General features: G+C 37.0%; 8 protein-coding genes across 15 annotated transcripts; 4 read left to right on the top strand and 4 right to left on the bottom strand.

The window, feature by feature from the left end:
* Window positions 1-30,712: 30,712 nt before the first annotated feature.
* On the bottom strand, window positions 30,713-36,527 carry gdf6a (growth differentiation factor 6a). Its single transcript, XM_084090046.1, has 2 exons — window positions 36,037-36,527; window positions 30,713-32,611 (listed from the first exon to the last, which is right to left on the bottom strand). The coding sequence occupies exons 1-2, from the start codon at window positions 36,371-36,373 to the stop codon at window positions 31,731-31,733; spliced, it is 1,218 nt and encodes a 405-aa protein (XP_083946172.1). The 5' UTR covers window positions 36,374-36,527; the 3' UTR covers window positions 30,713-31,730.
* A 3,536-nt stretch (window positions 36,528-40,063) lies between these two features.
* Window positions 40,064-51,447, top strand: sybu (syntabulin (syntaxin-interacting)). Of its 5 annotated transcripts, none has more exons than XM_084088504.1 (9): window positions 40,165-40,425; window positions 40,742-40,773; window positions 43,648-43,695; window positions 43,957-44,134; window positions 44,374-44,577; window positions 46,179-46,278; window positions 46,683-46,832; window positions 48,452-48,607; window positions 49,578-51,447. In XM_084088504.1, exons 4-9 carry the CDS (start codon window positions 43,975-43,977, stop codon window positions 50,731-50,733), a joined length of 1,926 nt encoding a protein of 641 aa, XP_083944630.1. In that variant the 5' UTR covers window positions 40,165-40,425; window positions 40,742-40,773; window positions 43,648-43,695; window positions 43,957-43,974; the 3' UTR covers window positions 50,734-51,447. The 5 variants fall into 5 exon arrangements, with proteins under 5 accessions (XP_083944628.1, XP_083944630.1, XP_083944629.1 ...); XM_084088503.1 differs by having other exon boundaries at window positions 40,214-40,425; window positions 43,648-43,702; window positions 48,455-48,607; XM_084088501.1 differs by having other exon boundaries at window positions 40,214-40,425; window positions 43,648-43,702.
* A 3,291-nt stretch (window positions 51,448-54,738) lies between these two features.
* Window positions 54,739-61,827, bottom strand: ebag9 (estrogen receptor binding site associated antigen 9). Its single transcript, XM_084088500.1, has 7 exons — window positions 61,564-61,827; window positions 61,017-61,113; window positions 60,560-60,635; window positions 58,166-58,324; window positions 57,463-57,570; window positions 57,181-57,272; window positions 54,739-55,942 (listed from the first exon to the last, which is right to left on the bottom strand). The coding sequence occupies exons 2-7, from the start codon at window positions 61,097-61,099 to the stop codon at window positions 55,825-55,827; spliced, it is 636 nt and encodes a 211-aa protein (XP_083944626.1). The 5' UTR covers window positions 61,100-61,113; window positions 61,564-61,827; the 3' UTR covers window positions 54,739-55,824.
* A 1,179-nt stretch (window positions 61,828-63,006) lies between these two features.
* Window positions 63,007-77,035, top strand: zdhhc3a (zDHHC palmitoyltransferase 3a). 3 transcript variants are annotated; one of them, XM_084088053.1, is made up of 7 exons: window positions 63,007-63,142; window positions 64,589-64,908; window positions 66,238-66,362; window positions 66,636-66,732; window positions 67,022-67,103; window positions 69,179-69,309; window positions 75,339-77,035. In XM_084088053.1, the coding sequence occupies exons 2-7, from the start codon at window positions 64,609-64,611 to the stop codon at window positions 75,558-75,560; spliced, it is 957 nt and encodes a 318-aa protein (XP_083944179.1). In that variant the 5' UTR covers window positions 63,007-63,142; window positions 64,589-64,608; the 3' UTR covers window positions 75,561-77,035. The 3 variants fall into 3 exon arrangements, with proteins under 3 accessions (XP_083944179.1, XP_083944178.1, XP_083944180.1); XM_084088052.1 differs by having other exon boundaries at window positions 63,042-63,272; XM_084088054.1 differs by lacking the exon at window positions 75,339-77,035 and adding an exon at window positions 71,597-74,485 and having other exon boundaries at window positions 63,042-63,272.
* A 398-nt stretch (window positions 77,036-77,433) lies between these two features.
* On the bottom strand, window positions 77,434-78,807 carry tmem42a (transmembrane protein 42a). Its single transcript, XM_084088055.1, has 3 exons — window positions 78,479-78,807; window positions 78,144-78,290; window positions 77,434-78,066 (listed from the first exon to the last, which is right to left on the bottom strand). Exons 1-3 carry the CDS (start codon window positions 78,650-78,652, stop codon window positions 77,923-77,925), a joined length of 465 nt encoding a protein of 154 aa, XP_083944181.1. The 5' UTR covers window positions 78,653-78,807; the 3' UTR covers window positions 77,434-77,922.
* A 536-nt stretch (window positions 78,808-79,343) lies between these two features.
* On the top strand, window positions 79,344-81,715 carry kiaa1143 (KIAA1143 ortholog). The gene is made up of 3 exons (XM_084089260.1): window positions 79,344-79,557; window positions 79,730-79,883; window positions 80,888-81,715. Exons 1-3 carry the CDS (start codon window positions 79,450-79,452, stop codon window positions 81,097-81,099), a joined length of 474 nt encoding a protein of 157 aa, XP_083945386.1. The 5' UTR covers window positions 79,344-79,449; the 3' UTR covers window positions 81,100-81,715.
* A 900-nt stretch (window positions 81,716-82,615) lies between these two features.
* gpd1l (glycerol-3-phosphate dehydrogenase 1 like) lies at window positions 82,616-91,782 on the bottom strand. The gene is made up of 8 exons (XM_084089900.1): window positions 91,619-91,782; window positions 91,074-91,251; window positions 90,849-90,989; window positions 89,418-89,556; window positions 87,645-87,757; window positions 85,674-85,910; window positions 85,422-85,528; window positions 82,616-84,188 (listed from the first exon to the last, which is right to left on the bottom strand). Exons 1-8 carry the CDS (start codon window positions 91,660-91,662, stop codon window positions 84,092-84,094), a joined length of 1,056 nt encoding a protein of 351 aa, XP_083946026.1. The 5' UTR covers window positions 91,663-91,782; the 3' UTR covers window positions 82,616-84,091.
* Window positions 91,783-92,791: 1,009 nt separating this feature from the next.
* On the top strand, window positions 92,792-142,385 carry osbpl10b (oxysterol binding protein-like 10b). 2 transcript variants are annotated; one of them, XM_084089898.1, is made up of 12 exons: window positions 92,801-93,230; window positions 96,698-96,873; window positions 98,420-98,499; window positions 103,838-104,071; window positions 114,623-114,845; window positions 115,047-115,189; window positions 127,583-127,729; window positions 130,783-131,272; window positions 136,387-136,573; window positions 137,230-137,412; window positions 139,245-139,398; window positions 141,152-142,385. In XM_084089898.1, exons 1-12 carry the CDS (start codon window positions 93,019-93,021, stop codon window positions 141,194-141,196), a joined length of 2,274 nt encoding a protein of 757 aa, XP_083946024.1. In that variant the 5' UTR covers window positions 92,801-93,018; the 3' UTR covers window positions 141,197-142,385. The 2 variants fall into 2 exon arrangements, with proteins under 2 accessions (XP_083946025.1, XP_083946024.1); XM_084089899.1 differs by lacking the exon at window positions 103,838-104,071 and having other exon boundaries at window positions 92,792-93,230.
* Window positions 142,386-144,179: the final 1,794 nt, after the last annotated feature.

The raw sequence follows: 144,179 nt of genomic DNA, 5'->3' as shown, positions 1-144,179 counted from the left end.
TCCGGGTGCCGCTGGCAGGTTCTCCTACATTAATCTGTCACAGTTAACTCAGTGCCAAAGGTCTGCCATAAACTGATCAAACATAGTAAGATGTGTATGTGCGTTTGTCTATGTGGATGTGAAGGAATTTTTACTGAGCTTTGCATCTGGACACACACCCTAATGCAAACACACACACACACATAGACAGACATTTCTTTGACTTATAAAACTGTAATTTCACACCTGGATGCATGAACTGTTGTTCTGGCTGTCGATCGGGACACTTCCTCCTCCCCATAAGTCTTTGCAGCCAAGCAGGAGGTTGTGGATTTATGGCAGACATGATTGAATTTATTTGTAAATTTGCTCATTATTTCATTAGAGTGTATAAATAACAATTTAAGTCCAACAAATAGCACATAGTTCAAATGACGCAAGCTTGAATGCACAATGGTGCTGTGTTTAGTGTAGTGCGTTGATGAAAGCTCTGTGTGTGTGTGTGTGTGTGTGTGTGTGTGTGTGTGTGTGTGTGTGTGTGTGTGTGTGTGTGTGTGTGTGTGTGTGTGTGTACGGGCACTAACATCCTAACTGTGTGCCACACACCTGATCTCCAGTTTCATGGGCTGAATACCAATGGCCATTTACCAACAGTGATACTGATATACATCATATCAATGACAAGGGGGCTGCTTTGAGTTTTAAGAACGCACACACACACACATTATACATACACTATTATTCCCTCTCTCTCTTTCGGTCTCAAACCTGGTAACTTTTTCTTCTTGCAGTCATGCACTTATTAGAAGGGCAGATACTCTGGGAATATGTATCTGTGCTTATGTGTGTATCTGTCATGTTATTGCTTAGTAACCAGAAAACTACAAATTCAGAGTCTTCCACACCAAATAATGCTGAGAAAACTAAATATACAAGACGATCTACCTGACAGACGGTGCTCCTCAAGTCAGAGCTGTGGCCTAGCAGTGGTGATCATGTGGCAATTTGAGTTTGAATCTAGCTCACAGGGTCATTCACAGGTATTGTTTAACATGTAATATTTAATTCTATTTAGGGTCTAATTCAACTTTTTTTTTTTTTTTTTTTTTTACATTTATTTTAAAATAAAACATTATCACTTTTAATTTTAATTTTAATTTTTAAATATAAGCCAATTAGCGTATCCCGATTCATCACATCACAATTAACTAATTTATGATTATGTAGAATTATAAAAGAAAGAAAGAAAAACATTTAAAAAAAAAACAAAACATTTAATCTAAATATGAGGCTGAAAAAAAGCTGCTGCCTTAATTTTTTTAATTTAATTCAACTTGGATATTCAAGTCATTTCAACTTAAATTACTTTAAACTGACTTTAAAAAAATTGTTGAATCTTGTATAACTTATAAAAAACAAGTTAAGCAAGTTAACTCCTTAACTTAGGTTGATAAGTTGTTGCCTTTGGCTTGCTCAGTTGGGGATATTTTGGGGATATTTAATTTTATTTTATCAATCAATAAATTCCACTAGAAACAAACCTTGTTGTATTATTTTATTTTAATTTAATACTGTGAAGCTGCTTTGATACAATCTGTATTGTGAAAAGCGCTATACAAATATACTTGATTTGATTTGATAAGTTAAAGCAATGTAAAAACATCTGTTGTCATAACTTAATGGATGGATGGATGGATGGATGGATGGATGGATGGATGGATGGATGGATGGATGGATGGATGGATGGATGGATGGATGGATGGATGGATGGATGGATGGATGGATGGATGCTGCTCTTCACGTGCTATCGAAAATTTCCTACTTTCCCACTTCTGATGTCGTGATTGCGAGCTTGTCGCATTCAAGTGCTTTGTTGATGAAAAACCAGGAATCATGGAGGACACCAGGTTCACTTTTGTCTATTGCCTTTTGCCTATTTATTGGGAAAATAATATTAAAGCCAAAATGATCATTAGCGTCCCATTCATTGAAAACCATAAAAACATTCACTGTGCTATCTAGATAATCAGCTTGCTGACAATTTTGTATATTCAGTAAAAAAAGGCTATTTTCGCTGTGTCTAAAACATACAATGCTGCTTGCACTGTCCTTATAATCACAAGTGCCAAAAAGAAACCTCAGTGTCATAAAAAACAATAACAAAGAAAAAGTCTACATTCACATTCTACATTTAGAAAGAAAGAAAGAAAGAAAGAAAGAAAGAAAGAAAGAAAGAAAGAAAGAAAGAAAGAAAGAAAGAAAGACAATTAGCAGACAACGGTTCCCCCGCATGAACGCACACCTAGCAAGCTCATTCCTGGCATTCCAGTTTAAGGCAGGCACAAGTCTCACCACTGGGTCATTTGACATGATTGACATTATTTGCTACCATTAGCCACCACTATGTGGTTGCCCTCTGACCTCTGGCGAGTGTGTTGTTTGACACAACTTTAAACAGTATGGTTTAATCTCCATGGGAAAAAAGCCCCTGAATCCAGAAACAGCCTCTCAGATCAATCAACAATTATAAATGAGATAATATGGCTCTAATCTCCAAGGTCAATGATTCATCTTCCTCTCTCTCTCCCTCAGCTTCCACAATATCATAACACACCCAAGAATTAATTGCTACCAACGATGAGTATGTATTTCACTTATGTTTGTGTTGCGTGGTCTGGGATGTTGTCTGTCTTTTGACAGAGTCTGACATTCCAGGGAAAACTTTTACAAAAACAGCTTCAACAGACTGATGCAAGAATAAATCAGAACGTGAAATGAAGAAGAATGTATTGAAGCCCCAAGCACATACAGCTAATTAAATTGGAGACAATTTCAACATTCATTTCAGCTCTGAGTTTAGAAATGTTGATGTGCTGATTTAAAGGACAGGCTGCTTATACTGGAATGAAATGTAAACATGACAAGATGACTTGTTCAATTTATAATCTTTCACTGAAAATATAGACACAGCTGTTCCATAGAAAATAAGACAATACCACTGTTAAAAAGTGAAAGAAAAATCACAAATCCTCTAAAAATAAAAATAAAAATATAAAAATAGGGTATATTTGTGATATTAAAAGCGGGAAATGTCTATCATGTTTTTAGCCCAGAACATAGTGCAAAGAGTCCCTAATTATTTTAAGTTTTATTTAAAATGATGTAATTTAATAAATTACAATGCACATATTTGGTGCACACGTGTTGAAAAGTCAAGACAAGCTTTTATAGTCAAAAATACACCAATCAGTCCTTAATTTGGAACAGAACTTGAAAAGCTTGGAAAGTAAAACAAATCTAGCCAACAACCATTTCAAGTTGATTTCACCCCAGTTTCAACCTTATTTAGCCATAAGGCACTGTCTATAGTCTATACACACATATCTTTGCTGAAAGCTGCGCACCTTAAGTGAAAGTATTGCATGCCAAGTCGTCAATAATTGCTTTTCACAGCTCCTCAGAGGACCACAAGCTAAGATAAAATTGCAAATAACGTTTATGATAACCTGATATTCAATTTAAAACTGCCCATGAAACAACCCCTTTGAAAGGCTTCAGTGCCAAGTGCTCCTGGCTGCGACACAGGGCAGCGGAGGCCTGGTACAGGCACCAAAACACCTGAAGTAAATTAAAATCAGAGGAGCCTGAACTGTGACCCCCCCACACTGAGCAGCAGGTGTGAAACACAGGTTAACAACAGCACGAATACACCCCCCGACCCCCCCCCCCCATATCTTGCCCTGAAGAATTGAGGGGAGGAGAAGTTAGGGGCCGGAGAGGCCAAAATAGTTGGAGTGAACGGGCCTCGGACCCAGCGATAGGGTGACAATGGCCCCTTGGCACGCACCGCAGGACCTGCACTGGGATGTGATTGGAAGTGACTTCTTACAATAAGCAAGTGCTTGGGCTTAGGCATGGCCATACATCTTTAAAATAAATACCTTTAATAGAAAGGCTTCCTCTCCCACATGCAATCAATTTGCTCTTGTCCGTCAGTGCAGCCTCGGCCCCTCTAACCTGCTAACCTCTCCAAACCCCCAAGTACAAACCCTGAGAATGGCCCCACAAAAGAAAGTGACTTACAATAAGTCTCATCTGTAGAAAGTTCACAATTCTCCAGCGATTCCCGCATTTGACACCAACTCAATAGGCTTTTGGCTTCGATTGTTCCTCTTAGATCTGGGAGAATTTAGGAAAGCAACTGAAAGAATGAGGAACAAAAGTAGAACAGTGCTGTCAGAGCAGAACTGATATCAATTATTTATGTCATGCATAACATGTTCTTTCTTAGAGGTTGCACAGCATACATTTGGACAGTTTAAGCACTGTAATTTAGGGCTGTTCTCTGGGCGCTGTTCTCGTACAGTAGCCTGATAATTGTTTAAATCTGTTTTTCCCCCAGAGAGCCCTACGTGGAGTGGGAAGATGTTATTATAAGACCTTTTCCATCCTGCGGGGAACGTTCACCCCCATCTGGGGAAGTGTTAATAAGTTCTCTTAACGTGATGGAACAGACTTTCCCCACCGATGCGCAGACGGTAAAAACCCTTTGCACAAGAAAAACCCCAGCGGAAACTAAACTGTGAATGTTGTCCATGTGCGAGACACAACAACGGCGAACAAGAAGGCAGGTGCAGCACTTTTTTTGGAGATGTTCCATGAAAGCAAAGACGCCAGGGATAGGCGTCCCAACATAGCTGATCTCCTTCTCGCTCAGCCAGATGTCTTGGCGGGACCATGCATATGGAAGCACTCCCAAAAGCAAACACAAGAAGCCCCAGTACTAGCAGGAACCATCCACTGAGCAATAACAAAAAGACCTCACCCCAAAACGGCCCCCGGTCCACATCTCTCCGGCTTGCTTAAACACATGCAAGCTCATACGCACAAAAACACACACACAGATGTGCAGGTTCATAATGAAAAAGTGCCCTCCACCCCACCTCAGCATACACACTTCAACACACCTGCCACAGCAGTACACGTTCTTTCGCTTGCACACATACAGACGCAAATACATCACTGTATCCCAGATGAAGAATTGATCCCGGCCAGATAAAACAATCTTGTAGCCAGCTGTCCTTTGATCAGCATGCATTACTTCTAACCGAGGTCTGAGGGCCCCCTTTTGCAACAGCTTTTTTGATTTGAACTAAGACCTGAGGACCGGGCTGGTTTTCTCCTGAGGGAGGTAACTGAGAAGGCTACTATCTGTGCTAACATGCCCCTATATTACACCACTGATTTATCGGTTCTGAACACAGCCGCTAAAGCACTTTAATGAGCAGACGAGCTTATGAAGATGGGCATGTGATCAAGAGCAGACGCTCACCCGTCCAGGGTCGCTCTGTAACAAAGAAGAGAATCCGCAGATTACTTCAGACTGCGGATGTACGTGGAAGTGAATGAAGAATGTTCAACATCATGGCCTAATTGGTTTTGTAAAGTGTGTGCTATTGGAACGGCTTTTACTAACAGAGAAGGATTTTGTACATAAAAGAAGAGATTAATTAAAAGTCAATCCCTAAAGATAACAGAATTAACATACATTCTGAGACAGAACAGCTCAAGCTTTTGGAGAGAGGTGAACCGGCCAACTGGATTGTCACCCTTTGAGATGCTCAAGCAATACTTACTTTCTTTGACCGAAAGGCCTCCAAGTTTATCATCCAAACAGAACTCACATCATCACAGTGTTCCCTATCTGGAGTTGGAATGAGTAGGAGATTTTCCGAGCAGGCTAGTTTCCCTTTGACAGCCCCTGGGTATGAGAGGACACCTCCAAGTCTTGCTCCTCCTCTACCGCCTCATCAACCATATGCTCAAAGTGGGCCGAAGCTCTTCTCCAAAGTGGGCTGAAGCTCTCTAGGCAAGGAAAATCAGAAATGAGATTTAGTTTTCCATTTCTTAGACAGCAATGAGACGATGGATGGATGGATGGATGGATGGATGGATGGATGGATGGATGGATGGATGGATGGATAGAATCTCTCACTAAAAAAGAATATGCATGCAATAAAATACAAGGAGTCAATCCTAATTATTGTGAGAAGATCAATAAATCACTTGTCACGTTCAACAAGGATACACCAGACTGGATTTATTTGCAATAATCCCCAAGCCAAAAGAAGTGACTGCTTTGACCCGTCCCAAATGAATCACAGGACAGCCGGATAGGCATTGTGTGTGTATGCCTGCGAGAAACGAGACTATGGGTTTGAAGTCTCATTACATAGAGTGTAGCGTGTAAGAGTCTTAGTCTCCAAGCATGTTATTTAGCTTTGCTGCACACCATACCCTCAAATTCACACCAGCCCACAATCAGGTGAGAACGGAGATGAAAGAGAAGAGACAGCGACAGCTCTGAAAGAATAGAGAAAGAGAAGAGGAGAAAAAAATATGGCCCTTGCATAATTGGAAAAGCATAATTAAAGGGAGACTCTTCTCATGCCAAGCCATTACTGTATTACTGTGATATCCAAGAAATGTCATGGCACTCTATAATCTAGGCCTGCTAAAACACGGCAGAGTACAAAAGCAGTATTGGAGGAAGGGCGAATGAACAATTGAAAAACGTCAGAAACTTTTGCATCTAGAGGTGTAAACAATAAAACCTCACAAGTTTGTGTGTCAATCAAGGAGATTGGCAAAATAAAGGTGAAATTCTCATGGTCAGAATCAGAATCAGAAAGAGCTTTACTGCCAGGTTAACGAGGACTGTGGTGGACGGTGGATGATTCTATTAACTTGCGACTCATCAAACACATCAGCCGCTTCTAAAAAGGTGACTCACATTACCTCCGGTGGTATAAAAGCTAATTACAGGCTGTAAGGTTAGAACATCTAAAATTACACCTCTAAATACTAATTACCACATAAGGAACCGCCAATTACCCGTAGCATCATACGCAAACTAGCTGTGCAATGTCATGAGAGCACCTTTACATCAGGCCGAGGAGTTGAGTGAGAAGTGGGAATTTCGAGGAAGAGATCATTAGATTGGGGGCAACAAAGGAACCCCTTAAACAAAAATGCATGAAAACGTCATTTAAAAACAAAAACTTTTTGACAAGAAAAATTACTTCTCTACGGAACCCCCCAATTGTATATTCACTGACCCATGCTTGAAAACCCTGGTTTTAAACCATTATACGATTCATGTGATCTGTGGATCAATTAACGCATTCCCCAGTAGCTACATCCGCTCTCCATGACACAGATTTATGTCAGAGAAAGGGCCACGCTTTAAACTTGCACAGGTCTGCGCCCGCCACCCCCCACACCACTCACTTTTCTTAGTGATCTTTGGAAACGTATACAAACGTGACACTGAGCCCGAGATATACTCCAGGGCTGCATTCAGGCAAAGGAAATCAGCACCGGTCACAGGATGTGACCAAAGCCTTTCGCTCCCTCTTTTCTTCATTCTTTCTTTTTTCACAGATCAATCAAATTTCCGACTATCTGAGCAGGGCGGGCGGAAGGGTCCTGATGAGGGCTGTAGGAATGGCCAAAAAGACAGAGGCCCACCACACACACACATACACACACAAACTAAAAAACACAGACCCGCAGCCGTACTTCTGTGTCTTTGCACAGGGGGAGGATGCCAGCTGTAAACGATGCTGGCGGGCTGGTAAAGAATGAGCCTGCAACAGGATTCCAGGTCCGTGGTGCTCCGTTTACACTTTCAACTCCTCCTAGCTTATCTCGCAGATTCGACGGGATAAGAGAATTATGAAACCGCTTCTGGCATCTAAAGCTTCCTGGGGGGTCAATGGCGTGATGAGAGACAGCTATGAGGGGGCGGCTACTCAAGCCTACAGGCCCCCACGCTTTCTCCCTCTGGGCTCTCTCGCCTGAGTCCCGGACCCTTGTGGGCCTTATCAAACTGTAATCATCACCTTGGATGCTGGGCGGCGGGTTGGCCGGGTGGGAGCAGGCTGTGGAGGGGCTCGCGAGTTGATAGCCTCGCTTCCGTGAGCTCCTTCCGGAACATTCCGGCTTTTTGTGACCCAAGTTAAAGAGCTTCAACTGATTGCAACAAACCCCTTAGAGGAATAGTTCACCCAAAAATGAAAATTCTGTCATCATTTACTCCCCCTCATGGTGTTCCAAAACAGTATGACTTTCCTTCTTCTGCAGAACACAAAAAAACAACAAAGTTTTTGTCCATACAATGATATAGTCAATGGGCTCCTGTGTTGTTCTGGACCCCACTGACTTCAATTTTATGCACATAAATAGTTGAAACGTTCTTGAAAATATTTACTTTTGATTTCTCTTACCATTATAACTTAATGCTTAAAGGGGTTGTTGCAACCTTGCCCTGGACTTTCATTAGAACAGCAACGATTTTGGAAAAGGCCTCTATAGAAACGACGTGGTATTTGAGCCACAAAGCAGTTACGCAAGAATGAGGTATTAATCAAACAGCCATAGTTATATAATTATTGCATCTGTCAGTGTAATGTATGATGATTATTCCCATTCCAATTCCATATCCGGCTATTTCCATTTGTTTGCCTTTGAAAGAACACAAGGGAACACTGCAGCTCTAGCAAGAGAACAGACTTTAGGTTTTGCTGTCATGACTATATATGTCTGTAAAAGAAGAGACAATAGCTTTTCCAAAATCCAGTGAGCTGCCTTTTGATAGCATTTCAAAGCATCATGTTCCAAATAATTACACTGACCCTACAGATACCTCATTTTTGCCAAATTCTACCCCATGTAATACCCTAAATTTCAAAATTTGAATTGAATTTGATTTGAAGTAACATAAAGTACAATTCAAAATTGAACTTAATGAAATCTCATTTTAATGGAATGCAATTCAAAGAAATTCACACAAGATTATTCTCACAAGATGCAGTTCAGCACATTTATGATCTATAATAATAATAATATAGTAATTATCTAGCCTAAATATTTCTAAATTCAGGAGATGTGTCAATATCTGACCATTATGTTAACTCCTTACCTGCTGTTTAACCCTGAGAAGCAAAGGGTCATGGGAAGCAATGGGCCATGCAGTGGGTGATGTCACAGGAAATAGCTGGAATGCAGCTGGCTCGTTGCTGTAACTTTGGGTGAAGATTACTGTCATCATTGGCGACACTGGACATTGGGAGCATGGTGCCCCAAGTTCTAGAGAGACAAACAAATTTTTAAAAAACCCTCAGGTTAGAAAAAAAAAAAAAGCTAACAAGAAAGACTACCAGAAACTCGGCACTTGGCCATCAGTGATTCATCCTTACACTCTGTCGTCTCCACTTGATGACACGCCCTGTGCCTTGGGCATAATTGTGCCGCAAAGAGGAACAGGAGCCGGGCCACACCAATGAGTCACCTCTCGCTCACAGAGACCCTTGTGGTCAGGGCCTCCAAATTCACAAAATCTACATCATAGGCACCCGAGCCAATATTTGCCACAAACTCTGAGATCAATCCCACCCACCCACCTCACCCCAGCCTCCATGATTTCCCAACCTCAGCCTTTCCAGCCGCCTGCCAGAGCTACGTTGGTTTAATCCAACAACACTTCCTATAGCAGCCTGTTAATGTCATGGTGGATTTCCTCAGTGTTCTCACTGACCCAGAAAGGAGCACCACCCCAGCACTTCGCCAGGACCCTTCCTTGGTTTAGTGTTCCCAACAAATAGCAAATATGCTTCAGAACCAATAAACCCAGACCTGATATTTATTGGACTGTTGTACGAGTATTCCCTCCTTGCCTGGCCAGCCCCTTCTCTGTGAGCAACCTTAACTATGCACAAGTCTTTGCAATGCTAATGAGGACATGAGATGAAAGGGACGCAGCGTTACAGTGCAAGGCTAGACTTACAGAATGCAGCTGCTAGGTGAGAGGAAGAAACGGATGGGGAGGAAATGGAGAACATGGCTTGATTAGTGCCCTCTGAAATATCTAACCTTTGACTGCATCAAGACTTGCTTAAAACTCCAGTGACTAGATTTCATGAAACACAGCACACATATGAGGAATAGGAGGGTTTCCCGAGGCCGTCTTGCTCACATCAGCGGTCACACTCTGCCTGTTTGAGCAAAAGCTTAATTAGTGGGTGCTTCCTGTAAACTTAATGTGACTGTTAAATATGGAATCATATAATTACTTTATTTTACGGCTTTGCTGTAGTTAATATGTTAAGGAAATGCTTATTTTAAATTTAAATATTAATATAAATTGTACTGAAGTAATTGCATTATATATATATATATATATATATATATATATATATATATATGATAATAAAATGTATGTCAATAATATGTCAATCAAATATGAAAATATATGATTCATATTATTGACATGCATTTTATTATCATGTTCCAAAAAATTATATGAAACAACAGAAAACTGCATGTCCCCCTTTTTTATCATCTGAAATCTAAAGGTCTATTTAAAGAGTTGACACCATCATTTCAAAATATACAAAACAAATGAATACGCATTAAATTTACACAAGTGTGATTCTGCCTCAGAGTAAAAAATATAAGAGAGGCAATTGTGAGATATAAAGCTGCAAATGTACAAAAAAAGTTACAGCTGAGAGATACAGAGTCTTAAATGTGAGATAATAAATCGCAATTATAGTTACAGCTGTAAGAAATAGTTGAAATTGTGAAATGCAAAGTCACATATATAAGACATGAAGTCATAACTGAGTCACATCGTGATATATTAAGTGACAATTGAGTTGTGAGACAAAGTTCAAATTTTTCACAAAGAATGTTTGTTTCTCTGGAAAGTTTCACTATTTCTATTTACAATCTCTCTTAGCACAGAACAAATACAACACTTATTTTCCACCAAGCAACTTTACGACTGCACATCCCAATTTCCTCCCTTTGACCACAGACATTGTTCTCTCTCTGCGTTTTCGCTGCTGCGGCCAAAACTGTTGCTTATCAATACACTGTCACCTCCATCATCCATCAGTCAGCACAAAGCTCTCGCCATTACCCAACGTCAGTCATTTCCTCAGGCCTGTAGTCTGTTGCTAGGGCCTGGCCAAGGTTCCTTCTTTTCCTGCTTCTTGGTCTGAGGCCAATAAAAACCTTCTAGTTACATGAAACCAACCTCAAGGTGTCGAGCTTGCAGTTTGTATATAACTTATAAGGAGTGAGTTTAAACAAAAAGTTACTTACTGAGCAAATGCTAAAGATTGGGTTCAATTTCTAAACGTACATAAATCAAAAAATGAGTTTGTAGTCTAGACATGATGGATTGAATCTCCTCAGAGGGACAGCACAGATAAGAGGCAGCAGCCCATGCTAGTTCACAACAAGTTAAGCATGCACACACACACAGACACACACACACATTCTCGGGAATGGGATCTGGACTGCGTCACAGGCTGTAGGGCAGAGGAAGGGAAGTGTTTCTTGTTTTAGCAGCACTTAGGCCACCTTCATATCTTGCCATTGCACCTTTATTCCATCACTTATAAAGCATAGGCAAACACTTAAAAACTAAACCAGCTGAAATTCAGTTCTGCCACCTTTCAACATGTTTACCAGAAGCAAGCTGCACTGTACAAGTGAAAATGTACAGCTTCAAAGCAATTATTTCTGTCTAACTGGACCCTTTTAACTACCAAAAGTTACTGACATGTACCTTTTTTGATTACCTGGCAAAACATTTTTTAGGCATTATACAAAACAGTACCATTTGTGAATGCTTTTCCAGTCTTCCTTGTACATTTATATAAACATATGTACTGTACATTTGGATACGTACATACTTGTCATTTATTCTGTGGGTTACATTTTGATGGTCCCCTTTAGACATTCTGTTTACTTGTCATGTCTGTTGGGGGAGCATCAAACTAAAGTGTTAGCAGATATTAAGCAGTCAGTCTACTAATACTCTATTGAGAGTTAGTTTACAGGTAGAACTTTACTTAGTCTATATGTCTAAAGGGCATCAGCAAAATAAAGTGTTAGCAGTCTGGGTTATCTCAACTTTATTAAAAAGACTTGGAAATGTTTCCCCAGATATTGTGGCAACCCCATTTTCTGTTAATATCATATATTTATTTTTCTAAAGTAATGAATTCATCATCAACATCCTTTCAAGAATTGAAGGTCAAATTAAAGTCTTCTCTTTTATATACATTTTTTGTATGACTGTCAAAAGACAGTCATAAAATAATAAATCCTGTTATCACAGTAAGAAACGAATAATTGACAAGCTGACACACAATACCGTTCAAAAGTTTATGGTCAGTAAGATTTTTTTAAAAGAGAAATTAATACTTATAGTCATCAAGGATGCATTTAATCAAAAGTGACAGTAAGAATACTTACATTGTTACAAAAATCTATTTCAAATAAAAGCTGTTCTTTTGAATCCAAAGAATCCTGAAAAAATAAAAATAAATGTATCACTGTTTCCAAAAATATATTGAGCAGCACAGCTGTTTCAACATTGATAATCATAAGAAATGTTTCTTGAGCAGCAAATCAGCATATTAGAATGATTTCTGAAGGATCATGTGACACTGAAGACTAGAGTAATGATGCTGAATAAAATTAACATTTTAAAACATATTAAAACAGAAAACCGATATTTAAATTTGTAATAATATTTCACAATATTACTATATTTTATTAAATAAATGTAGCCTTATTTAGCATAATAGACTTGAGAGACTTAGACTAAAAAAATGTCAAAATCTTACCAACCCCAAACTTTTGACCGTTAATGTATATATTTCATGTTATAAATTTAGCCTAACATGGCACAATGCAAATAAGTAATATCTAAAATAAATTTTCTGATAATAACATTTAAAATCTTACAAAAAATAACTTAACCTTATCAAACTATAAACTGTAAAAAATGATATGATCCATAAGATCATTATTTATTTTTTTACATTGATTTAACTCATCAAAATAAGTTAAGCAATTTCAACTTTTTTAAGTTATACAAGATTCAACTAATTTTTAAATCAGTTTAATTTAATTTAAGTTGAAATGACTTAAACATCCAAGTTGATTGTACTTGGAATTAGGGCAGCAACTTTTTTTTCCAGGGTAGAATGGCCTTCTGATTGAGAATAAAATCTGGTTAATTTTAAAATCGGTGCATTGTGATTACTTGAGCAATACTTGTATTAATTTTTTCATCCATTGGTTTGGGAGTGTATGCTGGGCTTTTGTAATCATGACACACAGCTCTAGCATGTGCAGTGAGGCTCTGCTGTGTTTCACGCAGACGTTTCTTTCACTGGCTTTGTCGTTTTGTCTGGAGGTGGAGCACTTGCAGAAATCAATGTATGTTTCTTTACATGTCAGACCGTGACTGTTTTAGGCCTTGTGTAACTCAATATGCATATATGCTCACTCTCAAACACACACACACACGCATACACACCATACAATCCCTCATTTTCTCAGACACACATACTCTAAAACAGACACACAACCTGGGTTAATCGTATCTAAAACAGCAAGAGCCACATGTTTTTGATGTTTTTAACAAACTTGGATAATACGTATGCTTGATATCTAGAATATTTCACTATCATGCAATATAACACCTTAATCTCACATAGGGAAAACTTTAAATAGATAAATACAAACATACATAAAAGATTAAACACGAGGAGGCATAAATCTTTGTAGAGTCACGGGAAAAGAAACTTATAGTCATGAACAAGAAGCACATGTAGGGCACAACTACCAGGAAATTGGTATAGTCTCGTATGATTTTATAGGGATCTTGGGCATGCCCTTCAGATTAATTAGGACGTGGAGTAGGGAGGTATTTTTTACAGGAAGCTAAGAATGGAACCCCTGCTGTCTGCCTCGGGGCGCAAATCATGAGTCAAAAACACGAAAGACTGTAACCAGGGTTTGGGGAGATGGGGGGGGGGGGGGGGGGGGGGGGGTAATGCAGGTCATATGCACACACACACACACACACACAAACAGATGAACACATGCTTGCACCCTCACAAATATGTAAGGGCATGTTCGGCATCTACTTTTAATGATGTGGTCAGTGCGCACAAAGGTACGGTTTCTAATTCGTAAGCTCTTTAGAGAGCCGAGAGCTTTCCATCCACTAATGCTGGTGGATCTACCTGGAAACGGGATTGTTTGGTTTTCTAAACCATGGCAATGTTGCCAAGGTGATTAAGGGAAACGAACGGCTCACGGATAGTAAATACAGACCAAATGCGGTGAGTGCACTTAACTCTCTCACTCTTTTTCTCAGACTGTTATCATTTTCTCGCCGTCATGTCGAACCTGAATGACTTTCTTTCATCTGTGGAAAACAAAAGGATATTTATTATTTTTCTATATTATAAAAAAAGATAAACTAAAAGGATTTTTCACATCTTCACATGAGGTCCAAAGCTTTCAAGCTTCAGAAAGTAACAGTGGTAGTAAACAAATCAAGTACTTGAATAAAAGTACAGATATCCTAATATAATATTACTCCAGTAAAAATATAAGTACAAATTTTCATTATTACTTGAGTAAAAGTACAGAAGTAACTGATATTTAACATACTTAAAGGTATAGGTCAGGCAATTTGTTTTATAAACACTTTGAAACTCACTTCACATCCTGATAGCAATCACCAATACAAGTGATCTAAATATTGTTGATGCCGATAGCCTCGTGGGCAGCGCGCCAACATATTGTGCAGTTGTGCTTCGGGCGACCCGAGTTTGAGTCCCGGCTCGCGGACCTTTCCCGATCCCGTCCCCTTCTCTCTCTCCCACCTCACTTCCTGTTGACTCTATACTAACATCACTCTGTAATATCATAATAAAGGCAAAAATCGCCCCCCAAAAAAAGAAAAAAAAAGTGATCTAAATATTAAACCAGGGTTCACCAATCTCGGTCCTGGAGGGCCGCTGTCCTGCAGAGTTTAGCTCCAACCCCAATTAAACACATCTGAACCAGCTAATCAAGGTCTCACTAGGCATACTAGAAACTTTCAAACAGGTGTGTTGGAGCTGGTTGGAGCTAAACTCTGCAGGGACAGCGGCCCTCCAGGACCGAGATTGGTGAACCCTGTATTAAACCATGTACATGTATCTTCTGTGGAAGTCCAAATGCTCGTCCAATCATTGCATTCGGTCCTAATGCAATGATATGATGTCCTACCTGCCTGCCAACATGTATTTCCATACCTGCCTCTCAAATGTACCTCCTAAAGTCATACAATAGTTTTTTTTAACGGATCGCGATAACAACAAATAAATTATTCAGTTCTGATATGCAAATTATTGCATAATTGTTTAGACCATGATTAAACGATGCACTGAAAACATTCATTCACCAAAAAGGCTCAGAATATGGTATAGGTTGTATGGATCACTTTTACGATACTTTTATGGTGCCTATTCTTTATATTCACTCTTAAAAATAAAGGTTCTTAATTGGCAATGATGGTTCAATGAAAAACCTTTAACATCCATGGAACCTTTCCTCTGAACTAAAGGTTCTTTATAGTGCCAAAAGGGTTCTTTAGATTATTAAAATGTTCTTCACACTATTGTTCTTTTAAGAACTGTTCACTGAATGGTTCTTTGGGGAACCAAAAATGGATCTTCTATAGCATCAGTGCGAAAACCTCCTTTTGGACCCTTTATTTTTTAAAAGTGTATTCCTTTAAACCTTTCGTCTTGCACAGAGGAAAGAAAGTCAATGGGCGTGAGTAAATGATAACAGAATTTTCATTTTAGTCTTCAGACTTTTTTTACATCAAAAGAGCAAAGAGTGGTTTGTCAAGACTGCAGGAAAAGATCATCACCAAACTCCAGAGCACAGTGTCAGTGCTAACTGTGGATGAATGTATGTTTGCACAATCTAATGCAGCGGTGCAGAGGTGAATGGGCCAAGCTTTTAATGTTCCACTGTTTATTTACTTAGAGTTGTGCTTGGCAGAGAAACACACACCGCACTGCAGAACTCCCCCACAGGCCGACCACTGATCCTAGGGCAGTATGTGAGATCATAGTGTCCCTTGTAAAATCTCCCCGCTGAGCAGGGGTGGGAGACCCCATCCCCAGCAACATGACATCACTTAAAGCAGATTGCCACCATCCTGTTCCATGTATATAGCCAGAGCTGTTTCTGTTAGAAAACGCTGTTTACAGCAATGCTGTGCGTAATGCTTTTATATACTGGCAAGTTCACTGTTTTTCCCTAGTAAGAGAAAAAACATATCACCAGTTTAAGCATCAAGTGCTTCAGAAGTTTCATGTTTGCCTTCCCAGAGGAAAATGTTATTGCTAAAAACACTGCTTTCTCATGGGACTTAATGTGGTTCTTTGCAACATATTGAGATCAACTTTAAAAGTTTTTTTACTGTAATTCCTTAGGGAAAATACAAACAAATTAAATGTTAATATACAGTCAATATATATAAAGAAAGATTTGAATGTGGAAAGCATCCCTCCTAGAGGCAGAGAGAGGAAGAAAAACAACATCTTAAACCAGCCTAAACTATTTGCTGGTCCCAACTGCTCTCTTGGCTGATTTTAGAGGGGTTTTGGCCACTTAAACCAGCTTTAAGCAGCTAAGACCAGCCAACCATCTCAGGCTGGTTTAAAGCATACATTTTCAACAGAAAATGCTGGGTCTTGGAAGTATTTAATTTAGAAATGTTTGAATACTTATAGAATACTTCTGATTGCAAATTTCAATATCTTTCACAGATCTCTTCTGAAAATGCACGTTTAAAAATGACTGGGGGAAAAAACTGAGAAGCAAAAAACTCTCCATCTAAACACATGTGGTCTAGGAGAAGCAATTGAGATTTAAGAAGATCTCATTAGTGATTTTTCCTTCTTGTAGGATGTGAAACTACCAACTTTATCATACACTAAACTTCATCCGGAAACATCTTGTCATGCCGGCACTGTTGTAACCAAGAGCAGAGCTTTGCCACAGGCTACATAAACACTTGAGCCATTTTATGTGGCCAGCGCACAGTAAGAGAAGAGTGTTGGTCCTGCGACTGCCAACTCATAAAATTGACATGTCTGTAAATCCAAGCTTTTATTGACACAGTTCTGTGCGCTGGAAAGCTTTTGTTTGTCTGTTTCAGGATTGTTATTATTCAGTGTTTTAAAAGTGAACTCTCTGCTCTGCCGATGTCTCTTTTGATACGCAATGGACTTAAAAGAGGGATTTAAACCTGGGAGTTGACTGAAAAACACAGACTTACAAAATTTAGGACCAAAATTGTTGTGATCACGAGTGCATTAAAAAAAAAAAATGAAACAAGTGAGAACCACATTAAGTCTCATGAGCAATGAAATGTAGTGTTTTTAGCAATGAAATATATTCTGGGAAGGCAAACACACTTTGTACTATATGTATGATTTTTGCTAGTTTTTAGACATTTTATTTAATGTATAGATTAGGATTTTAGAAATCATCTAAGGACTATAGCTAAAATTCAGCTTTTATGTAGTGAGTGAATTGTGCTTTCCCTGTACATTTTTTTTTTAAATAAAATAAAATAAAATTTTAATAAAATTTTAATAAAATTTTAATAAAATTTTAATAAAATTTTAATAAATAAAATAAAATTTTAATAAATAAAATAAAATAAAAAAAAATAAAAAAAAATAAAAAAATAAAATAAAATAAAATAAAATAAAATAAAATAAACATTTTAATAAAAAAATATCTTCTGGGTAGGTATTTGCACTTAACGATTTGTGTATAATGTATACATTTTTGCTAGTTTTTAGATATTTTATTTAATGTCTAATGTGTATATTACTATTTTAATAAATCACCTTTTTTAAGTGAATATTCTCATGGTCTGCAACCTAAGGACTATATATGCTGAAATTGAGCTTTTATGTAAAATGGTTAAAATGTATAAATTGTCCCTGTAGAAATGAATATTAACATAAAATAAAAAGAACATAAAAGTAACAAAATAAAAGAAAAAGAGACTTCTGGAAAAGCAAACAAACACACACAAAATAAAATAAAATAAAATAAAATAAGATGAAATACAAAATAAGTGAAAAAAGCTCCATAATCATAAAATTAAGTCCCCAAAAAGACATTGAACACCCTGCCATATGTTCATAAGATGCGTCCCAGAGGTCAGTGGTGCTTCACAGCTAAACTGGCTAATGGCTGTTGCACTAAGCAATGCAATTGGCCCAAGGGCACGTCATTCAGATCAGCAGCCTGTTGATGGAGCCAGCGAGCTGCATTTTCCTTTCAGACTGCACATTACTCATTGAGTCAAAGATGCTCATCTCTCTTTACACGTCCTTTCCTGACCTTTAAGTGAGCATTTGAATGTATATTTGCATCTAGTTTGATTACACCTTTGACTATACCTGAAGAAACGTATAGGCAGCCGTAGTCGTAGGAGTGTTCGGCATGGAAAGTGGCTTCCTTTGGGTCGTTCTCTCGTTTTCTCAGCACTCGCTCCAGTTAATGAGACATGCCAGTCAGGGGGGCATCCTGCTGCTCGGGGCCAGTGCATTGCCTCAGAGCGGAGAGGAGGAGTAGCAATCACCGATCAGCCTGGCTGGAACTCTGGAATGCCCCCTCCTCATACCAAACCCACCAGGAGCCCCCCGGTCTTTGCCAAAACCCTGGGATGGGCTGCACCACCAGCTTGTGGGAACTCAATCACCTCTGCCAGCATCCAGACCTACCTCACTGCCCTCTCTCTCTCTCTCTTTCTCAGATTGTCTCTCAGAAGATCCCATGATCCCATGAAGTCATTGACCTTCCACGTGCTTTCCAGAGCATCACGGTGAGCATGTGCTCCATCCACCCTGTTGAAGGAAGGACAAGGTAGATTTATCGAGTGACCCATTGTCGTAACCGGCCATGTAACGGCTCTAACCAATATCTTTTAACAAGATTCATAGACATTTAACCAGTCCCTTGTTATGAAACCTTACCCATTATTGAGGGCTTGTTTATGGCTTTTATTAAGGATAATGAAAAGATGTTTCACTACTGTTCTGGTATTTTTATGAATTTATTTTTATGGGTGCTCAAAAAAAAATTTCCCTCTCTCTCTTCTTTTTTTTTTTTTTTTTTTTTGACTGGGTTAACATTCCCTTTACTGCCTCTTTTCCGGAGTTTGGCTGGAAATGCTCTGTTTCCCCAAAGGCTTTTATTGCCCCCTAACATTGTGTTAGGACACAGAATACTCCACAGACCTCAGAAAGAGGGAGCAAGAGAGGAGGGGGGGTAGGTATGAGATGTCAAAAGGATGTGGTTAAACTCATTTTCTCTGGCTCACATTTACTCTTAAACTCGAGCACAATGCCACGCGGAACATTTCCCGTCACATATGGTTGCCTTAAATTTAGCTCTTCAAAACTCCTCTCCTAAACACCTAATGGTACTTCTGCTGCTTTATTTATTGATTCAAAATGCTTATTAAGAGAGTGAGGAAGAAACACCACTGACCTGCAAGCAGAATCATTTTAATATTTGGGAGGTGCTTTCATTCAAATGTACTTAGTATTAGTTTCATTGGGTTCTTTGGGGATCAAACCCATCTTGGTCATCTTGGTTACTTAGCTTACAAACTACAAGAACCGAATACTCAATCTAAATCAACACACGAACATAAAGGTTTTTCTAATATGCAGGTTCGGTGCTCAAGAAACATTTCTCATTATTATCAGTGTTGAAAACAGTTGTCCTGCTTAATATTATTGCATCAAACCATAATGCATTGTTTCAGGATTCTTTGAAAGTTCAAAAGGAAAAGTTTTTTTTTTTTTTTTTAAGAAATCTTTTGTGACATTATAAAAGTCTTTACTGTCACGCAGTAATAAATGTAATGTTTCCTTTTCTTTCACAAAAATGTTTTATCTAATTTTATATATTTTATATATTGTTTATATACATCGTCTTATTTTATTTTATACATCTTTTTTTATATATATAATGTGTGTGTGTGTGTGTGTGTGTGTGTGTGTGTGTGTGTGTGTGTGTGTGTGTGTGTGTGTGTTTGAAATTCATTCTACATGGTATTTACATGGCACTTCCAAGAATACCATGGTATTACCATCTGATACCATCACTTTCCCATAATACCACTATAGTACTTGTTTGTTTGGGTCACCTTATAAGCATTTGGCTTGCATTGACTTCAAGAACATTTTTGTTATGTACAATAAACAAGTTTAGTAGAGGGTTGGTACGCCACTTGATGTCTCATGTATAACCAGAAACAACAAATTAATCTGTGTGACCAGAATAGATTTCAGTTTCCTGCAGTGTTGAGCATGTGAAGAATAGTTTAACCTAACCACCGTACATTTGAAGTCATGATCTGGTGGCCTGAAAACGTAAATTAATTGGATTCAGTGCACTATCCTTGCAATCCTAGAAGGCTGAAGGCAAATTCCAGGTCTTAATTTGGACTTGCGTTTCCAAACCCTTATGAAACAGACAAAGAGCCAATTTGCAAAGGCATCTGGTTCCCCTGACAGCATAGACTTGCCCTCCTCCCTGTCGCCCTCTGTCTCTCTGTCTCTCTCTCCCTCTCTCTCTCTCTCTTTCTCTCTCTCCTGCCCCCAGTCCGTCCTCGTCTGTTTATCATAGAATCTTGAAAACAGAATCAAACATGAAAGGAAGAGTGCAGGCTCGAGCTCTTTAAGATTGGCTGGAAATGTGACATCTCTGGAAGCGTTTAGCCTGTCATAGCTGCCTGTGCTCTTCAAAGAGGAGCTGGAGGAATGAATTAATGTTGCTCCTGTAACTAACATCCTTCCTCTTCCTCTCATCCCCCTCTTCCCCTCCTCATATTGGCGATTATGATAGTGGGTGTGTATATGTGGGATCCCGAAGGGATTTTTATGAAGGGGTTGGAAGAGGGCACACATTGAGGGTCACATTCACAATGACTAATTTAGGTGTAATTGAAAGCACAAAACAGTTATGATAAGTATGATAATATGATTTCAAATGAAAGCAGTAGTGCCCGAAAACACAGCACCATTCATAAGTTGTTGTTTTTTAATGTTTTGGAAAGAAGTCTATTATGCTCGTGAAGGTTTAATCAAAAATACACCAAAAACAGTAATAGTGTGAAATATTAGTACCATTTAAAATAATTTTAAAATGTATTTCAATTCTGTGACGGCAAAACTCAGCATCATTATAACTCCAGTCTTCAGTGTCAAATATAAATATTTTGCAACATTATAAATGTCTTTACTGTCACTTTTGATAATTGTTGAATAAAAGTATTAATTCCTTTTTATTTTTATAAAAATCTTACTCACCCCAGTCTTTTTAACATATATGAGGTGTTTCTGCACATTAAACCATGTGATTCATGGATCAACAGTCTATGTTTGTTCTGAAAAATCATTTATCATCAGCCAAACATTCAGCCTACAATTATTTTCAATTACATCAAAACTGGCACAATGCATCTTCATGCACCAAGTTCATGATATATATATATATAAATGGCAGAGGGGAATATTAACCATGAATAACAACTTAAATGTGACACTAAATGTGAATAATAAAATGTAATTAAACCATATAATTGTGTATAGTTAGGATAGTAAAAAAAAAAAAACCCTGAGAGTTCCAATCTCTCGGTCACTGTATTTATCTTATTTAATATCTTATTTATCTTATTTGTATGCATTTAACTTTATTTCAATGCTTGATTTTAAAGTCACAATTGTCCTTTTTATGCTCTTAATGCACGTTCATGGTCTTAGTGAATGACTTATTTAAGTATGTTATTACAAAGAAAAAAAAAGTTTATAAATGATCAAAATATAATAACTCACTCTTCCTTTTTGTGCTGTTACTCACATGGACTTTTGGATAACGTTAATGTTAATAGCCAAATAGCTCTTTAGGCTTTGTGTTTAGCAAACTTGCATTCGGCCTGACTCTATCCTGGTATGTACAACGTTATGATGGATAAAATGAAATTCTGTCCTCCATTTATTTTCACTGAATATTCTGTATCATTCAGAAGTACGTCAAAATAAAGTAAAATGGGTTGTAAAAAACAATTGACTAAGAACCTTTTTGCTGAAGTGTTGGTGGTGAATTATAGCTGGTTGAGAGACGATGTATCAGTGGCATTTGACCACTCACAGCTGGCCCTCGTTCTCCATCTCTGTCGTTCTCAGAGCCAATCAAACGGGACGGTCAGCGGCCCTCCTGTCAGCGGCCCAGGGAGGAGCAGGATCGAGAAGAGGGAGAGTTTGCCTCCCAACTTCACTGAACCCAAGGGTCAAGAGGAGTTTATTACACCCCAACCAGGAGATTCAGAGTCCCTCATCTGCAGGCAAATGCAGACCAACCCACTTACATGCACTATTGAACACTCAGACCCATGCAAACACACTCTCACACAAAGTGGTCCACAAAGGAAAGAATTCTGTTTGCTCACGGCACTCATCCATGTAAAAGCACCATCTCAACGGCAAAGCTGACCGTCTGTGTGTTTCTCAGCACGTCCAGTCAAACACTGACACACACACACCGACATACCCTTTACCGCCACAAAGAGAAGTGGCACGACACTTTCCTTTTCACCACAACATGCCGACTCTCTAACCTCCCTCCCTTCCCACCTTTGTATCAGTTGAGCAGCATATGGTTACTGCCATCTGATTCCACAGCTGAAAGTGCCTTTCACTTAACAGTTCAGAAAAAGGTCAGACTTCTGCAAACAGAAATATCAGGCTGGAGAGACGCTCTCTCGCTCGCTCTCTCATTCTTAGGTGATGGGAGGCAGAAAAAAAGACAAAAGCGAGAGGAAGATGAAGTTACATCTGCTTAAACAGGAAGGGGATTGCAGCACACTAGGTTTAATGGGAAAATTGGCCGTTTTGAATCCTGAATCCTATTCAGTCCCATTCTGAATTCTAGCTACATTATGTAGTTCAGATGCAGCATTTTCGGAAAAAATTCAACAAACCATGACAGTCGTTCTAAGTAGTAATGAATTCAATTATCAGTTCTATTAAATATTATTTTCTATTCATCTATGATTTTGAGAATGTGTGATCCGTTCTGATTGATTTGCACTGAGGTGCGTTGATGTCAGCCTGTGTTTTATCTAGGTGTGATGAGCGTGTGTTTGGCTCTCAGAGTCCTGGCTGCACCGGGCTATCTAGTCTCTCAGGTCCCCATTGTGTCACGCTGGTAAATGATTAATGTCAACTGTTCCTCCTCTGACCTTGTTGGTTAAAAGACTTGTACCTGACAACTCTCAATCCTTTGCTGGAAGAGAAATGCCTCATCAGTCACACAGAGAAACTCTCCTTCTCTGAAAGAAAAGAGAAAAACTCACTGTTTGCTTTAGGTTTATAAGCTTACCTGTTTATAAGATTTGCAAAAGTTAGTATTCATTTTATTAAATAATTACACAATGTTGATATTATGTATTACAAGATTGCAATATTAACTTACCTGACAACATAAGCCAAAGGTGATACATATAGTTATATATATATAGCTTCACATGAAACCTGTGAAGAACATGTGCAGGTCTTTTTTTTTTTTTACCTAAAATTAGAATAAGGAAGAATTTATTCATTTAAAAAAGATTTTTTGATTTGTGACAAATTCATTACAGTTAAGCATTTTTTCCCATTATGAAAATAAAACGTTATTTATGTAATGCATACATAACTTATAAATACTTATATTTCAATATTATTTATACAAAATATATAAAATAAACTATATATAAACTAGATCATATTTGTTGTGCTGCCTTTTTCAATATAGAAGAAAAAATGTTAAGTATTTGAAAAAAAAACTTTGGTAGTACTTTTTGTCTTTGTTACACATGGTACATGTACTTACTATAGTAAACTACAGTAAATGATCCATAATTACATGCATCTAACCGAACTCTAATCCTAACCCTATAGTAAGTATATGGTGTTAGTTACCATTACTCAGTGCTTAAATGTATTACACTGTAACAAGGACACCTAAAATAAAGTGCAACCTTAACTTTATTGAAGCAATGAGAAAAGAATCATTGAGAAAATTATGTTAATGGGAAAAAAAATCTTTATCCTAAACACATCCTATTCTTGAAGCAAATTCTATTTACTTTTGAGGTTAAATGACCTGGAATTCACCGTGGTATATTTTTTTTAGAATTTGTTCACAGCATCAAATCAATTTTATGTTGAGCAGAAGTTATAAAGTCTGGTATGCACTATTGCATCGAGCAAATATTAAATTGCATATCATCATTCCAAGCTTTTGAGTCTTTCAGCAACGACGTCATCAAACATTTTTCAAGTAATGAAGACAGCCACAAGGAGCCAGAGAATCATCCATTGCTTTTGAAGACAACAACAGCATACTGTTTGAAAACCTATCAGTCTCCAATGTGGTTTTTGTGTCGTCTGTTAAACTTCAAATAAGTCTAAAGGCAAGGGAAGAAACTTCTTCAGTAGATAACCACCTCCTTGCAGGCCACGGCCATTGAGGAAATCTCTTTTAGTTCTCATGATTCTCCACACACAGAGATTTCTGATAAAGAACTGTGTTCTGGAATCCCGGTTCGCTCTCCAAGTCCAAATGAAGTGCATGTGGTTCACTCGCTGCCGAGAGTGTCAGACCACATCATGAATGCACGCCGGCTGACTGTCTCCCAGACGGGAGCCTACAAAAACGAAACACATCCGGAACAACTCATCTGTTTGTTGTTTGTGTGTGTGTGTGTGTGCTTTCGGAATCTCACTCTTGAATGGCATTGTCGAGTTACACCATAAATCTGTCCCTCATCAGGGAGACAAAATGAAAAGGGCTCCCCGCCATAAAACATCTGTAACAGTTCCATCCGCCACTAACACGTAATGGGGTAATTACCAAATGAGGGGTGGTGGGTTTCGGGACAATGCTGAACCCCTTTTCTTTAGTAAGGCTCACATAATGTGCAGCCTGACGTCCCGAAAGCTAAGGGAAACCAACGAAAAGTCATTGTCACCCAATCTCCATCCTGGAGGTGCATAATTGATGTCTGATCTTTTTTTTTTTCTTTTTTTTTAGGAAGGCTCTGCGCTCCTAGCCGGCGGTTCTCCACACCTCCTAATCAAGCGCAATTGAGGTTAACTGTATTGTGCCGAGCTGAAACGCTAGACAGGTAAGCTGCAAAGCCTCATGACTAATGGATGGTGCGAGCCAGCAGGGGCTGTGACCTTTTGAGACACCCCAGGCTCCATCGACAGAGCCCGAAGGTGTCCATCAGGGCGACTTACCAATCAAGTACCCGAGTTGAATCCCCCGGCCCGCCCCGTTCGTGGAGGGTCTGTTCCTGCTAGCTCGCCGCTCTTGCCCCATGTTTGTTTTTCTCAGTGGATCACTTTACAGTACAACTCCAAACGCTCCATTGTTCCTCACGGCGCAAGCTTGTTTTTATGAAATCAAGCAGGCTCGTAGGTCTCCGGCTCACCCCAACTTTAAGTCAAGTATTAAGAGTAGCAGTCAAGGCACACGGCCAGCAGCGCAACCAGATGGAGGGTGGCAAAAAGGTCGCGTCCCTGCCCTGCCACTAAACACCGCTATTGTCTGATCGGCTGTGCAAATTTACCCTGCTCTTAGCACACACTCTAACCAAACCCCGAGACAAGACGCACACACACTTAACGACAGTAACCAGTACCAGACCATTGTCTCTAAACACTCAATTGAGCCACGAGTGTGACAACGCCTAAAGAGTTTCCAGAAAAATAAAGTATCTTGTCAAACAAGTGTGTGAAACGTTCATCATTGCGGACAGCCCGCAAATATTTGCGTATTCTCCCTTTCTTAAACTTAGAACAACCAATCCTGGACATTCTCCACAAGCTGCCATTAGATTTGAAATGTTTAACGAGATAAAAGCACGACTCGGTTTTCAAAACGGCCCGCAGCCTTACGTATAATGTGATTAGCAGGTAAGCTAAACCCAGGTGTTGCTAAAAAGCATCTCAGGCTGGGATTGTGGAGAGAAGGGAAACTCAGCAGATGCCCCATAAGAGGAACGTCACCTTTTCTTTTCTTTTTTTTTCATCTGTCCTGCTCCGTCATGTGTTTTTCTGCAAATCAACAAGCTGAAAAAAAGATGTGGAAACAATTTTCACTCAGAAATTGCTGGTAAATTTCACAAACTCATTGAATTTTGAAGTAGAAAAACTGACATTTTCTTGTAAAACATACTCCAATAATGTTTTATTTACAACAACAACTTTTTTTTTTTACAGCGCAGCCACTGTTGATATAAAATCCTTTTACAAAGAGAACAGTGCTACGAAATTAGATGAAAGATTATCTGACCTTTGACCCCAAGGCATGGGCAAGTGTATGTACTGTTTGGGTCGGTCTGTTGTCTGTGCCTGTCCAGCGGATGAATGCAGGGCTACATTGGGGGTCAGTCAAGGCATCTGCCACCCTTCAAGCATGCTCTCATCCACCCTCCATCTTCCCATCTGTGTGCGCTGCTGTCCTTCTGTCTCCTCAAACACACACTCCTCCTTACTGTCTTTTGATCTGTCTCTCTTCCCATTCAATTTAATGAACAGGCTCCTGACACATGTGTGTCCTCTAATCTTAATCATTAACAAGATGACATTTAAAGTGGGAGAAAATGTATTGTGTTATAATAAAATTTGACGTTTTCCATACATTTAACTCACAGCATTGGTGGTATAATGTTGATTATAGCAACAACAAAAAAAACCCACATCATTATTAAAGAGCACCTAAAGGGACATGGTGAAGGAAAAAATGTGAGATGGGAGGAAAAATTGTATGTCAATGCTTTTGCCTTCTTTCGCAGATGTTTTGTGTGTGAATGCGTGTTTTTTGATTGCGAGCGAAAGAACGCAAAAACGCTGACTTTTTTTTTTCTTCTCCCATTCCATATTATTTCCACCACCATGTCCCTTTAGCAGATCCGTTCATTTTGGCTCATCTCGTTTTGTTTTTTGTTGTTTTTTAAAGCAAAATTAAGGTTACAGTTTTTGGAGGGAAATGTAAAGCTGATACTTTTATAAAAAGTTGTGAATTTATTTAAAAATATTGAATTATTTGAGCTGTAAAGCATTTTAAATCACTTTTTTTTTAAGTCGATATTGTAAAAACTCAATAAAAAGAGTAAGCCCGTTTTTTCACACTAAAATCATCTTGACACACATGATGTTTACATCTTTTGCCATTGAAACAGTATTTTAATGGTAATGAACTTGCCCCATTTACTTTTATTGTAAGTATACCTCACTTTAACCCAGATTTTTGCTTTAGATAAATAATATTTTGTGGTTACCAATAGATTTATTTTAACTTGCACTGGGCCCATATTCCTTTTAACATTTCATTCAAATGTATTTGTCCCACTTTTGAATTATGCTTTCTTAATGTCTACTTGATGAATCCATTATCAGTAATTGATTTGCAAGATTACGAGAGCTTCCCAGAATCAAGGAAGAATCAAGACTGTATATCTTTGAGATTAAGCATTAGCAGAGCCCTCCGCGGTCGAAATCCTGTCTGATAGCACAGATGTGATGTGTCAAGGCTATTTATGAAGAACATTCCCCAAAACTCCACTGAAAGGTATCTGTCCCTCTGCCAGGCATTTCACTGTACAATTTTATGAAAGACAAAAACACACATACACACACATTAGACATAACATTCAAATAAACAGTGATGTCTCAAGAGGCATTCCGGACAGTAGAAGATAGCTCTCCAATGACCAGGAAGAGCCATTTACTTAATGCAGCACTGAGTCCAGGAATGCACTGAGGAACCGGAATGGTAAACTCTGCATTCCATTTTGCTAAACACCCTCTGTATCTCCTGCATTCCGATCTCCATCTACTCTTTCTATGAACCCGGCCATTATTTCATAAATCAAAATCAAATAAGAGACAGTCTCGGGTCTGCAATCAGTCTCCTTTTTTATCCTTTAAAAGGTCACTGATGTTCTATAAGAAGTTTAAAAAAAACTTTTCTGAGAAAAAAAAATAAAATAAAATCTCATGATCATTTTCATACTCAAAAGTTCTTGAAAACCTCAAATAAAGTCCACAATATGGTCAAGATGACATGAAGCCTATCATATCTAGCAAAGAAATCCCCATTATTTTAATCCACAATAAAGGATATACCATATATGCATCTTTCTACACAATCTTTTGCCATTATAAAACTTTAGTGCAAACCGTAAATGGATATGGTAACATGTTACCATACAACAATTATTAATCTTGATTAATTTCTACATATAATAATACATGTATAATACTCCAATTTGTTAATGTGCGTAAGAAAATGTGTGCATGCATATGCATATGCATATATATATATATATATATATATATACATGCATGCATGCATGTGTGTGTGTGCATACTGTATATTATAGTAGGAATAAAGGCATTCATTTATTTTTAATAAATAAATAAAACAATTCTGACCCCAAATGTTTTAAATGTGTTGTATGTATGTATCTATATATATATACAAAATCATATCTTTTTTATTAAATAAGATTTGTTCAGCAAGGATGCATTCAATTGATCAAAAATGACAATAATTGATTTTACATTGTTTCAAAAACTCTATTTCAAATCAATATATATACAGTATATTTAAACCCTGATTAATAAATGGTGTTAAAAATGTGTGATACCTAATGAATTAACAAACGCTAACAAATTGAACCTAATGTAAAGTGTTACCAGGAAAATGGTAGAACTTGCAGAAAGACTTCCTGTGTTTATCCATTCTAAAATGATGTGTGATGAGATCCCACCTGACACTGCACATGCTGTCCTCATTCTGAAAGACATTATCATTGTAAGTGTCATTCGCACAGACAGCTAAAGGGCACATTAGCATCTCTTCCCCCCTCCTTGAACAAACATGTGTAGAGTGGCATGATACTGTAACAGAGTCTGGACAACATATAGCATTTCAAAGCAATTTCCTAATTGCTTCCAGGCCAAGGCCGATGCCTATATGGAAGCAATCCCTGCCTTCAACCTTTTCATCTGAAGATCGGGAAACATTACAGTGTTAAGAAAACTTGACCTGCGGACGGCTAATTCATTGGAAAAAAGCCTGTTGCTCGTACACTCAGATCCACGCCGGAGATGTATTTCCTTAAATCTCTGTGGTCCACATGTTTCAACACTATTTAAACACTGAGAGGTGGCTGTGCAAGGCATTACTCTGCCATATTAGCACCATTACGCGGAGCTGATTATTGGAGCAGAAACGTATGCGAGGATAAAAACTCTGCTAATAATGCACTGTGAAAATGAGCCACAGAACTCTCATGGGGTTTTAAAACTGTCTGAGAGCTAATAAAAATGTGAAACAGATCAGGTGAAGAGCTGGATTATCTCACAAGAGGAACTGTCAGTAGAAAGGAAACAAAAGATGGACACATGAAAAGAAGCTGCTGGGTGAAAACAAGACTTCACACAGGACTGAAACTAACATTCTAACTTCGTATGACACTGTATACATGAAACACAAAAACCAAAAAATCTTCTCAGACCCCAAACTATGAGAAAGTAATGTGTGAGTTGTTTAATCTAATCTTTGCAATTTGGTATAGATATTGAGTTTTTCTGCAGAATATTGACATCATATTTATGTGGTTAAAACCTATAAGTGACATGTCATTCAAAATGATAGAAGCAAACATGAAGTTTACAGGAATACTACAAATATACAGGTTTTTTGCTGCAGTGGTTTCTATGAGGACACCATTATCTTATCATTTAACCCTATTAAATAATATTAAATAATCATTATTTTACCCTATACCGATTAAATTGCTTTCTCTGTTAAAGAACTGTATGGGGTAGAGAAGAATGTATTACACACACATAAAAGGAAAATTTGATCTACGTGTAATTTTACAGATTACACTGAACAATTTGGTAACACTTTATTTTACAGTGTCCTTGTTAAATATTATAGGAACTACTATAAATTGGGCATAATTCCATGCAACTAACTCCAAACAGCACCCTAATCCTAACACTATAGTAGTACATGTAGTTAATTATTATAACTCAGTACTTAATTACACAGTAACATCGGCACCTTAAAATAAAGTGTAATAAACTATTTTAACTCCGTCAGTAGCATCACATTTCATTCATATACTTAATATCTTTGACTGAGGAGATATCTTTCTCTACATATATAGAGAGAGGAAAACCTTGATCTCTCTGATAGACTTTCTCAACAACTGGAACTAAATGAGAAAAAAACAAAAACTATGATATATCATTCAAAATGTTTTTTTTAAAAAGCTTTAAAGACAAAATATTTAAATGGATCTGGGGAGTCACTGGCACCACACAAAGTGCATTTATTCATTTTATTAGTACAGTAATAGTGTGGATATAGTATTATCCATTGATATACTGTATTTATATATATATATATATATATATATATATATATATATATATATATATATATATATATATATATATATATATATATATATATATATATTTGGGAAAAACCTTAAACTCTAGCTGAATGCACCTCAGGACGTATATTCTATGCAATTATGAGGTAGACATCGATAATGGTATTTCCACCCTCAGCAATAATGAATACATTTTAAATTAATTTTGTTTTATCAGCGTAAGAAATACACGATTATCATGAAAACTCTGTACATCACAAATAATAAAATAATTATAGAATAGAAATTATAGCGATTTGAGTGCATTTATAAATGTACATTAACAAAGAAATGTGGTTTTGCATTTCTTCATACGTTGCACTTTAGGTTTTACTTTACAAATATTTACAGCTCAAATAATGAACAACAGTGCATTCAAAGCTAATGTGCATTTAAATATAATCTCGCTTGCGAGTCTCTTATTTTTCTTGTCAGTCAATAGGTCGTGAAAAAACGCTCCTTCCAGATGACTTAGACAGTTGCGGAAGTGCATTTTGTAAAGATGCAAACGTTGATGGATTTCCACTTTTTTTGACTTCTCTGAAAGTACGAAATGACATTTTGTGGATTTTTACCTAAGTAAAAATGTCCAGGCACTTCAAAAAACAGTTGTCCGATGCTCCTTCAAAAGCATCTGTCAGTCTCTCTGTTTCTCACTGCAGGGATGATGCAGAATCGCTTTATGCCGTATTTAGTGTTTGGTACATTCACCTTTGCCCTGAATTTGACTCGATTACGCATCGTTGGTCGTAAAAAGCGTTTCCAGAGCACTGTGTTTTACTCATTCATTCATATCCATATACCATATATCTTATCGATATAACTAACAGATGAGTTTGAACAGGTGCCCGTCTCCACATTCTTCTGAGTCCACACAGATAATGGTGTAACACAATCCTCAGCCAATCCTGTCCAGACGGTCATGCACTGAATCTGGCGTTTCTTCTGCCTGCCTCGTCCGAGAGACGAATCGTTATAGAAATATTTGGGGGTTTGGGCACGTAATTACAAAAAGAAACCCAGCATGTGTAAGGAAAATGACAAGATTTTGTTCCAAGTCTAGACAAACTATGCACGCGCTCTTGGCACAACCATGAGCAGTGGCCGGTGTAGATCATTTAAAATGTCAAAATGTCTCTGATGAAAATCCCTTTTGCATAGGTGAGAATTCGCAGTTTGGGCGGCTCAATCGCGTCTTTACGCATCGTTCAAGTTTTTTAGTTTTTTAGTTTTTTTTTTTTTTATGCCTTGGTGCCAAACCCTCGTGTGTGATTCGCTACCTACAGCCACACTGTTCGACCACCATGTCCTCGTACTGTTTGTACACGACGTTGTTGCCGGAGTCTATGTATAGTATACTGATGGGACTGAGTTTTGTGGGGACGCAACAGCTCGGTGGCGTGCTGTTGGGGTCCATGGAGTTCATGAGCGTCTGAATGATGGCGTGGTTGGTCGGCTCCAGGTGCGACCTCAATGGGAAGTCGCACACCCCCTCGCAGTGGTAGGCTTCGTAATCCAGGGGAGCGATGATCCAGTCGTCCCATCCCAGCTCTTTGAAATTAACATGCAGTGCCTTTTTGCTGCATCTCGATTTGGACTTTTTGCCATGCCTTTTCCCATGGCGATTATTGAGCGCAGTTCTCCGTCTGCGCCGCGCTTTAAACTGCAGCGCGCTCTCCTCCTCCTCCTCATGGTCTCCGCGAGACTTGATCTTCTCTTTCATCTCATTAAACAAATTTTCTCTCTTCCTAGACCGCGTGTAGACCACCAAAATGGCTTTTTCTTGCTGCGTTCGGCCGTGCCGGTGCAAACCCAGTTGCTTCAGGTCGATTTCAGTGTCAGTTTTGCCATGCGTAACCTTGAGCTGGAGACAAAGCTGATTCCCTTGATGCCTGTTTTTAAAAATCCCCCAAACATCCAGAACCTCCCATTCTGTTTTTCGGGAATCCTGAAGATCAAGGGATCTGGAAGCCAGTGGCCTCTCTGATCGACATGAGAGTAAATGAATGTTGTAGACGCCTGATGGGGACGCTTGGACATCCCCGGGCGCTTTGCGAAATATCCTTAATTCAGCACCGACCAGCTCCTCTTTGTCTGAGAGAGTTGAGACATCAAACAGATAAGTTTGTCTTCGCAAAGGAGAGAGCGTGAGATCGTCTGCAAGATAAAGAGAAATAATTGCAGTCAGATTCACTTAGAGTGACTCACATTCTAATAAAGGGGCCAGGTAAAACCTAAAGCCTTATTTTCGGCTTTCTTTTAGTCTTTGTTGAATAAAGTCGAACAGAGGAAAAAATATATACAAAATTAAGCATAAGAGAGCAGATAGCTAATTTAAGAGAGAGAGAGAGAGAGAGAGAGAGAGAGAGAGAGAGAGAGAGAGAGATGATGATGATGATGAATATGCAATAGCTTAACTCACAGTTTCGTCGTTTTAGATTTTGTTTTTCTAAAAAATCTTTGGTAACCGTAACAAGCATATACAACATTTTAAAATATTTTATTTATATTACAATGCAGCTTGTAGTAAAAATAAAAGGAAGATGGGTGGTTAAATAATTTCTCTGCTGACTCACATTCTAAAACGCCTTATTTTCAGCTTTATTTTAGTAGGAAAATGGGGCAAACTCACACTAAATTGTATGAAGGAAAAAATCAATGAGAAAAAAAAAATGAACACGATGAAACAGCAGTATAGCCCACAAATTTGTAGACCAATATTTTCAGAGAGCTTTTTTGCTTTCCCTCCGTTCTTCAGGTGTAGCAAGCTTGAAGAAACACTTTTGGCTACATTTGGTCGTTTGGGATTCAAAATAAGTTATTGGCTGTACTTTACAGGTTTTTCGGATCAGCATTGGTCTCTGGGGCTATAAAGCACCATGAAGAATTAAAAAAAAATATATATATATATCATGTGAATCTAAAGCGGGGTTTTCGTTATATTTTGAAACTTTATCCCATTTTTATAAAGCATAGCATGTGGGTATATGCTATATATTTTTTTCCTTATGTGGTCATTATTCCTGTCTAATGGGTAAACTGTTTGCAAAATAATTTGTCATAAATATGTACAGGTGATAATAAGAGAGATCTGGTAGCTATAGTGAGGGAAAGAGAAAGAAAGAGAGAGAGAGTGGGGGGAAAGAGAGCGCCAGACACAAAGCGACATACTGTACGTGTTGAACAATGCACAATTAATGCATTCTTTCCCCTTCAGGAATCCAGAGGCCTAGTCGCACTTTATCACCGCCTTTTATCTCTCTGACGGACCAAACGAGAAGCATTTATCTGAATTCACGTGGGCTTGTGTATGTAAGAAATTTAGTTGAACTATTTGTTAGACTATTATCGCTCCAAATACGCCTCGAGCACATATATAATTTAGCCTGCACAAAAATGCCAGATAAATACGTGCATAATTTTCAATAACACCATTAATTTTAATTTGGCTGTTCGAGAGCAGATTGCTTTTTAATGTTCAGAAATAAAAAAATGCACTGCATTAAAATCAATTCAAAGCTCAAGCCTTTTTAAATTGCCATTTAGAACAAATAAATCGAAATTAAATAATAATAGGCTATAGCCTATATTGCGACTTTTGGCCATGCGTTAACTTGTAAAATGATTCAAATAAAATGCACGTATGGTCCACAATTGCGTTTTTATAAGACCACAAACAAATCGAATACAAGGTCACCAAATAATTAACAGTTCCAAATTCCCTCCCACCCCACTGAAATGCACCCCTCTTATATTTCATCCCTTCTGCCAAAAACAAACATACCGCTTCAAAAGTGATTACTGCCCGATATAAAATGCAATTGCATGCAGCGAGAGTTGGACGAGTTTACGCGACGGCCTAAACAGATAAGTGAGGCAAGTTTAGCCACAAACATAAATTCATAAATCATCCCAGCCACACAATCGCACGCTTTTAATCAATGAACATTCTTGTCCAATAATTCGAATCTGTTGGACGAGAGAGAGAGAGAGAGAGAGAGAGAGAGAGAGAGAGAGAGAGAGAGAGAGAGAGTTCTCTTGGTGTGGCTACCGGGGCACCATCTGCGTTTTAATGAGTTACTTACAAGTGCCAAAAGTAATTTTCATACATTCCGTTTGTTCTTGTCTGATCTTGCAACCATAACGATCTAAAATTTGGGGAAATGTCTTATCTGTTTTGGAGGAAATTCCTTCCTGTTACACAAAAAGATTACCGCCTTATCATAATTGAACGGCGCTTGAGTGGAAATGATTCTTGATGACATTCAGCAGCGAATGACGCGCATGGCGCATATAGCTTAGACACTGTAGTGCAGCCAGGCATCTAGAACAGTTTGATTTTGCATTAAGCACTGACGGTAAATTGCTACAGCACTTTCAGATGCTTATTAAAAAGTTTGGATCTGTACCCCCGCGTAATGCACTAAACTATCCACAATTCGAATGCTATAAAGCCAGCAACATGTCCATAAAGTAACAATTCATCAAACTTGAACAGACGTAAGGTCCTCTCCAGTTTTTGCTCTCCTCTTTTGGTGATGTGCCACTAGCTGAACTAGTTCATTACGGGAGAATAGACAGTGTTTGATATGTTATGACATGGACACTCAATTAGATCACCCAGTTCAAATACTCCAATCAGCGGTTTGATGCAAAGCAACCCTCAGAGGGTCCAGTGAAGGGTCATAGCCAATGACACATCAAATCAAAATCAGTGAGGAAAGTGAAGCTTTTTTCATCAAATCAGTGTGCGCTTCTCTTCTTTCTGCGAGCGCGTTTATCTGCAAAAGAAAGTGCAATGTTTGCGCCGCCTTCCTCTTTTTATTGCATGTTTTTCTCCTCAGTGTTCACACACAATTACTTTGTTGCAAGTAAATACAATTTAACTGTAACTAATACGCACAGCATTATTAAATAAAATAATCCACTTGGGAACTCTAAACTTGATTAAAAGTTGTTTTAACTTTTAAAGGCAAAAGATTTGATCTGTTTTGTAGAAATAAAAATATTTCCTTTCAGTACAAAAAAAGCAAATTTAATAATATATTATGTGCGCATGCAAGTCATTTTTCCTCGTGAGGTTTGTGAGAACCGTTTGTGAGACTGCTTGCACGCGAGGATGTTAAGGGAATGATTTATTGCCTTCATTTAGAAAACGGACCAATTAGTGTTTTATTGGCATGTTACCTTAGGGTCAATGTAAAGCCAATATAACTTTATACTAGCCAAAAATATGAGGTCGTGCTGACCATTAAATTGCGGCCCAAGCAGGACGAGTGATTACCAAACCATTAGCACATGAACAAACCTTGAAAATTATTCCTCCAATTTCAACGGAAGATATCATTATTTTCCCTTTTAACAATAATCTAGATCATATTTTTAGCGCAAAAGAGTTTTTTTTTTTTTTTTACTAAAAAGTTACTGCTTTACAAGTATGTTTAAAGCATATCTTACATCATTTTAAAATAATTATATAGAAGTATAAAGATTTCAAGTAAGAAGAATAGTTAATAAAGACTGAAAATGCTAGAGTGCATAGTTCAGATAATGCATGGACAAGAGAATAAAACAAAACAAACCTTTTCCCCTGTCTACAAAACTCGTTATGGTATTTGCAGACTTTGAAGAGCGGAAAAAACTTGCATTGAGCCCCAGTTTTTCAGCAGCGGAGTAAGTCCTGTATATAGAGATCATGTAATCGTGGGGCACAACCGGGTCCTCTAAGTCATCCCGACGACTCACGCCCGGGGAGGATGCGAAAATCTCTTTAAGAAATTTGTGTGACCTTTGTCCATCATACGCGCTCCTGGCACCCTTGCTCCTTTTCTGCGATAGAAGCGCAGCTGACTGGCAACACGGTAAACTCCAAAGGAAAATGAAGAGCGTGTAAAAGGCGACTGCTCTCAAGGCATCCATGGTGTTACTGTCCCCCAAAAAGTGAAGCCGAGCCGTGTCTCCCAGTGAAGCCGGGGTTGTTTTTTTTTTTTTTTTTTTTTTTTTTTTTTTTGGTTTGTGTTTGTCTCACGAACGCGGAAAGCGCGAGATCCGTGTAGCGTGTCTCAAGTGAAGTGCGCTGTACGCTCAAGAGTGCGAGGCTGCAGACACACACTCACTCACTCACGAGTCACGCCCACTACACAGAAGCTCCAGTATTTATTGGAGAACTTCTCCAGACTCTCTGAAAACCTTCTGAGTTGTTGTCGGTTGTTTTTTGTTTTTTTTTAAATGTAAAAAATATTAGTAGTAATAGCAGTAGTAGAATAGTAGAAGCAGCTGTGAAAGTATTAGGCTACTATGATGATGAAGATTATGATTATTATTAGGCCTATTAGGCTAGCGATACAAAACAATAACATTATAAATAATAAATATTATAATGAATGTAGCCTTCTTTCTTAATAATTCTTTAAAGAAAATCTTAATTTAATATGATTAATTAATTGTACATTTAGAAATTATTTATATGTGCTCTTAAGGACAGAGTAGAGCTTAAAAAAATAAGAAGTTTGGTCTCAGAAATTAACAAAAACGATGGACAACAATTGCTCGGTCTCAGGAGTCTGTCCTGAAAGGAAAATAACTTAAGTCATAGGCTAATCTCCGTCTCTGCACCAGGCAACGCAACAGGATGCCAGGTCTTCCAAGTAGACTAACATGTTGACAGAGGTTAACAGGTTGACAAAAATATTCACAGATCTATTGCACTGGCTACAAGTGATCATGGTGCGAAAGCGCATCGTCTCGCGAAGAACTGCACCAGTCCTGTACAAAGAAGTTGCTTAATAGATCAATACCATTAATATGAAAAGTCGAAATAGAGTACTTATTTGCAGGTCAGTTGAGAATATGGGTCTGGTCTGGTAAATAACTTTAATCTTTTGGAAGTTTCAATTTTCAACGTAATACAACTCTATTAAAGTCTATGGTCATATTTATTTCTAGACAGTCTTGTCTCATGCATATGTTAATGTCCTAAAGCTGAAAGAATTTATTGTAACTAGTCGTCTCACTTCTATCATCAGAATAACCGGCTGCAAGGCACTCTGTTAATTCTCCAGTTTCAAATGTCCCGTTACCTTGCGCTGCACTGCCTCCTTGCGGTTATCCATTGCAATAATGTTGCATTTTGAAAAAAAAGAAAGAAAAAAAACAGCAGAAAAGAAATCTGAGAAAAGCCTCCGAAGCCAACAAAATCCATTTTCAGTTAGTCTATGTGCAATAGGTCTATTTAAACTTCATAGCATTTTCAGAGCTAACACAACAAATATGGTCAGACACATTCAGGTGGCTGGCTGTCACATACTTCGTTTGTCAATTTCTCAGGGAAAGTGAATTTTAAGTCATTATCTCCATATTTGCATGCAATATTGTTGAGATAGAATAGGATCTATCATTAAGCAGGCAAAAAATTAAACAAATATGAAAAACGAACCTCAAGAAAATCACGAAACAGCAAGAATGTAACAGGTAGCCTAACGTTGTTTTGGACAAAATAAATCATTTTCATATAAAACACATGTTCAGTTCAGCATGACATATCACATTACATAGGCTAGTTTCATTATTTTCCCACAACGCAATTAGTAAATAATATGAAACCTTGTACATATTTGTATAAAGATACTTTATGACAAATGTATTTTTTTTACACTAGGATGGACAGCGCCTACAACAAATGCATCAGTACTCATCTAATCACAACACTTTAGTACACTTTAATAATTTAAACAGTGAAACGTCACTTGTCGTTCTATTATCTACCAGCAGAGGGCAGTGAAACACCATATTATTATTATTGCGCGACCATCATATGACAAACATCAGATACAGTAGCCTATATTCAATTAGTCACACGTGTTTGCTTGTTGCATTAAAGGTAGGGTAGGCTATAACAATTTGTTTTGCAAATACTTTTTGTTATGCTGGTTGAAACTCTCATATCCTGATAGCAATCAATAATAGAAGTGGTCTAAATGTATGCATAGGCTATATCTTCTGAAGAAATCAACGGACCAAAAATTTTCAATATGATGTCCCTGTCAACATGTATTACCATACCTCCTCGCACCCTGCTCGTGCAGACATCACACAGCGTGTTCAGTAGGCTATGGCTATCCAGAGTTGTAGACAGACAGTCACCGAACGCCACAAAGAAAAAGCAGCTGTTTCTTTTTTTTTTACAGTCTTCCTGAACTAAAACAACGAGCTTATGCTGCGTTTATGTCTTAACCGTAATTACGAGATGGCAACCCGATTTATGCTATGCCAACACTATAACGCTGAAATGAATCTACAGAAGTTAGGTGGTACAACTATAACACTGTACATTGTTTACATTCATTATTATTGTAATGTTATGTGCTTTGAGACATGAGGTAATTTAACGCCATCTCTCTCTTGTAATGCTTTGCAGAAGCTGCTGTGTGCTGTGTGCGCACGTGCATGTTTTGAAGGAGGCCTGCATGGCTTTGGAGACGCTCTGAAGGAAGAGTGGGATCTCATAGTTTTAAAGCTAGCCTGTTCGAAATTGCCTATCCTACCTTTGAGAAATGTACAACGTTTGATCAAACTTCAGACATAATATACTTTGGATGTTACTCAATCGGCCTGAGAATCTTATCTGGAGAATGACTTCGAATCGCCCTGAATTCACGCTCGTTTGGTGAGTAGACTTCAGCACCATGGAGAGCCGACGTCTCCACTCAACTGCACTCAGTCTTTTCTGTCAGCAGTGCTACTCAAGTAAGAACCCTATACCGAAAATAAACATCTTATAAGCTGGTTTTCTCATCTTAGATGGTCTCCCAGCCCGGTCAACTTAAGATGAGTTTTAGGCACTTTTTAGCAGGTCAGTTGGACAGCCTACGATCCTAAACCATTTTAGGCTGGATTTGTAGGAATAATGGAGAATGTACTTGATTCAAACACTTCGCATGTTAATTTGAAGCATACATGAATAAAGTATTATGCTACTTTTAGTTTTGTATTTAAAAAGTATACAGTCATTTACCCGGTGTATCCTATTAAAAGTTTTGTAGAGTTTTCATTCTGATGTTGATAATGTTGATACTGAATGAGACTGCTATATTTATTTAAAAAATGTATTGTAGATCTTTGGATTGAAATACAAAATTATTTTCTTTAGAGCATTTTTGTTTTGTTTTCCAAAGATTAAAAAGGGGTTTCCACCACCATACTGTTCTTTTATTAATTAAACATAAATTAATAAGCACTTTTTTCTTAACATAAAAATAAACAAATAAGCACAAGGTAATATCCACAAGCAAAAATATGAAAGTAAAAATTTATTTGTCACATACATTTTCCTTTAGCATATTTTTGCATGAGCTTATTTGCTTGTGCTTATTGATTTGTAATTATTTTAGGAATAAAAAGGAATTATAGTGAGTCACTTCTTGGTGAGAAAGCTGTTATAAAACTGTCTATGATGATAATGAATAAAAACACCATAGGGTGTGGTGAAAGAACTAGACTGCTAAATAAAAGGTCAGACTCAACTCCAATCCATTAACCATCCATCACTACCCTAAAACAAGGGGACTTCTAGTCACTTTTGATAAAGCATTAAGCCAAATGACTACTGTCATCAGTATAGGCTACTAGCCTGTGAACCGTGCACGTCAATAAACCCGACTTGTTAAATCTCACTCGGGCACGTAAGAGTTAATTCTTGCTGCTCGTTACATAACACACTTGGAACATTTACGTCGTACTGGCGATGTCAATCTCCTCATCCTCTTCTGCTTGAGCACATACACTGATGCACTGAGATGTGCTGTGCGGAATAATCTGGCTTCTCTCGCAGACAGAGGCTGAGAGTCCTTCACATCAGATCAAAACAAGAGCTGAGGACCGAGAGCGCGCATTGTGTTGTTCTGAAGGGTTACGGGGCTGCGCATGCTTCACTCTCACTCACAGGAATCAGGATCCATCCAACACTTCACGAGGCAAGTGTATTTACTTACTGCGTCACACTGTTGTTTTCCATAGCGGGGTTTTTTATGAACATATATTAACGAAAAGAATGTTATAGCCTATATTATATATTATTTGATTTGACTATTTTTAATTCGAAAAAGACATTGGTAGGCTACGAAGCTTCAATTCAACATGTTTGCTCTAAATCTGAATAACACTGCTATTGTTTAACGTATTGTGTACGATTAATGTTTATTTTGAAGAAACAATAGGAATAAAATAAAATTTTGTCATCTATTAGAAAAGCAGTTTATTTTAAATCGTGTTTTTTTATGTGGGGTTTAGGTGGGGCAGAAGCGTCAACGTTTGTCAATCAGGTAACTTAATCAACTCTGATTTAATTGAGATTCATTTTTGCAAGCCAAAATATTATAAAACATCTGTCATTTGTGGGAAAGCGGAAAGAAAAAATACGTCGTGTCACAGAACGCTATAAAACACTATAAAGTTTGTTAAAAAGTTAACCTTTATTTATTAAACCAGGCAAGCTACTTAAGAACAAATTTTTCAACAACAGCCAGGCAAACAAGGTGAAAGTAATTTATATATATATATATATATATGGTAGAAATATATAGATATATAATGTACTTTTTAAATTATTATAAATGATAAGCCTATATGTATTTTAATCTGATTAGAAAAACCTATTGAGAATCCTCTTTGAGAATAACGGGAATTAATTTGAACTGACATTAAAATGACAAAGCAAAATGATATATATATGAATATATATATATATATATATATATATATATATATATATATATACTTTTGCATTCTTAAAAGCTGGTAGAAATATCATCAAAAAGTATCAAAAGTGCACTGAATTCTCACTGGAAATAGAGATTTCACATCTACTGCACAAAAAAAATCCTAGTCAGTTAAAAATGTATGGAATGCTGCACAGTGTAGACTGAAAGAGTAGCAACTAGAGAAAAGGAATTGCTAAAATTCGTACTCACTGACTAATGTACAACCTGTATTTAGGCATCTTCTTTTGTAGTCAAGCTCAAATGGCAACACTCAAACAAGCAAGCAGAGAAAGCACTCAAAGCCAGTAGCAAATGCATTTGTGCACATTACTCTCCGTCTCCAATAACATTGAGTCATCGTTGCTTTAGTGGACTAATGACAGAATGAGGAGTCACTGGTGCTGAGGCAACTGATGTGTCTAGATCTTAATGTGTTGTGTTGACTAGGTATGTAGCCAGAGGACAGTCTGTTTACTTATATTTCTGCATACCGGAACAAAAAGTAGTTCAAATTTACAGTACATTTTAAATATAAAAAGGCTAAAGAATAATAATAAGATGATGTTGATTTTTACTGTCATGTTTTATGCATGGAATCATTCTTAATTAAATCAGAGCAGTACATTACATAAGCTGTTGTGATTCAATGAATATATATAACCTAACTCTGTGACTTCACATCTGTTTATCACCTCAAGCCAGTCATGCCATTTCCATATAAGATGGATAAGGTGATTGAAGAGAGACTGCATCAGTAACTTCTAACTGTGTCAGGCTGAAACTAGTCTCAGCTTTTCTATTAGGCTGACAAGGAGTAAAAACACTAAGCTTCTTGTCCTGACACAAGACATCAGTTAAGTGAATGGCTGCCTAGTGTCACTGACCACTATCTGGCTTCTTTAATGGCTATGTTTCTCTGTGTTGCCTGGTTGTGTTGCTAAGGCTCCAAGAGAGAACAGTCTAGCTCCCATGAGTGGCAATTTGACAGTCAAAAGATTCTGATAGTTAATTGAATAAGGCAAAAAAATATCGACACTAACGTTCAAAAGTTTTGGGGCTGGCAAGATTTAGTAATGTTTTTGAAAGAAGTCTATTATGCTCACCAAGGCTGCATACATTTGTTTGATTAAAAAACAGTAATATTGTAAAGTTTTATTACAATTTAAAATAAGTATTTTCTATTTTAATTTAATTTTGTATCAATAATCAAATTGTGCTGCTTAGTATTTTTAGGAAACTGTGATACATGTATTTCAGGATTCTTTGATAAACAGAAAGTTCAAAAGAATAGCATTTTTTGAAATATAAATATTTTGTATCATTATAAAAAAAGTATTAATTTCTTTCAGAAAAAAAAAAATCTTTCAGACTCCAAACATTTAAATGGTAGTGTACATTTTCAGAACGCTCGATGGCGTTTTAAGCCCCCAATGGCTCCTTAGAGGCAGCTAACCCTACCCTCAACCTTAAACCTACCCATCCCCTCGCTGCCTGGAAGGCGCCTTTCAGAACAGTTCACAAAACCTTTTTTTTTCTTTAAATGAACCATAAACAATTTTTTAAAAGTGGCTTAATACTTCATAATTTAAAATAATGCAGTGACATAAGATACTCAAAATCAAGAAACATGTTTTCCATATCCGAAAGGAATGGGAAACTTACATAAAGGTGGTGCTTTGACTTCTTTTGTAAAGAAACATGGCATCCGGATGCAAAATGGAAAGAGGCGAGAACGCAGCTATGCGTGAAACTTAAGGGGTTACGTCATCCGCATTGAAAGCAACTCTAACCCTTACATAACCAACATCAAAAAGATACTGAAAAACAAGTCACACATACACTGCTAACAACCGGAAATGGACCAATGACGTCATAGTCAATCAAGCGTGATACACTATATTAAATGATTCAGAAGCAGCTTTGGTCTGTTAGTCATGAGCAGATCTGGAACACCCAAAGCAATTAAATAAGTTTAACCAGAAGGGTGGGGTTTTATCATCTCTCAAAACAGACAAGGATTAAATTGACCATATTACTTCCTTCTCAATGTGCAAAGCCTTTTACATAACACTCGCTAAATTCACTGACCGGCAAATGAATCCTGTTGAATAGGAGCACTGGATTAGTTTAATTTTGAATAAGAGTTCCTGCAGTTTAAATTCCAAGTACTAGTGAAATTAATTTAGATTTAGTGGGTGGCTGATGGGGTCCTTTCTCTTTTATGGACAATTTAGAATCATACTTTATCATACCTCAATTTCAGACATATAAGCTCCATTCTATTTATAGAGCCATTCATGAATTGGGTTAAAACAGCCTGGCATCTCGTGGTATGACCTCATTTTGTACACTGTTATCTTTCTTTTTCTGGTTTGCTTGTCATACCATCACTTCATGCTCAAGTAACCTGTTTCCTTTTTTTTTTTTTTTTTACAGTTGTACTTGAAGTATTCCCTATTTAAGAAGAATGGGACCTTTGCAGATGTATGAGGTGCTTTACTATCTTAACTTTAAATCATTTTCCTTACTTTCCTTTTCCTTCCCAAAACCATTTTCCTTACAGCGAGACAAGCGGCATGCATGCAAGACTTACATTGCATACTGAAATAACTTCAAGGACGCACACATTTTAGCTCAATATCAGCTTTAAAAAAGGTTAAATAACTCACCTCGGATGCTGGCTGTAGGTTGCTTGTCTCTATGTAATCGTAGCACCACCAGTTATCAATATTCCATTTCCTGCAGGTGAAGGAAAAGGGAAGCATGCGCAGCCGTATCCCTCGATTTGTCCTCCACCCATTGCGTACTAAAGCAAAGGAGTCATCGGTGTCCAACATGCCATTGTCAGAAGAGGAGAGCAAGGATTTTGACATTAGCTCCCAGCACTCGAAAAGAACCATCAGCCCAAACAGCCTGTCCTCTGGTAGGCCATGTGAGGTTGATAGGATCCTGATAGGATACTTGGGAATTTTATTCCAAGTATAATGTAGTATTAGATAAAAAATGAGCACTGAAATATCATTATTTGCTGTATGATGGATTTTGTGTGTTGATGTCCTAGTGCACTTGGCCTTTCTGACAAGGAAAATCACTATAGCATAACTTTTAAATGGGTGTTACATCATTGTGGAGCAGTATTTAAACATGGATCTGTCTTCTCAGATGACACTGGATGCCCAAGCAGTCAATGTGCATCGCCAACCAAGACCCTCTCAGGCTCTGACAACAGTCCAATGGGTTCACCCTCTCTGGGAGAGCGCACGGTCAAAGTGAAGAGAGTTCGGATGAACGTAGTGGCCGAGTGGAGCAAACCCACGCAGAAGCACAAGAGAGAGAAGCAACAGCCTGCCTCCATCATGCATAAAGGTCATTTTATTTAAATAAAACTTTTTATATTCTAAAAGTTAACTATTAAAATAATAGTACTAATTATTATTAGGCTATATTTTATATAATGCCTTTCTGATGCTCATGGCCACTTTACAGTCAATCAGAATTAAAAAAAAAAGATATTTTGATAGATATATGATTTACATGATTATAACATCAGGCCAAATAGTTATGCTTTGAGTGAATGTTTATAAAACTCCATGTTTTTCTGTATTCAGAAAAGTATGTCAAATTAGAATGATTGGGTTTAGAAAGCTAATGTTTGGTTAGTCACTAAAATGACCACGACTAGTACAAGGACAGTTTGTGCATGAAATCCTTTTTCATGCAGGTCCACTGGGATGCGAGTACAAACATGTAAACACATGCAGTTCTATTTCCTATCTCCCTGTTTCTTATTTTGAAAGTATGATGCGTAATTAATTGTTTTAATGTGATGGTCACACCTGCCTGTTTAATCCATTTAGATGTTTTTGAGACTGGGTTTCTCTGATGTCTTTACTTGAAGACATAAATAATTGGAGGCAACACAATCCAGGAAGCAGCAGGTGCCATTAGCTTGATTACCCTGTCTCATTGAGGACACTGATTGGTTGGCTTGTAGATGGCCAATCAGTGCAATTAAAAGTAGATGGCTCCTCCCACTGCTTGTGAGAATTCACAGCATTTGAGCTTGATTCGTATTGAGCAACTGCACAGTTTTGTGATTGTTAGTGAGTGAGTCACATTTGTTCGGTTATTTAGTTGGTTAGTTAGGTTGATAGTTAGTAGAAATATTTAAAAGAGTACACTTTATCATGGTTTTGTCAAAAGGAAAGAGATGCTTCTCAGGTGTGTATATTTTTGGGAAAAACTTTTGAAAAAATTAAGATCTTGAATTATCTTACCCCCAGTCTGTCAGTCACCTCTTTTAGAATTAAATGCTTAATACATTTATTTATTATATTTATTCTTCCCCAAAAAATACTGCATTATCTGAAACATGTCTTGATCTGATATAAGGATGTCTAATATAAAGTTAAGAGAGTTATCTCTTCGCACTCCTACTTCATCTCAATGGAAGTTCCAGGAAGTACGTACTCAATGTTAGATCTTTTTGCATGAAACAGGAAATGTATAAGAATATTCCATGCTTTTAGGAACCCTTGCACTGGTAAAATATGAAATGTTTGCCATTAATATGTTGCTTGCAAGATGGAATACATTACTTTTGAATGGCTGTCAAAGCAGAGACCATGGTCTAAGTGCTAAAGCTAACTAGAAAAGTTAATGGTTGCAGCTGAGGTGATATTCAAGAGAAATCAAATGTGAAGGATTCCTCTGAAAGATTAACTGAAAGATTTAGTCTTTAACTTTCCCAGCTATAGTTCTTCCATAATGGAAGCAGGCAATGTTTGTCACTGAAGTGTGTAACCCTATATCCTCTGACAAGCCTCTTTGATCTGGCTACTGGAAATATGCTAATTTGAAACGTGCTTGGGTTGTGCATTTGCCAGGTTTGAAGTCTCTACTTCTACAACTTTTTTTTTTTTTAGAGGAAACTTTAAACTTTTGATCTCCATTTTTATGCACTGTAGCCAGTGAGACAGATTTCAGCTCATCAAGCAGCACTGGAAGCTACAAGACACGTGAAACTCTGCCCAGCAACTCCACAGGGAAGATCTCATCTTCTCGCAGGTATGGTTTATGCTTTATTTTATGCACTGTATCTGTAGCCTAATACAAGATGGCTGATATTTGGGATTTCTGTAAGATTTGATATTTCATCCAAGTCATCTTACAATTTTGCATGTTGCCTCAAACAAAAAAAGACATTTTATTGCTTTTTTTTTTTTAAATATAATGTTTAAAACAGTGTGCATTAAACAACGAGGCATCATTGTTGTCACATGATCTCATTACATGCATGTTAAATTCAGTAAATGGTGTACATATGGTGGATTTTGGCAAATGTGCAGTAGTAAGTTCCATGCATTCTGATAGAATGTTTTGCATGGTTGTTTTTTATTCCAAACATAGCTTACATATCTTGCCCATTATGACACAGTCCTGTCCTATTTGTTTGCTCTTATCTCCCTCAGTCGTGGGCCTCACATCAGGAGCCTGCCTGTGTTTAAGCCCGCGGGAAGCCCCACCGCCTCTCGCGATGCAGAGCTTTATGCCCCATACAGGATGCCCCCCAAAGCCCCTTCTGTCACCAACAGCAGTACCAACTCCAGCTCTACCAGAAGGTATGAACCAGGGGCAGAAACCAACAAACAGACAGACAGGAGGCCGAGGGCGCGTCAGGAAGTTGAGAGCATGTTCTACGCAGGGCTCAGGAACCATACAGATAGAGTGTGTTATCGCGTCCTCAAACTCTTCACAGAATAAAGGATTAGATTGGTCACGGTTTGGCTCTGCGAGGCTTTGTGGGGATTTTGACAAAATTGTCTGCTCTCATTTTGCCCACGCAGACAGCAAATCTGTTGACTGGCTGATGGGAGTAAAGTGTTTTTCTGTGCCAGGTTTTTGTAGAGAGGGTGAGGGGGGGCATTAATATTTCATGTGTGCGCAGTCAGTATGCACAGTCAGGGAGTGTCGTTTTGCTTGTTAATAGCATGATGTGGTGTTTCTGACTTTTTTACTTTCCCTTTTATGGGATTGAGGGTAAAAAAAACAGTGGGTATTCTCGCTGACATGGTGGAAAGGAGTGAATCTGGGTCATTCTGGTATATGTAGCTTCCATTTATTTTTATTTAATTATTTTTATAACCCACATTCTCCATTATGATTCTCTTTTTTTTTTATCTAAGCACAGAATGTTTGTGCTCTGTAATGCCTGCCTGGGCTTTTTCAGTGTCCTTGTTTGTTCTTCTATTGTTCCATCTCTGGCACAGATGCAAATTTGACTTCAAAGCAACTTAGCAGGTTGCTAGGAGATTGTGCCTCTAGTCAGATAAAAGGACCATCTCTTTCTCTTTCTCTTTCTCTTTCTCTTTCTCTTTCTCTTTCTCTTTCTCTTTCTCTTTCTCTTTCTCAAGATCAAATGGCGACAGTACTAAAATTGTTTATCATAATACATGTCCTTAATTACTTCATAATTTTATTTAATATTTTGCTATCTAATGCATGATTGTTTAGGGTTTTTTCCCCTCTCTCTATTGACCATGGGGTGCGTTTCCCAAAAGCATCGTTAGCCAACTATGGTCGCAAGTTCCTTCGTTATCAGCATAGATCAACGAGTCTGTGTTTCCCGAAACCATAGTTCCAACGAACATTCGCAAACAGCATCACAAAGCTGTGTGGTTGGAACGACAGCTCTCGACCTGTGAAGCACGGTTTCTTGTTTGCATTACATGTGGACTCAATAAATCCTTATCTTGAGTAAAATAAGCAAGCTGACATTCAGTACAATCTATATCTTTTATTTTGAATATACAGATGTCATTTACATCTTTTAGTTTGTCAAGAGATTTAAAGCTCTGTTTTGTGCATGTGCATACTTTGAGCCTATGATTGAACCTGAAAATAAAGCAAAATAAGTCCTCAGATGCCATGTAATTCATGGCGAGAATCTGGCATTAATTCGATCTCAAACTGATTCATTAAAAGAAGTTATTACTCCACCACCTGTGTGACATAATTAATCAACGTGGTTTCGGGAAACAGTCGTAACTAGCTTGTGTAATGTATGCTCTATGAAGTTTTTAATATTAGAAAAGCTCGAACATTTTAGATTTTGCATTGGAAACAGTAACCGATTACACACACAACAGGCCATGTAGTTCATTACTTGAGGTCTTGTTGTAGCTTTCATATTTCCATGCTGCATCACATTTTAAAAAGGTAAACCTGTTTTTACTTACAGAAGAACTACTCCTGTGCGCTACCATTCCTGCGGAGACAATCATGGCATCAAGCCTCCCAATCCAGAGCAGTACCTTACCCCTCTACAGCAGAAAGAGGTATCCATACGACACCTCAAGACCAAGCTCAGAGACTCACAGAACACAGTTTGTGACCGGTAAGACTCTGCTTTGACATACATGGGCTAATATGTCACTGTTCAAATTGATGGGATTAGTTAGGGGACTGCCTTAAAGGCCCACTGAAGTGCCTTGGAACGCGCAGCTTTGTATGATGCGTTGACGTAACTTCCACTGAAACAGGAAGCTAAGGTGGGACATATTGAATGGCTCCTCCCCCTTTTCAAATGGCCAATAGCGTTTAGTTTACCTCACAGACTGCTAGTCGTACTTGACAGCACCATGGAAGCGATGATACGTTGGATTCAATTGTAGAGGTGTGAATAAATTCTTGCCATTTCCTTCTCGTATGATTTCTTTTTTATTCACGGAATAAAATTTTAGCTTTTGGGCAACCGAACACACATCTCCAACCCATATTGCTTTGTGATGTGTCAATGGTCGCTTTGGCCAGGTAGTATATTTATAGCATAGGGAGCGGGACGCTTCAGATTCTAGAGAGCTTTTGATTGGACAGAATATGTGATGAAAAGCTGAAGTACGCAGTGATGTCATAAAAATCCGTGATCCATTTTAGCGGAAGTGAGAGACCGTCTCTCTTTGTCTTTGTTTTGGAACACACCAGCTTATTCATAACCTTAAGGCTAACATATTCATACTTAAGCTAAAAAACTTACATTTTGATTTCAGAGGGCCTTTAAGAACAAATTTTCCATTGGAAATCTGCTAACATGCCCGGTTTTCAATCATTTATGATTGTTCATACACGTACATTACTATACTAATCACTGTTTTTACCTCTGAACAGTTGTATAAAACACAGTAGAAGATATTCAGCTAATGTTAGTTAGTAGTCACTGCATGATTATGTTCTAGTAAAACTACAAGAAAAGGCAGCATTGAGGTCAAGTTATGTAACTAAAACTGAAACAAATGAGATTTTTAATTGCAATTCCCTCAAGAGCTCTGACACAATTCAAACACTGATATCACATTGATGGGTTACAGGGAGACTGAGATTGAGGAGCTGAAGTCCCAACTGGGGCGTATGCGGGAGGACTGGATAGAGGAGGAATGTCACCGTGTGGAAGCTCAGCTTGCTCTTAAAGAAGCTCGTAGAGAGATCAAGCAGCTGCGCCAAGTGGTGGAAACTATGAAGAACAGCCTCGTGGAGAAGGACAAGGGCATCCAGCAGTACTTCATCGACATAAATATCCAAAACAGGAAGCTGGAGTCCTTACTCCACAGCATGGAGTTAGCACAGAATGGCTGCTACTTGCAGGATGAGCCGACGTTAGACTTTATCTGTGAGTCTCCCGAAATATCTACCGCTGGAAAGTTGGAGATGGATCTACATGGTGAGGAACAAGCGGTGGAGGAGATGGCTGATAGTGAGCTGCTGGCCAATGACGAGATGGCCAACAGAGCAGAGATTCTGGAGCAGGTTCTCATGTCCACTGCTGTCGATTCAAGCCAGGACGGTGGCACCAAGATCATTCCCCAACCAGGACTGTCCACCCTGGAGACGAGTGTCTCGGAAAAGAGCACAGAGGAGAATATCTCAAGCGACCCCTTTAGTGCAGAAGATAAAGGTGTCCAGACGGATGAGATGATCTACACCGCTGATCTCCAAGCTCTCCTTTTCCAACTGCTAAAGCTCCAGGGTGGTGGCTTCTCTGGCCTCCTTATTCCTTCTCCCCACCAATCCCAGGAATTACCTTCAGCGCAGGTTCCCAAAAAGTTTGAGGACTTGCTTGAACCGCAAAAACCCATAAAGAAGAAATTACCTGAAGCACAAGACAAAGAAGTCAAAGATGTCGGCCTCATTTGCACCAACACTGCACAAAATGCTCCCAGTGATTCCGGTCTGTGCGTTTCTGAGCCCGGAATGAGTCCGGAGTTCATGGAGGAGCTGAATTTCGACCTGAAGAATTCAAAGAACACCTCTAGCATGGCAGTGGTGGGGAAAAGCCACTGGAGCAACAACTTCTTGGTGGATCTGGTTGCTGTGGCGGCGCCCGTGCTGCCCACCGTGGCGTGGCTCTACTCGCAGCACGGTTTGGTCGGAGGGGCTCCAGTGTACAACATTGTAGCTTTGATTCGAGGCTGTTGCGTTATGGGATTGCACTCACTCCGCCATGTCTCTCACGGGCCAGACACTTAGTAGCCCTCACCCACATCTACAACAAGAGCACTTAAACTTTATCTTCAAGTAGAAATTGTGTTTTTGCACACGTGATTATACGCATACACTTATTTTCCGTTTAGTTGTGACATTCCTACTTTGCACTGTGTATTTTTGCCAGCTGAGGCACAAAGGATGAATTTATGGGGCTATAAAGGGACTTGATTTGTCTTTTTTTTTGTTATTTATTACCCTTATGTTTGCGTGTATAAATATATAAATATTTTTGCAGAATCTGATCATGTAGGTGGTTATGTTGCTCAAGTCTTGTTCTTTGCTGACTGCTATTCCCTGCTTTTTATAAGAGTCATTTGGAGTGACAGTAGGGGTTGACTGTCAGTTGACCGTTATTTTTGTTGTAGTTAAAATGTCGCTTGTGTTCCAAAGAACTAAAACCTTCTGCCAAACCTTAAATGTGTTCAACCTTTTGTGTTAAGTGAAACCGTATTTCTCTCCTAGAGTTCGAGCTTTTCACATGTTGCTCTGTAAACTGACATTTCCTGAAAGGCAGCGCTTGCCACAGTACAGCGAACACTTGTTATGTGCCTGAGCTATGTGCAATATTTTTGTTTATATCAGATGTATATCATTCTATTTATTAACGCATGGAAAAACCCCTTCAAGTTTGGCCTTTTATTGTGTGGTAAAATTGTCTAATGTCCCACAATAAATCGGTTCTTACAGAAAGCTCTACAGAGTTTAATGACTGTCATTTACAAAGTACTACACATCCCCAACCATTTGCATGTTTGCTTGTCAGAGGTGGACAGTAACGAAGTACACTTTTTGAGTATATGTACTTTACTTTTCACTTAACTTCACAACATTTTAAAGACAAATATCATACTTTTTACTCCACTACATTTCTGTCCAGGTCCTTGAGTAGATGGTAATGTCAGTCAGGGGATGATTTTGGTTCCAGGGGTATTTTGGTTGGAAATGAAAGTCGGGTTGACATCAGAACCCGACGTCAGATTGACGTCAACATCCAAAGTCGGACAGACGTTGGATTTTGATTGGAAATAAAAATCGGGTTGACGTCAGAATCCGACCTCAGATTGACATCAACATCCAACGTCGGTCAACCCGATTTTCATTTTCATCCAACGTTGGAGATTGACGTCAATCTGACGTTGGGTTCTGACATCAACCTGATTTTCATTTTCAACGTTGGATTTGGTCTTCTAAATGCGAATTTTGTCATCGTTTTGGAGCACACTAGATAACTGTAAGGCTAACATATCCATACCAAAAGCCAAAAACCTTTGCATAGATACTTTAAATGGGGGCACTATTTGAGGGAACAGCCATTTGGGTGTCCGAAACCATTGTGGACGTTAGTGCACTTATTCAATCTCACATTCAATCCCACTACTGGAACTGTGTTCTATAAATAAATTTGATATTGATATGAGGGTATGGGGTGATTTCGGACACAACCAATATCTGATCAGCGTAAATATTATTACTAGTCTTCTCGACTAGATGTCATCCTTTTTTCTTTCTTTTTTTACCTTGTAGGATGTTACAACGGGGTCCCTTTTTGTTATAAATGTTTGCATAATTTGATCACGCTTTCAGCTACCAATAAGAGTGTAGTATTGTTGTACAATTGTTGTTCTAAAATTGGTGCATAAAATGCAAAAAAGAGTTGGTTGATTATCTGGGCCTGTTTTTCAGGTGCGTCTCATATTTATACATTTTTAAATAAATATAATAAAAATCTCCATAACCCAAAAATGAAAGTGATGTTTTATTCTGGAGAAAAAGGTTTAATGCCCAGCAAAGTGAGTTAAAGTGAGTCTTAATCTCCAGGATTAGCTTTAATCCTAGATTAACACAGTTTAATTCTTTGCTGTTCACAAGATTAAGTTTCTTTAGAAAGCTAGTTGTTGTTTATAAAGCGATATTTTAAGAAACCAAAATATAGATTTTGTAATGTCTATGCCATACCTACATTAGCATTTCCAACATTGTGTTTCATAACATTATATATTTTTATATTAATCAAATAAAATTGCCAACTAATGTCATAGCTATAGCATTTTGTGTATATACACACACACATAAATAATATTTTTATACTTTTTTTTTCTTAATTGGAAATGACAGACGAACAGTTTACGTTTCATGCATCATGTCTCCTATTTCATTTTATGATGGATTTTAATATTTAGATTGAGAGTGTGTTAAGATAAATCAATATACATAAAATTAGTTTGAAAAGCAAAATTATTTATAAATATAAAAATGAATCAAAATAAAACATAAGGTTCAGAAGTTTCTAAGACAGTTGTACTATGACCTTTATATAACAAAAAGTAATAATTATGAAATAATAAAAAGAAAATTTACATAAAGTGCCCTCACTTGACGAAACAACGTAAAGAGTTTATAACCTGTAATTTGTTTTAAGATAAATCCTGTAGGCAGCGACAGCCCGGCCCAGGACTCAAACACACACACACACACACACACGTCTGGTTCACTATCTTTGTGGGGACTCTCCATAGATTTAATGTTTTTTATACTGTACAAACTGTATATTCTATCTCCTTACACTAACCCAACCCCTAAACCTACCCATCACAGAAAACTTTATGCATTTTTACATTTCCAAAAAAAACCTCATTCTGTATGATTTATAAGCTTGTGTACCTATGGGGATGTCAATTTAGGTCCCCACTGTGACACGAGTCCCCATGAGTCTGTGTGCATTCAGGTTGAAGTCCCCACCGGGATAGAAAAACATGTACACACACACACACACACACACCCACACACACACACGTATGTTAGGTTTCCATGCTGTTGGGGACATTCTGTAGATGTAATGATTTTTACACTAACCCTACCCCTAAACCTACTCATCACAGAAAACTCTCTGCATTTTTACATTTTCAATGATTTACAGGAAAACAATGTCCCCGGGTCACAAGAATGTCAAAATTTACTGGTATTACTATACTTGTGGTGACATTTGGTCCCCATAATATAGAGAATACAAGGACACACTCAAAAATGTATAATATTAAATGTATAGAGTATATGAACCTAAGCACTGCTACATTCAGAAGCTGAGACCAATCATTACAGCAAGTGTGGAACCCTGGGCTGCCTGAAGAACACACAGTAAATCTGTTACCAGATGGGACTTGACTGTTGCATAACATGCAGCCCCACATGCATGAAGTGTCAAGACTGAGCAAATGCTTGCTGTGATGTACTCTTAGCCCAGTCAGACACTACAAATAGCTTTTAGATATGTTCCAGACTAAGCAATGAGGATGTTATGCATCGTAAAAGATAACAGTGTTAACATGCTTTTGTTGCGGTGTTTTACACTCATTTGTGATGCATTTTTAGTGCATAAGACCTTCGAACAGTGTTTATATACATTTTATTTAATGAGCATGATCCAGAAGTCTTGATTACAAAGACAAAGTCGTGGGAAACCCAAGACAGGTGTGATGAAGATGCACATAGCTGCAGAAGACAGCATGTAATGTATAATTCAGTCATAGTTTCTTTTCCTCTCTCCGTGTAAGTGGGTCAGGCTGTGGGAGGATTGGTCGACCGTGGGGGGCGTTGCTGAGGCAGATGGGATTATGACATCACATTCTCAGAGCTGGAATATTCCACCCGTCCGGACAATGCGTCTGACCTTGAATATCATAAACGATGACAGCTTCATGATGCTGTTTACAGTTTAACAGTCTGGGTACAAACAGACCAAATAAAGTCTTCTATTGCTGATTATGTTAAAGAAAAAAGAAAAAAAAAAGACATCTTTACCACAGCACAATAAGCACAAGTTGTTGTTGTTTTTTATGAAGAAATGAGAGAAGATTCGGAAACTCTTCGAACAGAAATAAACCATTGAACAGACATCCAAATGTTTATTGCAGCTAAGGCTGGACAGTGCAAAAGTGTAAAAACAACTTAAAAAGGCATGAGCAAGCATGAGGGGGAAGCATAAATGATAAAAAAAAATTGATTTTATTCAGTTTTTCATTATTTATCTGTACCTGTGGCTCTCATGGCTTCACGTTCCTTAAAAATCATAGCATGCAGAGGTTAATTTCGGCACCATCATCATCATCCTCATTGTGTCAAAAAACAAGATCAAGTTATATATTTTTAAGAGATGGGAAATTCTTTAATAATGACTGAAATTCCCTTAAAATGTTTATCTGTGAATGTTTATCTCAGCTAATGCTCTTCTCAGTAACAGTGTCTTACTAAAGATAAAAGATGGTTTGGTTGCCAATTCGGATATTTAAAAATTTCAGCGTTTCCATGACGACCAACCCACATCCTCTTAAAACCGCTCTCATCAAGTCTCAGTACATACTGTATATCTCTGCTCTCCATTCCCTCTGATAATTTTTAACTATACACAGATGACCCAAATCATTTTTGTCTTTATAAAAATCAAGATCAAAATATAAGGTCTCGAAGGATTATTCACAATTATCAAGTAAACGGAATGGTAAAGATTAGATAGCCAGCTAAATAGAATGTGGAGAGCAGAAACTCAAGGTTGCATAAATTTGTTGATATTTTTGAAATACTGAGATCACCCATTTCTGGTGAGGTCCAGTGTTTAAAGCACAGTTACAAGACTTTGATGAAGAAAAACAGGTGGGGAAAAAAGCAACAAAAAAAACAGAAAAGAAAAACCCCAGCAAAATGTAAAAACCAAAAGGAACGGAATTCCTCATCTAAAATTATTCTGGACAAAATCGTTCAAGTGTTATAAATACTTACAGGAAAAAAAAAAGTATATTTTTCTTTCATCGAGCGCACAGTAAGAACAGTCATAACTGAAAGGAAAGATTGTTTTGTGCTGATTTCTGTCCAATGCAACAACAACAACAAAAAAACACAAAGAGACACGCGCACACACACACACACACACAAATTCTCCCAGGACGGCTGATGGACTAAAAAAAAAAATATCCGAAAGTGTTGAAGACAGCAATGTAGAGGGCGGGACAAAACAAGGTAAAATGTAGTATGAACAGTTGTTTGGCTGTTGTTTTGAGTGTCCAGTGCGCTGTATTAATGTTATGAAAGTTTGACAGCGATCTTCTGCTCTTTTTTCATCATTCTCTGTGCCTCTTTTTCAATTTTCTTCCTCTGTTGCTCCATGGCCCGTCTCTCTCTCTCAGCCAACTTCTGCTGCCTGAGTTCAGGATAGACAGAGACAGATCATTGTTAATTGACATGTTAATTTCAGTGTAATTGAGGGGGAAAACACTCAACAATCATGACCGTTCAAATATGATGTGATGCATGATTTATCAGAGTAAAGCTTAATCAAGGACTGGCACAATGCAGTGCAGATTGAATTCATCTGTGCTTGTACAATGACACCTAGTGGACAAAAACAAACAGAAAACCACCAAATTCTCCCTCAGAGTGAATTATGTGTTATTGCCAGGCACACACAGAACCTGCTCAGCTGATTTCTAAAGAACTGAATCTTCTGACTAGACATATGCGATATACAGTAATACAACCCTAACACGCATGAGCAAAACGGCAGAACAGCTGAATGAAAACGCACGTTCACTCTCTGACAGCAGATGGCGCTTAAGGAACAGCAGAAAGCAGTCGTGAGCAAAGCCGCTGCGCTACTTTCTGTTTCTGAACGATATTTAAACGTTTTAAACAGCCATTCAGATTTTTGTATTCACTATGGTGTTATCACAGCTTAAACATTCTTTTACAATTTAACCTGGACTAAAACATGCCCTAGATACTGATTGAAAATGTTCTACTTCTCATTATTGTTAATTCACTAGTTAACATGAACTAACGATGAAAAATACTTATAAAGCATTATCTAATCTTAGTTCATGCTTATTTCAACTTTTGCTAATACTTCAAAATTAAAAGTTATATCAGTTAATATTATTTAATGGATTTCAGAGTTCTTTTTGTTATAAGAAAAGTTAGTTAATCTGTTACTTAGGAGGTTAAACATTGGTTCAAACATTGTACCCTGAAGGAGGTGCCGTGTATCAGCATGATAATGCAGCAATACACACAGCAAGACTTGTGACAGAATGGATTGATGAACATGAAAGTGAAGTTGAACATCTCCCATGGCCTGCACAGTCACCAGAACTAAATATTTTTGAGCCACCACTGTTTTGGAGGAGTCAGAAAACGTTTTCCTCCACCAGCATCAAGTATTGACCTGGCCTCTGTTCTGGAAGAGGAATGGCTTAGAATCCCTCTGGCCACTGTGCAGGACTTACATGTCATTCCAAATTGATGCTATATTGGCTGCAAAAGAAGGCCCTACACCATACTAATAAATGATTGGGGTATAAAACCAGGTGTTGCAGTTTCATTGTCCAACCCCTGTATATAAAATTGGGGAACACCTCATAGTCTGCTGGTAATGCACCTCACCTTAGCACTTCTTCTGCCTCCCAGGATGCCTCTGCCTCATCCTCCCAGGCATTGGTGTTCTCCTGCCAGGTGTCCAGGTCCCCCAGCTCCGCCTGCAGCCCACAGACAGTGTTTTGTGAATGTTGTACAATTTGGTCCAACAAATAAAATGCGATGTGCGTTGATGGGGTGTGTTGCAGTCAGATAAAGAATTATTCTCCATAAATTCTCTCTCTCTGATCTAGAGTGTTAACTGGTGTCATAATAACCGTGTGAATAACATTGTTACTTTGTATTACTCACAGAGGGCTGGATGAAGGACATGTCCTGAGTGGCGGCTAGTCGGCTGGAGAAACCCGAGGAGCTGTCCGGCATAGAGAAATTCAGAGGTTCCCTTTTCTTCAAGACAATCTGGAAAAAGAGCACAAAAATGTATATACACTACATTATCAATAATAATACAGTTTAGACAATTTTTGGGGTCTGTAACCAGTCTGACTCTCTAATGTTGAAAACAGTTGTGCTGTTTTTGTGAAAACCATGACACATTCCTCTGGATACTATGATGAATAGAAAGTTCAAAAGAACAACATTTATTTGAAATTGAAATCTTTTGTAACATTATAAAAGATTTTTTATTTTTTTTTAATCTTTTGAACAGTAGTGTATATATTACACAAAAATGGGATTGAGAAGGTCAGCACTACCACTGGACCAGGGCTACAACATTTGCCCTGCTTTTCATCACTGTTAGTCACAAAACCACAAGATTTTCTTGAATTTCTTCCATTAAACTATAAAAGTCTCTTTATTTCAACTGGTTTTAATTTCCGCTTGCCCTAACTAATAAAAAAAAACAAATGTTAAAAAATTGTATCTGTTGATCATTATTGTTTTAGAGAGAAAGCAAAAGAAAGACATTTCCTAGGACAGAAAAGAAAACGTATGACAATGAAATGGCAGCAGATGTAGCAGGAAATGAAGCAGGCCCAAATATTGAACCTACTTTTTGTGTTTTCCTGATAGTGGGAGTCATGTCTTTGAAATAGTCCGGCTCTTCCTCTTCAGCTTCATTCTGTGGAGGTGGAACTATCCCGTTGCCACCTTCAATTTTGATACTCGTGGGAGCTTCCTCATCCCATGAGCTCCACTCCTCAATCTCCGGCTATTTTAATTAAACAACAAGCAAATTAGGTTAAGTGACATGTGAAGGCCAAGTATGGTAACCCATACTTGGAATTTGTCCTCTGCATTTAACCCATCCAGGTGCGCACACATTAGGAGTAGTGAGTAGTGAACAGACACACTGCAAACAGTGGACACACAACAAAAGCAGTGGGCAGACATTTTGCTGTGGCGTCCGGGGAGTGATTGGGGGTTAGGTGTCTTGCTCAAGGACACATCAGTAATTTCCTGCCGGTATTGAGAATCGAACCCACAACTGGTTACCAGTCTGACTCTCTAACCATTCGGCCACAACTGCTCCCAAATATTCACTTTTTTAATCAAGCAGAAGTCAAAACTAGTAAACAGTCATCTTTCCAGTTGTATTTAATTAATTTATTTAAATTTATGCTTACAAATAATCAGTAGAAATAAAAATAAAAGGCAAGTAAGTCAAGTAAGTGACTTTACATCACCACTGACCATATGATACAAAAGTTGTGTTCCAAATGATGCACTATCATTATACACTTATACACTATGTACTTATGCACTGACTTAACCATGTAGTGTATGAATTTTATAAGGTTATTTTGTCATTAAACATCAGAGTCTAATAGCCCCTCCCCCTTCACTTCGTAATTAAAGCTGTGACAGTTCATGTTGCCATCATTACACACTTAATTTTTTGGTTAATTAAGTGCATCATGTGGGTATTTAAAGGGATACTCCACTTTTTTTTGGAAATAGGCTCATTTTACAACTCCCCCAGAGTTAAACAGTTGAGTTTTACCGTTTTCGAATCCATTCAGCCGATCTCCGGGTCTGGTGGTACTACTTTTAGCATAGCTTAGCATAGATCATTGAATCGGACAGGACCATTAGCATCTCTCTCAAAAAAATGACCAAAGAGTTTCGATATTTTTCCTATTTAAAACTTGACTCTTCTGTAGTTACATCGTGTACTAAGACCGACGGAAAATGTAAAGTTGCGATTTTCTAGGCTGATATGGCTAGGAACTATAGTCTCATTCCTGCGTAATAATCAAGAAACTTTGCTGCCGTACCATGAGTCCAGCAGGCGTAATGATATGACGCAGCGCCTGAAAATAGGTCTAATAGGTTAGACAAACTTAGTCCAGGTCACGTTGGAAGTTACAGAGCTGGGGACTATTTTCAGGCGCTGCGTCATATCATTACGCCTGCTGGACTCATGGGGGGAGTTGTTAAATGAGCCTATTTCCAAAAAAAGTGGAGTATCCCTTTAAAGCACGCTTTTTTATTTGGAATTTCAGTGTGAACACACTACTCACACTATTTATACTACAAAACGGCATAAAATAGTGCACAAGTACGCGTAATATAAAAATATTAGAGCTGCACGATTCTGGATAAATTAAGAACCACAATTTTTTTGTTTAAAATAGAGATCACAACTCTCACTCCCACGGTTCTGAATAGACAACTAAACAAAATAACCTGTAATATACGAGAGGTTCTTCTGACAAAAAGTTAATTGCTAGTCTTTTTTAATTGGGTTGAATGAATGATTCAATGACTCACTCATAAATACTTCACTAGTTGCACTTCTGTATGAATCAGCGTTTTTGAATGAATCTCTTGAATGAATGATTCAATGACAAATACATTTTTTAACAGTCACTTGTCGCCATCTACTGGTGTAACAATGTAATGATACAATCTTTCTTTGAAGTGTCAAGTCACTTTCAAAAGGTGATTAACTCTATTTTGATCGCCACCATAGACATCATTGTTTATATCCGAACTATAAACTTTTATCTCGTCTACTTGTGTGATAATATGAATTGTTGTAACACAGAAATAATGATACTGTGTGGTTGAAAAGACTGTTTCATAATTTTACATTGACAACTACTCTCTCTGGTTCAGAATGCAGATTCGAATGTTCCACTGCGATCATACAAGTCAAATGTTTAATAGACATTGCCGGATCGTTGTCATTTAGAAATTTTGCAGCTCTAACAATATACAAGGTTTTTTTTAATGTTTTTGGGAAAAGAATGCTCACCATGGCATCTATTTAAGTAAAAACAGTAAAAGTAATATTGAAATTGAAATATAACAAATAATTTTTTGATGGATAGAAAGTTTTTTTGTAACAATGTAAAAATCTTCACTGTCACTTTTGATCAATTAAATGTTGCTTTGCCATACTGTAAATAAAGTTTTTGCTCACAACCTATTTTTCTCTGACCTGCTTTGGTGAAGAATAATCAACTGTGGTCGGGAGGGTGATCTGATCCCCACTCAGTTTGCGTGACCTTCCAGTCCTACATTGACAAAAGACAAAACACAGTTTAGCAAAGGAAACTCATTACCACAGCATCACTTCTGTAAGAGACACACTCTAGATCCTCGTTCATATAACAGTTGCCCTAAGGCTTCAGACTGACAATCTACAAGATAAATCTGCAAACAATTCAACAAAATAAATTAAGGTTACACTTTTTTTTAAGGTGTCCGTGTTACAGTGTAATTATATATTAAACTACCGAGTAATAATAAACTACATGTACTTGCTATAAGATTAGGGTTAAGATTAGGGTGCAGTTTAGGGTGCATGTAATTTTGCACAATCTATAGTAATTACCATAGTAACTAAATGTAACAAGGACACCTTAAAATAAAGTGTTACCAAAATGTATACCCACCTGCAAATCAGTCTTTTCACGAATGAAAGGATATATGCCAAGCAGGTGCATATTTTAAAAAGGCGAAACTGTGTGATGGCCATGTTATGAGTGGTATCTGAAGAGAAAAAGAGAACACAGAGGGAAAGGGGGATGTATTAAGTCATAATTTCAAAGTAGAAACATATCAAGTTAAAAATAAATTAGACAAACAACATTGGCAATCCAGACATATGGATTATATGATGGCACTGAAAGAATCCATGTCCAAGTCCTTGGACACATATGTTATTTGCAGGATTTGGAAACATTCTGTTCCTAGATTTAAAAACTAATATGATCCATGCATTATATCATGCAATTTTGTTTCACCCATTTTGGCATATTGACCTTTACCAGAAACAATCAAGGAAGCAAGTGAACTGCAATAGCAATTGCTAATGTTAGCTATAGCCAGCTAACTGAACAACTATGTTGCCTAACGAGGTTACTTCGCTTTAGTTTACATTCACAGGTCTTATGTGGGTAAATGAATTATAAAATGGTGCAGATCCATCTAGTTACTCACCCGTCAGGTCAATTAAAGAGAGTTGATATAGGTAGAATCATAGCCCGGGGCTAGCAGTCTGATGCAAATACAGCACTTGATCTGTGCAGATGGGACGAACAGGGAGATTAGTGTGTTTTGGCAAAGAAAGAGTTCAGGAGAGCAGAACCATCATGAATAGCAGCTGTCAAGACGGTCAATCTCATCCATATTACTCTGATGCAGGCAGCCATCGTCTCTTCATTGTACCACCTCACGTCACACCAACAGGGAACTGGTCTGGAGTCCGTGCCGTGGGTTGCCAGGGTGGTCGCATAAAATAATTTCCCTGGGTTAAAACTTGTAATAATTTTTTTGTTTCAGCAAAAGACGAAAATACACAATTTGTACTGGAAAAAGTTGTTTTTGCACAAGAAAGAAATACACACCTGTTCATACTGGTTCTGTATTTGTGCACCATAGACCAGTGATATAAACGCAAAAAGAATTAACCAGGGTTCTTTTGTACGAATACTTACTCACGATGTTCTTGCAGAGAACTGAAATATTAAATAAAATTACAATTTCAAATAAAATAATCTGTACGGTTTTGTAAAACACTATAATTTTGTTTAACAACGTGGTTTAGAATGCAACCTGGCAACCCGCATGTTAGGCTCTTTTGCGCAAATTTTAAGGGACGCTTTAAATTTTCAGCTATAAGAGTCCATGCTTGAAAATGTACTTTTTTTTTCTTTAAAAAAAAATAAATTAAAATAACTAAAAAATAAATTCATCATCAATCAAATCCATCTATCTATCGCACAATTATTAGCATCAGTTCTAAATTAGCGATTAAATTGAACTAAATTGATTTATTTATTTATGTTATAAACATATTATGTTATATTTAGGATACACACAATCAAACGATGTTTTTCATGACACTTCTAGCTGGCTCTGTTTGGGTTTCACAGAAATAATGCAATGCATTATCAACGGCCCACATAATATTTGACTCAATATACTGAGTCGATTTAATATACACAAATGAACTAAGAGGCTAGAATGGCTACCAGCAGTCTTAACATATGAGCGGAAATATGAAGTTAACTCTATTTGGCGTGTGGTATATCTAGCGATACCACGAGGAATCTGTTACTTTTCTCTCCGCTGGACAGGACGAACCAATCACAGTCGTTTGTGATGACTTAAAGGGCTACATTAAAAAGTCATTTTACAATACGTTATGGAGATTATATGCATTTGTGTATCTGATTACATTTTTTATGAAGTAACAGTTTTAAAGGATTACAATTGTATTAGTACAACATATATCCAATAGTATAAAAACAACCAGAGATTTGAATGCGGGTCAATGGGACATTCTGCGTTCAGAGCCTCGAAGCGCCCCCTAATAAAATAACTCAAGTTTCAGTCTCTTTGGCAACGCCTAGCAGTCCAATGATTCATTTTCTGGAAGTGGTTTCCATTTCGGATCGTGATCCAGTTGCGCCTCCAGTGAAAGCAAGGGAGGTGTGGCTATCAGTTTCTCCAGTGAAGGGAGGAGCTGGCACCGCACAAAAATGCAGCATTTCACCAGCCTCTGTGCATTAATCGGGTAAACCACTTTTTATTGTGTTAAAACTAACCTGGAACATGTTCCCCTGTTAGTGTGATCCATGCATCATTGGATCTTCTCGGCCTTGGTTGGGCGAGCAAACGCGAGGAGCGCCAGTGTCGCCAAATATGTGAGTATCGCCATGGCCAGGTAACGCAGGTTTCTACACACAGCTGGCTGATTGATTTCAGTGTTGTTCAATCAATATCGTGTTATTATTAACTGTCATTAATATTCCAATGAGATGTAAGTAAATGATAAACAGTGCGCTTGGATGCTGTGTATGTTATTGCTGATGTCTTGGCAGTTGGCACAGTCAGTGCGTAATTTACGCCATTGTGTTACTATGTCCTGTTTCAGCTGCTTTGGCTTGTTAAACCAGATTTTGGGCTCATTATTGAGGTTGATTTTGAAACGCATAATGATAATGCTAAAAAAATGACTGGCACTCTGAACCGACTGTCTCATTATGGACCCAAGTAGATAGGAATGTAATCAGTAGGCAGAAAAGTTGGATGTAGTATTGATTTCTGGGCCATAACAGAAAAAAAGAGAGACTGGGACTACAGTGTGTCCTCTACTGACATTGTTGGTTCTGCTCAAGTGACTTTATCAGTCAGACTGCAGTTCCCATACTGCTGTGTCCACTAAATATGACCTTCTGTGTCTCCTAAACCACTCTCAAGCTTCTTGACTCCAAGTCCACCAATTATCAAAGACAATAGTTCAAGTTATCTCTGGCACTTCTGCTGAAACGACAAAACCGCTTGTTTTCAAACTTTATTTACAGAAACTTAGAGTGGAAATATTTTAAAACGATTAAATTAAATATTAATAAATAATTCAAATGATTAAATACCAGAATTAGGGCCTAAATGTTAATTACTAAATGACTCCAGGCTTTTGTTTTACTTTTACACTAATTTTGACTTTTCTAGTAATTTGTGATGACATGGTTTTAAAATATTTTTTCTCACAAATAGCAATTTCCACTCCAATAAATGTTTTAGCGCTTGACATAACTAGAACAATTTTATTCATTAAAATCATCCATCCTTCCATCCATCCATCATTTTATTAATTTAACTCTTCCATGTCCAGAAATCACACTTTTTATATGCAAGGTTTTCCAAGACTGGGAATGCTGGTTCTTCCAAAAAAATGACAGTTGTTGAGTGAATGATTTAAATAAGAAATATCATTTCTTTTTGACTTTCGTTTTAGCTTATTTTAATGCTTGTTTTGTCTTATTTTAAATAATTTTAATTAATATTGCGGTCACTTTGGACGTTTTCTGTGATCCACTGTCCTCACACGTCTATACTTCTGCTAACCATTTGGTTTTGTGTGTTTTGTGAACTAAAAAATAGACACTGCACAAACTTTTGCTATGAAATTAGACTGTTTAATCCAACTTTGACTCCTTTTTCCCCAACATCCCGACAGGATGGCATCTCTGTGGTAGGATGAGAAGTCCAGTGCCGCGCTTCAGGGACGTCGAGAGGCAGGCCGGTGGCCAGCAGCCCGCACAGTGTCTTCCTCCCTGTCATGAGCGACAGAACAACATGTGGTTCATCAGAGATGCCTGCGGCATCGTTTGTGCGATCATCACTTGGTTTCTTGTCTTCTTTGCTGAGTTCGTCGTGTTGTTCCTCATGCTGATTCCATCGAAGAACCTCACCTACAGCCTGGTGAACGGCACCCTGTTCAATAGCCTGGCCTTCCTCGCCTTGGCTTCTCATTTCAGAGCCATGTGCACAGACCCGGTGGGTTGTACTTCCAGCAATAAATGCATGCTTTCATAGTGCCTTTCGGTAGGGGAGACAACATCCCCATTATGAGGGAATTTTATACAGTATATAGGGGGAATTATAGCACTATATATCACGTATTACTAATAATAATATAATTTAATTTATACTTATAATTTACACTTATATGTATATATTATTTTTTATAAAAATGTTATGTTTATTTTATTATTATTAATGGTTTAATAATAATTAATGTTAATTATAATATTAACATATTTAAAATACAACATAACATTAATGTTTATGGTAAGGGGTGTTACATTTCCGACACACGCTCTAAGCGGTAGACCAATCACAACAGACTGGAAAAAATGCTGCAACAATGTAAATTATAAGAAAATATGTTTTTTGAACATAGACCCTGTAAACAGAATTATTACCATGTAAATGAGCATAAAAGGGGCCCACAACAACCCCTTTTACAACCTAGATATAAAATAGACATTAATTTGAATTCAGACGATGTCAAAACTTTACACAGCAGAATAAAAGTATTAGGCATAAATGTCATCACTGTTGCATTGTTGCAATTTAAAGGGATAGTTCACCCAAAACCTCACCCTCATGTTGTTCCAGACCCTTAAGGCTTTTGTTCATCTTCGGAACACAAATCAAGATCTTTTTGATGAAATCTGAGAGCTTTCTGTCCCTCTTTAGACAGCTACACAACTGACACTTCAAGAAGTTCATAAAGAGATCGTAAAACTAATCCATATGAATTGAGTGGTTTAGTCCAAAATTTTCCTAAGAGACTCCATCACTTTATATGATGAACAGATTAAATTTAGGCTTTTATGCACACATAAACATTCATCAATGCACACATCAGTTGTGGTAAACGGAAGCTCAGGCATGTTCAGTTGACGTGCGAGAACCAATAAAGTTCATTCTCATGTGTTACACAGCACATTTGAGCTTCTACAAGAACCAGTGAGGTTCATTCTTGTGTATCTTCAGAAAATTTGGACTATACCGCTCAATTCATATGGATTAGTTTTACGATCTCTTTATTAACTTTATGTAGCATCAAAGTGTCAGTTGCGTGGGTTGTCTATGGAGGAACAGAAAGCTCTCAGATTTCATCAAAAAGATCTACATATGTGTTCCAAAGAACTTAAGAACGAAAGACTTATGGGTTTGGAACGACATGAGGGTGAGTAAATAATGACAGAATTTTAATTTTTGAATGAACTAACCCTATAAGAGATTAAATCTCCTAAATCTTCAGCAGGGTGTCATAAACTATTAAAATGTTACTGAAGTTGCCTGATGCTTTCTTAGGGAGCCGTGCCAAAGGGCAACGCCACTAAGGAGTACATTGAGAGCTTGCAGTTGAAGCCAGGCCAGGTGGTTTACAAATGTCCCAAGTGCAGCAGTATCAAGCCGGATAGAGCTCACCACTGCAGGTGAGAGAGGAACATATAGATGCCCATCCATCCATCCATCCATCCATCCATCCATCCATCCATCCATCCATCCATCCATCCATCCATCCATCCATCCATCCATCCATCCATCCATCCATCCATCCATCCATCCATCCATCCATCCATCCATCCATCCATCCATCCATCCATCCATCCATCCATCCATCCATCCATCCATCCATCCATCTCTTCAGCATTAAAGTGACTTTCATCTCTTTTCTTTCTCCACTCTTCCTTTCAAACTCATTTTAGTGTTTGCAAGCGCTGTATACGGAAGATGGATCATCATTGCCCTTGGGTAAACAATTGTGTCGGGGAAAATAACCAGAAGTACTTTGTGCTTTTCACAGTAAGTACTAAAAAAAGTCTCATCCTGCACACTTCTAAAAATACCACAAAAGTGTTGTGTTAGCCACAGGTTGTAAGCCTTTTACAAGTGTTGCAAAGATTCAGAAGTAGTCTTGGACTTTCTGATATAAGATTTTAATTACTCCCCTCTGAATTTGGTAGTATGAATAATATTCATTTGATTGTAATAATTTCACTAAGAATTTAATTGTATATTTTTTCATATTTCATTCAGATTCTTTGAAACCAGCACTAAAAACAAATAATGTTGATGCTGATGTGTTTTCCAGATGTACATTTGCCTGATTTCTCTACATACCTTGGTCATGGTGGTCTTTCATTTTCTCTACTGCTTTGAAGATGACTGGACAAGTAAGTGAGAAAAGCAGGACTTATTGTTAGCAAGACCGATAACTTGACCTCCAGATGACAGGGTCAGATGACAAGCATGCAATTTAGAATGTTGTCTACTGGGAAAAAGAAGTCAAACCATTGCAAACCATAAGCACTTCTTAAAGCGACAGTACACCCAAATATCAAAATTCTGTCATTTAATCACCCTCATTCCAAATGTGTTTTTATTTCCAGTACATTGTGATTAATATACTGGTCATTTTTTTATTCACTTAAAATGTAAACGGTTTTAATATCCAAAAAGGATGCAAAAGCACCATAAATGTATTATAAAAGTAGACCATAGTCTGTGTGCTTGGAGAAGTTGATCCTTTGGTGTGAGAACAAAAAAGTGTGCTCCAATGCCAGGCAAGCAATATAATGCAAATGTAATGTAATGCCACTTTTATTGGTACTAAAGAGTGGTCAAAGGGCAGGTAATGAAGAAGGGGAAGTTATATATACATGTAAGCAAATGCTGAAAGCTAGATTCAAACTCCGATTGCACAGATGAGCGCCACGGCTCGATGTGTTTGAGGATGTGTGCTAGCCTCCCTATCACAGCTCCAGTGACACTTTTATTTGACATTTTAATTCAACATTGGAATTTTTATTTTTTTATTTTTTTAACCTGTGTTTAATGAGAGTGTGTGCTGGTGAATATACTCTCAGCACTATTGGAAGGTTTTTTTGGAAATCACTCTGTTCAAATGATTTTCATCATCACAACCATTTAAAAAATTGGGACCAGTAAGATTTTAAATTGTAATTTTTATTAATCAAGGATTCATTAAAATTAACAAATTGATCAATAGTGACAGTAAAGACTTTTACACTGTTGCTAAATAAATAAATCAATTTAAAGTAAATGCTGTTTCCATTAATCAAAGAATCCTAAAAAAAATTATCACTGTTTCCACAAAAACATTAATTAGCACAACTATTTTCAACATTGATAATAATAGGAAATGTCTTTTGGGAAAAAAATCAGCATATTAGAATATTAGGATCATGTGACACTGAAGAGTGGCCTTGCCGTCACATGAATCACATTTTAAAATATATTAAAATTGAAAACGGTTATTTAAAATTGTAATAATATTTTTTGCAATATTACTGTTTTTGCTTTTGTTCAAATAAGTGTCTTAGAATCTTGATCATAAGAAACTTCTTTGAAAAATATTTAAAAAATCTTACTGACCCCAAACTGTATATTTTTTTGTTGTTGTCTCGCCATGCAATCACAAAACAATTAAGAATACACAACATCAACCCAATACATCTAACAATACACAACATCCACAATATCAAAGCTTAAAATATTCACATTTCCTACCCCTTATTCAAAAGACTTATTGCATTTGGTACAAAAGTTTGTTTATTCTGTATATTGCTTAAATTGCTTTTGGTGTTCTATAACGACGACGAGATGGTAATAATTCAAAAACATGATTCAAGGGGTGTGTTGTGTCTCGTTATGGTCAAAGCTTGTCTCTGAACAGCAATTTCATATAATTGATGGACTGACTTTTGCTTGGATCCTATGATTTTACCTTCTACTCTTGTAATTCTGTTTAATTTTACTTTATTCACAGATGTAACTCGTCCGAACCACACAGTTATGTTATACCCTAAAACACTCTCGATCAAACTAATATAAACTCTTTGCAGAACAACCTGACTTCTCTGAATATTCTCTCAATTTCCTTAGCAAGAATAGCCTTTGATTTGCTTTCCTACAGATAAGATCCACATTATCAGAGAAATTCATATATGCCAAACAGTGTAATCAGTGTTTTCAGACTGGTCACCTGAATGTTGCTAACCTAGCTTAGCTAAAAGATAAATCCTCTTATCCCATGTTCTAATGTTTAGATTCTTCCAACCGTGTTTTGTCCCAGTTTGCACATGCAAATCTAGATGCGTTGCCAGATATCCATGCCCGCTAACCCTCTTCTTTCCTTCTAGTTACAAATAATTTATAGATGTGTTAGTAAATTGTATAGCTTGTGTTAATGCCGTGTGTGTGTGTTCCCTCTCCCTTTTGACCCAAGAGTGCAGTTCCTTCTCCCCTCCAGCCACTGTCATCCTCCTCATCCTCCTGTGCTTTGAGGCCCTCCTCTTCCTCATCTTCACCTCTGTGATGTTTGGCACCCAAATCCATTCCATCTGCACAGATGAGACGGTAAGAGATGGCTTCTTTAGGCAGTGGGCGAATGTGGTGGAGGTAGTGCTTGTGGCCTGACATGCGCTGTTATTTTTAGGTTAATGTGTGGACAGTTTTACCTAAAATGCTATTGTACTTGAAGTGAAATGTAACATAAACAAGAAGTATAAGTAGGTCATTGTGTATTGAATAGTAGTATGCTAACATACATTCATGCTGGTTATTTGTAATGTACCATACCTTGCTAGTAGAGCTGCATGATTCTGGATAAATTAAGAATCATGATTTATTCTTATTTTTTTAAATAGAGATTACGATTCTGAATAGACAACTAAACAAAATAGCATTTCATTTACTAGAGGTTCTGAAAAAAAGATAGGATCATTTAGGAATAAAATCGCGTGGGTGCTTCAATCATTTAATGATTAATCGTGCAGCTCTATTTGCTAGTTATTATTAAAATATACTGTATATTGGTGATATGATATAAGATCTGACATATGAGTCCAAATGGTCCAGTGCTGTGGACAACATACTTGCACGACACATGATCTTGTGAATTTCTTGCAAATGACCTGGAAAACACCACCCACATATATTCTTGTGCTAAAGATGCAACTAGATCCTTTAAAACGTATTTTAAGGAGGATGCTATTTGACACTGCCATCAGATTCTCTTTGATGGACTACAATGGTGTATGTATATACTGTTCACTAGATGCCTTTGATAATTGCAGGTGTTTAGCATCTGCTCAGAATATCATACAATCATACTACTTGTGTACTATTTCTGCAGTATATACTCTACCGTTCAATTTTTGTAATGCTTTTATTCAGCAAGGGTGCATTAAATTAGTCAAAATGACAGTAAAGACATTGGCATTTATTAGAAGTTTTTTTTTTTTTTGAATTAGAAAATTAAAAAGAATCTTGAAAAAATTTATCATGGTTTCCACAAAAAATATTAAGCAGCACAACTGTTTTCAACATTGATAATAATAAGAAATGTTTCTTGAGCACCAAATCAGTGTATTAGAATGATTCTGATGGATCATATGACACTTAAAAGGGATAATTCACTCTAAAATGAAAATTAAGTCATAAATGAATTACCCTGGTGGTGTTCTAATGCCGTATTCCCTTCTTTCTTTTATGGACCACAAAAGGAGAATTTGTAAAAAAAGAAAAAAATTGTGCTATGTTAGCACTGCATGTCACTCCATCTCGCCCAGAAAAAGCACACAAGTTAAAATCAAGAACTAACAAAAGCGCGACACGCATACAATACATGTACCTTCTTCTTTGAGGTGAATATATCCGTTGTGTTGGTCGTAACAAGAAGTTATCGCGTTCACATTATCAGACAAACGGAGTTCCAGTCTCGAGATATATAACTCATTGAAGAAAGTACACGGATACTTTTTTGGGGATTTCTAGGCATTGTTTTGTGTTGCGCTTCAGTACCAAGGTAAATTCCTTGTGTGTATGTGTAAGCTTTCTGATACTGATTCTGATTTCTGATTCTGAAAATTCAGCTTTGCCAGCACAGGAATAATTTAAATCTTAATATATCAAAATAGAAAACAGTTATTTTAAATTATAATAATATTTCACAATATTACTGTTTTTACTGCGTTTTGATTAAACGACATACAAAACATTACAAAATCATACCGACCCCAAACTTTTGAATGGTAGTGTATATTGTGTGCAGTAAGCAAATTTCCCACAATGCAATGCGTTACACTTGACCTTCCTTTCTCAGATTGATGAATGAACTAAAATGATTGCATTTTAAAAAAAAATGTAAAAAAAAATATTTCCAAGAATAATACTAGATTTTAGTATTATTAGAACCATCATCCCAAAATGCAATGCACTTAATTTGACCTATTTTCCAAGTGTTACAAATAAACCTGAAGTAATGTCAGATGTACTTTTTAACCTTAGCCTTCTTTGTTTTTGAATATTGAGAGTTACGGCATTTTACATGAAATTGGATTAAAAATGTTTAAAATATAATTGTAGCATACTACTTTTTGAAATGCATACCATTACGTAATGTATTGTTTCACAATCTTTTTTTATAAAATAAGTGGGCAGTATGCAGCGTACAGTATACTGCACTGAACTAAGCAGTATGCTAGTATTTTATTCTGAACATAAACTTATTGGCATGATTTTTAATTCGTTTAAATGAAAATATGGTTACAGTTCTGTTTTATGGAATGGGTCAGTTGTTCTTTTCCTCTTTTGTTTTGTAATATTCACACACTCTGAAGTCTCGGTTATCTCTTGTTTTTAGGGCATAGAGCAGTTGAAAAAGGAAGAGAGAAGATGGGCTAAAAAAACAAAATGGATGAACATGAAGGCGGTATTCGGACACCCCTTCTCGATAGCATGGTTTAGCCCGTTTTCCACACCCGAACACGGGAAAGCCGACCCCTACCAGTATGTGGTCTGAGCTCAGGAAGCTTTAAGCTAGAGACTCGAGTGCACTTGGACTGCCCTTAAAGAGCGTCTTTTAATTAATCCGGACTTGAGCGGAGCATTTACCAGTGAGACTAAATCACCTTCATCTTCCTTTGTTTTTCAGGGAACAAATCATTGCATATCCATTTATTCTTGCCTCTATTTATTTGAATTAACAGAAAGTGGAAGCTTCATGTCATACTCTCAAGCATCTCTGCCTAGCTACACTGAAATAAAGATGAATCGTGCAGATTATAGAAGCCAATTTATGCTAATATAATCACTGTTGTAATCTCTTCAGAATGTTGCTAAAATGATAAACTACTTTCTGAAATACCTTCTTTTAATTCCTTATACCTATCTACGATATAAAACCCATGTTCTTTCCTGGTTAACGGCATAAGAGCACTGACAACCATTCACTAAAAATTCTTACAGATACAAGACATTTTTAAAGGGCCATTTACACCAAGGATGAAATGGTACCATAGATACCATAACGATATCTATAACTAATAAAGTTTTAATAATCATTGTAATCAGGGCTTGACATTAACTTGACATTGATTCCATGGGTAAAACTGACATATAGATATTTTTGATATTATTTCATAATTTGACAGCAGGTATATTAGGCCGCTGTCACTTTAAGACCTGACGCACGGATCCATTATACTGTTACACATGCCTTCTCTTTATCAACGGTTTACGTTAATTTAAAACATAACTGACTGTGTTTACGTGAATACTCACCAAGACTGGCATTTTGACCTTATTTTGTGTATATTTGACTGTTTAAGCGCAATAAGCAGCGGAAAAGAACTCAATTTAGTACTGAGAAACGGCTTTATATGCGCGCACTTTGAGTGTGAGCACAAAATCTGCGGGAATGAGTAAAATTATGCGCAATACGCGCAATCCCACACCAAAATTCAAGCCCTGTAACAGCAACAATATTCAATATTCAAAAGCGCAGCTAGTATTGTGTATCTATTCTGCGAAAATTAGTATTGGAAGCTTTTCAGATATTTAAGTATCGATATGCATCGAAAAAAATATATTTTTGACAACACTACATTTCACTTGGTTTATTATTTCAGATGCCTTTTTAAAAGACTACAATTGAAAGATGTATTTATTATATGTAGAATTCAACCCACCAAAGTGGCTAGTAGGAGTGACTGCATTACACGCCAACGCCATTGATGAAATGGTGTTAATTTCAAGCCCTGATTGTAATACTAGGAGAATAGGGAAGTCTGACTCCACACCACAGCTGCTGTATAATTATAATGACATAGAGGAACAATATTGTTGGTATCACTTTCAGAATAATTTTTTTTTCCCAGCTGATGAATTACAACACCAGCCAATCAGAAACCACATGACTTTAAGGAGCTCAAAAATTTTAAGCGGCAGATGACATACCTGCCATGCGCACTTATAATAAACAGAGAATTATCATTTGTTGGTGTGGGTGCCAATATAATTATTGTTATGGTTCTTGGTGTGATCAGGCCTTAAAGCGGTAGTTCGCTTAAAAATTTCAATTCTGTCATTTTCTCACCCTCATGTCGTTCCAAACCCATAAGAATTTCGTTCATCTTCGGAACACAAATGAAGATCTTTCAAATGAAATCTGAGAGATTCATGTCCCTCCATTGAAAGTCCATTGACCCAAAACTCTGATGCTTCAAAACGTTCATAAAGAGATTGTAAAATAAATCCAACTGAATCGATTGCTTTTTATTTTACAATCTCTTTATGGATATTTTGAACTGTCAGGGTTTTGGGTCAATGGACTTTCGAAGATGAACTCTTTTGGGTTTGTATGAAAAAACATGAGATAACAGCATTTACATTTTTAGGTGAACTATCCATTGAATATGGGTTATAGACTTTGGCTTTATAAAAAAATATATATAGGAAATTTAATAGGGGTGTAAATATTTGTTCTGACAAAGCTTGGATTCTAAATGATTCTTCACTAAATGATGCAGTCATGACATCTGATCACAATTTGGTTCGATTACTTTTGATTTTTTTGATTGGAATAACTTTGAAAATGGTAATAAACAGAAATGTAACTAAAGGGACGGTTCATACTGTAGTTGAATATTGACAAAGTGATCCACCAGTTTTTGCATTCACATGTATTGTACAACAGAATTTAACATGATTGGATATTATTACATAATAAATTCCATAACCAGTGCATTTTCAGATCATTTTTACACCCCTAAACCATAACAGTGAAAATAATTTCATTGGAATAATTATTTTATAAATGTACAGACTCTGCATTGAGATATTATACATAACATTTTGAGTGATAACAGCACGTATGGTACTCCATTACAGAACAGAATTGCTGATTTACTTGGTATGTTTCCATAAACCTGGTTTGCAGAAATGTATAAGAAAGGAACAGGCTTAAGAAATTGTGGGAATTTGACCATAAGATCAACTACATTTATATACAGTATACGAAAAATTTTAATATGTTCTATGGGTTATTACATGAAAGATAAATTGTGTTTTCGACAACTTTATTGATTCACCATTGTTGCCATTGTTTTGGTTAATTGCATATATTTTACATTTTATTAATATACATTTTTGTTATGATGAACGGATGATATGTGCTTGAACTTTTAAGTATGTATGAAAAAGACAATCATTCTGTTCTTTGTCAAATGGTGAATTAAAAACCTGAAACACTTGGTCATTAGTGCTTAATGTAACAACGTATCACTTTTAAAGTGTCTGACTTTGGATTTCTTAAATGCACAACCTCAAGCGAAACCATCTCTGCTTCTGAAAAGTCTAAAACTGTATTACAGTAAATTCAGCAGCTGAAACTCTATTCGCATTGCAAAATCACTGTGTTGTAATCTCTCAAAGGGTCTAAATGTTTTCAAATTTGCTTGGTCTGTATCTTTCTGTCCACTTCCTCTCTGTCTTTAACACTAACCTAGTTTCCCCAAACAGTCTTTGTAAATTTCTTTTCATTCTTTCGTGTCGTCTTATGAATGGTTCCCTTGCTCAGAAATATCCAGCCTTTGTGGTTTTGGGAATTAAAATGAATCTAAAAACAACTAATTATATTTAGTATTAAATCAGGCTGATGTCCCTGTTTGATTGGTGTGATGAGGTAAGCTTTGATTGCTATCGCTATAAAGGCCGTTCAAACATTCAATGTGCCTTTTGCCTGATCGCATGCTTAAAATAGTCTGTTTTTCTTTTTCTTTAGATACACGCTTTGGATTGTGAAGGCATGCTGCATGCTTCATGTGTTTTTTTGTTTTGTTTTTTTTCATAAAGTGACAGTTGAACCATTTCTTCCAGTTAGGTTATCTCTCATTAAAGATTACACACGCAGGCGCATGAGTAAAATAAATCACTTCCCATTCCTTTTTTTTAACCATGGTGGTAACCATTTGCTTTCCTTTTCTGTTCACTTAATGGAATGTAAGTTTTTTGGCACTATGGATGTTGTTTTCCATGCATATATGGATTATATTTATCTTTCAACAGACACAGAATCACAGATGTGTTGTTTTTTCTTTTTGCAGGGTATTGAAAAGTTGAAGCGTGAAGACCCTACATGGGAGAAGACTCCATCCTGGGAAGCTATAAAGTCAGCTTTCGGAGGTCCTCTTTCTGTGGCCTGGTTGAGCCCTTTCACAGATCTCTCGTGCCAGAAAGATGCTTCTGCTCCTGTTCCCATGTTCCCACAGGGTGAGATCATTGAGGAAGATGTGATTGAAATTCCTTTGGAGCCTTCTTCGATGTAAAGGTGTTTGCTGCTTAATTCCTGATGACTGAAATGGCACAATTGGACTTACAAAGAGACTACTGTGAATATTTGAAATTTACTTCTTCTTTTTTTTTTACCTCTGGAAACAGCATTTATGTACTGTACCAAAGTGCCTAAAAACAGTATTTAAAACCAAAAATGCATCTCACTCTTTTTAAGAGAAACTTATGTCATGCATATAGAGATGTGACTCTGTCATTAGCTCATTAACATGTACTTCATCATACAAGCTGTTCCTGGAGCAGTAATGTCTACACTCCTGGGCAAAAAAAAAAAAAAAAAAGGCTAAACTAAGCTTTTAATTGTTTTGACCACAAATTATTGGTCAGGATATTAGCAAGATTTAAGCAAATGCACTACTTAAAACACTGGAAAAACATCAAAGAGAGAGTGAAGTTTTTGATAGGAATATGGGAAGTTGTGTGTGGAGTGATGGATCACAATGAAACACGAGTCACATTGTGATGCTCCAGAGCGGTGTCTTTGAAAATCTGCTGAGAAATCTAATAATAAATGCATCTCTACCACAGTGAAGAAAGAAGTGTCATGGTGTGGGGAGCCTTTTTAGCTGCTGGTATTGGTGAGCAGCTTCACTGTGAAAAGTCATTTAATGCTTTGGAATACAGGTGAATATTGCAGAATGGCTTGCTTCCCACAATTGAAAAGTTGATATCTAAAGAGGTATGATCAGATGTTATTTTCGACAATGCTCTTGCCCAAATTGCAAAGACAACCAAGAAGTGTCCTGAGAACAAGTCCATCAGACTCATGTTTTGGCCTGGTCAGACTCCAGATTTAAACCCTATAGTGAATATTTGGTCTCACATTAAACTCAAATGAACTGGGAAACATTTTTCAACTACTCATGAACTGCTTGAGCCATTAACATTGAGCGGAACAACACACAGACTCTTCTTCCTGTAAAAAGCTGTCTAAGTTTACCCACATGGCTTAAACATTTAAAGAAAACCGAGGGGAAGGCTATTCCTTGCCAAGTTATTTTATCTACAGTGTTTGTGCAATTCTTGCTAATTCTTTGTGATTAAAATGGTTAAGACCATTAAAAGACCACTAAATATTTTGCCATTTTTGGTTGGACCTTTTTTTTTGCCCGGGAGTTTATAATTTTAGTTTTGGTAAAAAAATATATATTTTAATATAAAAAATTCTATAATATCTCTAATGTTGCCTTAATGTACTACAAGACTCTTAAAATTGCCTGACGTTGAAACAGGCATAAACCCATGAATATGCAAATATAAACTTATGGTGCTTATTTGTAGACCTGTTAAGACTTTTCCATAATTGTCAAAAACACATATCAGATTTACCATCCCAGGATCTGATTGATATATTTCTTATTTTTATTGTTCTATGTCATATCTTTCTTTTTCATTGTATTTACGACCTTTAAAAAAAATAAAATTAAAAAAATACTTGTGCATCTTTCCATTACAGGCTCGTTGTTTGTTATGTTTTGGATTTTTTTTTCCATTACCTGATGTTTCTCATGGCTGACTTGGTAGTACCAAGTCAATTTTCAGATGTGATTTCTTAGCAGAACACATTGTAATGGCCAGCTGTGCTCAACAGATGCTGCTTTTGTGGTTGGGTTTAAAATAGAGTCTGGTTTGCTCAAAATTACACACAATAGAAGAGCTTTTCATTTTAAAATACATGTGTATTTTTTTAAAGTATAGGTGATATTTAATCCAAATATAATTTATATGAATTAAAACAGTGTAATGTATGATTATTAAAAAATATAAAAAAATGAGTGTGCATCCTGTTCACTACTTGGAGTGCAAGTTTAAAGAGGTTTTACTTTGAAAGACTTGAAAACAAATGTATCAGAGAAACAAAATGAGAGCCACAGCTGTATTTGGTCAAATATACAGCAAAAACAAACACATTTAAAAAATAAAGAGTGTTTGTCTATCAGCATTATATATTTACACAGTATGACATACATATTTAAGGTAGTAGTAACCAAGAGTATAAATTAATTTATTATAAACTTGCATAATGTGCCCTTGACAGCTGAAGTATGCATTAACCTACATGATTGAGGCAGGACTGTAGGCACAAAGTGAGACACATTTCAAGGCTTTGCATCGTGTCATTATTAACATTACCATGATGCACATAGCACAATAATAAATTAGCTACAAAGATTTTATAAAACAATCCCATGACAGAAATACAAACATTCAGCACATATCATACAGTTGTGCATAATTCCTATTAGCTCAATAGCTTTACATGGTTTAAGTTACACAGCATCTGACTTGATTGATTTGACTTCAAGCGTTAGATAAGGCAATGTTTGTGTTGTTCTGTCACTCATATTTCTTATCCACATTTTCCTGTGGAGCCTGAGGAGTCGATCCATGCAAGACAAGAAGCCCTGTCAGGGTCAAAACGATGCCAACCCACCACAACGTGGCATGAGTTTCGCCAAAGATCACATGTCCAAGGAAAGCCTGGGAAAAAGACAATGCATATTAAATGAGTAAGTAACTAGTTTCTAATATGAACTTGAGGGTTTGAGCAATCTTACAGAGAAGATAAAATTTGAGGCAGTGGTGGTCACAGTGGCCCGGGCAGAGGAAGACGAGTGTCGGAGGGCTTTGGCGAAGAAGGTCCACATCACAGCATTGCAGGTGAACAGAAGACCTCCACAAAGCAGCCGCAGAGGTATATGTAACTGTGATTAATGACAACATTAAAATGACATTATGTTCATTGTTCATTTAAGGTGAGACACTACAGGCAAAAACAGTGTTTTTTTAATGCATCTGTCAATTTTGAGATTTTGGCTTTTCATAAAGTGTCAAATCAATCAACTGGGGAAGTATGGTGATATCTATTATCTATTAGAAGAACACTTCTTACCCATTCACAAGCTGTGGTATCAACTCCTGCAGTGTTTCCCTGTCCATCTATCCAGATCAGCACTGTTTCACACACACCTTTCAGATAATCAGCACCCAAGGATAACTTAGCAGAAGATGATGCTAAAGCTGCCAAAAACCCCGCGATCAACGCATAAAACACCCCAGGCAACATAATTCCAGCTCGGTCCTAATGCCTCACCCAGACTTGACTATGGTAACACCACTACTTTACCACCATCTTTAACATTTTAAGACATCGAATGATAATGAAACTTCCTACTGTGCATCACAGAAATAGGTAGAACAGGTAGAGTGACAGTCAGCATGAATCACGTGTCAATAATGGGCGGGACTTTGCACAAAACATGCACTGTTGACCTAAATAAAAACGTCGTATTTTACATCTTCACCCCGTGTAATTGCTTTTTAATCTTGAAGTGTCATTACTTATGTGAAAATTATCACCTAGACCACTGTTGAAAAATATGTAGGCGTCTTGTGATGCGTGGTACTTTTCTCAATGCTGTTCATAATGGACCAATCACATTCGTTTGTGATCACTGCATAATCACAGATTTGTAAAAATCAGTTTGTGGGAATTGCTTTTTTGGATTTCCATTTGTATAACAAATAATAGATATTAAAATCTATACCTAATCGATTATACAATTTAGTATACAAATGTCTCAAATCTGGAAAAAAAAACACTGTAATATAAACGGGGCTCAATGGAGAATTCGGCTTTCTGAGCCGCCAAGCGCCTCTTGAGGAAAATAAATGTCGTGGAAAGTTATTATAGCCAGCAACGTTTGCTGCTCAATGTAAGAAATCATGAAGGCGCGCGCTGATTGGTAATTCACAGGCACTTATTGATGACGCAAAATTTACGCGCCTGGCTTTTGTGTGTTTAGTGTATGTGAAACATTAACCACATTTACAGTTTATCGGTCTGATTTGAACTAAAACACAATGAGTAAAAAGGGTAACGTATCATGGGTGAAGCCAGCCGAACCATCTTTTCTGAAGAAATTTAAGAATGATGTTGGTTATAAAGAAGGGCCGACAGTGGACACTAAGGTAAGTGTTAGTCACATTGGTCATGCCTCAAAACAGTGAGATGCTAGCGTAAAAATGCTATCTGAACGCATGTCTCCTAAATGTTGTCTATGTAGGCAGCTCATAGGTTTTCAGACGGCCTCTATTGTATTGCTGTTTAGTGTAGGAAATGAAGTAAATGTTGTTGTTGCAGAAGCAGCAGATGCCGCAGTGTGATGATGGTGACAGTGCTGACAGTGATCGGGAGGACGAGATGCCGCAGGTCGTGGTCTTGAAGAAGGGAGATCTGAGTGCTGAAGAGGTTCTGAAAGTCAAAAAAGACACAAAGGACACAGACTCAGACACAGGTAATGCGTTGTGCGTGCGTGCGTTGCTTTCATGGATAAGAATGTGATCAAACCAAACCTTTCTCGCAATACTAAGTAAATTCTTGATGATGACCCACATAAGTTACTCTAAATGCAATAATTATCTCAAATACAATTAAATAAAGGTGCATGTTTATATATATATATATATATATATATATATATATATATATATATATATATATATATATATATATACACTTTTTAATTATTTTCAACGTTTCATAATATAGCTCTAGTTCTTTCATAAAACGAGTACAATAAATATTGGTACAGTATTCACTTTAAAAGATGTTATTCATAAGAAAAGGTTTCATTTTTTAATGACACTGACATATTTAGGTATTCCATCTAAATATTTCTTTTGTTAATTAAATATTAAATATTAAGTATTAAATATTTTAGTCCTCCACATTCCTTTCCGAGTTGTTGTGTGTTGCTCAGACTGAATGTGGTTGATGGCAGACTTTTTTTACTTGCATAAAAATGAAAAGAAAGAAAGAAGATAATTACGCAAGCTCTTTGACCGTCACATTCTGAATATTTAAACTGCTTAGCGGCTGTTCTCAAAGCTTGTGCAATGGGAATTTGTTCTCATTGTATAGACTACTGTGACGGATTGAATTGATATTTTTTATATCCCCATTTTATTTGTCTTTTCACTGAAGAAAATTATTCAGCAACATAAATAATTACTATTAGACAAGTTTTATGTGCTTTTATTTGAGACAGTGAGCAAATATGCAATTTAATTTTTCAGTTGGCTTCTTTAAATTTTATATTATTTCTGTCTAGTTACTGGTCTGTTAATGATAGTTACTTGCGACGCATATAAATGTTTCTTATAACAAAGTTTGCTGGTAGATTTGTAGAGGTCTGAGTTATGATGGGAAAAGTAAAAAATCGATCCAGTCTCCCTTAATGTTCTGGTGTTCAGTGAGTATAAAGTCATTCATTAAAGTAAATGCTTTCATTTTCTCCAGATGAACAGCCTCCATCTGATGGAAAGATCGTCTTCAAGAAGCCTGTCAAACGCTCCTCTGATAAATTCAAAGGCATTACGGCCAGCTCTAGCAAGAAGAAGAAGAAAAGCGAGGATGGCGACAAGAAAGAGTCAAAAGCTGGTGTGAAGGTGAAGAACAACAGTCTGCTGTCTTTCGGTGATGATGATGATGATGATGATGAGGAAGACTAGTTTGACATGGATTCAAGCATTTCTTTTGGTCAGATTGTGTCTCAGACTGGTCCTTGAAATGACCAATCTGCTCTTTTAAAAATATATTTCTGTGTGTGTAGATGGTGATAGATGTATATAGATGTTTGTGAGAGTGATCAAGTCCATGCAGCTTATTTGTTAAATAATTTTGTTAAACGGGTCATTATGAGCCTCTGAAGGATCATCAATAGCAGGAAGTAACTATATATAACAACATCAGAATCATTAATAATGACAGTTTTTTAAAAACTGTGATGATAAACGTATGGGCAAAAAGAGAGACAAAAACATCTGGAACAATCAGAAATGAAAATATGATAGAAAATGGAACATAGAGGTTGATTTCAAAGAGGCTATTCAGTGTTTCATAGAAATGAAACGGTCCTGTTAGAGATGTCCAACAGGATGTACATATATGGCTTCTATGAAGGAGCTGTGCAGTTACCCTTTTTATCTTTGTTTTAGGTTTTTGTTTTGCAAAACGTTGACACTCAAAATCCCTGATTCGGGGACTTTTGCAGTTGTATTTTATTATACGTTGTGTCCCATTTAGAGGAAAGAAAATGCATTCTGGAATAAAATGTTTTTACCACCATTTGTCTTGTGCTGCAACTTGAAATTCTGAAGATAAATCATGTGTCTGTGTTCAGGAAGAAATCTCATAAAAAAAATCTAAATAGGATATTTTATCAGCATTATCAGGTTGAGTGAAATTAGACTTTAAGAAAAAAAAAAGAGAGGAATAAATACAGCCAATAGTGTTTGGCACAGACACATTGATATTAATATATAACTTCTGTATTATTTTGTGGTTCTCAAACTTTTTGTCTCAAAGGCCTGTCCAAAATCATATCCAAAGGACCCCTATATAATAACATAATATAATAACTATAATATACTTACACATACATTATATATGAAGAGTTCAGATGCAAAAGCCTCTTAAGTGCCATCTGAAATTTTCTTCTAGAATGATCATTTTTATCGAGCTTGTATATTTAAGTTCAGTAATTTCACTTAAATGACAATTAATAATAATAATAATCATTTTCATTGCCACTTAAGTGAAATTACTGAACTTAAATATACAAGCTCGATAAAAATGATCATTCTAGAAGAAAATTTCAGATGGCACTTAAGAGGCTTTTGCATCTGAACTCTTCATATATATATATAATATATTATGTGTGTGTAAATTAACCACAATTTATATTGTTATAGGCCTACCATAAGTTTTAATTGCATGTTCTTCAATAAAAAGTAAGTTATTGAGAGTTTTTTTTTTTTTTTTTTCAGTTTACATATTGATTGTAGTTTAATTAAGATAGATAGTTTTAATTAATATAATAAAAATAATGTAATATGAGTTTTCAGTTCTTCTTCCACATAACTTGTGATCTACAATCTAAATTGTGACACATCTTATGCTACTTTAGCATCTTAAAATGTTGCTTCATATTTAAACCAAGATCAATGCATTAATGACACAAACATTTAGCACAGAGATTTTTTTATTGGTTTCTTTCAAAAGCAGCATTTGTTTAAAGTTCAGCCTTGATGACGTTAGTTAGAACAACTTGCAAAGATGATCACATTCTCAGAGGAGAGAATACAGGACGGGTTCATAAAACAACATGGAGCAGTTTTATATAGTTCATCCACTGGAGTGTTACACTGAGCTCACTGCAACATTTGCACGGTTTAATACTTTTACATGATTCAAACTCTTACATGAACACTGAAAAAAATAAAAACAACACAGGAATAATAGACACACTGTAACATCTACATGCTAAGAGCTAATCTTTTTGTGTTAGGTATGACCTAACCGATCTGTAAGCACAGTACAGTGCTAAAAAAGGCCATTATTGATTCAAACACTAGCTGCTCACCTAACAAGCTCCCTTGTTTGAAAACTACAGATCTCATTCCTTCATTCTTTTCATAGTACAAATACAGATGAAGTATTTTTAATGCTAATCTCCATAAAGATGCGAGTACTAAAACGGTAACGTGAACTGTTGTTTAGCTTTTCAGGATTACTACATCAACGATTAGGGGTTTCAAACAAGATGTTAATGCATTCCTGAAGCTTAGATATAAGTTTAACACTAACACAATAAAAGTTGTAGTCGACAATGTTGTTCTGTAACAAGTCTTAAAAGCACTCAGTCCTAAAAGGGGTTTGCTGGGACGTTGAGATGACAGATTTGAGCCCCTTTTATAGAATATATTGTCATTTAAAACAAAACAAACTCAATATTATTTGAACTGTCTGAGAAATGTTCCTGACCAGTAAGGCATCTTCACATTTAAAGAAATCTAAATCTAATGTCTCCCACAATGTTAGGTGTAAATGGCAGTTTCAACATTTATCAACATGAAACAATCAGAACTGAAATAATGAATGTGTATACTTAGAATTAAACCTAGCTTGTGCCCTTGTGTCGAACGATGTGTAAAAGTACCCCCCGTTTTCCGTTTTATTAAGGATAGTGGTATTGTGCTGGTTGAACAGGATATTAACACTCATGCAATTCATTGATTATAACGGAGGCGTTCTAGTCGTGTCGTGTTGCTCTCAATGTGGACGTGGAGTGAGAGTTTATGATTAGATCTCTCTATGGTCATTTAATAAAAATAAAAATAGGCATTTCATCTCATCTGTCAGTGAGGTGATATTGTGGACCATCCACAAGAGGGCAGTCAGACAGAGAGAAAATAGTTAAAAACGCCATATTGGCTCAACACATGGCTTTTCCAAAAGAAAAACGGAGTACATTCTGTCACGTACAAAACCTGCGAGGTCGGAGGCAAACCCCTGAGTTCAAGCCTAATCATTAGTCAAAAACTGGAAAAGAGAAGCTTAAAATATAACATTGTATGTGTATATAATAGAAAATGATTAGTGTTAGAGGTAGGACCACCTAACAGACCGTAGGGGGTGGGGGTGGAGGAGGGGGGCAGCCACTCACAGGTGCTCTGGATGGCTCTGCATGCAAGTGATCATGTCCTGAACCGGTTTGTCCTCGAAACAGATCTGATAAACAGCCGTGAACAGGGGGAACCTGGAGAATAATGCAGATTTGAGATGTCACCAATTTTGCAAATGCATCTTGACAAAGAACATTGTGACCTAGAGCGAGTCATTTAAATGCCAGGTTGCTCCAGGGGGATTGTCACTGCAGTAGACATGTTCTGTAAGTCACTCTGAATAATACACAGTCTGTTAAATGAAGAACAGTCCAATGTATCCAGATGTTTTTTAGACGATAAAAGCACAAATCCCACCTTCTAATATTAGGCACACTACCAAAAGTTCAAAAGTTGCTAAGATTTGTTTTGGAAAGAAGTCTCTTATTGACACCAAGGCTGAATTTATTGAATTAAAATTACAGTAAAATCAGGTATATTGCGAAATATTAATACAATTTAAAATACCTGTTTTCTATTTTAATACATTTTAAAACTTAGTTTATTCCTGTGATGCAAAGCTGAATTTCAGCATCAGTCTTCAGTGTCACATGATCCTTCAGAAATTATTCTAATATACCGATTTGATGCTCAAGAAACATTTCTAATTGTTATTATCAATGTTGAAAACAGTTGTGTGCCTTAATATTTTGTGGAAACTGTGATGCATTTTCTTTCAGGATTCTTTTATGAATAGAAAGAAATATAAATTTTTGAACAAATTACACATCTTTGCTGAATTAAAATGTATTAAAACGTAGCCTTTTAAACGGTAGTGTATGTAAGATACATTTTTTAATCTAAATAAAAAATTTCAATAAAATGAACATTCTAAAATTAGCAAGTAGCAACAAATGTCCATACTTTCTCTAAAATGGAAATTATCATCCAATAATTAAAATCATGTTATAATTTTGACATTCTGGCACATTTTTAAAAAGTATTTAATTGGTATTTTTATTTTGTTTGCAAGAATTACTAGAAAATCACCACACTTTTCAGATCCTTCGACAAATTAATAATTCCATAAATAAAAAAAGAGATTTTCACTCTGCAAATGTCTTTTATAAAAATACTTATTTTTAATGCATAAAGACAGAACACAGGGGGATAAAATGATGCATCAAAAAGAAGCACATTTATAAAATTTATATGGACTGTATTGCTAGGATACAATTTTTTTACTTTAGATTTTTATTCAGTATTGTGTCACGTGCATGAACGCCATGTCAGGAGAATGTCAACCGACATAAAGGCTAATGCAAATATATAATACTATAAATAATACAGTTATAATAATATGACAGCCAAAAAATGGTTACACATACTTATCAACTAGGCCCTTCTGTTTGAGGATGTGATAAACCTCAGCAGAAGTCAATGGTCCCTGAAGCTTTTGTCCATTTAACATCTCCTTCTCCAGTTCCTCGATGCTCTGAAAGAAAAATAAATCTGTATTGATCTTTTCTGCATCAGCAAATGTGCCTAATGCTCAGCATCTTCCTTCGATCCATAAAACGTACATTACATGCCATCAGGCAAGTGGAGAAAGACAAGAAACGGATGGGTTTTCTGTTTACCTTCCCTGTCCTGGCAAAAGCCTCTGCTACGCGACGGTTTCGTCCTCCGTAGCAGGTGGTGATGAGGTCAGCCACGCCGCAGCTCTCGAGGAATGTGGCGGAGGACACGGAATCGTCTTTGCTGAAGAGTTTGGCGAAAGCGATCATCTCCATCAAGCCCAGCCGGATGACGGCTGCTTTGGTGTTGTCTCCGCACTGCAGACCGTCACAGAAGCCTGCGCCCACCGCAACAATGTTCTAAAACAGGGACAAATAAGGATGGAAAGGTTATTAGAATGCCAGAATGGTGCAACGCATCCAGCACTTTCCAGAAATATGGTACAAATTAGTGTCCAGCCTATTAACTTTGTAATGTTACATTATGCTTTTGTAACTTTGTAATGTTACAAAAGCATAAATCCTGCTTTCCTAGGCTATATTATATACACTACTGTTCAAAAGTTTGGTATTTGTAAGATTTTTTTTATGCTCACAAGGCTGCATTTATTTGATTAAAAACACTAAAATTGTGAAATATTATTACAATTTAAAATAACTTGTTTATTTTAATCTACTTTAAAATGTCATGTATTCCTGTGATTGCAAAGCTGAATTCTTATTAGCCATTACTTTAGTTTTCAGTGTCACATTATCCTTCAGAAATTGTTTTAATATGCTAAAAATAATGGTAAAATAAGCAAGCAAGGGTTATTAGAATACTAAATTGGGGGTTCTGCGCAACAAACTTCTGTATTCATTTAAACAGGTTGCATCACTTCCGGTTCTTTCTTCTTTCTTTATTTCAGGTCTTTTGTATAGAGCAGTTTTACTCAAGATACCTTTAAAAGGAGCAAGCAAAGATAAGCATAACTGATGTCCATCGCATATGCAGATTGATATCTAAACATTTTTTTCTTTTTCTTCTTCTCACTAACATTTAGATAATAAATTAAAACTAACTAGGTTTGCTGATTACCTTAAAAGTCCATAGATATCACCGTCAGTTCGTACTGCCGTTACACTTTCTCCGACAAGCAGATGCAATGTTTTCCTGTTTGTTTATGCCTATTGGTAACTTTGGCAAATCAAATACTGATGGACTTTACATAAATATTCTGGGCTGGACATGTCTATGTGCTTAATTTATGGCAGATATACAATTATGTAGAAAAAGAATGTAACAAATAACCAACAGATGATTCACTTAGAAAAGTAGTCCCACCTCAAAATGATGACGCGAACAACTTTACAGCTGATGCAAAATTTTCAGTGGAGAGGAAGAGAATAATTTAGATTTGGGTCTATTTATCAAAGCTTAACAAAGTTATAATTTGGCTTTAGAAGACACATTTGGACCATTTTTACGATACCTTCATGGTACTTTTCTGTCTCTTTGGAGGCTGACAACTTAAATTCCCATTCACTTTTATTATATGGGGGAAAAAAGTACATTATTTAACGTTACAAAAAAAAAATCATAATATATTATGGGGTTGCAACAACATCATTTTTGAATAAAAATTCGGTTATATTTATTTACCGTCATGTCGTTCCAAATCTGTATGACTTACTTTCTTCTGCAGAACACAAAAGAGGTTTTGAAGAATGTTGGTAAAAAAAACAGTTTTGGTGGCCACTGACTTCCATTGTATGGATAAAAAATGAGACATTGAGACATTTCTAAAAACTTATTTTATGCTCCACAGAAGAAAGAGAGTCAAAGTTTTGGAATGAAATGAGGGCGAATGAATGATCTCTTTAGGTTGTAAAAACCCCAGAATATTTGTCAAAGCTTGCCAATGTTACAACGATTTTTACAATGTATTTACGAGGAGGGAGACAGCGGCCTTACAGCATCTAATTGTAAATTCAGCAGCGCAAGCTCTCTTCTTTACACAGAGGTCTGAGTCGTGCCCCCGAAGCCCTGCATCTCAGGTGCCTGCATCCAGATATTTCCCTTGGGATGAGCAGCAAGACAAGACTGATATTTACCTTGAGGGCTCCACAGAGCTCTACTGTGTCAGCATCATCCACCACGGTGATTCTGAAATTAGGCGTCTGCAGGAGCTCTTTGAACAAGTGGCCGTTCTCCAACACCTTGCTGCCTGTGGATCGAAGAAAATGTTTGTTGAGATTTCCCATGGTTCTTTTTAGCAAGTTACTGTGTGTACTACAGTACACCCATTTAAACATGAGAGTGAATCCCATATATTTTCATTGTGTGCGTGTACGGAACACAGTTTGCTCCAGAAATTGCGATGACTGACATTGTGGTAATCACCATAGCAATATTCTGCTGCCTTGTGTGTTTGGGATCCGCTATTTTTGATCAAAGTAATATTACAGTATCCAAAGACTCGTTTTTTTATATATATATATATATATATATATATATATATATATATATAGTTATACTATTTTAACTAAATCATTGCCAACAGAGCCATCGTGTTTTGTCAATTCTTGCAAGAATGTTCGCAGAATGTTCTCTTGAAGTGTTGCCATATCCACTTATTATAAGTGTTTTTGGGCTTGTTGTAAAGTGATCAAGTTTATGGAGTTATTAAAGTGGGAAGGTGCAAGTCGCACTAGTTTGGTCTTATTTCTCTAACATCTCTAACGTGCATTTAAATATGTCATTAAAGGGATCCTAAATTGCCTTTTCACTTTTCCAACTTTAGCTAGTCTGTAATGTTGCTGTTTAAGCATAAAAAAGACCTGCAAGGTTACAAAGCTCAAAGTCCACTCCAAAAAGAGATATTTTATTTAACAGAATTTCCAAGAACTACAACGTGTTTTTTCCTGTTCTTATGAAGTCATAATGTTACTCATTAAAATAATCCCCGCCCAAGGAATATGCAAAAAATGGGATGAGGCCTGGCTGAGCTGTGTTAGAGAAGACGATGTTGTCGCTATATCAAAGAGACACTGTTTTTTTTCACTTCGTTCCCAAAATGGAGCAGTTCTCACTATGTCGGTACAATCTGTTGTTTATGGATCAAAACTTGTAAGTATGTCTTATTATTTGTAGTTGTGTTTTCTATTAACAGTTCCAATTATACGTTTTATGTTGTTGTTACGATGTAAACAAAGGGCAGAGCTCTGTCTGCGCTCACCTGCTAGCCAACATTAGTGTTGATGTAGTGTTTACTGTAGCTTTTGTAAGCTCTCGCTTTTGTAAGACTGTTCACCGGCCCTTAAGAAAATTAACCATTAACCATTCTTAAGTCTGAATCAGGCTTGAAATTGACACCATACTTAATATTTACACCTGAGCCGATGAAACTCACGGTAAGGTAAAGGGCGTGACATTTCCCAAACACGTGGTGTCAATCACAACATACTGGGACAGCTAACCAATCACAGCACATTTCGTATTTCGGAAGTAGGGGCTTCATCGAACTAACGACACGTTCGAGCCAGACTGGGGAGAGAGGTGCTGTAATAATGTAAAATATGTGAAATATAATGTGTTTTTGAACAATCAAGCATGAAAGCATATTCTAGTACACCCCAAAAACAAAATCTAGACTAAAAAGGGCATAATAGGACCCCTTTAAAAACTGGTTGTCCAGTTCAGTTTCGTACACAATGCAAATTTTTGTAAATGCGGTTGTCACTCCTGCAAATTACTGAACTTTGTGTACACAGAACAGGATTAAGCGTTAACAGGTGAACTGAATTTACCCGCAGTGTGTTCGTGGTCTATTTGGTTCCTTACAAGCACCACTATCTACAGTATTTGCACAGTTTCCATTCACTCACCAATGGTGCTCTCGCAGAACTTCTCGGCCGCCACTTCATTGGCAATGTTGGCCCCCATTAGGACACTGACATCGATGCCCATTTTTTCCCGGATGATGTCAGAGATGAGCTTCAATCCTTCTGGTCCTTCATCTATGCCCTACAAAGAAGGAAAAAAGATTAAGAAAAAAGATAGAAAAATTCTATCAACACCAATGCTCTTTTAATGTAGCATCGCACCATTTCCCCCTCAGTAGATATAACTCTGAAACACAGATGTTAGGAGGACTATCTTTGCCTAATGACTCAAAAAATGAGGAGGAACACCAAAGCAGAACAAAAATAATAAGGGAGGTGGAATGAGTACACAAGAAATGGGCAGAAATCTGAAAAAGAAAACAGACAAACCATATCTTTTCAAATTAAACATGGAACACTGTGAGAAATTTAATGAGGCTACTTTTCAAATAGCGAAGTTAAGAAGATACATTTAATTTGGTGAGGTACAACTACAGAGATGAAGCCCTGAGTGGCATAGTCAGTAACAGAGGAGACAAACTAGCACCAGGAGGTAATTTGCACGCATAGAGTTTGCCAGCAGGACAGAGGGCACTTTTTTTACCCATGAATCACTCCACATATGGTGCACTGTGCTGAGCTTTTAAAAAGACATAAAGTCTGAGACTTCTCAGCATTCTTCAGTCCTGAACATCCTGTCTGCATGGAAGAGGATTCTCAAGGTTTGACCAAAACTTGGGATGTGTCCGAAATAGCCCCCTATACTCTCATTCACTATTTCCTACATTAGTCCACTAATATAGTTCACTGGAGGGAGTGAATGATGAGTTTGCGAATTCGGGCACTGAGTGTGCCGGAAGGGATGCTGCTTTTGCATAGTTTGTGCTTGCTGTTTAATAATCATTTGAAATTTAGCAAACCTGCAGCTTGAACTCTGTCATGGAAACTACGTATAAACCTTAATTAAACAATTTAACAATCAATTAAAAAGGAAGTTACACCTGTATGGTATTACGCTGTACCCACATTAGACCAGCGGTTTGGAAAATTGATGGATGGATGATTCAGCTGCGGGCACCATCTTCTGGTCAGGCGCGGGAATTCATTCAGTGTGCGACCCTCACAGTGCATTATGGGTATTCTCTAGCCGTTGAGCATACATCGGTTGTACACTCGGTATTGCGGTGCATTGTGGGATTGCATTAGTGCACAGTCACACACATTAGGAGTAGTGAGTAGTGAACACACACAGGGAGTGGTTGGGTGAGTCTTTTCCTGCCTGTATTGAGAATCAAACCTGCGACCTTACAAGTCCAACTCTCTAACCATTAGGCCACAACTAGCCCATAATAAAACCTTCCCTCTTCAGTATAGCTTAGGAAGCCTTTCAAAAAGCACTACAAGTCAATTCTGTACAATGCAGAGTATTCTCACTTTGATTAGTGTAATTCCACGAGCCTTCTCCGAAACGCAGCCCATCATCTCATCGCACAGTTTCCGGATGAATTGGTGAGGGACCACGAAAACCAGGAGGTCGGCACCATCTGCGGCATCCCGAAGCTGCGGCACAGCAACCTACCGGAAAAACACCATTAATCTGACACTTATTAGATCAAGCTAACATAAAACAATATTTATGCACCCCACCCACTGTCTTACCACATTCTCTGGGAGTTTGTAGCCTGGAAGATACTTGACATTCTCGTGCTCTGTGTTGATGATCTCAGAAAGCTTTTTGCCATTGACCATTTCTTCATACACCCACATCTTGACTGTTGTGGCAAAGCACTGGAGTTTCTGTGCATTGGAGCCAATAATTCTTGCAATAGCAGAGCCCCTTGGCACAGTACAACACAACAGTATCTTTAATCAAAATGCCAGTCTGTTGTTAAACAGCAGTTCACTGAGACGTTTCAAGCAGGGTTTACAACCCTGAGAAGCTGTTTTGCCAGCTGCAATCAAATGAGTGTTATGCAGCATGCAGCTCATCAGATCAAGTCATTAATCACTTGGTTTTGCCCAGAATAACAATGTTTAACATAAGGACCTGAATATCGATATGAATACGCAGGCAATTAAACTTGCGCTCCAGTTAATGTAAGTACTCTCTGAGCTATAGCAGTTGGTCCACGCCATATGTTCTATATTAATCTCATTATCAATCACATATTGATCATATCTAATCATTACACGTTCATACTCACCAGTTTCCTGAACCAACAATACATACTTTCAGCGGAGCAGCCATCGCCACCTTTGCGATCAACTAGCGGATAAATGTTTCAAGTAATATAGGCAATGAATAATATAAAGTCAAGCAGTTTCTCGGTGGGAGGGAACGTGCTGGTCCACTTTTGACTACGTCATCAATGATATCTAGGAATTCTGGGAGTTGTAGTTTTTTTTCTCATTTCTACAGGTTTCTTTTAGATGTTTAAAATAGTTGCTGTAAAAACCTTGACACAAATTGGAGGATCATTTAATGCCGTTTATGTATATAGCGCTTTTATGGAAATAATTAGGCTATCCATTCTACTTGAGCAGATTAAACCTTATAGATAAACACATTGTGAATTTGTTTTTAACAATAGCCTATTCATTAAACCTAATAGGCTAGCTCATTATATTAATATCCATTACATTAATGCATCCTCATAGTTTTCTTTCTTTCTTTCTTTCTTTCTTTCTTTCTTTCTTTCTTTCTTTCTTTCTTTCTTTCTTTCTTTCTTTCTTTCTTTCTTTCTTTCTTTCTTTTTTCTTTCGCAGGTTGCTCATAGAACTTTTTCTTTTTGCAATGTCGTGGTCAAAACTTGGAAACTTTTTTACTCCTCACATCTTTTGTTTTAGCCTTTTCTGTAGACTTTGATCTACTTTTGTCTCAGACCCACAATTTCAAATGCTAAAATATGAAAATATAAAAACTATAAAAATATAATATCAAAATATTTTCATTTTTTTGCGTGGAAATTCTTCTTATTATTATTATTATTATTATTAATTTCGACATCACAGTATAATTTTCACCCCAACGAACACATAACATAATACAGAAAAAAGTTGAAAATCTAAATCATAAGTTAATCTTAAGTAAATTTCAGCAGAAATGAGCGTCAGAAAGTCAAATGCGTCGGGTACTTGCAAAATAATTGTAAGTCTACTAACATTTTTCAAAAGTTTATTTTAAATAAATAAATAAATGATAAGGTACGTTTTTTTTGTATATTTTTATACTTATTCATTATTTAATTTGTATTGTTTTATTTCGTTCATTTATTATTATTTCACTCATTTCATTCATTTTATAATTTCTTCGTGCCTATGATAATGAGGGGGCGTGGCTTTGCGTTCACTCGTCTCGCCTTTCTGATGCAGCATTCCTGTTTGAGGAGAGCGGGAGGGGAGTGACCACACACTGATTCCAATGGAAACACAGAGAAGCCCATTAAAGAGTCCAAGGCAAGGCAGCAAGATAAAAAAATCAAAGTAATCTCCAATCACGTCCTCTCCATACGATGATCATTTTAACAGTGTCTTTGGTTTGGTTTTGAAACTGTGCTTTGGATTTTGAATCGTGATATTGTATGATCCAGAGTTTGGAATAATCATGGAAAAAACACTGAACGTGTCGCATTCAGGGAGCAGTAAAGGAAAGTGGTCCGCGGATCTGGGGAATCCCGCACAGAGACAGGCAAGAAGCGGCTCGTATAGTCCGGAATCAGGGGCTGTTTCGGACACTCATCCATCTCAGACCCAGAAGAGACACTTGGAGGGGGTTTTGAACAAATACACCAATTTATTACAAGGTTGGCAGAGCAGGTAAAGAGTTTTTTGGCGTTTGCTCACTCTTTCCAACTTTTAAACCCTTACTAAATGTTTGTCGTGGCTGACTTATAGTCCAATATGATGAAGATTGTTCACATTTCTGATCATATAATTCCTTCATTTTCATGACATCCAGTATCTGGATCAAAGAATGAAGACACGTCATCTTCCAGCAATGCAAAGAAAGCGGTCTATTCCAATGCAATATGACGCTATGCATGAATTAAATTATATATTTCACTGTTTACATTTTTGGGATTCTCCCCCTGTTGATGCTGAGCATAAGAGCAGCTTTATCTTCGTACTTGCATCGAATCTTATGTTGAGTTTTGGTCAAATATGGCACAAGTATACAAATTAATAATGAAATTAATGTCGATCCGTTATGACATCATGCATGAAAGTAAACACTTTGGTTTTATATATATATATATATATATATATATATATATATATATATATATATATATATATATATATATGCATGAATGTAAAATCTTTGTTTGATGATTCTCCCAAAGGTTTTTGATTTGGACATCACTCTATATTATCTAAAATAAAATTAAAATTATCAAATAAGACTCGAGTAATGTTGCATTTTGTAAAATCTGATGCAATCTATTGAGATAGAAAATCCTACCTCTTAGTTTGCCTACCTGTTATCTAAGTTCTGGTGTTATGTAATAGGCGATTCTCTTGTGATTTGATTTATCCTACAGTCTTATTGCAGATATTGTATTGTATATTATAATTGCATTAGTATGCTGGTTGTATCTCTACAAAATAACACAAACTCTAATCTTTAAGGTTTTCTGCTTTTTAAAAACACATCAAAATATCATGATTTCATGATAGTCGTATGTTTTAGAGGACCTTCCCAAAATGAAAGAGTCTTATTTGTAGTCAGGAATCTCAATGTGAAATGAGCCCTTTAACAGCTGAGCTGTGCAGAAACACTCCAAAGCAAGAGCCTCTCATTGAAAGCTGAAGGTTTTTTGTTTTTGTGGGATTTCATGGTTGTGTGTTCTGCAGGGTTGAGTGCAGCACAGCCCACAGTTAAGGCTCTTTCATCTGGGAGAGAGACTATGACTCATCCGTGATGGGAAATCCCTCACATCTATAATGTTGTGCTCATTCTCTTGCTTAGTCCAACGATCAATAAGGAAACAGGCCAAGCAAATAACGAGCATCAGGACCGGAGGGTTACTCGCCCTCCGCAATGGCTCAGAAATAGCCCTCACGTTAACCCCAGCACTAGTCACTGTTTAGTGCTTAATGATTTGTGGGTGTGTGTGTGTAACAGAGAGAGGTTTCCACACCACTCAATATTTTGACCTGATGAGAATTGGGCCTTGGAGAGAATAACTTACTGAAAAGAACCGCTAAGAGAATGTCTATCACAAATGTAATTAATTCACCCACTGACAGACACACGAGAGCATGTTAGCACAGTTTGAGTTTGAGTATGTCATATAATATGTCATGCTATTCTTTGTAAAACCATGCATTTTTGAATAGCATGTAAATAATATAGAAATGGTATTATAACGTATTATACAATACAGTGTGCCATGGTACCAGCAAATATATATATATGAAATGTGACAAAAAAAAATAATATATATATATATACAGTGCAATGCATAAGTTAATACACCCATGCTAAAGTTGACTAAAAAGAGGAATAAAAAATCATATTTTGGAAATTGAACTTAATGCCTTAATTTAAAAAATTAGGAAAAATCCAACCTTTTAGGACACCAATTTTCTTTGTGAATGAATAATGTATCGTAAATAAATAAATGTTCTTCCTTAAAATACATGGTGCATAAGTGTGTACACCCCTATGTTAAATTCCCATAGAGGCAGGCAGATTTTTATTTTTAAGTATTTTTTTATTTATTAATTTTTAGGATACTATGCATCCTGATAAAGTTCCCTTGGCCTTTGGAATTAAAATAGCCCCACATCATCACATAGCATTCACCATACCTAGAGATTGGCATGGTTTTATTTCAGTTAGCCTAAAAGCTAGTTTGATTTGCATTGAGAGATGATCTTATGGAAAGTACCCCATGCCAATCTCTAGGTATGGTGAATGCTATGTGATGATGTGGGGCTATTTTAATTCCAAAGGCCAAGGGAACTTTATCAGGATGCATAGTATCCTAAAAATTAATTTAAAAAAAATACTTAAAAATAAAAATCTGCCTGCCTCTATGGGAATTTAACATAGGGGTGTACTCACTTATGCACCATGTATTTTAAGGAAGAACATTTATTTATTTACGATACATTATTCATTCACAAAGAAAATTGGTGTCCTAAAAGGTTGGATTTTTCCTAATTTTTTAAATTAAGGCATTAAGTTCAATTTCCAAAATATGATTTTTTATTCCTCTTTTTAGTCAACTTTAGCATGGGTGTATTAACTTATGCATTGCACTGTATATATATATATAGATAAACAATTTATTCTATGGCCTGGTTTCACAGACAGGGTTTAGATTAAGCTAGGATTAGGTCTTAGTTTAATTAGGACAGTTAAGTAGCTTTTATAAACTTGCCTTTGAATTAAACATTACTGGTGTGCATCTTTAGACAAAATAAGGCAATGACATATTGTAAGATTTTCAGTTTAAAAAAGCTCAAACATGCATTTTAGTCTGGAACTAGGCTTAAGCCTTGTCTGTGAAACGGGGGGTATATTTTTTAAAGGGTGAGGGGGTATAACACAATGTCTTTTTTTCACACTGGGGAATGAGGTTATGTAAGCAAATGTCACCAAAGGTCCACAGTGATTGTCTGTCCTCCGCCATCAAAAGCAATGCATTTGTTGCCGCTTTGATCTTCATACTTTTAGCTGCTCTTTAAAATAATGATGTGTATGCCTAGCTTTCAGAGACCCCATCAGAGAGACCGTGGAAGAGAAACTGGCAGCACATCCATTTTTTACTAAGAGGGTGGCTGTTGTGTTATAGCACCCAAACCGTGTGATTACAGTCCATTCCCTGCAGAGTTACGATCCCGTATAAAGCTCCTCTCTGGTTGGCTCTGACAGTGGGGAACCAGACATGGCATGTAATGCATCACGAATAATGAGATAGAGAGAGAGAGAGACAGTAATAATGGCCACCGTAAAGCTTTCATAGGCTTTTTGTTGTAGGCCAGTTATACTGCATGTATGTAGTTGTCTTTTCTAAGGCAAGCATCACTGTTAATACTGCTCATTCTTTTGAAGTATTAAACTTTGGTGCATACTGTAACTCACCCGACAGGTTTCTGTTATTTTCAACCACTCAGAAAATTTGAGCTACCTCATAGCAATGCTCTGGCAACCAACGAGAAGAACACCCTAGAAAATGCATATAATGCAATACACTCACACATCAGGTATAACTCACTGAATCCAGGTTAGTTGTAATGTCATCATCTACTCCTCTCTGTCTTTCATCATGCAGGTACTTTGTGTTGGACCCTGAGCTTGGCCAACTTCAGTATTTCATCAATGAGCACAATAAAGACCAAAAGCCACGAGGGTCTCTGCCCCTCATTGGCTCCTCGGTGGCCCTAAGCGACGAGTTTCCCTTCATGTTCACAGTCTATGCTGCGAATGGAGATCTCTTCAAACTGCGGGGTGAGTGTCCTCTCGCCTTCGTCGGTTTTAATCCTTTGCTTTTGCTTTTAACATGGTCATTTGTGTCCGATTTGATCCCTCCCGTCTCTATTATCCTTTAACTTGAGTCACCTTGTGCTATGTCTCTTAAGGAAGAATCTCTTTGAAATCTGTTTTCCCCTCAGGCATCCCCCTTTATCTGTGATTTACTTGTCCACGCTCACCCTTTCTTTCCCGCAAGCTACTTATACATCAGATTAGATCTCTATACTTCTCCCTCTCTGTCATCTCAAGTACGCCAAGAGTCTTTTCATGGTTGGCATTCACTGTATGCCACAATTTTTTATGATGGTTTTACATCAAAATTCTCTGTCGGTTCGGGGCGACTCTGAGAACTCATTTAGACTGTATCAGGAGTTTACAAGCAAAATGCCCCCAGCCAAATCGGCCATTTGAAACAAAGGCAATTTCGGAGAGGTTGTGAGAGGATGAATTTCGCAGGAAATAAGCTGTCACCTCCAGCGTTATTCCCAGCAGTTTGACAGAGCCTCGTCTGCTCCCAGTGTTCCAGTCTTCTGAAATGATAATCTTCAGGTGCTGTTTTTCTCATTTCACACCTTCCCTCAATCTTACCCCAGGTAATAGACAAGCCACAAATTGAGTTTTTTGGTGTTTTGTGTCGGTGAAAATACTTAAAATACTCTACCTGGGTAACCATACAATACCTAATGGTTTATCATAGGCGATTTAAAAACCCTGTCTGATATGCAACTTCAGCGCGTGCCGAAATGTTAGTAATTATTCACTGAAAATCATAAAATATGGAGCTTATGACATTTGGTTTTATAGGATAAAAAAGACACATTTTTTTCATGGTTTTTTTTTTGCCACAAAATTACATTTTATTATGTACGGAAAGCTTCTCGGACACACGCGCGCACAGAAACCTGTTGTCATCGCTGCTCTGATGAGTTTTTGGAGTAAAATAGTTTAGCAACTTAAAAGCTACATGACATTTCTCTCTAGCGAGGTAATAATGGCGCTGTTCTTGAAGCAGGTAAACGTATAGTTTCGCTATTAGCAGAGTTGCTGCTTCTGAACTCTGTTAAGAGATGCACAGACTCAGGTAATTCACACACGCTTAATCTCTCTCTCTCTCTCTCTCTCTCTCTCTCTCTCTCTCTCTCTCTCATTAGTCTGCTGTCAATGGCTCAAGCCTCCATTACTAGCTCTAAAATTACATTTTGGAATTAGCAATGGAAGCGTGGAATGAGATGCGTAAGAAATTAGTCCTACACACACAAGCGTTTTAAGGACAAAAATGTGATGTCTTGAATGTCTTAAAATACAACATCTGAACAATGTCTTGAGGTGTGGTAACGAATACGTGGAATTATTGACTCCATTACTCCGCTTCACATTGTGGCCACATTACCACCTCGGGTGTGCGTTATTTTCAAACAATTCAAAGGCCAGTCGTCAATTATTCCTTACTTATTGGATTAAATTAGCTATTGAGACAACATGAATGAATGTGGCTATTTATAGTATGTGTATCTTCTTCTAGCTTGTGATGCACGTGAGCAGCAGATGTGGATGACCCAGCTTCAGCTGTGTGCCCGTCGCCACTCAGACGGCAGCGCCAAGGTAACCCAGTTACATTTAACTCGGCACACTGTGCTCTCATTTCCTTCCTTTACATCTCCTTTCGCTCCCTTTTGCTTTTAAAACCACAGTGTTTGTCTTGAGGCTCTCCTCCTTTGATTTAGTTCACCCTGTCATCGACGATGTACTTACTGTCCTATCTGTAAGTGCCTCTTGTCATCCTTCCTGCCTTTGTCTCTTTCTCTCTCACACACACACACACTTTCTCTGTACTGACTGACTCGCTCTCCATTTCCTCTGACCTCTCCAGGCGCAACTTCGATGACAAACTGCCCCTGTAGTCGTGTGATTTGTGATGCTGCTTACTTTCTCTGTCTCTTTTCAGCAGAGAATAAAGTTAATCACATTGGATATAAGGTTCGTTGTAATGGGTGGCATTTCCAATGAGGTCTTGAGTTTGTTTATTTGGTTGAGATGTGCTATTACTTTTTTAACCTTTCTAAGCAGTTTAACTCGAGGTTTTAGCTTGGCTAATGATACAACAGGCGAATTTTTATTTTTTATTTTAGTTCACAAATAACAGCATTCTGAAGAAGCTTTACTTTCTTCAGAAAATGTAAAGAAGTATTCAGATATTATAATCATGCTCATATATACAGAATTGCTATTGTTATTCACAGGTTTTAGTTATGATTATTATAATTCAGTGAGCAATAAAATAAGTAGCTGTATGGATATGATCTATACAGGTAACAGCTCACCTGACATGATCATTTACTATAAATGTAGACTCATTTCTCTTTTATCCACATGGCACGGTTTATCTTTGCCCAAAAATATATGCAACAGATTGATACTGAGAGGAGAAACAGACTTATCTTTATTGTGTCAGTTCACATACCATGTGACAAAAACACATTGCTTGTCACGCATTGTTTCCCACTATTGTCTGACTTTGAACAGATAGTGATTTGTATGTTTAACCTTTACTGAGTTAATCTTTAAGCGTTCGCCTCCTTAAAAACATGTCATTTAATCATGCCTCAAGATGCATAACGTTTGTTTCTTAGCCTAAAAAAGATTCAAAAGGATGTTAAATGCAGATATATACATTCAACACTGTTTACGGCAGATCAGCGCTCTTGAGTGGCAGAAAATGATGGTAACTCCAGCCAGATCTGAAAATGAGTGTTTACATATGGGTGAGAGCAGCATTATCCACTAATTTAGAGTGTGGGTTAAATGGAATGGAATTTAGCCTTGAGGCTGAAACATTGTTTGACTTCTATTAGCATTCATTTTCAATATATGACCAACAAATGGTAGTCTAATAACACAACCCAGTGTTAGCTGCTAATGTATTCTAAAAGAAGAAAAATCCTTGCAGTCTCTTTGATTAATCACATTATAAGCAAAGTAATTTAAAACCACACAAATCTGGGCCTTGTCTTCATCATCGGCCTAAGGCCAAATACATAACCAGTGTGTTATATTTATTCATTTGATGACTAAATCCATAATGCATGCAACAGATGCTCCATGGATTCTCTATACTCAGTGTACTTATTTAAATTTTTTAACATAACTGTAAAAATTGGTGTATATATTTTATTATTTACTGGCACTGCACTGAATATTACTTGCTGCAGTGTTAGCATGTTACGATTATGTTTTTTGCATGGTGTAATTTTATCAACTTACAAAATGTTTATAATTACAGATAGATGTTGCTTTAAACAGCATGCCACTCATACAACGGTTTGTTTAATTTTACAGAGACTTGAGTTTATGAAGGCAGAACCACAGCTATTGGCTCTATTTACACAACATTACACACAATTTTTTTAAGTTGCCCCACACGGGACTTGAACTCACAATCTCTGGGTCAGGTTCCTGTCGCTCATCTCGTTGTTCCACTGGGAAGACGTGTTTTCATAGTGATGCCAAAGTTACAAAGTTCAAGAGAGAATCAACTCAAAATGGAGATTTCGTATATAAATGCACTGCATGTTTGTGTTTGGAACAGAAGCAACTTCTGCACCACTTCTGGCCACAGTACCTCTTGTGGTCTAGGTATGTGCCAAACAGGATTCGATCCCATGACCTGAATGGTCACTGATTCACCAGGCTGCCGAGGAGAGCCTTCAGTGTTAGAATGAGTACACAAAAGCATGACTTAATATTTTAACCAGATTAGCATGCTAAGATAACTTAATGCTAATGTAGTTTATGGTTAATCTGATAGCTGAAGAGCCACATTAGAAAGAATGGCGACTGGTTCGCATGTTAACCAATTAGCATGCTAAGCTAACTAGCATAAGACAACAAACACAGACAGGGTCAACTTTGGAGAGATATTTCTCAGGAACGGTAGCGAATATCAAAAATTCGTTCAGTCATTTCTGTGCGGCTCGGTCCAATCTTTGGAAAAAACTGCTTTTCATTTGCTTCAATATGGCAGACAGACAGATTGATGGAAAATGAGATGAGATGAAATGAGATGAGATATCGTCGGAATCGGCATAAACCAAGGAACATAATGACACAAAGAAATCAAATTTTGAACTATGTTTCCAAAAGTTATAAGCGTTTTTGCAAAAAAAACGTATATATCTCTAGAACATTAGGTGGCGCTGTGTTCAAACTTCTCAGGTATCTTCAGGACATGCCGATGATGATACCTACTAAATTGTGTGTCAATATGTCAAATCGTTTAAAAGACGGTATCATCTGATTCGGCTTGACACAAGAAATCCATTGACACCAAGATCATGATTTTCAACATGTTGAACTGTTTCAACATTTCAAATGTTCAACAGTTATTAGCAAAAATAGCCATTTTCCAGATCTCATGACCTGTAGGTGGCACTGTTCCCAAATTTGGCATGGACCCTCAGACCATGGTTCCAATGAAGTTTACCAATTTCCATTTCGACTGATCAAAGTTTGGCCGAGATTTAGCCTCTGAACCAATTTTGGGTCGACTTTGTTAAGTCCAGACATTATAACTTTTGAACAAAGATCAATAAAAAAATCTGTTCAGTCATTTCTGTGCAGATCAGTCCAAAAATAATCTGAGCCAATTTTCGTATGAATTGGATAAAAATTTGAAGGAGTAGCGCAAAAACTTAATACTGTCCTTTCAAAATGGCCCCTACTGTAATGAGCATAGTCTTAATGTACGTTTTTGAATGTGATCAGCATGATGAGAGGAATCAGGTGTACCAAGTTTCATTTTTCCAGATCAAAAGGTTCAATTTGGGCTTCCAGCTCATAAAACCCATGAAAATAGGATTTCAAAAAATTAGAATATTACATGAAATCACACAGTAATTACACAGTGATACCATGATCATTGAACCAGGTTTTGGTTATTTTGGCAGTGTGGGCAGGTGCAAATCCTGCTGGAAAATGAAGTCAGCATCTCCATAAAGCTTGTCTGCTGAAGGAAGCATGAAGTGCTCTGAAAATGTCCTGGTAGACGGCTGCGTTGAGTGGACAGCACAGTGGACCAACACCAGCCGATGACATGGCTCCCCAAACCAACACAGACTGTGGAAACTTCACACTGGACTTCAAGCATCTTGGATTGTGTGCCTCTCCATTCTTCCTCCAGACTCTGGGACCTTGGTTTCCAAATGAGATGCAAAATTTGCTCTCATCAGAAAATAGGACTTTGGTCCACTGTGCTTTATTAAATCCAGAGTCAACGCAGCCGTCTACCAGGACATTTTCAGAGCACTTCATGCTTCCTTCATTTTCCAGCAGGATTTGCACCTGCCCACATGCACTGCCAAAAGAACCAAAACCTGGTTCAATGACCATGGTATCACTGTGTAATTACTGTGTGATTTCATGTAATATTCAAATTTTTTGAAATCCTGTTTTCGTGGGTTTTATGAGCTGGAAGCCCAAATTATGTACAAATAAACAACTAAATACTTGAAATCGTTTAAGTTGTGGGCCCTGAATCTATAATCTGTGGAAGTTTAACGTTTTGAGTGGAATTATGTAAATAAATAAACTTTTCCATGATATTCAAATTTTTTGGAAATGGTCTGTATATACATATCACAGCTGAAATCTTAGACGTCTGTACAATGGGCTGCCATTTGACTGCAATCATAAAGGGTGGGGAGCTCTATCAGACCTGAATAAAATACTCATTCCGGCTTGCACAGAAAACCTTGTAGTGTGATCTCATTTTGGGCCGTATCAAAGAGTGCGATCTTCATCCAGCCTAAGAGTCCATTTTGAAACTCCCAGGAGTGCAATGTTCCCTGTAGTTTCGTATGAATGCATATGTGCCATTACATTTTCTTTTATTTTTACCTGACCACATCCTCTGTTTATATTTAATATTTTTGTGGGAAACATGATACTCGTTTTAAGGAGTTTTTGATGAAAAGAAAGTTCAAAGGAACAGCATTTATTTGATAAAAAAAATACAGTAAAAACTGTAAAATTGTGTAATATTATTACAATTTTAAATAAATGGTTTCTATTTGAATGAATTTTTGAAATGTAATTTATTCCTATGATGGCAAAGCTGAATTTTCAGCATCATTACTCCGGTCTTCAGTCACATGATCCTTCAGAAATCATTTTGATTTGCTGCTCAAGAAACATTATTATTATGAATGTTGAAAACAGTTGTTCTGCTTCATATTTTTGAAAAGCATTTGTTAAATATAACAATATATAATATAATAATAAAATTAAGTACATTAAATAATTGACCCAAACTATGGATGCGAATAAAGATCTTTTGTAGAAGCCATGAAGCAGAGCGGTAAAAAAAACACTCCCAAGTAACACTTTACTTCAGTAAACCCAGAAGCATTGTAGAAGAAAGTTTTGCTCATTGTTTTAAACAAAGTATAAATCTAGTTAGACTTGCATTTTAGTGACATTTGTGAAAGCATGCATTAGACACTTGCCTTAGTGCATTTTTCATCAGCAGCGCACTAAATGCTTTTGTGAATCATGGAAAAAATGATGTCTGTGATTAGCTTTGATGGAATGAGATTGCAGTTCTCAGGTTGTACCGGAGAGCTTTTAGAGATGAAAGCATTTGAAACGAGTGACAACCTTTATCTCTCTGCTGCGGAGAACAGGACTCCACAGGAAGCTCTCTCTCCTCCTCTCTCTGCCGTCTCATATTCTCATCTTCCACCATGCGATGCGCTTGCATCCTTTCCCCTCCCTGTCTGTACGTGGCTGCTGTCTTGGTCGTGTCAGGCCGATGATGCTCTTTTGCGTGATGGCAGACCGTGCCGGTGGCACAGGGCCTGTTCCTGTGCCCGTGGGGAAGCGAGGCCCGGGCGGCTGCTCTTCCTCTCATTCCTGCTGCTGCTGCCATTGCTGCTGTCTCTTTCAGGGCTGCACCTCCTCCTCCTCCTGCAACACCTCCTCTTCCTCCTCATCCGGCCGGACCCGCAGCTTCTCCCTGCACCCACACCCTGTCCCACAGTGCTCCTCCATCTCCGCCCAAAGACAGACCCCCCAGCACGGGACGCCCGCCTCTGTCATCACCATCACCCACCACAAGTCCCCCACCGCCAGCCACCGGGCCTGCAGTCAGCACCCTGCAGGACTGCACCAGGTCAAAGAGGTATGAACAGCGTCAGACAGAGCCAGCTTAGACATCGTTATTAAACAAACTGATGTTTTACAGAGTCTGTCGGGGTTTTTTAATTTGATTTAACCCTTGGATGCAAATTTTGTAGGATTTTTTTTGTAGTTCCGATTTTTTTCCGGCTGTCAATATTTTCACTAAAGCCCCACCACAATAATTACTCATTTTGTTTTTAGCAATGTATTTTTATTAAAACATGTTATAAAAAAATAAATGTTGGATATAAATAATGAAAATACTTGTTTATTAAATATTAAATATTCGTCTATTACATTTGAATATAATATAAGTATAAAAGTACATTTTATATGAAATATATTTTAATTTAACAACCAAATATTTAAATGCAAATTTTATATATAATTATAAAAATGCATATGTATTTTTTTTCTGTATATGTATTCTATATTTTTGTGTTAAATGTTACATTTCAGTTGCATAAACTTTCATTTCTTTGTTAGTTTGTTAGTTAAATGTTTATTTTTAGCACCATATTTCTATATAAAATATGAAAGAAGTGTATTATGTATATACATTTAGTGCTGTCAAATCAATTAATTGTGATTATAAGTGACAAAAGTTTATATTTATATATATATATATATATATATATATATATATATATACACATCTATATTTACAAACTTTCATTTCTTAATCGCGATTAATCGATATGACAGCACTAATACACACACACACACACATATATTCCTTTAAAATAAAACATTTGTTTAATATGATGCAATACATTACTTACTGGTTTGTAATTTTCATATTTACTGATGCTTTCAAGTCGGTCAGAAATAAATTTAGCTGTTTCTACAAAAAGCTCATCTCTGTTAGCCATGCAGGCTTAAAATAGGCTTTTAAAGATCTGTCTGTAGTAGATGTTATGCATCAAAGGGTTAAATATAAAATGTTGTCTCTGTTCTGCTGAGGAGTTTTGGGTTGTCACGTGTTAGTAGTTAATAAACATAGCACAATGTCTCTTGCTTTAAGCTCTGAAGGCTTGACAGAGGTCCAGTATGCAGTCAGCAGCACTGGCAGTTTTGAGCTGACTCCCTTATGGAGCGTCTCAAGCTCAGCTGGCCTGCGAGTGCTGCGTCAGCATCAGAAACTGGCTGTTCAGCAGGAAGCTTCTGTCATCACATTGTTTTGACATTGTTGCAGTGATATCTCACGATGGAGTGTGAATGTTAGAAATGGTCAGTTTTTGACACAGAACTATGCAAATTACACTCCTTCTCATTCATGTTTATTACAATTGTCAAATACAATTTCTTGATTACAGTAATTAGCGCTAATTGCTAAGACTAGCATCACTATTACTAGGCTTTTGCTCATGCTTAGGATTTGGATAAATTCCTAACCCTAAGTATTAAACTTTGGCACGTAACTCGCCTAGTACTGCTTGTGCTATGAAAACACCTCAAACTGCTTAATCAGACTGAACAATATTTTGTAATCTAAATAGTCTCAGACTTAAATTGAAGAAGGGAGGCAAGCCATACGAGTCCAGAATATTGCTATTGACAGATATTAAACCATTCAGAACACAACGTACAGTTTGTATTTGCGTTAAACTATTTGCGCATAACTTTTATATTAAATGTATAAACTCATACATTTAAATGTAATTGTTTATAAACATACTAATATATTTTTTGCACAGGTAATATTTACTTTTGATGTAGTAAATAAATTACTTTATGTAGTACTATATTACTATATATATATGTATGTATAATATATATATATATATAGATAGATAGATAGATAGATAGATAGATAGATAGATAGATAGATAGATATGGGGATTGCAGTCCATATAAGCTGCGAATGCTCTGCATACCCAAGCCATTTGAGGACTTGCTAATTAATATTAACACTATAAATTCTCTTGTTTGAGGTGTACCATAAAGCTTAAATGATAAAATGTTGGTAATACGTATGCAACTGTCCATCATTCATTTATTTAACTACCGTAATTTTCTTCAAATCTGTCAGTTACTGAGGGTTTTGGGGAAGCGGATGCACAGCAGCTTTGGCGCCTATGCTCTGTAGTTATGTACGTCATCATTGTCCCGCGTTCTCATTGGTTTGCTGCCAAATGGGGGATTTCCTGCTCAGAGAAAGCTGTCCGCGAATCGCTCGCCCCAAACAGCTGTCGCTGCCAGATCCCAAACACCGAAAATCACAATGTATTTGATTCAAAACTAAAAACACAAAATCAAATAAATAAAAAATCATAACTGAAACTGTTTTCATAGCATTTCATTTCATATTTTGCAAACGGCCCTTGCACCTCCCTCAACTCAAAAAACACTATCACAGCTCTTACCGGTGCGTGTGCTTGTGTCTCAATGGGAAAAATGTAGGCTTATTTCAATAAAAGGTCCAACATATTAGAAATACTTTTAGCTGTGTTGCTGTGTGTCATATGAGAGTAAGCAACTGAGTAGGTAACACCCTGTCTAGAGCGAACGTGTCTCGCTTATTATAAACCCATCCATGAGCAAGACACCTAACCCCAGCTGCTCCCGACGAGCTGGATGGCGCCTTGCATGGCTGACACCGCTGTCGGTGTGTGAATGGGTGAATGTGAGGCTATGTAAAGCGCTTTGGTGGCCATAGGTCTGTGAAAGCGCTATATAAATGCAGTCCATTTAGAAGTCTCCATTCACCATTGGTATACAGTATATCATTTACATTCAATTATAATTTCATTTTGCAAACCTATGCAAAAAAAATATTGTCTTCATAATATCACTCTTATAGAGTATAAATGGATCTTTAGATAAAAGCATAGCTACCTTATATATTTTTGCGAGGTCCATCATTTATCAATGAATTGTATCTAAGAACCTTTCTTTTTGCTGTGTTTCAAACAGTCAGTTTGCATGACCCTGCCTTGGTGTGACATTTTCGTGATAACCAGCTGCTTTTTCTCTCTCAGGCCATATTTTTGTCCTCGAATTAGACAACACTGTCACTTTCCCTGACAGTCCAAAGGAAATATGCAGCAAGTCATTGGAAACCAGCTGAGACTCATAAAATGTGCTTTCAAAATGTGTGTGCATCTAAGCAATGAGGTGGAAATTATTATTAGCACTCTCTCTGAATATCTTGCCAGCGTATATTTTACTGGCTGTAAAGTTGGCAAGCATTTTTAAAGGGATAGTTCACATAAAATGTAAATACTGTCATTATTTACTCCCCTCATGTCCTTCCTAAGGTAGTCAAACAGGTTTACAATGACATGAGGGGGAGTAAATAATGACAGTATGTACATTTTTTAGTAACTATACCAAGTGAGTGCAATAGTTTACTGACATCTTTCCCGGTCCTGGAGCCAGTCCACTCCAGTACATGTATTTAAACTCACCCTGGCACATTTACACCTGGAGATATAGAGCTCAAAGAGTGTAATCTTCGGGCTGTCAATCAAAGATAGCTAGCACCTGTGCTTTAGAAAAGATGCCCAGACATAAAGTGACCTCTTCTCCTCTGCCGACTGGAGATTGCATTGCTTTTTTGTCATATTCACACCAGTTGCTTTCATCTCTAATACCTTTTTTTTTAAGCAGGTGGAATTCTTTTGCCGTAGATTTTGAGGTTTGGCTTAAAGTTCATCCGTTCTACATATTCTGTAGACATATTAATTTAATGTCTTTGATGTTCAAAGGCTTCTTTTCTGCACCACTAACGTCCCTAAATTAAGAAATACTTATGCAAAAATAATGATTGTTTCAAACCATTTTTTGGAACATTCCCCCATTTGCCATTGGTCGGCTACATAGATAATCCCGACCCCATCTCATGCCATTGGTTGAAACAAAATTGCTGTGTTGGGAGTGGGACTTGGGATGCTCAATGTTGTGATAGCGCAACAGAGCGCAACCTGCAAATGGCTTACCAATGTTCAAAAGGTTGGGGTCGGTAAGGAATTTTAACTTTCAATGGTTTTCATTCCCAAAGCTGCATTTTTACAGCAAAAACAGATACTGTTATATATTACTACTACCTATTTCTTCTTATTATCAAGGTTGACACATTGGGTCTCAACAATTGCGAGGATTATTTGGTATTTGTACGGACAGGAGAACTTCTCACAAAAAATCTCTTTCCTAATTCACAACACGTTTGTACGCACGCACATAAATTTGCTCTTTACATAGTTCTGATGTTGGTGAATCTGGAGTTAGTCATTTACATAAAACACGCCCAAACCATTTCCATATTAGGCCTTTCTGCACACGCTTTCCTTACAAACTTTTGCGTAGCCTACCTGTGGTTTCAGCTGTTCCTAATTTTTTTTCCGTAAACTTAGAATAAAATTGATTACGAAATTTTTGGTGAATCGTGATTTGTTCTAAAAGTCGTTCGTACGCCCATTTCACTCACAAATTTGTGCTACGCATGCTTAGTGAACGAGACCCATTGTTCTGCCGCATAATATTTTTCAGTATTCTTTGAAATTTCAAAAGAACACCATTTTATTTGAAATGGAAACTTTTAAAACAATGTAAAAGTCTTTGCTGTAACTTTTGATCAATTTAATAGGCTACATTCTTACTGAATAATTTTTTCAAAAATAAAAATATAATCTTACTGACCCCAAACATTTGAACAGTATATAGCCTGGATTTTAAGCTGTAATAGAAATTAGGCTATTGCAATATTGAAAGAAATGACACATCACCTCCAGATACGATTTTGAAAGGCTCCTTGAATTGAAGTGACTGCCGTTAGAGTTGCATGAAACTGTTGGCATTTTAATTATCCTGCTGCATTTATTTTTATCCATGGCTTGATGTGCAATTAGTTACACTGTACAAGTGTGAGTGGAAATTGCTTACATACAGAAATCATTTGCTTAGAGGTGATCGTCTTCGTAGGGATGTGCTGATGTGTCTGTTTCAAGGTGATCAGGAATATTTTTTGTAATTTTTTTTTTTTTTTTTACAGAAATATTTAACTGCAGAATGATGTAATTGACTATTCAGAATCAGAAATTATACATGCTATGTTTTATGCATAACATAATTTGTATACTGTATATAACTAAAGTTGGTATTATTTGACCCTAATTTTTATTTTTTTTATCAAACACCTTCATTTTTGTATATGCTGTACAGTAAATTTGCTGATGTGTGATGTGTGATTCAGTTGAGTTACCAGAGTGAGTTAAAGATGCAAATATTTGCATCTAACATCATATCTGCAAAACACACTACAAATTTAGATGAGAAAACTACAAATTTAGATAGAAAATTGTGGTTTAACAAGGGTCCTGTTTACTCCTGGTATAAAGATGCTTTTGGTCGATCGGATCACAAGTAGACGAGGGAGGACAATTTACATATGAACGTGGTCAGTAGGCGGAGAGTAGGCAGTGTTTTGTGGCTGTTTGAAGACATTCGACCACACGAGCGTTTACACTACGAAAGCAATTTGGTCGAGTGCGTTTTCGACTGGAAGTGGTTGAAAGTGGACAAGCTCAAACCGCTTTAGACCCTGTTTACACATGTATTTAGTGTGGTCCACTTGTGTTCCGACCGACAACAACACATCTTAATACCAGGTGTATGGTGAGCCAAGTATGTACACTAGGCTGTTCAAAAGTTGTTGTTTTTTTTAAAGAAATTAATACTATTATTTAGCAAGGATGTACTGAATTGGTGTAACGGTGACAGTAAAAACATTTATTATGTTACAAACAATTTAAATTTCATATAAATTCTGTTCTTTTGAACTCTATATTCATCAAAGGATCCTGTAAAAAGTATCAGGGTTTCCTCAAGAATATTAAGCAGCACAACTGTTTTCAACATTGATAATAATAATTTTACTTGAGCACCAAATCATTATTAGAATTATTTTTGAAGGATCATGTGACTGAAGACTGGAGTAATGATGCTGAAAATTCAAAGTCGCCATTACAGGAATACATTTTAAAATATACTCAAATAGGAAACAGTTAAATTATATATATATATATATTATTTACAAATTATTGTATTTACTGTATTTTGATCAAATAAACGCCTTGGCGAGCATAAAAGACCTACAGACCCTAAACCTTAAAATATATATTTTTTATCCAAAGTTTCGGATAAGATCCAGTGGCATTGCACGTCCTGTAAGAGAGCAAGTGAGAGGGAAATAATGATGTGTGTGTAAGTGACACTGATTGAGAGTGACTGAGAGAATTGTAACCTTTCTTTCGTTACATTTTGACGGTGAAAAATGAAAAAGACATGACAAGAAAGACTGATTTTGTGAAGGAGGAACCAGAGAGGGGGAGGTTAAAAAAAAAGTAGCTGGAGTACAAGAAATAGATTTTCTGTTCATTTCATGAGTAACATACCCTGAGAGACATGCTAGAATATAGAAGACAGATGATTATACTCTTACTTTGAAAATAAATAAAGGAATGAGGAATTGGCTGTTCCCAAGCCTGGTCAGCTGCACTTGTATTTCATTAACTAATGTGCTAAACATTGGTTACATTCTTCAAAGTTTCTTCTTTTGTGTTCCATGTTAGAAAGAAAGCCATACAGGTTTGGAATGAAATGAGAGAGTGTAAATGTTAAATTCAGATTCAAATTTTCAAGTGAACTGTGCCTTTAAATGCTATTTTGGTCTTTTTCACTCAGCATCGTGCGTCAGTTTTGAGGGTGTGTGATCTCTCAGCTCCTGAATCTTGATCAGTACTAAACCTGTGCGCAGGGAACCTTGGGGATTCGGTGCCGAGAGCAAGTGACAGCTGTGGTGCTCGTCTTTTTCCTTTAATACTCGCTCAAAAAGAGAAACGGATCAAAGAGAGAGAATAAAGAGACAGATCAATTTTTCATGAGAGTTGGGTTATGAACAACTGCAAAATCTCTTCTCTGCTCAAAGTTTGCCATGCTGTAGCTGACAGCCAGGACAGTTAATATAAAAATCCCTAAAGTCTTTCACTTGTTGTAGAGAGAGCCGGCAGTTATATCCTGTTTCAGTGAATTATTTAAAGATGACGTCAGTGTCTGTGGGTCTACAAACACAGTCTAACCCGTGAAACCAAATTTAAAGGCATAATTCACCAGAAAACAACAATTCTGTCATCATTTACTCAATATCATGTTGTTCTAACCCTGCATGTGGAACACATAAGGAGAAATTTTGGATCATTTTCACACAGCCCTTTTCCATATAAAGGCCCGGTCCATCTTGCTTTAAAGAGCTCAAGCATTTAATGTGGGAGACGACAAAACTGCAGCTCGTGCTTAGAATAAACAGAACGTAACTAATATAGTGATTGTTATACTTATCTTTATAGTTATCATTCTTGGTGTGAACGAGCCTTCAAGGGATAGTTCACCCTAAAAATGGAAACTCTGTCATTATGTACTCACCCTCCAGTTGTTCCAAACCTATATACATTTTTTTGTTCTGCTGAACACAAATGAAGCTATTTTGAAGAATATGGGCAACCAAACAGTTGAGGAGGACCATTGAGGTATGGACAAAACATACTGTGGATGTCAATGGTGCCCAATAGCTGTTTGGTTACCGACATTCTTCAAAATATTCTCTTTTGTGTTCAACAGAACAAAGAAATTTATACAGGTTTGGAACAACTTGAGGGTGAGTAAATGATGACAGAATTTTCCTTTTTGGGTGATCTATCACTTAAAGGCCAATTCACATCACACATACAGAGGCCGACAGATGACAACAAACACTTTGTCGGATCAGTGTGTTTCTCCTGTCAGAGTCTGTTAGTGTCTGTCGGAGTTTGTTGATAATGCAGAATCAGAGAATGTCTGAGAAGTGGCGTACTGTAATCTGGTGACTGTCGCCGTTGGTCTGTGTCTGTTGGACTCGGTGGAGTGTGAAATTTTCCTTTAAAGAAAAACAGTATATGGGTTTTACAATCAGTAATAATGACATTCATTTTTATTTTTCAATGAACTGTTGCTTTAAAAGGTTAATTGTCTGCTGATATACAGTAGGCCTACTGTTTAATTTATTTTTTACTTTTTTTAAGACACTGAAACTTTTATTCAGCAAGGAATCGATCAAATGGCAGTAAACCTTTTATAATGTTACAAAAGATTTCTATTCATCACAGAATTAAAAAAAAAAGATATAGAGTTTGTATCTTCTACAAAGATATTGTTTTCATCATTGATGAGAATTGTTTCTTGAGCAACAAAACATCATATTAGAATGATTTCTGAAGGATCATGTGACACTGAAGACTGGAGTAATGATGCTGAAAATTCAGCTTTGCCATCACAGGAATAAATTACAATTTAAAAATAAAATAACTTAAATTGGAAAAAATATTACACAATATTATTGTTTTTACTGTATTTTTATCAAATTAAGTCAGCCTTGATAAACACAATAATCTTTATTCATTAAAAAAAAGTCTTACCGTCCCCAAACTTTTGAACGGTGAATGTGCATATTTTGTATAATCTTATTTGTTTCTGAGGGTTTACATCACTTCTTGTTGACGTTCGAAGTATTGTCAAACAAAACGGAGGCTAGCTCAACCCTCCCTCCTCCTCATCCCGTCCCCCCACCCCCCCTCCCTTCCGTGCTTCCTGAAACAGTCATGAACGAGTCGGAGGCTTTTCCGATGTAAATTCGGGACTTTGCGCGTTCCTTCTCCTTTTCCCTCTTCTTTGCTATTTGTTCATCAGAACGTCGTCTCTTTGGTCGTGTGTCGGCCATATCAAAATTCAAGAGAATATAATTCTAACGTTAGTCATTGTCTAGGACATCTCTCCTCTAGCTAACATCCCTCTTCATGCTTCTCTCTCCTCCACTCCCCACACCCCCCTTCATGTGCACGTGCACGTGCACTAACACCCCAATCCCCACCCCCAAATCATTCTTGTTGGTTATTGGCTGGAACACTGTTTGTTATGTTTCGTGGTCCAGGCTGGGCCAGTTTGTTTTTCTTGCCATTTGTGGAGCCTGGGCTGTCTACAGAGGCCGCATTTTTTTACAGTGTGTTCAGGGGACAGGCAGCTAGCGGATAGTGAGATGTTTGCTGTATGTGACAAAAAAATGTTTTGGCCTAAAAAACGCGTGATATTGCTTAGAGCACCTTTAATATATCTAGAAAAAACCTGATTGGTTTAAGAGAGGCAGATATCTTGAGGAGACTGATGTTCCTTTTAAGTGTGAGTATAAGTTTCATCTATTAAAACTACAGCTGTGCTGTAATAGTGTTGCAATCACTGAAGTGTTGGAATAGAGAGAGAGAAAGAGAGAGAGAGAAATATGCACGTACAGAGCAGCCTACAGGGATGAGTCACGTCCTCCAAGTTTCTGCTCCTCTTTAGCTATCTGTCTGTTTTTCATTAGAGCTGCCCAATATCTAAAGCCCATGGTCATTACCTTCATGACGGACTCAAACGGGGGTGGCAAACACTACGAGCTTTCCCTCATGACTCGCTTAACAGTCATGTACTCTAAAAAGTGAGGGTAAAGTGAGCAACATATACACAAAAATATGCCATGTATTCTCAGTCAGAGGGATTTGCAGTTGACATGTGGTTTGTTTTGAACACTGGGAAGATGCGATTGAGCTAATCCAGGAGATTACTTTCACTCCGGGGGGATTACAGCTGTCTCAATCTACTATAAATCAGACACCGGTAATAAAAGCCACAATATTAGGTTGTTGTACTGCACTTTTCATTTCTGCTTTACCTCAATATTTTCTTTGTGTATGTGTGTATATCTGCTCACCAAGGCTGCATTTATTTAACTATACGAAACAGTAATAGCATGAATATTATTACAATTTCAACATTTTATTTAAAATATATATACTATTTTAATATGTTTTAAAATGCAATTTATTCCTGTGGTGGTAAAGCTCTCTTCATTGTCACATGATTCTTTAGAAATCATTCTAAAATGCTGATTTGCTACACAAGAAACATTTCGGTTACACTTTATTTTAAGGTGTCATTGTTACAGTGTTATTATATATTTAAGTACTGAGTAATATTAAGCAACTACATGTACTTACTAAAGGTTAGGGTATAATTAGGATTTGGTTAAGGGGTTACTTGCATGTAATTATGCATAATTGACTGTTATTACTATGGTAAGTACATGTAACATGTAACAAGTAAATAAAGTGTTACCAAGATTTCTTATTATTGTTGAAAAACAGTTGTGCTTCTTAATATTCTTGTGGAAGCTGTAATACATAAATGTACTATATATATACTGTATATATATATAATAACATACAGTCACGGAAATAAAATAAGCTACAAATGCTGTATAGTATAAAAGCTGGCAGCATGTGCCTGTCTAAATATTAGAGAACTAATTCTAGACACTGATTCTAATCAAGGATCCATTTACTCGAGGGCTGTTCTGTAGGTAATGGAAAGCCAGACTGAAGTAGGTCTAAATACAAATGTGTGCTGTTCAGATTGATTTAATTAAGATGTTTTTGAAGTCCAAATGAAATCGATGAGAAGACTGTCTATTGACCTGGCTTTTTAGGTCATGTCCCAGGCAGAGGGCCAACAGAAGAACCTGGTGAATTCCATCGAGTCGTTGCCGAGCCGCGGGCCGCTGTCTTCCCTGGATCAGGACCTGCTCCTGCTCAAAGCCACATCTGCAGCCACACTCAGCTGTCTGGGAGAATGCCTGAGTATCCTTCAGCACAACGTGTGCCAGGCTGCCCAACACATCACCCACAGCCACACGCAGGGATCCAATACAGGCGAGAATATGGCACTGTCTGTCTCTTCTGAAATGTGTGATGTGTGTTAGTTCAGCGTGCTAAAATGTGTTCTCTTGTTATACCATATATAATATTATAGCCTGATTTATAAAATTGGAAGTTTCGTTTGACATTCACTGTCCACAAATTTTGATAATAGTGCATAGTGAATGTATGATAACTGATATCGTCCTTGTGCAGATAACATCTCTACTTGGTCGAGGCCCAAAACTGCCCCAGAAGACCATGTGAATAACGGAGAATTGGCACGTAACAACACCTCAGCTATACACCAGCCCCACTCCCCTGTTCATAGGAGCAAAGAACGCCTCAAAGACACAGAGGTACTCACAAATATATTATTAATTTGTATTGTTTTTTTTTATTATTATTATTATTTTTTTTAGAAATGCTGCCTGAAACCTTATCCATTACGGTCAAGGACCCATATATATATATACTGTGTAAATATACTGTGTAAATATACTATATTCTAGAATGATCATTTTTATCAAGCTCGTATATTTAAGTTCAATAATTTCACTTAAATGACAATGCAAATTACCTATTAATTGTCATTTAAGTAAAATTACTGAACTTAAATATACAACCTTTATAAAATTGATCATTCTAGAAGAAAATTTCAGATGGCACTTAGAGGCTTTTGCATCTGAAGTCTTCATATATATATATTATGTTTTTCCTAGCATCCTTTACATTTTGTATAGCATACCAGTTTTGTTTTATTTTATTTAACTTTGTCCATTGCTGTCACTTTTAGACAGTGTTACTTTAGAAAAGGATAGATATATTTTGTTTTTCCTAGCATCCTTTATTTTATACTGAAATGTGTGTGTATACTGTATGTATATATTCATTTTATATATAAAAATGTATCACAGTTTCCTTAAGAATATTAAGCAGCACAACTGTTTTCCAAGATTAATAATAATAATAAGAAATGTTTCTTGAGCAACATTTTTATTTTATTTTATTTTATTTAAAATATATATATATATATATTTTTTTTTTTTTTTTTTTTTTTTTTTATTAAATTGTATTTAATTTAATTTAATTTAATTTAATTTAATTTAATTTAATTTTTATTTTATTTTTTATTTTTTTAAATTTTTTTTACATGCTGCCTGAAACTTTATCACTGTTAGACATCGTTACTGAGTAAATTAGTAGTTTAGACACTATTTGGTCACGTAATTCATTTCGTTTTGCTTTTGGACTGCTAATAGTTTTTTCATCTAAATTTCTAAGGCAGCACTTTCTCCCTCGCCGCCTCAAAGAAAACACCCCTGCTATATAGTCATCATTACACCCATCATTATCGTTCTAAAGCTGGCAGCTCTGACACGCTGCTTATCACTTTTAAAGGGAAATGATCTTTCAGGGGTAAAATCTGTCACTGGGATCTGTTCAGCTTATCTGATAATAGCCCATAAAAATCAGAATGGTCTCTGACTCATTTTAAGTCTCCCGTAGAGTAGGCATGTCTTTGAAAAGTTTCAGAAGCGTGGCTGCGCTATCGTACGCACGCCTGCCAGACTTCTGCAGCGAAGGAGTGAAAGAGGAGCACTAATTGGACGTGTTCTAGTTTTAGCATCTGTAGCGGGTGACTGAGGATACCCACAATCCCTCTGGAGCCCTGAATGAGTCAGCCCGTCCCTCTTGGAAACCTTTTATCCGCCCGCGTTCCTCTGGAGAGAGGCCAGGGCTGCTGTTTCTTCGGCGTAACAGTGTGCAACTGTTTGTTTGCGTGGCGTATGCATAAACACGGGTTAATTTGTGTGTGAGCGTGTGCCTTAAGGGAGCTAATTCATTTTTGCGGTTGCTTTGTGTGTGCTTGTCATTAAATCGGCACCCTATGAGGATGAACACACTCCCAGAATGCAACAGACAGAATCTGTGCAATGTTTTCTTTTTTCTCTGATATACCCGGTATAATGCATCTAATTAATTTACCATTGTGACTCATATCATTAAACCTTTAAGTCACCCAGTTCGCACTGTTCACGATGATATCACGATGCTGAATTGTAAAACAAATGCACAGTATGTGTATAGTTTAGTTATTTTAAGGCGCTTCCAACACCAGTGCAGTTTTATATATGTAACATAAGCATCGACTGCATGGCTCATGGATTGTCTAGGCACGAAACCAGCAAAGACAGTGAAATATGCTGATATCTGAGGTCTGAAATGAGTTCATATGAGCCCCATCAATCAATCCCATCACACTGCATATAAGAGCCTCCATTTTTGGAAGTGCAGTGCGTTTACAGTTTCTGCTGCTGTATGGATGCTGTGTGTCCGCGTCACACAGGAGTGCTCTGGTAATCTTTATCACACTTTGGATATTGTAGCCCTGGAGATACGTAATTATCCGAAGTCTTCGCGCTGCGTAATATGATTGCCATCTCCAAAAAGCCACTTCAGCTGCTGTGGGAATTAAAGGAATAGTTCATCCACAAATGAAAACCATGTCCTCATTTACTTACCCTCTAGTCATTCCAAAGTCAAACCATATGACTGACTGACTTCCGCTGAACACAAAAGGAGACCTTTTGCAGGAATGAGTCTTCTTCAATGTGATTGATCTAATCAGTAATCATATGACTGTTAGTTCTACTGTATTAGGCACCTTTTGGGTAATATGTAATGTATATAGATATACATGTTCTTTGACCTGAGCATCCTTAGTCTGCACTTCTCTGCACATCTCCACTTCTGAGACCATTACATAAAACATTTCCATCACAAAAGTGAATAAGAACTTAAAGGGATAGTTCACTTTAAAATGAAAATTCTGTCATCATATACTCACCCTCATGTTGTTTCAAACCTGTATGAATTTCTTTCTTCTGCTGAACACAAAGGAAGATATTTAGAAGAATGTCAGTAACCAGACAGTTTCTGGGTCCCATTGACTTCCATAGTATATTTTTTTCCTACTATGGAAGTCAATGGGACCCAGAAACTCTCTGGTTACTGACATTCTCCTAAATATCTTCCTTTCTTCCATTCATACAGATTTGAAACAACATGAGGGTGAGTATATGATGACAGAATTTTCATTTTAAAGTGAACTATCCCTTTAAAGGACATAATGCACTATAGAAGTCGTAAACAATATTTCTTAAGTCATTATTCAGTGAAAAACTTGACATCCACCCTATCTCTCAATAGCTCATAGTTCATATAAGAAGTGGTGAAGTATGATCCACAAATTAATTTTTAATTTGAGTCGACTCATTTGTGATTTGATGACAAGCTTATAATCAATTAAATCATAAAAACGTCAAATAAATCATTTTAAGATAAAAAAAAGATCAAATTTAAAAATCTGAAAAAAGATCCGCACACGAAAATTGGCCAAAAAGCTCACAAGATTTTATTGTCCAGAGGCCACAAATAAATTGCAAAAGGTGCGCAAACCTTTTTCGTGTTAAGCCCTTCATCAGTGTCATGTGTTTCCAAGCATACACCTGCAGTCATTTACAAACTTATTACCGTAATCAATGTACTATACCGGAAGATAAAAAAAATTGAAATATTTTATTCTGTTGTGTACATGTCATGTGACTGTCTGTGGTGGCAAACAATTTTCTAATACTGAATAAGAGACAAACAGGTATCAATTGTCTTTAACAATTATTTATTCCCTTGCAAGGAAAGGTCAGCAGTCATACAGTCATACAAAGTGCCTGCAGAGTGTGACAACGAGTGGGGGGTATCCTTCATTCTTTATAGTTGTTCCTCCCCCAAGGTTGTTTTCCCGAGGCTAAATCAAGATACATCTTAGCCATAACTAACACATTGTTTAGATTTGTCTATCATATTTAATCATATTACACCCTTGAATGGAGACTCTCTGTCCCGTTCATACATTCAGTCACATTAAAGGGATACTCCACTTTTTTTGGAAATAGGCTCATTTTACAACTCCCCCAGAGTTAAACAGTTGAGTTTTACCGTTTTCGAATCCATTCAGCCGATCTCCGGGTCTGGCGGTACCACTTTTAGCATAGCTTAGCATAGATCATTGAATCGGACAGGACCGTTAGCATCTCTCTCAAAAAAATGACCAAAGAGTTTCGATTATTTTTCCTATTTAAAACTTGACTCTTCTGTAGTTACATCGTGTACTAAGACCGACGGAAAATGAAAAGTTGCGATTTTCTAGGCTGATATGGCTAGGAACTATACTCTCATTCCTGCGTAATAATCAAGAAACTTTGCGGCCATACCATGAGTGCAGCAGGCGTAATGATATGACGCAGCGCCTGAAAATAGTCCCCAGCTCGGTAACTTCCAATGTGACCGGACTAAGTTTGTCTAACCTATTAGACCTATTTTCAGGCGCAACTTTTCGCAACTTTTCATTTTCCGTCGGTCTTAGTACACGATGTAACTATAGAAGAGTCAAGTTTTAAATAGGAAAAATATCAAAACTCCGAAGTTTGGCTGAATGGATTCGAAAACGGTAAAACTAAACTGTTTAACTCTGGGGGAGTTGTAAAATGAGCCTATTTCCAAAAAAAGTGGAGTATCCCTTTAACTTTTGTCAGGTCATATACAAGGACATACACATACGTATATTCATAAGGGCGTGTATCGACACTACATTCATCTGATTATCATCATATTTCTAAGATTCTATGAATATAAGAAAATGCAAACATATAGAACATATTAAATTTCTTCCACATGACCATTATCATAAATAAAAGAAACCGTGAACATGCGTGAACATAAAAGAACCGTGAACATGCGAATATGTTGGTAAGTTATTGAAAAAACGTATCTTTAAATCTTAGGGGGTATTTCAAGTAAAAATTTGAGGTCAAAAGTGTTTTGCCTGACAAAAAATATTGGGAATCCTTGATTTATATGATGCTTTTGCCTCCTTTTTGGCACTTAAAATTTCCTTATTAATTGTAATCAAAAAGAGTGAATAATACAATATTCAGAAGGTCTTTTGTGTTTCACAGATAAATAAATAAAAATCATACAGGTTTGAAACAACATGAGAGTGAGGATCTTCACTTTTGGGTGAACTATCCCTTTAATATTTAACTGTCCTTTCAGATACATTATGTCCAGATATTTTATTTGTATTTAAAACAGTCCCGTTTTGTTGATCAAATTAGTTGACCAGAACTAACTGCTGTATAACATTTATAATGCATTGACCTTGACCTTTAAAATTTGATTTTGTGGTTATCCTATTTTCTTATTAAAGTAGACTCATCAGAATGTACGATTACTTATTCTACATGAGTTTGAGATAATTTAATTATTTTTGATAGACAGGGCCATGAGTCGATGGAGTAGCTACCACCCTCCCAATGAGAATCATCTGGCCGGTAGTTCAGCCATACCAGTTTAAAATTCACAGGGATTGCTCAAGGATATAGAGGGAACACAACAAATGATTAGCCAAGCGATTTATTCAGCAGCCGCCCCAGTGATTCTTCTTGTCTGAATGCAGAAACAGCAAGACATGCTGTAAAACAACAGTGCCGCCCGAGAGGTTATAAATCTTGGCTGCGTTCGGGATTGGAGCGACGGGAATTCTGCTGGCCAAATGCCAACGCGTTCGTCTGAGTCTTTTAACTGACAAATATGTACCTTTGCGTGTTTAAATACCTGCAGATTGTGTTTGCTCTGATGTAAATGAAACATAAATCAATCTCTCGTGGCAGATTGCCTATTGTTTTCTTTATTAGGATGGTTGTACTTCTTCATAATATCCAGTAGAGGAAGGCAGAGTGCAGAAAAGATTGCTGTGATTGAAGATTGCAAGTGAACCGCAGAGGAAAGCAGTCACGACTAGCGGTCACGGCTGAATAAAGCTGTCTGAGAAGGAAGTGTATAGGTTTGTGTAATGTACACAGAGCGTTTAACTGGTTCTTTTTTTAAGACAACATTTTTATTGGATTTTTGGGACTTCTGGGATTGAAATGAGGCTGTCAGCAGTCTCAACTCAGAAAGGAGAGAGGGAGGGAGAGATTTCAGTGTTGTCTGTCTGTTCATGCTCTGACAGCTCTCTCTTCTGTGCTGTCAGAGGAAAATAACGCCAGCAAAACTGCAGGGAACAGAAAAACAAAAACCGAGCTTTGAGACATGGCCCATCAAGCATGCAGGTCCCAGATGTTTGACAGGAGAGGCAGCGGTGCAGATCTTTGTCAAGATTCAAATTGGTGTGTGTATGGGTGTTTGGTGTCTCTCGGGTGAGCTCTGTGTGTGTGTGTGGAAGGCAAACATCTGTCCTCGTCATTGTTGGGGCAGAAAGGTAACGCTCTCAGGAACACAACAGGGAGGGTTTGAATTTGTGTTCTTGAAAATGGTCAGACTCAGTTCACCAGACATTGGGCCACAGCTAAGACGGGTGTCAGTGGGGATGGAATCATAACTAAGTTATCGATTTGGTTCATATTTTGATTCTGATTTACAAGAATGCAGACATTCAAGATCCATTAATGACGTTTTTGTAGTTAAAGGGGTGATGAACTGAGAAATCAATTTTTCCTTGAGCTTTTGACATAGGTCATCATACAATAAGAGTTTCAGAACTGAAAACTTCCTTGTTAGTCCAATAAAAGCTTTAATTGACACCAGGCACAGCAAACGACAGGTTTTTCAAAGTGGGGATCTATGACGTCAAAGGGTCTCAAACACCACCTCCGCAGAAGATCAACGCCTACTTCAACACTGCCTGTTTAGCCCCACCCACCGATTCGCGCATTACATGAAACTCATTATAATATGCAAAACTGTTATCCAATCATAGCAGTGGGCGTTTACTTCCAAGTCTTCAATGCGGCACGCCCATAAAAATCGAGCGTTTCAGGATCTAGGCTCAAAACCAGGGTAGAAAATAGCCTATTACTTATTAATTTTGATGTTTTTGAATGTAAAAACCAAGCGAACGTCATAAGTTGACCTCAGACAACAAAATAAAAAAAATTAAAAAGCCGGTTCATGACCCCTTTAAACTCCCGCAAGCACTAGCTATTATTACAGTTTGTTCTTTTTTTATTTTATTTTTTGGTAACCCTTTACAATAAGGTCTCATTTGTTAACATTAGTTAATACTTCAGCTAACATGAATTATCAGTGAGCAATCATTTTTTTACAGCATGTATTAATCTTTGTTTATGTTCATGTTAGTTACAATTTTGATTTAAAAAAAATATTAGTACATTTTAGATTAACATTAAGGTTAAAAATGCTGTAGAAATATTGTTCATTTTTTGTTCATGTTAACTGTAGACAACTATTGTTATAAACAAAACCTTATTGTAAAGTGTTGCCATTTTTAATATCTAAATGATCTTTTAATAATTCACTTGATTGAGTACATTTTCTTGTAATATTTTACTAAATTTGGCAATAATTAATCACTAAAAAATGAGGCACTAAATTAAATTATCATTATTATTTTATATAATACCATAAAAAAAGTAAAATAATGTAATATGTAATGTAAAATAATTTTTTTAAATTTGAAAAGTAAAATGTACCTTGTAGTTTACTTTGTTTTTAAAGGAGCTGTATGTAAGAAATGTATTTCAATTAATCATAAAATGGCCCTGATATGTCACTAGACATTAAGAAATCATGTTCATTTCAAATACTTATCACTGACAACAGTAGTCCAGCCAGGATATTGTCATTTAAAAGTGATAGTTGCAGCCCTCAACTGATGTTGATGTTGTCATGTTGTGTTTTGGCCTGATGCACCACCCTCCACCTATCTACCAATCACAAAGTCAGTTGTGTTTCAGCATCTGGGTTGCCAGCTCTGCTCTAGTTCCCACAGCTGCAGCTACAAACGTTCGTGCTGGATCATGCAGCCTATCTGGCAACCTCGAGTCAGGGGGGAGGGGGAGGGGATACACCGCTCTACAGTAATTTGAAAGTGATTGCAGTACCAGTTTTGGCCACAATCTTACATACAGCTCCTTTAAAATGATTACTATTATTTTATCAATGTAATGTAAAATAATATTGTAATACTATTTTACATTTTTAAATATTTATACATTATTATTGTTATTGTTGTTATTATTATTTTATCCGTGTAAAATAATATTGGAATAATATTTTAAAATGTAAAAGGTAACATTTAGTTTGTAGTTGGTTTTAAGATTTATAGCCCTGGTTTCACAGAGAAAGCTTAAGCCTAGTCATGCATGTCTGTCTGTGAAACCAGGCCATAAATTATTACTATTATCCTTATTTGTACACTTCAATTTAATGCTACTAGTATATATAGATTTTTGGATAAGGTTGGAATGGTGAATTCAAATGGTTTGACTTCTGTGTTAGCATTTGTGTTGTTCATGATCATCGTGTTGTACCGCTGCGATCTGTTTGTTTCTACAGTCATACCGCTATTTTAATTCAACATGGTAGAGTTGATTAAAGGCTCTTTGTCTGAGCAGCGTGGTTTCATCCTGTTCTCAGTGCGTAGGCACTCACGTTAACCGTGTCCCTGAAGACAACGTGCTGCCGCTGATTATTAATTCATGAAGGTGGTGCTGTTTTAAAACACTGCGTTCCCACAACCCTGTGCAGTTTTCTCAAGAGCTCTAACATGATGTCAGGTCACCTGACCAAAGTCAGCTGATTTTTATCATTGGGCCCTGAAAACCTACAAACAGTGTCTCCTATAAGTGGTTATTTTATCATTTAAAGTCTTAGCATTTTCACAGGTGTCTCCCAACGCTTTTGAACCCCACTGTATTTCATTGAATGTATAAGAGAGCTAGCCTAATTGGATTCTGTATAAAAAGCATCTCTGTATGCTAAGCCAAAGCCTGGAGCCAGAGCTGTACTTGGGTTATGTTTGTGAACTCTTTATTTCTGCTGTATATTAAATGCATAGCATAGTATAATCTGAGATCATACCAATGTGAAGTCTATAGTCCACACTTAATCCTCTAGGGATTTTCTCATTTTCTCTTCCCTGTTTTCTCATCACACACTGAGGTTGTGCTGATTCTAGGATTTCAGGCATAAGATCATAAATATAACCTTTTTCGGCTGACTTTTATTATTATTTAAACCGATGAAAATTGATAATGTCAATCATGATTTGATTGCACTCTCAAGAGTTAAGACATTTTTAGAGAAAATTTAATTGTATGTAAATAGACCTTTTTTCTTTTTCTGAGATTATATCTGGGCATCATATAAAAAGGTATTTTTACTATATAGCATACTACTGTTGAATCGCTTACCGTTAAACGGTTTCAAAGATTTCACATAATATTTTTCAAATAAATAGTAGGCAGAATGCAGTGTATACTGTGCAGTATTTGCAGTATTCTAGTATTCCATTGTGAACATAGTCCCGCACACACACACTAGGTTCAGGAGGTCCCTGTGGAGTCATGTGCGGATCAGACCATGTCATGGGACCACATGGGGATTAAACACGTCATCTGAAATTACACTGAACACATCACACTCTGAAACATACTGTGCTAACATCATGGCGAACACTTGGTTTCATTTACTGGGACACTTGAATTTATACGTTACCATTCAAAAGTTTGAGGTCGGTGAATCTTTTTTTTTTTTTTTTTGAAAGAAATTAATTATTTCATTCAGCAAGGATGCATTAAAGTAGTCAAAAATGACAGTAAAGACCATTCTGGTCTTCTGTAGCTGCACATGTAACATACATGAATTAACCCCCGTAGCAGATCTATACAGGTGGAGCTGGGGAAGGTGGAGGGTTTCTAGAAGTGTGCTGCAGACAGCTAACAGCAACACTACAGGTATTTGAATATTGTGCCGCAGCTCATTGGCCAATGATGCAACTGCAACCAATCAGCTGCGCTGTGACGATGTGATCGCTACCAAATGAGTTAAGGACCTATCACCCTGCGCCATGAGTTTCATGCCAGAGCTTGGTATTTATAATGTTACAAGATTTCTATTTCAAATAATTGCTGTTCTTTTTAACCATCTATTCATCAAATAGTCCTGAAAAAAAATGTATCCTGGTTTCCATAATCATATTAATCAGCAGAACCGTTTTCAACTTGGATATTAAGAAATGTTTCTTGAGCACCAAATCAGCATATTAGATTGATTTCTGAAGGAACATTCAACAACTTTGCCATCACATGAATCTATCGAAATGCTAATAATCTAATAAAACTAGTAAATATTACAGTACATCCCCAATGTGTTACTTTATTTTATTTTATTGGGGACTTGTAAATGTTCAGGTTAGTGTTGACTAGTATTGACACAGTAACTAAAGGGGATGTTTGATGACTGCAGGTAGAACTGGAATGACTGGACACACTAAGTATACCTGCACTTTGAAAAGTTCGATTTTAATAATTTGTCTTTAGTCAGACTGAAATTGTAGTGAATTTTTCCAGCATGTTAAGCTAACTACACTCGTCCTCAGCATTGGGTGATGCATCATAATGGGGGGCGGGGCAGAGGTGAAATTGGTGTAAATGCACTATGGAAGTGAATGTATTGGGATTGGCTCTGACAATATGGTGGTCTCAATTTTAGTCTTCTTACCAGTCATGATTTCCCTCTATTTGCTGCAATGTCTCTATTCTCCATCCTGAGCAAACAAACTCATGAAGTTCAGCTGTAGTTCAAGAGACCTGTGGTGTGGAAGCAGCGTGAGAGAGCGCGAGAGAGAGAGAGAGAGAGAGAGAGAGAGAGAGAGAGAGAGAGATGTGTGTGTGTGTAGGTTGGCAAAGTGGGAGGGAGCAGCGCTTCCTTAGCTCAGGGACAGCTGGGCAGCGAGATAAGAGTGTCAGAGTTAGTGAGAGATCGTGAAAGAGAGAGTTTTGTCGAGACCACCACAGTGAAACTGTGAGATGAACACCCAAGAACCTATACCTGAACCAGCTCTGAAATGAATGTAAGTTTGAGTTCATTTGAATCATTAGGGCAGCATGTTTATCCTGTTGGCGAGAGAGAGCAATCCTTTTGGATTGCTGGGAGTGAGGAAAGTTGGAAACTTCATTCATTGTTGTAATGTTTTCATATTAGTCCTGTAGTTGTGCCAGTTTTTAGCCAATGCAAAAGACTGATGAAGGAAAATATCCTTGCTCAGAGTCAGAGGTTTCTCTTAGCTCAGGAGACAAAATGGTGTTCTTTAGATATGATTTATGTATGTATAAAGATAAATTTAGGAAACAATTGTCTTAAGGACAGTTTGATGAGAAATACTTGAGTTTATATTGAAATCTCTGGCTTTTGATCACTGACTTTGGTATATGGTACATTAAGATCTCTTCTGAAACTTTAAAGGAGACGCGTGAGATTCCTCCATTTTCTTTCCAATCTCGTTGTTTTCTAGAAGAAACATCAAAGTACTTTTCCTTGCTTTTTCCTTTCATTTCGCTGCATCTTTAAATTCTCTGTGTATCTAATTAGCTTTCATTTGATTTGCATAAACAGCTTCTGCATCCAACTTTTGGCTAGTTACTGTAGCTACCAAACAGTCCATCAAAACAAAACCACCCAACTGAACCTCCACCGAGAAAGGAGGACACAAATTAATAGTTTCGAGTGTCCTTGACATGATCCTTTGCCTATTTAAACAGAGCTGATTGAACTACATGACAGCATGGAACATTGTATTTAGTATTGATGATGCATTGTGTGTATAGATTTGTGGTCACGCTGGATGTGTGGCCTTGCATGTGACCTCATTCGCATGTGTTTATTTAATCATATATGTGATGTCGTAGAGGGAAGGAGAAAGTGCTCTGCTCTTGTTCTATGAAATATTCAGCTGCAGCTCGAAATGAGGGCGTTCCATCCTGCACAATGAGCTCCCGTACTTTTTCCGGGAACACAATATTCCCTTTTTACCATTATTAGAGAATGCAGAAGGAAAGAAAAAAAAAGATGATAAATGGTTTGCAAGAGAATCTAATAAAATCTAGCCATAACGCCACAGGCAATGGTATGTGCCCAGTCGTAAGTGTTACCTCGGGGATTAAGGCTAGCCCACAAAACCCTACTGTTTTACTTTACAGTCTAACCATATCGTAACCCATTTAGATCCCATCTGCTGCCCCTAAAGTTACTTACATTTGTGTGCCTTGGAAAGGAAAAAAGAGTGATCCACTGAGAGAGCATCATGTGATCTGCTTCGCTCATCTTTCAACACTATCTACTTGGAGCCCTTAGAGGAAGGGGCTTTTATGCACTTCCCATGATGCTTTGGGGCAGGCGCTTCTGGAACACTACTTTACATTATGCATTAGGAACAATGTAAGCTTTTTGCATGAGCGATTGCAGGGGGTACCAACTTCATTTGCCAACCAAGACTGCATACAAATGCAGAGTTGCCTTGCAACCAAAAAGCATCTGTCATTTGGAGAGAGAGAAAATACATTTTTGATATAACATTTGATATAATCATGGGGGTTTTTTTCAACAATTTTACATGTACATTTACAATTTACCTGTGAGTAAATGTGGTTGTCAATTCCAAAAAACTTACAGTGTGAACTTACAGTATCCTTAGTATCTCATACTTTTGACTTCTATGTCGTAATTTACCATTATTTGATTTTTATTTTTATTTTGTGGTGGATATGGGCTTTCATGGCATGCCACAGATGTGGTGCCCTGAAATAAGGCTTAATCATTTTATTTAATCGTAAATCTCTAGTGATCTTTGTACAGTAACATTTGTAAATTGTCCTGTGTGTGATTTGCAGAACTCCAGCCCAGAATCGGTGGACTCCAGCGAGGAGATCACAGACACAGAAGATAATGAGGAGGAAGACCTCGGAGTCTTGGATGACCAGAGGAGCATCATCCTTCATCTGCTGTCTCAACTCAAACTGGGCATGGACCTCACACGGGTATATACACACACACACGTTGGGTTTTCATGTTTTCTTGGAACTTTCCATTGACATAATGATTGTTATACTGTACAAACTGTATATTCCAACCCCTAAACCTACCTTTCACAGAAAACTTTCTGCATTTTTACATTTTCAAAAAACATAATTTAGTATGATTTATAAGCTGTTTTTCTCATGGGGAAAAATGTCCACACAAGGACAAGGATTTCAGATATTATCTTCTTTGTGGGGACATTTTGTCTCCATAATGTAGGGTTTACCAGGCCACACACACACACACACACACACACACACACTTGCTGTCCCACCCAAACTAATCATCAAGTTAATGGTACTGAAAGAATTCGGGCATTCCGTACTTGTACGGTATACATCATTCTTCCTTTTCTCATACAAACAGGAACCACTCAAGACTATTTATCTGTTTTCAATCTCAGGGAACAAATTATGGGTTTTCCAGCTTTTTATGATTTGAAAATTTTGACAAAAACCCACACTTGTGTGCCATAAACACAGATATTTGGAATGTTTTGAAATACACAATGAATTTATTTACCAGTAAAATTTATACCAATATAATTTGATTACATCAAAATATTTTATTATATATTATTTTTTTATTTCTGTACAGATGAAAACATGTGAACGGGAATCAAAAACAAACGACTAAAAATGCTGTATTATGCGTGCCAGACAAGTAATTGGCGATATCACTTTGTAAAGAAAGAATACGCGCCTGCGCACATACTCATTAAAACATGCATGCCTATAGACTAAATGTGTAATACGCATGTGCCATAGTATGCATGGCATCACCGTTTTCACAGATTCACATTTTTGTGAAGTTTACATGGGGATGATAACGGTATCGCTTTCAAAACCCATTTTCAAAAACTTGCACTTTGAAACCCCATTGTCGTTTTAATGAACGGCCAGAATGCATTAAAAGTTTTCTGTTTTCAGTTGAAAACGTTGTGTAAGCGGCCCCTAAGTTAATAACTAATGATTTTTACAACGGAAATTAATCAATTAAAAACTTACTTGAGCTAAACAATGACTTTCACCTAGAGCTGCTGTACAGCCAAAATAATCTTTGCTGCATTCATTTCCTATTATGAATCTAAAGCTGCTTTGAAACAATCTGTATTATAAAAAGTGCTATATAAATGAAGGTGACTTGACGACTTTTATTTATTAATATATTTTTTATGTTTGTATTATATAGTGTTTGCATTTTTAGTTCTTCCGATGCAGTTTTAAGAAATAATAAACGAAAAAGTATGCAGCTAATCACAACTTAACATTTTAATTAATTGACAGATCTAAAATAGAGTTTTTTTTATTTTAAAAATATTAAATGTTCAGTATAAGGTGTACAGTATGTCTTAATTTAGAAACAAATGTTTGTTACTATTAGACAGTGCTCAGGTGATGTAGTTGTGGATAACTGGAATGAAGACTTTGTGCTTAATTTCCACGATATCATACTTCTTTCTATGTATTGTAGTCTTGCGTGGACATTGTCCAGTCTCGGACACAGATTGAGAATGTCACGATTATGTTCTGTTTTGTGCTCCCAGTTCCTGTGGTCATTTCATGTCTTCCTTAGTTGACCTAGTTTCCTAGTGTGGGTCTTATCTTTTACCTTAGTAAATTATTGTGTCCACCTGCCCATTGTTCACTTAGTCGTTTAGTCCTGTGTATATATATATATATATATATATATATATATACACACCCCTGTTTAGCTCAGTCTCTTGTTGGTTCTTGTTGACACTATGTGTAGTTTTCTCTTTTGTATATTTCTATGATCCCCTGAGTATTTTGGTTTATTATTAAAAGACTAATTCTTGGAATTTGAATTTGTCCTACGTTGGATTGAACCACGCTGTTACAGTGCCATGCTACGTACAAGGAATATTAACATAATCGTAGCTCAGGGGAAATTCAGTTTCATAATTATACTTTATGTAATCAGTTAACAGGATACTTTATCTGATTTGATGATCCTATTCGTCCTCGTGATTAGGAATCAAATGGACCGATTCAAGCGTGTCGAGAGGTGTCATGATATTATTATTCTAATTACTGTTCATCAGCCTCAGGAATGTCTCAGTTTTGGTTTTGATATATGTTTCTCTCTCCACTACCTAGTACCTACAGAGGCGTCTTTGTTTAGTCTCTCTGATATAAACATTTCCTTCCGGGCTTGTGTTTATAGTTCAGCAGGATTTGAGCAGTCATTTGGATAGCTCAGATGATGAAGTTCAGTGATGTGTGTATGTGTATTGTAGGCCTCAGGGGAAAGGGACAGAGCATTAATCCATGGAGTCAAAATCTGTATTACAAAGACAAGCATACAGTTATTATATTATCTTTGAGCGCCAGTAATAGGTACACGCATACTAAAAAAGTATGTTCTATACAGTATGAGTGTGTGTAGTATGAATGTAGTCTGGACGTACTACATTCGCCTTTTCATTATCATGTGACCTACCACCGTCATTTACATCGCTTCACTGCCATTTATAAATCCTCTCCCGTGGCCTCATGAATATTAAAGTGCCCATAGTATGCAGTAGGTCATCCAGGTACTTTTTGCCTACTCTTTTATGAGTAATGTGAATTCAGACTTCTTTTGTTACATACTGTGTTTCACCTACTATATAGTAGGGGAGTATGCGATTTCGGATGCAGCCAGACACTTGTTTCATTCCTGAAAGAATCCATGTTTTTGAGCAAATCGGTTGAATGAGGGATCATTAAAAAAACCATTCACTCATAAAAACAGTCACTTATCACCACCTACTCATGAAATTATGTAAACTACAGAAAGAGTTGCAAAAAATCCCCACCAGTGCACAGTGGAACGTACAGAGTGATACAAATAATATAAACGTATTCATTTTGTGATTCATTTGATACAAAATGCATTCATGGGTTGCATTCAGCAAAATCCGTGAAATCTTTTTTCACTCACATTCAAATACCATCAAAACTGTCTACAGATTGGTCAGATAATGTAGGCCTGTATCTTTTGTTCTTAGGTGGTGCTGCCCACGTTTATCCTAGAGAAGCGCTCCCTTTTGGAGATGTATGCCAACTTCATGGCCCACCCGGATGTGTTTTTGGCCATCACGTCTGGAGCGACGCCAGAGGAACGCATGATCCGGTTTGTGGAATACTACCTGACCGCTTTCCACGAGGGTCGTAAAGGTGCTGTGGCCAAGAAGCCTTACAACCCCATTCTGGGGGAGAGCTTCCACTGCACATGGGACGTACCGCGAGATAAGGTTCGGCCCCTCAGGACTACCAGCTCAAGCCCAGCACCTGCGGCTGCTCATTCCGCCCAGACCACCTCCAATGATGGGTTAGGATCTTACCGGCTACGCTTTGTGGCTGAACAGGTGTCCCACCACCCCCCGGTCTCTGGATTTTACTGCGAGTGCAAAGAGCGCCGGACATGCGTCAACACCCATGTTTGGACAAAAAGCAAGTTCATGGGCATGTCCATAGGAGTGTCAATGTTAGGAGAAGGTGAGTTTGAGTCTCTTTTAACTCTTTCCCCGCTATGAACTACTTCCGCGTTCTACTTGGTACATATTGGGAGTTTCCGGTTAGAGCGTTCAGAGCACCTACATGCATGAGAATGCAGATTATCACTACGTTTTATGGCTGCCAACTGACATAAATTTCCGGCTTTCCTTGTTTTCACTGTTATACGGTGGGGGGCGCTATTACACATCTGAGAGTACTGAATCTCCTGATCAAAACACATGCGAAGAAGATACAGAATGAAGCGATATCATATGTAATCATATGCATATGTAAAATAACGCGATCATCCACACTAAACAGCATAACGGCCTAATGTTAATGAATGAAATGTCGACCCAGCACGAGGTATAGGACTGTGAAGCTTTGCGGGTGTTGATGGACTCAATCTACTCCATCTATGTTTTGATCATCGTTCTGAATCCTATCCAGACGTAGCCTTTGACAAATATATGATTTTTTTTTCCAGCTTTTTGCTCAAAATGTTGCTTGTGTAACACCCTTTTAAATTTGAATGTGCTTTTTTGGTATGATAAATATTTCACATAAGTATGCACAATATTTTAGTACCATATTGACAGATACCAATACATTTTTTAATTTATTGGTGTCAGTAGATATTTAATTGTTTGTAGTCATTTCCCCTAATATTACATTTAGTTAGGGTTAGAATTTTTGTTGTCATCTAATGCTGACTAAAAACAACAATAATCTAGTTATCTTTATAGCAAATCTCAGAATTAATATAATTTTTTCATGCTTCACATTATGTTGCGATCAGTGTTAATTTATCATTTATATAATATTATTGTTTTTGTTAATATTTTGAATCAGATTTTATTTTTATATTTTCTGTTTTCATTTATTTATTTATTTATATAATATGTCTTGTTTTTATTAAGTTTCATTATAGTACTTCAACTTAAACTAAACTTTAAAATGAGAAATGTTGTTGCATTTTTCTTTTGTTTGTAGTTTAAAAAAAAAAAACAATTTAGACAAAATTGGATATTTTTAGTATTGGTAATTTACTGTTGATCAACCATAACATGAAAATAATTATATAGTGTTATAGCTATCGACCAGTATTAACGTCTTAATAAATACGCATAAAATCAAAATTGTGCAAAACAAAATACATTAATTTATTAAAAAAATTATACAGTGTAATTCACAACAAAAGATAAAAGAGACAATGTACTGTGCAAAGTGACATATCACAGCCAATCAGAATGTGTTTGTTTAATATACAGCTAAGTAGAGCAGGATTTTGGACCAATGAGATTTTACAGTGGGCAGGGCTACATAATGCAATGAGAATTCAGTGAATTCAGTTCATCCAGTTCTCAAGATCCATCCACAAGATCTTACTACGAGTCTTTGTTTTCATACTTACCAAAACATTTCCAGAAAAAAAAAAGCTAAATAGTTTCTTAGAAGCATTTATTAATTCATAAAGTTGTGTTTTGTTTATGGCGATCATTTGTCTGCTGGGATCATTGAGTTTTGTTCATCACTGTTTGATTAAAGCCTGAGGGTTTGCTCATTCAGGCAGAACTGTTTTTCCTCCGTCGCCTCAGATGTGTGTCTAAAGAGCATACTGTTTCCAGATCAGCTGATCTGCCTCAGGGCCTGTGATATTTACTGGTGCTTATATCACAACTCCATCTGTCTGCAGGAACAACAACAGAAATGCACTGCTGTTTGAAAAACTCTCCCCTTGATGTGTCACTTCACTCACTCACTTGATGCTTCGTTCAAGTCCCAAAACTGTAGAGCTGCCAGCAAAGGGAACATTTTCAGGCATTTTCCTAAAGATTCTGCCTTCATTTAGTTAGTATATACCTTGTTTTGGCCAGGTTCTTCATTGAGAATGAAATCCCATTCATGTTGTGACAAAATGGTAGAACAGCATTTATTTGAACCTAAGCATGTTCTCAATACTCTCGAACTGAGAGTTCAATGAAGTGGAGGATCATGCAGGATGAAGGTAGCATTTGGTGAGCTCAACCAGTTAGGACTCTTCTGTAATCAGGACAACGTTAATTACTTATAAGACGGCTTGCACTAATCCCCTAGAGTAATGTACACAGTGTTAATTGGAGCAGCAGGAATTTTAGAGGAATTAAAAAATTCAAATTATTTCATTTACTCACCTTTTTATTGTTCATCATCTATCGAACACAAAAACAGATGTTTTTAAGAATCTTCACGCTCCTTTCCATTTAACGACATTTCGTATTTGTATTTATATACGTTTTCTGAAGTCATGTGATGAAGAACAGATCAAGCTGTTATTCACTGATAATCTGTTCCTCTGTTAACCCTAAAACTGACATTAGATTAGATCATTAAGTCACAGAGCTGTTTGTAAGTGATTCAGTCTGATTCCTCAGTGAATCATTGTCTATTTAGAAATTTTCATTGAAAAGAACTGGCTCAAAAACAATAATTAACTGATCACTGAGATAGTGTTATAGTTTTTATTCATATTTTCCATTTTCATTTTTATTATTATTATTTACAGTACAATCTGTACAGTTTTTATGCATTTTTATTTCAATTTTAATTTTAATTATTTTAGTACATCAAGTTAAACTAATTGAAAATGAGAAATGTTTCCTTGGCAACAAGCTAAATGAAATAAGTTTAATTGTTTTATTTTATTTCCGTTAACTTTTAAATAGTTTTTAGGGTTTTAGTTTTAGTTAACTACAATAACGCTGGCATGAAGATTTTCTGATAACACTTTACTTTAAAGTCTCATTTGTACACATTACTTAATGCTTAGCTAACATAAACTAACAATGAACAATATATTTCTTTAAATCATTTATTATCTTTGTTAATGTTAATTAGTTAGTTAGTAAAAATGTAATTGTTTATTTTTTCATACTAGTTCACAGTGCATTAACGAATGTTAACAAAATAATACAACTTTTGATTTAAACCCTCTGGTGCTCTTCATCTGGCAATCAAAAATGAATTGAATTTAAAAAAAAAAAAATGTTTCAATTAAATGAATGTACTCTTAGTTTGATAATGTTTTTTTGTTTAATATTTTGTATTTTTAGGAGATTTTATGGTACTGAATTATATTTATGCTGTAATGCATTTATCCACTTTTTGAGCATAGACCTAAAAATGTAATTTCCAACTTAAACTGTCATAAATCTTGAATGTTTTGGTGCACATACTTGTTTTGGTCTCTTTTTAAGGATGACAGATTATTGCTGAAGTGAAAAAAGTTTTATAAAAGTGAAATTAAAAAAGTTATAGAATTTCTGTTATTATTATGAAAAATGCCTTTTGACCTTGATTAATCAGGACCTTTTCGAATCATATCCATGTTTTTTGTTTTTTTTGTGAGTTCACATAGCAGGTGCCAAAACCTTTACCAAGTTTCGTATCATTCCTATGAAGCAAAAAATTTGAACAAAAAAACAAAACATAATTTTTTTCATTCAAATATGACCGAAGAGCACCAGAGAGTTCAAATGTATTAGTACACGTTGAAATTAACTTTGTCTTAGATCAGGGGTTTCCAAAGTCAAAGACACTGGGCTTCCCTTCTAACATATACATGATACAATTAAATCCCCCCCCCACCCCAATTAAACTGCATAGTATGAACTGCATATACACAGATTCTTAATAAAGCTATGAAAGATATTCACTTTCCTTATGCATGGATCCAATATAATTATAATTTCCCCAACTGTTTACTTTCACTTTAGACATAACTGACTGTGTTTACATGAATACTCATCAAAACGGGCATTTTGAAACAAGTGGAACCCATTGTCAAATAGCCTTCCAGGTTCGCCTACAAATTGACGTCATGACTGAATTAAGGATGCTTGAACACCCTTAACACGGTGAATGTCCCTTCTGCAAATCAGCCATGTCGGCTCAATCAAATGTAGTTTCCTCATGCGTCAGCACAGATGAATTCATCTGTCCTCTACTGGGATCATCAGAGAAGCTCTGGTCTCAGCATTATCACAAGGAACTGGGCCGAAACACGCTTGACCCTTCTGGAGCAGGGAGCCGAACTGCACCCGCGACCCTCCCTTCAGCTCTCTTGTCTCTGGGAAACAGATGTGCTGTTGTCAGACCTGGCTGAAAGCCCACAGAGATTTTGCCACTAGACAGCTGTCCATTATGTAACCAGAATAAAAAAATAGGCCAGGCCCGCTGAGAGAGCTGCTGCGAACATGCTCGCACTGTTCAGATTTTACCTGAGTTATACAGATAGACACAAGTCATCATTTTAATGAATAACTTCCAACTGTAGTTCGAGGTTTGCATTATAATATAGTGTATTTAAATCTAAGTACACTATAAAAAAAAGTAATATAGAAAAAACCTGTCATCCTGATGACTGGTAAATCAGAACAGGTCAAAACACATGACACTGGACTATACAGAAGGATTATAGTGGATATGAATTCCAGAAGGAATGCTAATACTTTGCTAATATAATTTGTAACAACTTCTAATACGCTCAGTGGTTTCAACTAGTTTTGCTTCAGGACTTGCTATAAACACCTGTGGAGCACTGGGATCAACGTTAAAGGAACCGTATGTAAGATTACTGGTACCAAAACTGGTACTGCAATCACTTTCAAATTACTGTAGAGCGGTGTATCCCCTCCCCCTCCCCCCTGACTCGAGGTTGCCAGATAGGCTGCAGGATCCAGCACGAAGGTTTGTAGCTGCAGCTGTGGTAACTAGAGCAGAGCTGGCAACCCGGATGCTGAAACACAACTGACTTAGTGATTGGTAGATAGGTGGAGGGTGGAGCATCAGGCCAAAACACAAGATGACAACATCAACATCAGTTGAGGGCTGCAATTTCACTTTTTAAATGACAATATCCTGGCCGTACTACTGTTGTCAGTGATATAAGTATTTGAAATGAACATGATTTCTTAATGTCTAGTGACGTATCAGGGCCATTTTATGATTAATTGAAATACATTTCTTACATACAGCTCCTTTAATCAGAATTCTGTTCGCTTTGTATGGAGTTGAGCTGGAACCATATGAGTCTGTGAACCGAGTGTGACCTGTCTCTTGTGTTTTTACGTTAGGAGTCCTACATCTCTTGGAGCATGACGAGGAGTACGTGTTCACGCTGCCCTCTGCTTACGCTCGCTCCATCCTCACAGTGCCCTGGGTGGAGCTGGGTGGGAAAGTTTCCATCGGCTGCGCCAAAAGCGGATACTCTGCCACCGTCACATTCCACACCAAACCCTTCTATGGAGGGAAAGTTCACAGGTGAGAGTGAAGAAGCTCATTTTATTTGAGATCAGGTAAAACATGCATCATATTTTAATATGTATGTTGCTGATGGTAAGATTTGGATTATTTATAAAAAATAATAAGTTATTCTTTGTCATCTTTAAAGTGACTATATGAATTTTCCTGTATTAATCACTTTTTTATTCCTAGTGTGTGAACAGCTTGTTGCGAAACTTAAAAAAACGAGACCTTCCCCAACTTCCTGGGTTGTCTACAAAAGCCTGAAGGCTGATTTTTATGTGAAGGACTCAGGACGTTTTTGTCGTGATAATAAAAAGGATGACATTTACACGCTACAATCCCCTCTTCCTTCAGTGGCTCATGAAATGAATGCATGTACAATGTTCAGGACACTTAAAGAGCTATTCTGTAATGTCAGTGTGTCATACAAAGAAAAGGGATTCATTCAAACTATAGTCTCAAATAGCCAGATCTATAGTCTCAAATATACTTTATAATCAAACTATCATTTTATCATCCTCATCTGTCGACATGATATGTTGTGCAAACATATCCACCGGCAAGAAGTTGCTGGCTGCAGTTCACTTATTGGCCACTGGTGTCGCTAAAAACAATGGTTTCTGAATTCTACATATAGCCCCTTTAACTTATTTTCTCTTTTTCTTCAACAGAGTCACAGGTGAGGTAAAACACAATCCCACCGGTACCATCGTATGCAAGGCTCAGGGGGAGTGGAACGGGACCCTGGAGTTCACTTACAGCAGTGGAGAGACCAAAGTGATTGACACATCCAAACTGCCAGTCATTAAGAAAAAGATCCGCCCACTGGAGAAACAGGCCCAGTATGAATCGAGGTGAGATTTTATCACGAACTTCGCTTCATTAGTGATAATGAGGGTATTTACGGGAGAATTCATGTTTTTCCAGAATTGTATTTTATTTAAATAATTCTTATTTTTTATTTTTTTTGCAATTACATTTTGAGCAACTAATAATGCAGAAATCACAAACAACAATTTTAAAAGTGGTCTTTTTCTTTCTTTGTTGCAGCCGTAGTCTAGCTGATTTCACACATGCACTGAGTCATGGAGCTCATGTATACAACACATGTTTGAGTCTGGGTCGTCCCCCTACTAACCCTACAAATAGATTTTTTCTTCAAAATGGACAAAATGATCTGATTATCACACTTGCCAGAGTACAAAATGGACTAAATATATTTATATAAAGTTGTGTGTTTTTATTTAGAGTTGGCTTGTTCTATTAATTTTGTCTATTAACTTCAAATGGAAGCATAGTGAAACCTTTCTTCTAGGGAAGAGAGTTATTCAGGCAGTGCAAATAAATAGCGAGTGTGAAAGATCAGAACTCGGTGATCCAGATAATGCCACAATGGATGAGCATCTCTCGTTTTAGGGCATTTTAGCTAAATCCTGCCCCCTCTAGAGCTCTTATACGATACTCGTGACCCTCATGCACTGCTCTGGCCCTGAGGGAGCTGGAGGATTCACTTAATAAACTCTAATGCTGCTTATTGGCTTATTGTAGAGGAGAGATCCAGCCGGACAGGACAGAGCCCCATCAGAGTAGTCTAATGCTCTCAGCCTGGCGGTACCACAGCTGCGTAATGCAATCAAAAGAAGATATAGTGGCAGAGAGGTTCTTCTGAATTAGCGCTACGCTTTCAAAAAGTGTGGATCCATTGATCCTTGAAAGGTTTGGTGATCAAATTTAATAAAAGAGTTTCGGCTGATTCATCATCTGAGGTTGATTTTCTTATCCTGATCAATATGGCTAGGCACATCACCCTTGACTAAACAGCAAAGTTTTGCAGCTTATTATATATATATATATATATATATATATATATATGCTCATATTTTTGTTCATATTTCAAAATGAACAAAAATGGCCGAGTTGCTAATATAGATTTTAAAATATATGTAAAAAATTTGGCTTTTTTTTTTTTTATAATTTAAATCTAAATATATTTACAATATATTGTCCAAAATATATTTTAGACAATAAATTGCTTTGAATTTTGGCAAAATTTATTTTTGTTCAAGATTGAAAACTGTATTTATTTTTTCTTTTAAACTCTTTCCCCGCCATTGACAATTTTCCGTAGTTTATGACGCAACTCTTCCCCGCCATTGACCAAAATTCGGTAGGGGGCGCTATTATGCATCTTCTGAAAGAGGACAGAATCTCCGCATTAAAACACAGGCATGATAAAAGCATTCCTTATGTTAAATAGCGTGATCATCAAATTAAACTGCATATAAATCAAAACTTTGATGGACTCGATCTACTCCATCTATGTTGAGCATCATTTTGAATCTGATCTGGACGTAGTCTTTGACATTTTTGTTCAAAATGTTCCTTTTTTATTTATTTATTTTTACTTAACCCACATTCAAGTGTTGATTAAAAAAAGAATGCATGAAGCTTGAATAAAATGTTTCAATTAGATTTTTTTTCCTTAAGCCATGCTGTTAACAACATTTAGCATATAATTGAAATACATATTGACCAGAAAAAATGTCATATGGGGCAACCGCAAAAAAAGTTTGCAGGTGTAATTTAGGAGCAAATTTAACTGAAGTATATTATTCCACAACAATATACAAGCATGAAAAAAGTATCAGCCTGTGGTATTATCCTGACTTGTGGCAATTATTGACAGACGGCTGTGGCAGCATGTGACCGCGGCGCTGAAGGCCGGGGACATCGACGCGGCCACTGAACGCAAACACCAGCTGGAGGAGAAACAGAGAAGAGAAGGGAAGCAGAGAACAGCCAGCAGCACCACCTGGAAACCCAAGTACTTTATCAAAGAGGTGAGGCTTCCTAATTCTGCATCAGGACTTGCAGCCTCAAAGCCTTCATTTGTGCATACAAGTCCCATTTGTCATTTTTAATTGACTAGTCAGTACTTTTACTAGTCAGCTAATTGGTCTTAAAGGGTTAGTTCACCCAAAAATGAAAATTATCATTCACCCTCAAGCCATCCTAGGTGTATATAACACAATCAGAGTTATATTACAAAATATCCTGGCTCTTCCAAGCTTTATAATGGCAGTGAATAGAGTTTTTGAAGCTCCAAAAAGCACATCCATCCATCATAAAAGTAATCCATACGGGTCCAGTGGGTTAATAAAGGCCTTCTAAAACGAAGTCACGAAGGCCATACTCGCGCGAGTCTAGTTCCGGCGGAAGAGTGACCTCTGACCTGACACATGACATATTGACGAACGCAGAAGCGCAGAGGATAGAGCAAAACAAAACACCGGTCACGAATTAGAAGTCTAAAATGGGAATTTTTAAAGAGAATTGTGGGAGGAGCTTGCGTTTGTTGCCCAGCCCAATTTGTTTGAACTGTGAGAGGCGTCTACTCTCACATAAACTTACGCTACTCCTACATCCTACGTCATGCATCGGGTCAGAGGTCACTCTTCCACCGGCACTAGGCCGTTACCACAACCCAGTGATAATATTTAAGTTATAAATATGGATACATTTCTAACAAAAACGTATCGCTTCGCTTCAGAAGGCCTTTATTAACCCCCTGGAGCCACATTGATTACTTTTATGATGGATGGATGCATTTTTTGGGGCTTCAAAATCCTAGTTACCATTCACTCCCATTATAAAGCTTGGAAGAGCCAGGTTATTTTTTAATATAACTCTGATTGTGTTTGGCTGAAAGAAGAAAGTCATACACACCTAGGATGGCTTAAGGGGGGGTTAATTATAGGATAATTTTTCATTTTTGGGTGAACTAATCCTTTAAGGAAACCCTTTATAATTAGGCTGGTTTCAGTTCACCAGACCCTGAACGGATTAGTTTCTTAGGAGGTGGTTACATAAGACATGTTCATATGTTCAAAAACAGCAGAATGCAAGATCTCCTCAGGTTTTTTAAAATTGAAGGAAACTCTATAAAACTACAGTACTGTTCATAAGTTTGGGGTTGGTAAGATTCTTTTCACTTCATACTTGATGATGATAATTAAATTCAGTGAACCAACTGATTTTTCTTTTTTATTCTTATTAAAAATGATTCATTATACACTTTTTTTTAAAGTTTTGAAAAAATTTTCAAAGATGTCTTTTATGCTCACCAAGGCTGCATTTATTTACTCCAGTCTTCAGTGTCACATGATTCTTCAGAAATCATTCTCATATGCTGATTTGGTGCTCAAGAAACAGTTGCGCCTTTTTAAAAGTACAGGATTTATTTGAAATATGTAAAAGTCTTTGTCCCTTTTGATCAATTCAATGTATCCTTGCTGAATAAAGAGTGTTTAAAAAACTCTTACTGAAGCCACATTTTACATGGTAGTGTGTAATTGTGAGCCATACTTAAATGTCATGGTTTAAAAGGGGGCTCAGAAGCACCCATCTGTGTGGTCACAATTCACCCTCAATACAGCATTTTACATTGTCACCATGTTTGGGACGGGGCCGAATATTATTAATTTCCCTTCACGTCCCGCCTCTTTTGATTAGCTCCAGAGTCATGCAGGATATTGGTTCTCATATCAGATCTAGCATGTCTAACATTTGATTCTGTCCTTGAATTGCCCGCAGGGGGAAGGATGGGTGTACCACAATCCTCTATGGAAGACGAAGTGATGAAGAAAAGCTGGAGCCACATGATTCCGGTCCGTCACAGCCCCCCCCCCCCCACCCCGCCCCACAGATGGGAGTGGCCATGTAAACGAGGGGCTGGTCAACCAATGGGACTCAAGCCACAGGGAAAGACATTGATCCTTTTCTCCAACTTGTCATACGGAGAATGAGGTGCCAAAAACAAAAAGACTCAAGGGTGGTTAAAATACCTCAAAAGCCCCTCCGGACGATGAAGATTTGGATGCGGAGGCCTGAACTGTGTGACCTTGTGCAATATCTTTATATTTGAATATTACTTCTGGTAATCAATACTACAGTAAAGTGAATTTTCACACAGAAGAGATGTAGCATCTGTATCAGAGAGTATAACACAAATAACCGATAGCTATTATTTTAGAACAACCATATATAGAGTATTCTGGTTATTTGAGACCAGTGAGCACAGAGCGGCTATAGTACGTGAGGAGTATGTATTCATGTTCAAGAGACCTCACCCCTCATGTTCTTATGTATTATTTGAATGACTGAATCAATCTTACCATTCGATGACAGTATTGTGCTTCAGTCGAGTCTCTCACACCTGAAGAAAGAATAAAATGGATATTTGAAGGAATGGATTTTAAAATCACGTGCAAATGTATTTTTTCCTTCATGATTTAGCAAGGTCAGTGATATGCATGCGTTTCAGTCACTTATCTGAACTATTCATTAAATGCTGATTAAAAGTTAAAAGTTGATTTCTAAAAAGCTGCTCTTCAGAAATTTGACTTTTTGACATAATTTAATTTCCTTCTCAAAATACATTATTTTGTGAACATACAAGTGTTTATTAACTTAAATGTGCAAATTAACTAATATCAGGAGTTTCCAAGTAAAGGTAATTGGATATGGTGAAGACGTAGTGTTTCACAGCTATATATCAGCAGTGTTTAGTAACTTGCATAATTATTCGTCTCATACATGCTTTTCTCCACAAATTTAGAAGCATCACAAATTTATTTACATGGCCATTCTATATTGTGAATAAAGCTATACGGTATGACACACAGTTGGATTTTTTTTTAGAAAAGAACATTTAAAAGAATCAATTAATAATGAATACTGCTATTGTGTGAATAAAATGTAATTCATAATAAAGTAGCCTAACTGTAATCTGATTGAGCATTTTAGAAAGTAATATGATGTAATATTACAAGTACTAATTTTTTGGAATCTGATTACGTAATCCAGATTACATGTATTCAGTTTCTACCCAGCACCGATTCTGTGACAGAAAAGAGGAAACTATTTTACACTAGTTGTTTTAATAGGGTGCGAAATAAGACCTATTTTTCTCAACAAATGGTCATTGAAAGGAGGTGCTTAACCTTTAAAAAATGATCAACCTCAGATTATTAAAACCTTTTCTATTTTCTATGAGGTTTGTCATTTTTGGGGGGTGTCAAATCAAATTGTTCAAATAAAAGGTACATGAAGCATTTTGAATAGGTACAAGCTATTTTGGGACCAAATGTCGGTTATTGAAGCTTACTTTTCCCATAATGACAAATATTTGCTTGATGCTCGAGCAATGGTTGTGGGGTTGATCATTCAAAATCATGGCAAGGTGGGATACAGACATTTGTTGTTTAAAATTAACTACTGTTCATGCTCTGTTACATAATATATTATTATTCATAAAATGAACCAAGTTCTTAGATGCCTCGAATGCTTAAAAAAAGTAATTGGACCCCAACGTTTACAGTTTTCATGGAAAGTAGGCTACAATTTGCAATGTAATGTAATAAACGGCAGTTCAACTGATTTGATTTTGCACATCTTAATCATGCACATCATCTAAATAAGGTAAAGTCAACCTCATCCAGTTATGTAACTTGCTTCTTTTTGTGACTTCTATAATAGGCCTATAGTGCCTTAACTGAATGAAGATGCGTGTCTTTGAGGGTCTGACTGAGACAGGCATGCAGAGCTTATCTCTGTCTGTGCAAGTGAACATAAGAGGGCATTGAGTTTTGATTAAAACACTCCATTAGCACAGGTTCAATACAGCACAGTGATTCTACTGTAAACCTCAGAGATGAGATGACATTCCCCAAACACTGTTTAAAATAAAGAAACTTCGACAAAGTTAAGTGTACACACTTCAGATGTGTAAATAGTAAGCAAAGGTCAATAGCCAGCTAGAAATTTAAAAAGCTATGTAACCGACATATTTCACACATCAGGAATATAAAAACTGGTAAAAATATTATTAAAGTAGAGTTCATATATTAAGATTTCATGCATATGAAAACCAATTCAACGTTATCTCAGCTACATCTGAATGAGAAATCAGCGGGGACGGGGTAAACAAAGACGATGCAAAGGTTTAGGGTTTGCCTAGATAGAGTGTCGTCATCTTAAAATCATGAAACAGACATTTTTTTCCCCTGCCTGGATGAACATATTCGCTTGAGACTGCTATAATGACGCAATTTTCCACAGCTCATCTGATTCGCATAAGTTGTTCTGAAGGCGGCGGATACTTGACCACCTCCTTGGTGTGATGTGCTAGAGCTGCCACCTAGTGGATATTTGTAGAGCAGCACCAATGCAGTATAGAAGGACTTGAGCAGATTTTTAGAGTGGTCCTATAATGCTTTTCGGATATTACCTTTCAAGTGGTGTGTGATCTAGTTGTTTGTAAATGTAACCGGTCTGCAAAGTTTCAAACATTAAAGTGCAAGACAAATGGAGTTATTGTCTCCCAAAAGAAAAAAATTAGTCGTCAGTAATTCAATTCCAGTCTTACTTCCTGCACAAACCCACTTTTGAACAAATTTGCATAATGGCAGCCTATATGGTCTTCATTTGACACTCAAACAAACACTGTAGTTGTAGCTGAGGCCTGAGAGTTTTGGTTCACATTGCCAACGTGTTGAGAAGACGCTCTTTTCTGAGCTGTGAAAGTAAATCTACTCTGCATGCACTTCAAAAGGATGAGGAG

Source organism: Abramis brama (assembly GCF_963993115.1).
Source record: "Abramis brama genome assembly, chromosome: 17".
NCBI lineage: Eukaryota > Metazoa > Chordata > Actinopteri > Cypriniformes > Leuciscidae > Abramis > Abramis brama.
This window is presented reverse-complemented; position numbering and strand designations above follow the sequence as displayed.

Excerpts from the sequence above, each read along its gene's own strand:
- gpd1l (XM_084089900.1), bottom strand. The coding sequence starts at position 91,662 with ATGGCTGCTCCGCTGAAAGTATGTATTGTTGGTTCAGGAAACTG. Across the intron at positions 85,529-85,673 it reads CTTTTGCCAGGACAGGGAAG|AGCATCGAGGAACTGGAGAA; the intron begins GTAAACAGAAAA and ends TTTTTCTTTCAG. Across the intron at positions 84,189-85,421 it reads CAGAAGGGCCTAGTTGATAA|GTTCCCCCTGTTCACGGCTG; the intron begins GTATGTGTAACC and ends ATTATTCTCCAG.
- zdhhc3a (XM_084088053.1), top strand. The coding sequence starts at position 64,609 with ATGAGAAGTCCAGTGCCGCGCTTCAGGGACGTCGAGAGGCAGGCCGGT. Across the intron at positions 66,363-66,635 it reads GATAGAGCTCACCACTGCAG|TGTTTGCAAGCGCTGTATAC; the intron begins GTGAGAGAGGAA and ends AACTCATTTTAG. Across the intron at positions 67,104-69,178 it reads CTTTGAAGATGACTGGACAA|AGTGCAGTTCCTTCTCCCCT; the intron begins GTAAGTGAGAAA and ends TTTTGACCCAAG.
- kiaa1143 (XM_084089260.1), top strand. The coding sequence starts at position 79,450 with ATGAGTAAAAAGGGTAACGTATCATGGGTGAAGCCAGCCGAACCATCT. Across the intron at positions 79,558-79,729 it reads GGCCGACAGTGGACACTAAG|AAGCAGCAGATGCCGCAGTG; the intron begins GTAAGTGTTAGT and ends TTGTTGTTGCAG. Across the intron at positions 79,884-80,887 it reads GGACACAGACTCAGACACAG|ATGAACAGCCTCCATCTGAT; the intron begins GTAATGCGTTGT and ends CATTTTCTCCAG.
- osbpl10b (XM_084089898.1), top strand. The coding sequence starts at position 93,019 with ATGGAAAAAACACTGAACGTGTCGCATTCAGGGAGCAGTAAAGGAAAG. Across the intron at positions 96,874-98,419 it reads AGATCTCTTCAAACTGCGGG|CTTGTGATGCACGTGAGCAG; the intron begins GTGAGTGTCCTC and ends ATCTTCTTCTAG. Across the intron at positions 139,399-141,151 it reads CCAAGTACTTTATCAAAGAG|GGGGAAGGATGGGTGTACCA; the intron begins GTGAGGCTTCCT and ends AATTGCCCGCAG.
- sybu (XM_084088502.1), top strand. The coding sequence starts at position 43,679 with ATGGGACCTTTGCAGATGTATGAG. Across the intron at positions 46,279-46,682 it reads AAGATCTCATCTTCTCGCAG|TCGTGGGCCTCACATCAGGA; the intron begins GTATGGTTTATG and ends TATCTCCCTCAG. Across the intron at positions 48,608-49,577 it reads CAGAACACAGTTTGTGACCG|GGAGACTGAGATTGAGGAGC; the intron begins GTAAGACTCTGC and ends GATGGGTTACAG.
- ebag9 (XM_084088500.1), bottom strand. The coding sequence starts at position 61,099 with ATGGCCATCACACAGTTTCGCCTTTTTAAAATATGCACCTGCTTGGCA. Across the intron at positions 60,636-61,016 it reads GTGAAAAGACTGATTTGCAG|GACTGGAAGGTCACGCAAAC; the intron begins GTGGGTATACAT and ends TTGTCAATGTAG. Across the intron at positions 58,325-60,559 it reads ATTATTCTTCACCAAAGCAG|CCGGAGATTGAGGAGTGGAG; the intron begins GTCAGAGAAAAA and ends TAATTAAAATAG.
- gdf6a (XM_084090046.1), bottom strand. The coding sequence starts at position 36,373 with ATGGATGCCTTGAGAGCAGTCGCCTTTTACACGCTCTTCATTTTCCTT. Across the intron at positions 32,612-36,036 it reads TTTTGTAGACAGGGGAAAAG|ACGATCTCACGCTCTCTCCT; the intron begins GTTTGTTTTGTT and ends TTTATCTTGCAG.
- tmem42a (XM_084088055.1), bottom strand. The coding sequence starts at position 78,652 with ATGTTGCCTGGGGTGTTTTATGCGTTGATCGCGGGGTTTTTGGCAGCT. Across the intron at positions 78,291-78,478 it reads ATACCACAGCTTGTGAATGG|TTACATATACCTCTGCGGCT; the intron begins GTAAGAAGTGTT and ends CATTAATCACAG. Across the intron at positions 78,067-78,143 it reads CCTCAAATTTTATCTTCTCT|GCTTTCCTTGGACATGTGAT; the intron begins GTAAGATTGCTC and ends TCTTTTTCCCAG.